Raw genomic sequence first — 141,730 nt, 5'->3', positions numbered from 1 at the left:
TCAAGATAAGATGGATTATTGTTTGTTACTGGGCTGCCACAATTGAGTCTGTACTTTGATAAAAGAAAACATTTCAATTTCAGTTTCAATTTTATGCATCAAAGTTGTCACAATTAATCAAGAGCTAAAGAATGATCAAATTACTTGACAAGGATATGGATCCTCAAACTATCATTTAGAGCCATTGTTTAACTTGCAGACCAATTACACTGATTTCACTCAACAGTAAACATTCTTTGATTACTGTGGTGTTCCATGAAAGCAAAAGAAAAAAATACATTAGCGAACATCTACTTTTACTTTGGAAAACAATTTATCAGCACTTTTGTCTGATGATTCAGGAAAAACTCAGATTAAGAAAATAATTGTTGTTTGCAGCCATGGAAAGAATAACTGACACGTAGTTGAGCTCAGAAATGCACATCAAACTCTTCTCTCAAGCCCTTTGAATTAATCAGTACCCAAGGAGAGTTCAAGTTTAATTACCATTGGGGATTACTCTATCGCTCATTTTATTTATTAGCTTTTTATTTAGCTTTGTCTAAAACACCACATAAACCACAACAACAGGTTCTAAAAGTCACAGAAAATATATATATTTTTTTGCAATAAACAGTAAAAAATGAAATTTATCAGATTAATTAATCAATTGAATGATTTCAACAGTGACAGCGCCACTTGATAGCTAATATAATACACAAAAATAATTCACAAGAGTATTTAAGTTTCTGTTATTTGTATTTCATCTTCATGGTTTATTTCTGTCTTGCCACTGGGACTGATGACAAAGCTGTGTATTTTTACTTTCTTATACAACCTGTGTAGATCTGCCAGTAGGATTTGCAGCAGGCTTTCTATTGGTCAATTCACCACGACTGCGCTTGTAAGTGCGTATGTCCTCAAGCCCCCAAGCATAACCCCACCCCCAACATACAAACATACACTACCTTCAATCTCATCCACATGTAGAGTATATTCCACAATAGGGCTAATACAAATTATTTGAACAAATTGATTCATCTGTGCATTGTTTGCTTGCAAAATCATCTTAAAAATCTTTTTATCGAAAACTGGACTTTTTTTTCCAAAGACAACCATAACTTGGTTATGATTCAGTAACTGGGTTTGTAATGTGTTAGAAAAATGTCAATCATGTAAATAATTGTTTTCCAAAGTAAAAGGAGTTGTTTGCAAATGTCTTTCATTTCAACACAAAGTAAATTCAACACAGAGATGGTGAGTCTACATTCAAGTCGGAGTCTGAAATGACAATATTTACTAATGCGAGGGTGAAATTCCTATGATTTACACAATTTTAAATTGAACAAGGTCTCAAAATGATTCATTGATTACCAAAAATATTTTTTGTTCAGGGTCGGAAATATTTTCCAAATGGTCAACAGACATTCACCAATAGTTTTATTTTAAGCACAGGCTAAGGGCTGGTCACTGTTTGGAGAACATTAGCGACCTTAAACGAACCGTGATGAGGACACAAAATTCTGTACCTTTGAAAACACTTGCAAATGTTCACATCTCAGTGGAATGGGGACTCGAGTTGTCACTTATCGTTCCAGCTCTATTCCAAATCATTATGTAATAACGAGCTGATCTGAGTACTCTCGATGTAGCAGGCATGAGGTAAGAAGTCACACAGGGGCCATTTTCTCTCCCGACACAGTCTCATAATCTGTTCGTAACATTTAGAGAGCAGCGTGACACACAAGGGACATTTTCTCTCCCTACACCGTCTCATAATCAATTCATAACATTTAGAGAGCAGAGTGACCTAACAAGAGCATGCATTTGCAATTTCTTACAGGTAGCAGATCCACCAACTTCTTTTACCAGTGCAAAATGTTCAACCACTCTTCTATTTATGCACATTTGGTCTAGGGCTGCAACTCGTGATTATTTTAATAATCGCGGAATCGGTTTTTACACAAACACATTATGATTCTGTAACTGATGCTTTCATACACTAAGAAGATAATTGAATTCAAAATAATTTATTGTTGAGAATCTGAAATTTGGACAAATTTCATTTGTAATAAGTACAATCGATTGATTATCAAAAAGACAATTAATTTGATAATTAGATGTCGATTAGAATCGACAAGCACCGGTGCTGGAGAGATTTGAGGGAATAGCCAGTCTCACCTAGCTGATCTGAACCAATAAAAGTTGGTTCGCATGGCCACTGACGACTAGCGGCATACATCTAAAGCCTTACTCAAGTAAACTAATTGCCCATGCCTCCTCTCCATTTTGCTTAATGTTAACGCAAAATTGGCAGCAATAACAAAGGAAATCTTTAAAAATTCTCATGTCATTTCTCAATAAAAGTATCATTCAACAAAAAATTGCTTCAACACAAAATTTAGCCAGGAAATGAAACATTTTGGGCTTAACTTTATAATACATGTGCATGTACACGTGTCACAAACCTGTCCAAGTTGTAGAGGGTATGAGAGTTTCTGACAATAGTCTCCACTCCAAACTCTTGAGCCATCTTGATTATGGCGCTGTCCCTCTCCTTCCCGTACGGCTCAGGGTCGTACTCAAAAGTTAACCTTGTCATTTTCCATTCCTGGAGAAAAACGATTGTGTTTTTTAATAATCACATTACACAATCACAATTCACGTTACATGAGTACAGTTTAAGAAAAAAAGATGTCGAATTTGTAGACACAGACAGATTAAAATACAAAACACTGATATGGAAGCTTTCATTCTAACCATGACAGGTGGACAAATGAGATACACATTGTACATAGAAAGATGACCGTTATTGAGTTAATGTTGTGTCTGTCAAAAATGTAGTTATGCAAGTGTTTTCTGTAATCCTGCAATGTGATTCAATACAAAGAAATACAATGGTCCCTCGCTACTTTGCGCTTCTCCTATTGCGGCCTTGGTGCATCGTAGGTTTTTATGAAAACAAATACTGCAGATATAGTCGGTGCATCGCGTCTTTTTGTGGCGTCACTTGCAACGCGGTGCTTTGTCTGCCCATACGTATGACTTTACAACGTACTATTGGTCAGTAGATGAGACGAGACCAATGGGAACATGTTGATCTGTATCTTTGCTGCTGATTGGCTTAGAGCTGTAAGAGCAGGGGTATACACACACAATAAAATAGAAAGGAAAGGCTAATATGATGTCCTGCGGCAAAGGGAGAGAAAATAAATTGATGAAAAATAACATTTCTGTCTATTATGTCACAGCCCCATTCAGATGTGTCCAAATAAATTTCCATTTTGGAACACATCAATATCCAAATCAGTATCAGTCTGTTGAAATTTTAAACTAATATGAATCCCCCTGACTCATAATAATAGATTTATTAATGGATTTACGCTGGAATCGCAATCAGTAGAGCACAGACTACAGCACAGTAATCAGCAGTCTGTATAAAAATGCTCACAAACGGTTTTGATTTTTGATGCAAAATACTAATTTGTCAGGAAAATGCAAGGTAAGTCCATAGAGACAATAAGCCAACGTTGTGATAGCATGATGTGTGGTAAACTGATGATGAAGTAATAATAAATTGTGGGACTTCCACTGTGACTCAGATGACAAAATGAAACCATCAATTACACGAACAAAAGTAAAACGCAGAGGTGGGCACGGCTTGAGGGATAACAAGAATAAAGCAGCTTCGGTTGCTATGTTGTCCATTGTTGAATGGAAGAAAGTGGTTCTTTTCCTGTTATATAAACAAGTAATGCCCCACTTCTTATCTGACAGTGCAAAAGTAACTATGGCTGAAACTCGACTTCACACGCTTTGATTCTACACAACTTTCTGTCGCACACAGTTTGGTCATGGGCCCCAATTTTTTCAGTGTAGTTTTCTTTTGAAGTGTGAGCACTAACCTTAAAACATTTGGAAAACAACATAATGGTACAAAGCTAAATGACTAGCGTATAAATCTTAGCGCTAGTGATTTAATTTCCGTGACAAATTTAAAGGGGTATGATTAAGAATAGCACGCCATTGTGCAACGACAGTGATGATCGGTAAGGGCTGCTTGATCTTTACGACTGCTTATGCTAACAGGATAGGACATCCTCACATGATCACTATGCTGATTATGATAGTTTTATCGAACTAATTTTGACCCAGAACAATGAAGTTATTCCCCAAATGCAAACACGTGTATCTTAGTAAGTATTTCCCTACTGCGATTTCCCGATACACTCAATTATGCATGGCTCTGATTTTATTACACTTGCAAGAATTTCGAAACAATGCATTTCCGGAGTTAACGCAATTCCAATATTCGGGACTCAAAGGTCCACATAAAATCGAGGTTCAGCTGCATGTAGTATAGTACAGTATGGTACAGTGTGGTGTGGTGCAGTATGGTACAGCATATGGAACGGAACGGTCCTGCACGGTACAGTAGGGAACGGAACAGAATCGAATCATTTTACTGTCATTGTACAGCAAGTATACAACAAAATTGGGAACACCTTTAATAAAACTCGCACGGGGGGGGCACGCAATGCCGCATAAAAACACGCAAGACAGGCCGGGTTTTAGTAAGTTGTTCGTGAAATGGGTGAATCAGTGATGGACTGAGAGGTCTGTCGGGACTTGATCCAATTAGCGATGGTTAAACTGATGGACAAAAACCCACTTCTGTCCGTCCTCATTCGCTTTTTGGAACCTTCTCGTCTCTCATCTGTAAAATGGGCATGCGTCAGTGACTGACGAAATGCCCAACTCTGCTAAAACTATTACAAAATGATGTATGATAAAAAATTTTTTTTTTTTTTTGGGCCGCATGTTAGCAGTAGTTTATTGTGAACAACAAAAATGTTAGGATTGGACGGCCAGGACACTACCTTTTGGCGGAAAAAAGAACAGAATATAAAAACCTTCAAAATATTATTTCATTTGTTTGTTCTTGTTTGTGTAATCCTATTTACAAACAAAAAAAAGACTCGATGCATCCCGTTTGAATTGAAATGTCAGTGGGTTAATAAAGGGCACAGACAGTAGGAAAGGCATGCTAAATATTTGAACAAAAAACAATGTCATTAATCTACAAGTCTAAATGAAATCAACTGAGCATACAATCTTGTACAGCATGATCTAGTTTTCTGTTCAAATTAATCAATTGTATGACATTATATCATTATGAGCACATTGATGACAGGAATACAGACCTTAAAAAGCCTTGGAAAAACCTCCGCAGGCTGACCTCTGACTACAAACAATCTGGAGTTGAGCTTCTTCAGACTGCAGTCCAAGTCCTTCAGTGCCTCCAGCAAAAACCTTCAGGCAAAGAAGTGAGCCATTAGACAGGAATCAAATCGCATTGGAGACAAAATCCTCAAACTTCTAAAATGAAATAAGACGTTATGGCAATATTATGCACTGGTTGGTATATGGTGTAATTATTTAGTGTGTTTTCAAAATAAATCTGGTTACTTCAGTTGTGCTGCTCAAATCAATGAAATTGTGAGTCTGACGACAGCAAAGCCGTGAAATGGAGTTCTTAAAGAAGATCAAATAAAATAACAAATTAAGCGCATCCAAACCGAGAAATACTGTATCCTTAATTTCTTATATAGCAAAATGAATGTAACGTGTTATTATTTGATGTTTGTAGAAAAGTCATTTCATCCCACATCAATGTATAAATTGCAATTACTGTATTTTGATTCCGTTACACAATGACTAAGCTTGATGAGGCAAGCAATAAACGGTAGGAAAACGCGTGAGAGGGAATCCGTTATATAAATCTAATACGACGTAATATTACTATAAATTCTAACCGGCGCTGCGCGTTCATCTACGTTGTATAACACATTGCCGTAAACACGTCACGTTAAAGTGGTCACAAAAAAAAAGTGAATCCAGTACTATTTTTGACACAGCCAAAATACATCTAAAGACAAAAAGTCAGTGAGACCTGACCGATCTGTAATTTAAGTAATGAGTGAATCAATTGAAACTGTCCAAGGGATTTAGAATTTGATGAAGTAAGCGTTTAGCACGAATCCAATCGGTAATGCGTTTTCTTCAGATCACCGATACGTCGACAAATATAACATCAAAGTACCTCATTAGTTAGCACCCTCTCCAGTCTAAACTAGCATTAGCAACCTGACATAGGGAGGAGGCCCCAGCCTCAACTCCAGACCCGGGACCGCAATGAATCATACAAATTGCGAAATTATTCTTGACGTTCTTATTGGCGAAGTAATCAACGAATATAGTAAATCTGAGAGAACCAAACCTCCATCGGTTGATGCCCACGTTGGAAGCGCCAGCAAACCACGGGTCCAGAATATAAACACAACGCACTGAAGTAGCTCCATTCAGGGCCTCCTGCAACGCCGGATTATCGTGTAAACGAAGACATTTGCGAAACCAGTGCACTGAATTCACCACCATGATTCCTTTTCATTCTATCATAAAAGCAAAATATATACGGTTTCGTCAAGAGGTTACTAAAAAAGCAAACGTTATTGGTCTTGAACGGTCCCGAACGAGAAGATTCGTCTAAAGTTTACTATCTGTCAAACTGGACTGCGAGGCGACTGTATGGCGGGGAAAGAGGCGTGGCCAGATTTCTCTTGCCTTTGCTGATTGGCTGGCCACATAATCAACAAATATGTCAAAATTTCATTGGTTTGTTTGGGAGACATTGGGGGACTGTTGGAAAAAGCAGTGTCACGCTCTATTTATTATTTTTTTTTTGTGTCGAAAAATTTCCGCGAAATATGTGCCCACTTGTTGAAAACTCTCCTTTTATGTTCGTTTTTAACTTTAACAATGTTTATGGGCATAAACAACCCACTTATTCGAAATCTTTATTTATGTATTTATTTATTCATTCATTTATTTTATAAATACAATTTTGACACGTAAATTCACACCATGTGGGATTGTCAACCGGTAGTCCACGGCCCTCTAGTGGTCTGCAGCGGGATTGCAGGTTGTCCGCGAAATTGAAAATTGAAATAATTGTAACATTTTTATTTACAAATAAAATTGGTCTATTATTTAGACGTGATTTATTTTCCAGCTAATTTTGTGAATCATTTACCCGTCCAAATTATGTCAAAGATTTCCAAAATAGACATACAGATGCAAATAAATAGCCTGTTTAGGCCTGTAATATTCCGCATTAGCAGTGGTTCCCGAGTGGTCCTTTGGAGAAAACTAGTTGAAAACTCCTACCATAATGTAACTTTAATACCCAAAAAGTTTAGACATTGTTTTTTTTTTAAATCACGGTGTTCCCATTGATTGTCACCAGCTGTTTCGAGTTAGACACTTGGTGTAAGGGCCCATAAAAAAGGGTTCTGGATGTCCAGCAGAATTGCAAAGGAGCTTTTGAGCAAGCCACTTGGTGGGTTTCTTGCAGGTAAGCAGCGGCTCTTTTGGTTCTATAGTTCTTATTTAACTGTCACTTTAAATTGTAGTGGTTTTATGTCATTTTCAGACCCAGCCTGACAGCATTCTGTGTCACCTCCTCCACCAGTGTTATGTAAGTAACTGCTGCAAAAGTGGTCAACTTTGCAGTGGTAGCATGGTAGTAAAATGTCTTTTTAAATATATCAGCAGGATGATGATTTCATGTCTGCTGATTGGAAGCATAATCTGTAATCTTTTGCAATTTGGTAAGTTCTACACTTTGTGAAGATGCACCATCACTTCCATTTTTTTATATGTGCAAGTGCTGTGTATTTTTAGATTATGGCTCTTGTGCTGCTTCGCCAGTCGTCAACTCTGGTTTTTGGACGCGAAGCTACCAAGATCCATCCAAGTTGCGTGTTCCTCTAAGTGCCAGTTTCAATGCTGAGCCTCCCAGTCATGAAGGTCCTAACACATTTGAAGGAAATGCACTTCAGGGTGACCTTTTGGGGAAGCTTCCTTATTGGGGTCCCGGTGTCCCTGGCTATGATGCTGGGGCTGTAATTGATGGTCAAAATCTAGGGCTTCCAGACTTGAATGAGTTTGTACCATCTCAACCAGATGAACAATGGCATATTCCTCCCAGTTATGATCCCAGAGATGAACCCAATAAGCCAGTTTTCAGTCGCGTTTTGCATCGAGAGCCAGTCTACTCCTTTGACTCTGGCTCAAGGTACAGACGAGGAAAGGTTGTGTTTGCGCAAAGTCGTTACATCCCTGGTGAGCCCCGTTATCCCTTTTGGCCAATCTACTGGCGTTTTGGCAAAAATTGGAGGAGACCGGCCAGAACTGCAGGCCCTGGTGGCTTTTGAAAGCATTCTGCTGGTAAGACTTGAACTTGACAACTGTCTGAGAATATTATTTGTGTAATGTGTTCAAAAATATATATTTTTTTTTTGTCCCCCCCCCCCCCCCCCCCTCTTTCAGGTCTGGGTTCCAAAAGGCTTACTGCAGGTTGTCTCCTTGGTGTCTAAGTTCGTGGCATACCAGTGTAGTCTGAATAAAATAACTGGAAAATTAAAGTATTAATGTGCAATTTGTCACCCCCACAATGACTGTCATAGTTTATCATCTATAAAAACTTTTTTTTTTGAAACATTAATATTGGCTAGACACTGTTGCGATGTAAACCACAATACAAACCAATGAGGGGAATGAGTTTTAAAAGTCTAATTTTTGTGGTGTAAACTGGTTTAGAATATTGCAATTTAGACAAGACCAAGACTTTTGGAGGTTGAGACTATCAAAGAATGCATGCCACCCCAAAAAAACAATGATGGCATCTTGTTTCAATTACTATTGCATAAACAAATTCTGTCTTACATATGGTACATTGAATCAAATCAAGTGTGAACATTAGGAAGTGCAGTACATGTACAAGACAAGAAGTGAGGATGGACAGTTGAAAGAAGGCAAGAAAATTCTTAATCATGTTTTCCTTTCAGATATGGTACATACTCCAAAATGTCTGTCGGTGAGTGGATGGTTTACCCTGGAATCTGCTGGCAACCAATTCACCTACTGCCCAAAGTCAGCTGAGATAGGCTGACCAGTCATGCCTGCGACGCTCGTGAGGACAAGGCGGTCCAGATAATGGAAGGGTTTTCTTTTATGTGAAATATTTACAAGGGCATAGTCTCCATGAGATCAAATTGTATGGTTAGGTTTATGGATTTTGGGGTTCCATTCTTTGCTGATTGTCACCAAAACTGTGTTCTTTGCAACTTTACATTAGTATTTGAGGGAAAAAGATGTGGGGACAAATGTTATCTAATTCAATGTATGCTATAAACTTACTGAATGTAATTATGTACTGTATTAAATGACTGAATCAACACTACTCATCTAATGTTGACATGAAACTTTTACACAATGTGAAATTTTGTGGTGGGACAATGCATTTGCTGACATCCTCCTGGGAGGTCAAACAATTTGTTGCTGATGTTCCCTACTTAATGAGATTCATTTTATGAGGGGAATATTCCCCCATTAACTCATTCTAAATAGTGTACTCTTGTATAACCGAAGAACTGATGTGCACTCATAGTGGCTTCTGCTTACGGGATGCAGCATAAGCAGAGCATCTTAGAAGCTGATGTCATGCCGTGTGATGATTGGTTGGTGAGGCTTTTCTCTCCTCCCCCTTTCTCCCTCTTTGCCTTCTTTCAACCGTCCATCCTCACTGCATTTACATCATCCACCCACTCTTCTCTCCATCTCCCATCTGACTGCCATCTCTCCTGTCTCGTCACTGCTCTGCTCCTGCCAGGAAGATGATGTCAATGATGTTGTGACAATGAGCCTGGCCAATGATCAAGCATGAGGGGAATGCAAGGGGTGTGTCCACTGTCTAGCTCGGGGCTGATTCGGGAGTCAGAGAAGGGAGACGGAGAGAACCAGAGAGGTAGAGAAGACGGAGAATATACACCGGCTTAAAAAAGGGGAGAAGAGGAGGAGGAGGAGAAGGAGGAGGGTGGGTGGAGGCTGTCACCGCTCCACGGGGGAGCAGTCTGTGCTGTCATGGACAAATATCGACCAAAGAGGCCCACCACGCTAGCTCTAATGCCACAGCGACCACAACCCGGCACCCAGGTAGGGATTTGAGATGACTCCACCCTTGTTATTTTGATGTCTTTCAAATGAGTTTGTATGTGCGAGAGTATGGGTGGATCCTGTACTTAGCAGCAAGCATCATTAGCTCCACTCTGTGTAAATGTTTGTGTGTCCTGTCATCATCATGATACAGCACTGGCTATGTGTTTGAGTCTGTCGTTGCGGTCAAGTGTATATGTGCAGCGTTTCTGGAAAAATATTAAGAATTTACATGCAGTGCTCATTTAATGGGCTGTGTATGTGTTTTTTTTTTTTGTCTGTTAGTAATCGTGCCAAATTCACACAGATAGAAATGCATCAAATTGCAGATCAGTGCAAATAAATGCTTGGTTTAACTCTGGATATGCGGATTTAATATCCTCAACAGAAATACAATATACATCACAGTACAGTATAGTACAAGACATGCATACAAGCAAAGCTTAGATGACTCATCATCTCACAAAGAATATTCAAACAAGTTTAGCATTTTTTTTCAGTGTTCAGTAGTGTTAGTAGGCCAGACCATGCAGGAGTAGTATGCCTTTAAATGAGCTGCATCCTGTTTACAGTGTCAATTCCTATCAGAGTGGAGTCATCTCATCACAGCATCCCTTTATCATCAGCTTTCAAATTGCTTAATAAAAAAAGTTCAGGACTTCATGCAAGAATAGTAATAGAGAGAATATGACTTGTTTAGCTCATGTACAGTATGTCTCTGTAATCGGTCTGTAAGGACGAGCCTTTTGTCCAGAGGGCCTAAACCTGACACATTTGATGGACTTTTGAAAAATCTTTTGAAATGTATATTTTGTTATTAGTGACACAATAGATGGCTAAAAATGTGTTGCATTTGAAACTTGACATTGTCTTTCTTTCAGCCTACTACAGTAACATTATTATTTTCACAGCAGATTGAAATGGAAACTGAAAGTACATAAATGTGTAGGTGGAGTCTTTTACATTTATTCAAGTTTTTCTATTTGTAAATGGAAAAAATCAAGTTGTGTGTAAAAATTATACTGTACTTATACGAACAGTACTGTATACACAGTCATAGTGTCGCTCAAAAAGGTCTGGAAAAATAAAGGTCCTTGAACTCAATAGTCCACAAGGACATATGGTATTGCCAATTAGATATAGTGACACTACTGACATTATTTGTGACAGCAAGAGAATTGAATAAAAGAGTAATGTTGTACTGCTGCAGGACAGCAGACTTTCAAAGTAAAGTCCTAGAGAAACAATGTGCTTTGAAAAGTGAAGCTAGGAGAGTGCAGTGGAACTGTTTTGACCCCTGCTATTTTCAGCATCTTGGATTAGATATCTTCACTGGGGGGTTGATATCATTCAAAATCAATAATGTTTTTGCACTGACATATAATGAACAATATTCCTGCAATATTATTTGGTGAAGGATTTGACCTTGGTTGTAGGGAAAATTCAGTACCTGATTAACAATAAATGTGAATACTCCGATTGACATGTTTTAACAAATACATTTGTCATGTCCGATTATTGTGAGTGGAATTGCAGAGTTGGAAAACTGTACTGTGCCATATTGGGATGTGCTAATCCACTGTACATTTTACAAACAAGGATCTGATACCTAATTATTGAGTCATGGATTTCCATGACTAGTGATGATTAGTGATGATAATCCATGATTAGTCATTTTTAAATGTAAAAATGCATATTCTAAAGAAAACCTACTTTTACATAAACAAATGTATGATAGATTAGTTTCTGTATGGCATAACTGTTTTTTTTTTAATAAGTTGTGAATAGATACTTCAGTGCATGCTATAGAGTCAAATTCTGACTGCCCGCATGGCCAAAAGATGTTTGACCGGCTTCTATAAACTTCTTTCTCTCTTACCACTGATCCAGATGGAGTGACCCCAGAACCTGCATTAGCCAGATCACATCACATGCAGTATTCATCATTGATATAAATGCTCACAATTTTCATACTGTCGTCTTAAAATTGTCTCATCAATGAGTTAGGACAAATTATACCCTGTGTCCAACTGCGGAACAAAAATGACAATTTATAGTATGTGACACAATAATATGCTTAATGTTATTGTCATATTGTATTGTCAGTCCAGTCCATAATATCATTTAAAGATTTGACAAAACATAAATCCAAGTAAAACACTGATAAGGTTGACAATGGCACATTTAGACTTTTTTTTTCTATTTTGTGTGTTTATTACATCTAATATTTTCAGTATAATAAGGTAGGTGGCTGTAAAGAGGTACTATATATACATTTAAAAAGATGCATGGTAATAAAAAATTGTGCAATATCTCTATTTTTTTTAAAAAGTGAAGACAATTTGCAATTTTAGTATTGACACATGAAATCGATGAACAATTTGTCTCTGCGGGCCTCATAAAATGATGTGGCGGGCCGCATCTGAAACACCTTTGTAAATCATTGCAACCCTGTGTTCATTATTTACAATTTCCCAATAGAAAAGAAAGATTCAGATGGACAAAAATATGGACTAAAATTGTACATTTATTTTGATAGTATCTTAAAATGAGGCAACGGACAAAGGCTAATGCATCAACAGAAGGTGGCAAGTTGGACTTTTGTTTGCTATCCACGAGAACAATGTGTGATGGGCGTAACTGCACGGCGGTGATAATTCAGTCACACTGCACTTTTGTTTGCATACTGTGTTTTTTTTTTTTTACTCCTGCTCTTTCTCATCATCTGTCCCTAGGACACCATTAACAACAATTCTCTTGGGAAAAAGGATAGCTGGAAGAAGTCCCAATCTTCATCCCCACACATTACAGGTATGGACACTAGGGGCTCAGACACAAAAAAAATCTGGATGGAAAGGAAGCTCTAAGTGCCTACTTCTAAGTGACGATCTGTAACCACCCCAGCCGTCTTTTACGTCATTCACGCTTGGAGGTCTCCTTGCTGTTCCTTATAAATGTACTTTGCACACTTCAATCTTCTGCATGGACTCCAGATAATTATTTTCTGCTTCTGCAAAAAAAGACTGTGCATGCGCCCTGCTGCACTAAATTAAAGGGAATGAGGGGAGGCGCTTTCATTGGACAGGAAGTAAGCGGGCTGTGTTTACCCTCACAACTACGCAAACGCACTTTTCTACATCCGCCTGTCCACGAAAATACCAAATGAGAGAAAAATCCCACCCATGCGCATTTAGACTGCATTTTACGCTGGAATTGCGCCGGGCACGAAAATAAAGCCCTATGTGTGGGAAAATAGAAAAGGAATAAAATACTATTGATCAGTTATTGTGAGCAAGAAAGTGATGTTTACTTTGTCAACTTTGATACAATCATGAGCATTAATCATACATTAGTTTATTAACAATGCAAGTTAGCAAACTGGTATATGTTAATGATTTCTGTCCTAAAAATATAAAGAATGGGTGTATGTGTGTATGGATTTTCCTGACCTCCCCAAATTTCCACATCAGGTTACCGAATAAATAATCCGATGCTTGTCTTTGTGTTGTAAGGGGATAAAACACAACCCGATAGCCAATCAAAAGCAGAAGACAAAGTCCGACCCCGCACCCGCCGCCCGGCCCCTAAACCTCCAACTGCCAATGGGGCCAACAGCAGAGCCAGCACTCAAGCTGCAGCTAGTGACACGCGAGCTCGGCCACGAGACAAACAGCCGCTCGGAGCCACCCACGCTCAGTCCTTGAGCATGCCTCGGAGCCAACGGAGAGGTGGTGCAGCGGGACCAGGTAGAGGAAGAGGGGGAGGGCGGGGAGCAGGTGCGATGAGAGAGAGAAGCTTGGGGGACATCAGAGGGAAGGATGGAGTGACATCAGGGAGAGAAGAACGAAGAGGTGGAAGACTGTGTGATGAGTCCAAGGGCAAGGAGAAAGAGAAAACCATACATCAAAGAGCAAAAGAAGGAAATGGACTGAAAAGCTCAGGCTCAGTTGGGAGTGGGAAACTAGGCACCAAAAAGGAAAACCTGACTGGACGGGGGAAGCCCAACAACTCGCTCCCTAACCAGGTTTACTTGACGGCCATGGTGGTCCCACGCACACCCGTAGCACCAAGAAAAGAGGACAAGACCCAGGTCCAAGGTAATAAATCACCCGTGGCCTCAAATTGAGGATTGGCTCTGTTGATTTGTCCTTATGCGTGACTCTTGATCATTGTAACATTGCTGACCGTTAAGACTTCAAGACAGTTTCAGCCGAATAATAATTATGTTATCAATTTAACGAAAATGAGTATTGCGAGAAATTCTTAATGTAAATTGACTGTTTGTTATCAAAGGTTGCTGCATCTAAAAGCATTTACCTTTCAATGTTATGATTTCTTTTTTTTACCATTAATATAAATCAAACACTGCGATTGGCTGGCAACCAGTTCAGGGTGTCCCCCGCCTACTGCCTGATGATGGCTGGGATAGGCTCCAGCACGCCCGCAACCCCCGTGGGGACAAAGCGGTACAGAAAATGGATGGATGGATGGATAAATAAAAAAAATTTACAAGACAGGGACCTACCAATTTAGAGCCCCAACTCATACTCACCTTCTCCTACCTCCCCTAGGACAAAATTCTGCCAAGTGTTCATATGGACGCTCTTAAATTTGGACATGGTGTTGTTGTGTCAGTGTCAACCTTAGAAATAAAAAACAATGTACAGATTGGGTTCAACACACTGCAGCTATTCCAGGTCTCGCTGTCTATGCCCACATGAGCATAAAAGTCCCACAAGGGAGACCTTCTGAAAAGAAATTCAAAATTTTGAAAAATAAATGACTTATCAGAATGGATGTGCCCTTAAACTATAACCTTTGTCGATCTTTGCTTGTTTTCTTAGGCCAAAACCATGACAGGAAAAGACAAAATACCACTGGCCATTCCCAGTCGAGCAGTGAGGTGGTTTCCAACAGAATGTCCCTCAGCTCAGACACAGAGGGACCTCTACCAGAACCCCAACATCCCCATTTATCCCATCGAGCAAACCCTGACATCCGGGAAGAAGAAGGGGAGGGTGAATCTTCCACCCGGAAAGCTCATCAAAGTAAAAAATCCTGCCCTGAAAGTGATTCAAAATCTGAGAAGATCCAGTCAGAAGCGAAGCCAGTGCACAGAAAGGATGATAATGTGACTGGGGCTAAGAGCACCAAATCATCTTCTCAAGGAGCTCTCGTAGGCGCACATAATGTACCAAAGAGTGAAGCATCTGCAGTGTTAAATTATGAAGCTGCCAAAAGCACCCTGGCAGTTGAGGAACACGCTCAACTGCAAATGGTTGGCGTGAACACTAAGAGTGGAAACAATGATGACAGTGATGCAGAGACGGTCTATCAGTCAGCCAATGAGGAGGAAGACCCCGAGTATGAGGAGGAGAGGAAAAGGAAAGAAGAAGAAGCAAGGAAGCAAGGTGAGACATTTAGGATTTGGGAGGTGGAGTGTTTTCATGTGGAGCATCTCGATGTTCTAATCGTGAGCATGTCGTTTTTGACGTTTACCGTTCAAATTTCTGAAGTCAGCTGCGATAGGCTCCAGTTCACCTCTAACCCAAATGAAGACAAGCGGTTTAGAAAATGGATGAACGTTTTTATATTTTCAATCGAAACAAAAATCATTTTGAGCAGTGCCAGCCAATGAAATATAGCATAAAATAAAAATTGATGCTTGGTAGGCCGATTGAGCACTCCAAATTGTCCCTAGGTGTGAGTGCGAGTGCGGGTGGCTGTTTGTCTCTGTGTGCCCTGCGATTGGCTGGCAACCAGTTCAGGGTGTCCCCCGCCTACTGCCCAATGACGGCTGGGATAGGCTCCAGCACGCCCGCGACTCCCGTGGGGACAAAGCGGTACAGAAAATGGATGGCTGGATGGGTTATCATTGAGATTTAATTATTGTGATTGTGGAATTAAAAGACCAGACGTACAAGTATTCATGAAGTAGATCTGATTTGTTGGTGTTTTCTGCTCCAAGGGCGGAGGAAAGAAGAAGAACTGAAAAGAAAGGAGGAGGAGAAGAGAAAGATGAAAGAAGAGGACTTGAGGAGGAGGCGGGAGGAGGAAGTGAAGAGGAGAAGAGAGGTGGTGGCGAGGGTCAGCAAGCACCCCAAAATAATGTCAACCAAAACATCAGACCAAGAGGAGTCGAATGGGGGGAGGGCAAGTGCCCCCAGAAGCAAGAAGTTCCTCAACCTGTTTTCTTCTGACAACTACAATTCCACTGGTTTGTTACCTCATGCAACTGTGATCATTTTCAAATCCTGGATAAAACATAGTAACAACTAACAAGCTATAATCTGATTTTCTTAGTGTTTCAGATTCAGACAAAGGTGATATTACTGTGCAAATGTTTACGAAAGTTGCTTGAGTTCTTTTAACAATAATACACCTTGAAAGTGACTGTGTGTATGATACACATGGATATTTTTCAGGTGCTGGCTCATTTGGTGTGTTTTCTTGTATTCTGGATGGAGTGGAGCAACAGCAGAGTCACAGAGCTGTGTACAGGTTAACACTTTTACATGTTAACATTCTGATTGATGTGTCATTCAAAACATTAGACTGAAATACTATGTTGCTGTTTATTCACAATTAGGTTTGTTCCCCGCCATTCTGATGAGCTGTACCTGGAAACAGATGATCCGGTCTTAATTCTCAAGCGGTCTGAGGATCTATGGTGTCAGGGTTACAACATGAGAACCGGAGCGACTGGAATCTTCCCTGCTTTTTATGCTGTCAGGCTAACCAGAAATACTAACAAAGGTGAATAAATCAATAAATATGACAGTGTCCTGACCAAGGAGTAATATGCAATCAGTCGAATACTGGCCAATGGTTTTTACTATCACCTCAATGTTGTCTCAGTGCTTGTCTGGGTTTCTCTTGGTACCACAGCTCCATCCCACAGTCCAAAAATATACAGCGTATGTAGAATATAAATGTACCCAAAAAATAAATACACTTAAATTATGACACTCTCTTACTCACAAATGTACGTTACCTATTGTGACGCACAGGCATGTTTTGTTGAACACAAATCTATACTTTTATAGACTAAATATATCAAAAACAAGATTTTCTTTCATCATATCTCACTCTCTCAGGACAAAAGGATGGTTCCATAGAGCAGTTCCTGGTGCGATTCTTAGGTTCTGTTCAAGTCCCCATCCACAAAGGCAGTGATGTGCTGTGTGCTGCCATGCGCAAGGTAAACAAATATATCTCGAAGTCTTTGGGTCAAGATGAAAATACATTTTTGATGTCTCAACATGTATTAATTAATACTGTATATAAATTGAGAGCAGTAATCTCAAAGCCACTGTGCGCTTGATTTGTTTGGACAATTGTTTTGTTTGAAGGAATCATCAAAATTACAACTAAAACCGTAATGATTTTCTCAGCTGGGTGTTATTGGGTATATAAATGTTATATTTTCTTCTGATCAGGTTAACTTTCTTTCAGAGGGAACGTTTGATTCAACATGGAATAGCACAAAAAAAGTTGGTAGAACTCAGGAAAACGTTTGCTGTCAAAACTACTGTAAAAGTTTTCAAACTGCAGAAAATAAAAAGAATTTGCCTCACTGTTTTAATACTTTTTCTTGAAAATAATTAATTGTCTTATTTACATTACAAAACGGATTTCAATATATTGCACATTTACTACACCAATGTTAATTTCTCTGCGTAGTATTTCAGTTTATTGAGGTGAGTGAGAACAAAAGAAGAACAAGAAAATGTTACATTTAGTAACTTGCATTTGTGTGTTGACAACGTTGCTGGTGGTGCCCCTCAGACATATTAACTGATGTGTCAACAGGTTGCATATAACAGACGATTAGCAGGACAGCCTCCCTCGACCTGTGCGGTTGAAGTCAGTGTGAGGGGTGTGAAGATCAGCGTCCAGGACCAGTGTCACTCTGCTCACAGGGTATGTCCAGCGTGACTTTTTTTTGCTATTCATATTCTTGATTTCTTTGTCTGTATTTCAGGGAGAGCAGTGTTTCCATTTCTTTCATTTGAAGAACATCTCATTCTGTGGCTGCCATCCAAATCATAGCAAGTAAGTGGAACTAGGGAGTTACCATGAGGTCACCAATTTGGAATTGTCTTTTCTGTATCGATTGATTTGCATACTCACTGCAAGTGACCCTAATTATTTTACTGCAGGTACTTTGGTTTCATCACCAAACATCCTGACCAACAGCGCTTTGCCTGTCACGTAATGACGGCAGACACAACTTTACATCCTCTGGCTAATTCAGTCGGGTAGGCGGTCTTGTATTCTGCTTTTTTTTTCTTGCACATTATCCACTTCAGTTTTTAGCTCTTTGGGGTACGATACTGCCCATTTTTGGAGTACTATATTGCAGTTTATTAAAAAAAAGTATTCAAAGATAAGATACTGATGTTACTTGAAAGATAAAACCAAATTCAGTTTAAAAGTGCTTGCTTTTTGACAATCCAAAATTAATGACTAGCAACTAAGAAAAGCAACAATAGTTGTGTTTGTAAATTCGATAAACGTGTTTGTTGATTTTCCGTCACATGTCCAAACTGTATTCCTTCATGTTTTGCAGGAAAGCCTTTCGGCAGTATTACAAGGAACACATTGGCTACTCTTGTCCCACCGAAGACATCTTCATTGAATAAGGACTTCTTTTTGCTTCAAGCAACAGTATGTCCTAAATATTATTGATGTGCATGTGCAATCCATCTAGATCAGTGGCTTCCAACCATTTTTGACTCAAAATCTATTTTTCAAACAGCCCGAGATCGATCAGTTCAGTCTCAACATCACAAAGTCCCACACATCATCTTTTCCAGCCTGCAGTGACTAACCATACAACACTAGCCTTAACTGACCCTAAGAGGAACAAAACGTAAAATCAAACCAGATAGAAGACAGGTAGAGCTCTGTGTTTGAGTGTCCGAACGGACCGGGTCTGCACTTTGTCACATCACAAAAAAAAAGATACTAGTGGGATATATTGTAGACATCTGAAGGTTCTATTTTACATGATCAAACATGTATTTATGTGGAGGCTTAAGAAAGATGCGAGATTAACTAAGCAAACTCGACTAAGTCAACCGTCGATGGAATAATTGATAAGATCATAAATTCCAAAATGTTAGTGACAGCCTTAATATGTCAAAATATTGGTCAACTGTGGAGCCCCTTGAGAATTTTCAATGATTGAGGGCTATATTGTGAATACATTTGACTTGACTTGATGTTATCACTCACTTGTTTCTTAATTTAGGGACTACGAGACAGTTTGAACAGAAGAAGTCTTTTGGAAAACAGGGGAAGCATCTTCAGCTGCAAAGAAGTCCAGTTGCCTTGGAGGTAGTCTTGGTTTGTGTGGGGAGGGATTACATCATAAACTGGACCAACTTCAATGACCAATGTGAGACTGCTTGCATGTTTGATTGTTCTTGTCTGCATCCACATACAGGCAACAACTTTTGCCTGTCACATAGCCATGTCTCGATGGAAGGTTGGACCCTATCATGTGAACTATCCAAAATTGTAACGTACACCATACCTGCCCAGGACCACACATACTCAAAACATTATGTACTTTAGGAATAGGCCTAAGAGGTTAGAAAGACAATAAAATAATGTTTAAAAGATCAATAGCGACTGTTTAGCGACCATAAATGTGGACATGATTCAAATGATGAAGATTCAAATTTGACTCTTTAATCGTGTGAGTTTGTGCCACAATAGAAGCTCTACCCGCCACCTTAAAGGAGAAGTCAACCCCAAATAATATAAAAGTGATTAGAAATATAGTTTAATATGTAGTATGTGCTCCCACTCATCAAAACCTAGTGTTCTGATTAATGTTTTGTTGAATTAAAGAGGCAAAATCCACCTCCATCCCAGGGGGGTAGCCATTTTGATTGAAAATGACATCACAGTTCACATCAGGTCACAACCAATTACAGCTTGGCTTCAGAAAACTGGTGAGCCATAATTGGCTGTGACCTGAGACCTGAATAAAACAGGTGGATTATGTCGGTTTAATTCATATTCCACAAACAAAACATTAATCAGAACACTGTGTTTTGTCTAGTTTGGCTGCACAGGAAAAATTATCACAAAGAAAATTTGACTTCCCCTTTAAACTAACCCATTTAGAGTACATAGTGACTCGAATTATGGCTGTCGTACAGTTGAACAAAACTGTGTTCCTTTTATTCCCATATGATGTTTTTTTTAATATAATTATTTTTGTCTTTTGACTAAAATGACAGTTTGCCTTGCTGTGATAGAAGATACTACTTGAAAGCACACATTAGCAGTCGATCTTTGGTCATACTGCAATCCTAGATATAAATGAAGTGTGCATCGATCACTTTTCAACATTGTTTTGAGTAAAGTCAGCTGGATGAACGAAAACTTCTCACAGTCTTTGTGCCTCTCCTGTCATCAAATTGTCTTCTTTATTGACTCAGCACAGCCAAACAAGGGCTTCTTAATAACTTCCATTTGCTGTTTCAAAGCACTATAAAGTAGTGTATCATAAAGTAATGGCCCTGCTTTTTCTTTGCACATACTGTATGAAAACAAAGTGTTTAAAAAGAATACAAAAGTGTCACTTTTTATCTTACAATCCTAAGACAATCTACTGTTGTTCAACAGTTTTGACATTGTTTGTTTTTTGCCCACCACAAAAGTTGTGTTCCTGAGTAGGAGTTGCACAACTTCAGACAAGATACAGAAAAAAAAACAAAAAACATGATCTGAGACAATGCTCAAAATTTGTCCTCCTTTTGGGCCCACCACAGCAGCGCATAGTGGGAATTTGTCACGTTTGCGATAATGACAGCAGAATAATTTCCCAATCTCCTTCCACCATCATTGTGAAAAAAATGTTCATGATCTTACTTTGAGCCTGACTTTTTTAAAAATTATTATTTGTACCCCTTTACTGGTTTTCCATCACTTCACAGAAGATACACATTTAGAAATAGAAGACAATGTTCATCAATGAAGGTATTAAAATCATTTAATTGAGAGCCCTCTTTTCTTGCTGCAAGCAGCTCTGCCTTCTCCTCAAGCCAAAAACATGTGATTGGTGACCCATCTATGTCTAAACGATACTGAGGAGTAATAAAGTTGACAAATGAACTGGTCTGTACAACCCCTATTCCTGACATGCAGTTTTTTTTGTAAGCACTGTGTAGTGACCTAGGTGTTCTGTGCAATTGAGTGTAATGTTCAACACCGCAGCCTGTTGTCTTAGCAGTCAACATTATCCTCAGCCAGGGGCGCAGATGGGATTTTGGAAGTGGGTGGTATGGGGAGCAACTGAAACTAAATGATTTATTATTGTGACTAGTTTCCCAACGTTACACAACAACTAACTGCCACAGCTCGGATAGTCTACTTGTCTGCTTTTTGAGACAATGCTGTGATTTCATCATTTTTTTCTTATTCTGAACACTAAAAGACAATTTTAGTGTTCCAAGTAACTCTCCTTCCACAACCTCTTGCATTGTAAAAAAAAAAAAAAAAAGAAAGAAAAGAAAGTGTGTCACTTAGAAAGAAAATAGAGTTGCGATTTTTAAGTACATCTTACTACGGATAGAATTTATCCGGGTACTCTGGTTTGTTTTCACATTCCCAAAATATGCTTGGGAGACCGATTGAGCATTCCAAATTGCCCGTAGGTGTGACTGTGAGTGTGGATGGTTGTTCGTTTTTGTGTGCTCTGGGTTTGGCTGGCAACCAGTTCAGGGTGTCCCCTGCCTACTGCCCAAAATCAGCTGGGAGAGGCTCCAGCATGCCCGTGACCGTTGTCATTCTTGTTTGGGAAAATGGATGGATGGATGGATAGCGTTGAGTACATGATACAAGACAAAAAAAAAAGTTACGTTGTGAACCCCAAACACTGCGCTCCATCTCCCATTTGCGTTGATGCCCTGAGCTCACATTAACTTACATCGTTTCCGGTTTAAATCTGATCACACTAGTCTGGCATGCTCTTGAATAAATATGAAAAAGAATACCTCAACTCCAAATGAACTCCTATTTTTAAGGACCTCGGTATATGAAAATCATCCGGCCTTCACACTCACCAGATCTGGACCCAGAAATGAGTAGTACTGCCTTATCAAGTGATGAATTCACCCACCAGAACATGAACTTCATCATGGTGGGTAACTGAGAACAAGCTGCTGAATGACAGATTTAAGCGGGAAATGTATGTTGAAGTGTTTTATGCAAAAAGAGTGCCTATTTATTTGTCTTTTATGATTATATTCTGTCTATATTTACTGTTGTCTTCAGATAAATTCCGTAATTGTACAGCTTGGTATTAATTGGTTCACTAATATCGCTAACATGGTTATTTCAAGTGGTAAAAATCTCAGCAAACCTCAGGTTCTGACCTCAAGATGTAATTTTGAAGTAAAATAGAACAATTAAACACACAGAAATGATCAATTCCAAACTTTAAGGGGGGAGCTTTTTATCATTTCCATGCCAGGTAGCCCAGCCGCAGTGGAAATTGTTTTGTCCCATTAAACGTCTTACTTCATCTCTTCAGTTATGCATCTTAGGGATCAACTGTACAGAATTATCCAAATACATGGAGAGTGTATGTTTGTATAGAAGTTATTATTCTATCCTGGAAGTTTGACCAAACCATGGGTGAAACACTGCATGATATCGATGTTGAATTATGCACAGACTAGTGCCGATGATGATGGTTAATTGGTTATTCCTGTCAATAAAACACATTCAAGACAGCAGAAATGAGACCGTCACTTGTATGAGATCGCATGTACCAACTGGCCACAACATTATAACTCCTTGCCCATGCTAATAAGATCCGATCAATACAAGACCTGTTTTTTACAAAGACAATACTGTACAGCCCAAATTCATTTGGCTCGTTAACACTTTGACATTTGTCTACCTAACCAATATTTTAGCCAACAGCTGTTGACATAGTGCAGTTGTACACCTAGTTCACTATAGTGAACTTAAATATTTAATACCTGATACCTAATAATTAGTAGCTCCAACAGTGTCAAACACAACTGAACATGATTGTCACTCGTTCCAAATGTTGGAATATTTTCTAAGTGTCAGCGGGGGCTTTCACAAAAACTGTCCGTCCCACGCTGGTTCCGCGCGGGTCGGACTCATATGACGAAAAATCAGCCTCTCCATCCTGGAGCGCATTCCAAATTTTTGAACGTTTTCTCAGTGTCAGCTGTGGGCTGTCAAACAAACTGTCCGATAACAACTACAGAAATGGCAGTTGCCAGCCTAAAAACCACAAGCTTCTGCCATTTGAAAATTCTGCATCTATTTAGTAAATTACATACAAATGTTCAAAAAAGTCTTTTTTGCAGTTAGCATCAGCTAGTTTAGCAATTTTTATTTACTTCACATTTGCAAAGCTATGGGATTCCCCCCCCCCCCCTTCTCAATATTCACAGTAAGCACTAAGTATTTTTTTCAATGTGCCAATTTAAGGGTCAGTCTACAATTGAGAGTAAAAATTATTTTTTACTCTACTACGCTTGATTCTTTCCTTTTTTTGTTTTTAATTTGAGTACTATATTTGAATCATGCTGTCAATTGTATGTGCTGGATAATGGCAAAACGGGTGGGTTGCTTCAGAAAGGACATGCAAAACGTGCCAAATAAATCATGCGAGTGGCAACCCTTGATGGGACAAGCCAAAAGTCACAACAACAGAAATTAAATCAATAAGAATTTAGATTTTTACCAGTCTTAAGTAGCCTGTAGCCCTACTTGCGTAGGTACAGTGTCAACACTTTTGTCACCTTTTGCCATGACAGCTATTGTAAGTTAATGCTGTAATCATTTTTGTAGGTATCAGAAATCGTCAGAAACAATCTCACAACTACATCTTTAATAGCTTTAGAGTATCTTTCAGTCTAATACCACCATTCCCAAAAAAATATAGAGCATAGTTGAGTGTACAGTTAAAGGACAGCTAGGTTATAACCTTTTAGTCACCAAGTTCTAAAATAAGCTTAATCATACGCTACATTTGTACAGTGAGGTCTTTTTGTTATACGTATTTCCTTACATTAGAGGTTTAAGTATTTTCATGCTACTAAACTACTCAGATGTGAATGACAGTAAATAGTGTGAGTTGACACAGGCAAGAAAAAATGTGTATTATAACAGAAGCATGGTGGAAGGTGAAGGCTCAGTTTTCAGAAGAGTCCGTCTCCTCTGTGGAGCCGTCACTCTCCACCTCCATCTTCCTCCTGTGGTGGATGTTCCTTCTAGGTGAGGCCTTTCTCTGCACCTCCTTCAGCATCCCCACCGCAGTACCACTACTGTTGCTGCTGGGGCTGACTGAGATCTGGGCGATGCTGCGGGAATGAAGGCAAATCGGGCCAATTTAAGGAAACAGGAACGAAAACAGAAGGTGAAAGGAAGACAATAGATGTATATCTCACAGTTTGTCCAGTTCCTGGTCCATCTCTGAATCATTCAGTACCTCGGTTTTACACGGTAAGGCTCCTGTAACCGACAAGCAAAGACTGAAGATTTCAATTTCAAGTTCCACATATCCATCTACAGTAAATCGAATTCTGTCTGCTTTAAAGTATTTCCATTTGTAAAAACGTGTTACTAGAAATGATGTCTTTAGGTTTCTAGTTATATTGTTGGTAGTCACAACAACATAACCAAAAACCTAAAGACATGTTAAGAACAGAACATTGCTTTTTGATGATTGAGTCAGATTTATTCATTTATTGTGGTTGTAATCTGCACAGATTTAGAGGGTATGATCAAAAAGAATAACAGGCAATGGGGATGAAACAAAATACAATAATCCTAAATCGGTGGTACGAATGAATAAAAGCAACAGGCTGTTAAGCAGCACCTATACTGCTTAACCAATGAGAGAGTTGGAACAACTATTGTGGCCATAACATAAATGACAAGGAGAATATTTACCAATCATTTGGTTTATGGTTTCATGCTTAGCCAGGCTCCTCAGTAAACTGTAGTATGACACCTTGGCAGTCTCTTCCAGTGCTTCTTGTAAGCAGGACCTGGGAGGGTGGCTACACACAACACACACAGATTTTGATTAAGCAAGTCCAGCGGAGTGCTGAATTGCAGAAGGATGAGGTGGACGCTCGAGGGGAGTGGGAGCTAAAAAAGAGACTTTCAGAGCATCTCCTGGTAACAGTATGATTTTGCTAAAAGCACAAACAGAAGAAAGGAATGGATGGCATAGAGGTGTAACAAGTGATCCTTTAATGGGAAACCAATCAATTGTCAAATTAACTGAGAACCATTTTGATAAGCAATCAATGGTTTGGGTTCATCAAAACAGGATATTTGGAAATAGCCCAGCTTTTACTTTGGCAAACAATGGTCAGCATTTTTGTCTTTTTTTCTGACATGTTACAGACCAAATGAGTAACTGAATCAAAATCGTACTGTTTATGCTTCATCTGCACTGTCAATTTAAAATAATTGACGGTGCAGATGAAAGCCTATTGCCCCTCAAAAAAAATTGGGTGATTCATCGATTAATTGAAAAAAAAAAAAAAAGAATCGTCAGACAAATTGATTATTAAAATAATTGTTAGTTGCAGGCCTACAGTTGTACAAGCAAGATTACACACACACACACACACACACACACATACACAAACACACACACACACACACACACACACACACACACACACACACACACACACACACACACACACACACACACACACACACACTTCAACTAACCTAATGTCTCTTAAAAGTATCAGTTCCTGGCGAGACTAAAATTGTTTTACCTGTTTTTGATGCGGTCACAGAGTGCGTCTATACACCCAGCCAGAATGGAAGCCTCGACCTCTAAGTCCTGTTTCTTGTTATTTTCTTCTATAGTCAAGCAAGGAAGTGGTTCGTCAGAAGTTGATGTTGGAACAATGACTGTGTTTGGACTTTTCCCAGCTAACAGATCCTGGTAGACCAGCAACACACTATCCAGGAATTCTACAAGCACAATTGGGAGTAAGGGTTAGAAGAACAGTAGCAAAACTCAGAAAAGGAAATCAAGAATGTCGAGTTTGAATAAATTTTTCAATGTATGAAGTGTAAAACAGCATTAACTGAATCTAAATCTATCAAGAAGTAGGGCTGTGATATGGTCTCAAAATCAAACTGTTAAAATACGTTATAACTTAATTAACTTGTCATTGCTGTATTCAAATCAAACTGCTATCAATTGTTATCAAACTTCCAGTTAACTAGTATTGCTGTGTTCAAATCACAGGTTATCTTATGTCCTTTGTTTCTTCCTTTTTTTTTTCTCTCTCAGTTATGATGGTACTGTAGGTAGGTAGATTGTTTGTTAGGCAGTGAAATCCTTGGTTGAAATCGGGATGGGACTAGCTAAGGAGAATTGCTTCAACCCGCTTCCCTTTTCGACAAGTCACGTAAAACAAAATGTGAACTGAAGTTGTAAAAAGTATGTTGTACTCTCCGAAATAAACAAATCAAAAGTAAATGTCAATGTTAACAATAAAACAAAATTTGACTTACATTTTAAGCACATCAGAATATCTGTTTTTGATCACATAAAATCAATAAATGATTGCATGATTACCCAAAGGCCCTGCAGTCTTTAAAACATGAAAAGGTACCTTGGTAGTAGAATTGCAGCTGGAAGGCATACAGGAAGTCCGAGAAAGACATCAAGGAGTCTGAACCATCATCCATCAAAACAATGCTAAAGGGAAGCAAGAAGAGCATTTGAATCGGGGGTGAATATAATGCCCACAAACACTTGTATGAATATTCTGTAGTGTGTACACATGCTATATTCACAAATCAGCATTCATCACATTTATTAGGTTTTGTGTTTTAGCTGTCTGAGGACATTTTTCCAAACTGAGTTTAAATACATATTCTAAGTTAGTTCCACTAGCCCATTTGGAGGTTAATGAATTACTTGAACTTGGTTAAAAAAAACACAACAGAATTTATCAGTTTTTTTTTCTTTTCATTTTAAATTTTTGCTCAACTATATCTGATATTAAATAAGCAGTCAAGCAAGTGCTGAACAAAGCTCGAGGTAGCCCTCACAACAACAGTCACTGTCTAGAAAGAACATTGCAGATGAGGCTCACCCTCCCAGTGTACAAATTTGAAATGATAGATAATTGCTAACAAAATATTCAGGAATTGATACTGAAATTGTAATCTGTGATGTTGCAACTAACAGACCTGGCTGTACTCTTGACTACCTCCACTGGGAAGTCTGGACATAACAACTGGAGCAGGGAGCAGTACTCCAAAATGGACAGAAGGTCTGAAAGGAACAAATACATAACAGATCATTTGACATGAAACGTGCAAGAGCGCTGCTCAGTTTGGATAAATGTTATAACATACTCTGGGAATATATTTTTAAATGATTTTAATTGCAGCACTTATATCTAAACACAAACAAGTGATCCACTTGTATTTATTAATGAGTCAATTAGTATTTTGTACAGATCTACTTGTTCAAGAACACTGTAACCATTTGTCCTCACTCAATTTAATTTATAAGGTCATTTGGTCAAATGTTTTCTTCTGTTTTACTTTCAAAGTGTTTCCCTCACCTCCACTCTTGCCAATTTGCCGGTAGCATCTCCAGAAGACTCTGATAAATGAGGCTCTATTATGAGGGGTGGCCCTGATGTAGTTAAATTCTCGGAAGAGGATGTGTTTACTATTCTTTACGCTGCTAAAACTACAGACACACACAATAAATTGTGTTAAAAAAATATTAGACACACACACATATACTAGACAAGTGATGTGGATTAGAATACAGTTCCTGTAAATTATCAGCCTAATAAATGTTGACATACTATTCAGCGAAGTAGCTGATGACGCCAAAATGGGTGTATTCCTCTTTGTGCTCCAGCAGCTGGGTCAGAGCATCACTCAGGTAAAACAACACATGACTGTCAGCTGAGAAGCAAAATAAACAACAATTAAATAACACTCTTTTATTTATTTTTTGCATGTTCAAAATGCCACCATGGATGACCTCAAATTCAAAGCTAAGGAAAAGCAGACGTGAACAAGTCTCGAGGATAGAACCTACCAAGATATTCGTCGACCGAGACAGTTGGGTTAAAACGATTCAATCCTGACGTCATATTGACAGAAAAAGATGAACATTACATCTTCCGAAAATACATGCAGCAAGAAAACCATTACACGATGAGTCGCTCTTGACAGTACACTTATATGTGATGAGTTTTAGGATTTGCTAATATGTTTATCCATCGGTCCAGATTCGATTGTGTATGTACAAACCGGATATTGTGAGTCACTATTTGAATAGCGAGAAAAAACAAAACCGAACATAAGGTTCCTACCCTTCACATTGGAAAGGCGAATGTCCTTTTTTCATCGCCACTACGCTTGAAAATAAGCAAATGCTGTTCTCAGATAAAAAGCTTAAATAATATGTTGAGGATTTATATTGTAGGAAAATTCCAAACCTGGCTTTACCAACATGGAGTCCTACCAAGATTATTCTGGCCCCTGCTTGTCTAGTTTTTTTTTTTTTTTTTTTTTAAATAATATAACATTGCGATAATTATTATGGTTAATGATATACCGTAAATACGTTTTTTTTCTGTTAGGGTTAGAAATTCAGAATTTATTTGTGTTTCGTCTCTATCGCTACTAGTGGCACTTGTCTTTGACCTTGTCTGTTATTGATCCTTTTTTAAATTTGGCACTTGTATTCTTGCACTCTTGTACGCTGCTGTAGTAAATTTCCCAGGTCGGACCGGCCGGCATTTTCCCACACCATCGGAGCCAACCCACTACCAGGTGGTGATCAATTGACAGCTCCGTCCCAAACATGCGGCCGCAAATCCGATGGTCGATCATCGAACTGCGACCAAGGGTGACCAGCCGACCCTCCGATTACTGCGACCCACTGAGCCACAGCTACTTTTACTACTACAACTACTTTTAGGCTCCCTACATTTACAAGCAAACATACTTACTTTCCCCTCTACACTTCCATAATTTTTCAAAAACACATAAAAAAAAAGAAAAAAAGAATCCTGATAAACTGCGCTGGGATAGAGTGAGTTTGATAGTTAGAAAAGTTAGGTTAGTTAGGTACAGGCTAAACATACCATTTGTCAACTCTACTGATTTGTACGGAATCCAATACATCCATCTCATCTATCCACATAACACAAATCAAGGAACAAATTGTCACACAATGTTGATTGAGCTTGTGTCTGTGCAGCGTGCCAAATTGAGGTTAACTTGCAGCCGCAAGAATGATTTGCATACGCTAAAGACATTTGTGTTTCTGATCAAAAGATGAACATTAGACAAAGGAGCAATAATAAATAAGCAAATAAATGGACATATAAATGCAAATAAATGTACATATAATCAAGTTACATCAACATAATAAAACTGATTCTATAATTGACTCGCCTGATATATGTAAGTGATTGCGACACAGGCGGTAAATGGCACTGTGAGAAGAATCCCACTTTGACCTTCTTGGGCCATTTTATGGCTGCTATCCATTTACAATGTTTTGGTAGTCTGTAGAGTGCGCGTCACTTCTTTTGTCCCATCTTAATGTGGCACCCCGGTTGCGTATTCTTTGAGCAGTGGAATGTCTTCACTCCTACCCTGTGGAAGTTGGCAATACACTGACCGTTGCCTATGATTTTTCTTCGCAGGTATTACAATGTTTCTGTCATCAACTGATGACGTTTTGTCTGATATTTATCTTTGTCCTTTGACATTGACCTTGCCATTCCAGTACGATGAATGTATATTCAGCTGAAACAGGGAATTTCAAGGTATATAAGGTTATAGTCATCATGGATTTTGGACAAATATTTTTGGGGAGGTGAGGTAGTGCACAACAGAGCCTTATTGCGATTACAGCCTTAACCAATCCGCTGCATTATTTCCTCTTTTACAATTTAAGTAGTTTTGGAATTATTACTTTCATGCTTTGACTTGAATAAAATCTTTGAGTGATACCTCAGATCAAACAATGTCAGTCAAAGGTAGACACTGGGTCATTCAGCATCAAAGTAGGCCGGCTTGTTTTAACCCAAAAATATTTTTGGGAAATATTCAAATCAGAATGAGGACTGCAGCTATCTTACACAATCAGGGGCAAAGAGGGGATGTCTGCATCAGCATCAGTATGATATCTGATCAAAGATTTTTATGTCTGTCATGTTATCAGCTAAATATTGAATGTAAAGTGTAGAGTTTTGGAGTTGTGCGGAGGTGATGCATAAGAAAGTAAGGGTATTTTGCTTTGGTATATTCTATTTCAATTTAATGCCTAGAGCACTCCATATCATATAACCCCCTTGCAGAAGGGTGGCCAAGAGTAGTATAAGAATAGGGACCTTGGTGGTGAGAAAAAAAAAAACAATTAATATCCCGCGATCGACGTATTGGCCACCCCTGATGTAAATGATGCACGCGTAAGCAAGAAATTCATTAACGACTTTTATTGCTGAGACGGATTAATTTTGCTCTATTATAATACTTTTCCAAGTGTATTTTTTTAAATACTGTACTCGTTTTTATGGGCGGCATGGTTGAACACTGGTTAGCACGTCTGCCTCACAGTTCGGAGGTTGCAGGTCCGATTCCACCTCCATTCCTCCCTGCGTGGAGGAGTTTCCATGTTCTCCCGGTACTCCGGTTTCCTCCGACATCTTGGTAGGGCGATTAAGCACTCCAAATTGCCCATAGGTGTGTTCTACGATTGGCTGGCAACCAGTTCAGGGTGTCCCCCGCCTACTCCCTGGGATTGGCTCCAGCACGCCCACGACCCCCGTGGGGACAAGGAGTATATGGATGGACCATTTATTTTTTTCTTTACAAGGGCATTAGGACCCAGCGGTATGTTTGTGGGTAGGCACCACGGCGAACCGACGCAATGTATAATTTTCGGCGTAACGACGTACTTCCCGTCACTACTTTGAATCACGGCTGAAGTGCGCGCAACCTCAGATGCCGAGCACAAATAAAGCTTGTTTTTAACATGCCCTGAATATTTTAGACACAAAATTTGGTTTTATGTCGAATAAACCTGTCCACCAAACACTTCTGTAATGTGTGACACCGTTATATTTTTGGAGATTGTATCAAACTATCAACCACTCATGACCTTCATGACACCAGGGTGAAAGATTTATGGATATATGTATGCCATTGATGATGGAAGAGTCGCCAGTGTAAAAGGGTTCATTGTCAAAGGATTGGTCACTGTTTTAAAACACTCATTTTATGGGTGCGCTCGGGTGTGTGTGGGGAGAGGGGAGACAAAGTTCCAACTTTTTCCAAGGATCAAAAAGGCCCAGCCTGGACCAATTAAATCGGTCCTCAATTCAAAGTTACACTTTAGGGTGGAGTTTAGGTTCAAAATTGACCAATCAGTTTTCAACCCTTGTGACACAGGAGGAATCCATTTCGCAAGCATAAATAATTGTCGGTTTAAGCGAGATTTGAGTAAGACTGATCTGCGATACCTTGTATTCACTGTGAGGAAAAAAAAATTCTAAAATATTTTTCTAGAAAAACATTGACTCCCTCATTCTTTTTTCCGCCCCTGGAACGGTTTCAAATATTGAAACAAGTTGGACTTAAATAACAACGCCACACCGGAAGTAGTGCATACAACAGGTCTTGTAGCTTTGAACATTTCTTCGAAAAAGATACATTGTATTGAAATACAGAGTATACATTTCTCACAATAAAATATTCACTACATATAACTGAACTCGGTCCATCAATAGACGGTACAATGTCAACAGAACGGTCAAGCTTTTATTTTCTTACCGGATATTATTTTTTGAATCCTGGACGTACGATGACTATTCTATGAAGCTTGATTGAGGTTTTTGCATTTTCACCTGCGTCTCACCACCGCACATCCACATCATACTGTCTCCAAGATCCCCCCTCCCAAAAGGTATTCAATCATCTTATAAAGAATTGCTGTGTCGTCAGTATTAAAATTTGTAAATGGCTCATAGATAGCGTGAAAGGCTACTGTATTCCAGTTTGGAGGCCGATGGGCATTGCGTTGATCGGCCTGTTTGTGTTGGCGCCGATGGTTAGCTCGCAGAGCAGCTAAAGGCGGCTACCGTGTCCGATGAACAATAAGCGTTTTCTATGGCAGACACCCAGTTAGCATGTTGATCATCGCATGTTTAGTCCATCTACACACGTGTATGTATGCGTATCGGCCTTTGCTTTTTCAGTGAAAATGTCTCCAAGCTAAATGAACGATATAATGCGCTAGCTTGTCACTGTTACTGTTGCGTGTATGACGATGACCCGTTTAAAAAAAAAAAAAATCCATCCCCAAAAACATTTGTTCAACAATATGCGAGGGAACTAATAAGTCTGGTATAACATTCGGTATATATTTGTGTTTACGCAGAGTTCATCCGATTAAACGGATCTTCCATGTCTGAGTAAATTCATGTGTTGTGGATTTGCATGTGTGTGTGTGAGACTGAAAAATGTATTGTGGTGATGCTTGCAATCAAGCTCAGGAAATAGTGTCCCGGGATATTGCCTAAACTATTTGTGTAATATCTTTCTTAACATTACTATTTGTTATATTAGCCCCTTCAGAGGTATGTGTCATGAATGTACTGTTTCATTCCGGTGAAAATGTGGTCAAGTTTGTTGTTGCTTAAGAGTCAGAAAGTATACGTGATTGCACTTGAGCGTCAACTTAATCGGGTTCTATCGTGCAAAGTTGGCTTTTATTTATTTATTTATTTATTTATTTATATATATATATATATATATATATAACCAAAAATCTGGCTCGACTGCCACTAAATCGTTTATCTTCCTATTTCTGAGAATGGGTCTGCCTGATTTTACTCAACAGTTAGACGAATTAAAATATAATTCGGTCATAAGGATAAGCAAGTATAAATACCATATCGGTATCAAGTCGATATAGCTTTGTTTTTGGGTATCGGGTAATCATTGATAATTAATTTGTAAGTCACGTCAAATGTGTTATATTTGTATATTATCCAGGTATCCAATGGCTGTGTGAGTAGGATTTTGGGCCGATACTACGAGACAGGTTCTATTCGTCCTCGAGCAATTGGAGAAACTAAACCCAGGGTGGCCAGTTTTCTTTACAGCAAGCAACATTCTGATTAATATTTGTGGAATATAAACTAAGCAGCAAAATACACCAATTTTTATTCATCTCACGGAGTGCCACAAGATTAGAGCTGTCACTAGGTCTGGGAAATATCGTATTATTATTATTATTTATTTTTAAGTAATTTGAATTTTTTTTGCAAAAGATTTTGGGTACAGGTGAAATCTGTAAAGTTTTTTTCACAGTGCACTTTTGGATGGGTGGATGGATGGTTGGATGGATGGATAACTATTGATCCCAGGGGGAATTCAGTTTTCCAGCGGCATTCATAGTGGCTATATGAAACGCATACAGATGACATGAGCGCAAACTTAATAGGGTCCATGAAAAAGCATGGCGCCAACAAAGAGAAGCAATAAGTGTGACAAGATACAAGTCATCAAAGGAACAGCAACAAAGTCAATAAGGTTGTAACAAAAAACTAACTGCAGGCCTGCCGGTGAGAGGCCTAAATACCGTTTAGTCTATCTACTAATGCATTTGAGTGCAAGAAGTGTGGGCAAGTACATAAGTAATGCCAAATAGATAACATCAAGATTGTGCAAAAGATTAGAGGCTCTTGACTGCCTGAGGTACAGAAATGCACGGAAGGAACCAAGCTACGCTAAGCTATAATATTGAACAAATAGTTGCATTTGTAAAATCTGGTAATATGGAAAATCCCCCTTCATTACAGAAGTTAGATTTCGAGACTCCCTTGCAGCTAGTGAAATCCGTGACACTGAACTACCCTATTTAAATACGTCATAGGCATGTCTCTCCCCCTAAGAGAATGGTGAATACCAATACCAGGTGTTGGGTCGTCGCCTTGTGGATGTTCTATTAGAAATAGAGATTAACTGAAATTTGAACACAAATGTCATCCATGCTCTCAAATGTACAAGTCAGGACTGTTTTGAGGGCTGAAACTCCTCCCTAATGTCAGTTTTATTGGGCTTTTATTATTCCTCATTTTCTGCTCAATTTAAATGCTCTTAAAATTGTTGATTTGCAGTTGAGTACCGTTGGGGAAGCCTGCCGCTACAAGTGGCAAAATGGGGGACGATAGTGAGTGGATGAAGCTTCCCATCGACCAGAAATGCGAACATAAGGTATCTGCTACTTGTGCTCCAGTGATATTTTATTCTATATTGTCCTCTCAACCAAAGGCTAACCAGAAAATAATGCACGACAGGTCAAAGTGAAATCACAGGTCATAGAGTAAAAATAACATTATCCCCTAAAATTACACAGGTATTATTGTGAGACTACACAGAAATAATTTATACTGACAGGAATATAAATAATTTAAGGGAAAATTGGCCACCTAAAGATATAAGATTGGACTTGTGCCATTTTGTGCGTTTACAATTTGTTCTGAACCTTGTGATTTCCAGGTGTGGAAAGCTCGTCTAAGTGGTTATGAAGAAGCTCTACAGTTGTTCAATAGGATCGATGATGACAAGAGTCCAGAGTGGGGGAAGTACCTTGGACTGATTCGGAAGTTTGTCACTGAGTCGAATGCAGTGGCTCAGCTTAAAGGCCTCGAAGCAGCCTTGGCCTACGTTGAGAATGCTCACATCGCTGTGAAGTAAGTGATGAAAAGTTGCATTAAGAAATCCTTTGGTAAAGTGACAAGCAAAATGCTGTTATTTTAAAGAAATAATTCATTCAGATTTATTGACATTGAATGTCATGGCTCCAGATTAATATTTTTTAATAAGAGCCAGTCGCCCCTAATTTAAATTTTAGTAGTGCTTGGAAGTTTTTTTTTTGTGTACACGGTTAATTTATTAATTTAACTTCTGTACTGCGATTTGCAAAGTAAATATTCACATTCTGCTGAATTTTCACCATACTACTGATAAATACATGGAGAAACTTTTAAATTCACATTGTACTGCACAAGTTTCGGCACAATATAAATGTTAGTATCGAGTTAAGTTCACACCACAGATTTTAATGCTCAATTTGGATTTTGGGATGAAATAAGATTTGTTTTTGTATGTAAGCATTACACACTACACGACTTTTTGTCTAACATGGAGCCCAATTTTTTTCCATCATATTTTAAATGGACAATCTTGTAGAAATTGCAGTGCGAAAAGACAAGAGGCAGTTTCTACTTTTGACTACGCAAGAGCGTGTCGTCTTTTTTCTCGTTCCGTGTTCCTCACTCCCGTTTCGTTGTTGATCTCTCTTAAAGCAGCAATCACATCAATGTTGTACATTAGCACAATGGAACAAAACCACCGGCAATAAGCAGAGATAGGGTAACGACAACAAAAACTACATGGTGAATTATATCGTATTAATTTATCATTTTTTTACAATGATGTTATTTCCTGAATGCAAACATGTGTATGTTAGTACGTATTTCCGTACTGCAATTTCTTGATGGCTCTGAATCCCTCCCCCCTTCCAAGATTTTCCAAATAACTCGCTTTCGGGGGTTTAACACGATTCCCAAATTCTGGACCTCAAAGTCCACGAAAAATCGAGGCTTAGCTGTATTCATTATGACATTTTACAAGTGCTGGCATGGGCTGATTTTCATTTTTTGCAGGACAACAGGTGACGTGGTGTCAGGCGTGGTGACCAAAGTGTTCAACCAGCCAAAGGCCCGGGCTAAGGAGCTCGGCACAGAGATCTGTCTGATGTACATTGAAATTGAAAAAGCTGAGGGGGTACAGGATGCGCTTCTGAAAGGGCTGGAAAACAAGAACCCCAAGATAGTTGTGGCCTGTATTGAGACTCTACGGAAAGCTCTCAGGTCAGTGCTACAAACCCGCCACCCTTCCTCCCTCCACCCCACCAATAAAGAAAATCACTGTGATAAAAACACATTTAATGAACTTTAATGATGGCCTTTGTCAGAAGAATTTGCTGGAGATATGTGAAAAATGTCAATTGAATGAACTTGAATGTGTGATGCGTGCCTACCACAGCCTATCGTCCATTAGAAAACATAAAAATACAAATCTCACAACTTGCATGCGACACGCATCGTTTTCACGTGGTTGTCATCCTTTCAGTGAATTTGGATCCAAAATCGTGACTTTGAAGCCAGTAGTGAAGGTTTTATCCAAGCAGTTTGAGTCCAGAGAGAAGGCGGTGAGAGACGAGGCAAAGTTGCTTGCTGTTGAAATCTACAAATGGATCCGAGATGCTTTGAGACCTTCACTGCAGACTATCAATTCTGTGCTGGTGGGATATGCTCATTTCTGGAAACATACATACTTGCTGAGTACTTGAGTGTGCCTTAAATGACACAATGTCTGTCGCTCTTCACTAGCTGAAGGAACTTGAAGAGGAGTGGGTGAAGCTGCCATCAAGCCCACCCAAGCAAAGCAGGTTTCTGCGCTCCCAGCAAGACTTGAAGGCAAAGTTTCAACAACAAGCACAAGAAGAGTCTGGTATTAATGCTTGCTGAATTTCATTTGTATTTAACAGTGTAGTTTGCAGGGTATCCGTGGGGGTTGTAAACGGTATTAAAAGGTAGTAAGTGAAATAAAAAAAAAAAAAAAAAAAAAAAGGCCGTTAAAAAGTAGGAAATGCCATCTGATGAAGTATTAGATTTTCTAACCGCTATCCACCTTTAAGACCTTTTCCCATTTATATTAAGTGCTGGCCATTCCCTAGAAATCAAGTAATTTCATTTATTATATAATTCATATGTTCGAGTAGGACGTATGTTGTAGTGTGCGATGTTATTGCAATGCTGTGGATGCCAACGTAAAATAAGCATAAAATAAATAATAAATTGTCACACAACTTCCAGACAATTGTTTACATTGGTCGGACGTGCACACCGCACACTTTTCCATTATTTTTTATAACGGTTAAACTCCTGTGATGAGAGAAAAAAAAAAGTTACAGCACGGAGTGGCCGACAATTCAGTATATGGAAATGTAAACAATGTTGCATCTTCGTACAATCCAACAGCTGAAAAACAAACAAATAAATAAATAAAAACAAGCCAGTTTCTCATTCAAAGTCCACCAAGGCTGCTCCTGTTTTGATTTGTCCCGGTATCGATACAAAGAAGTTTTCTACAGCTAGGGATGAGCACGGACGTTGCCGTTGATCATTGTTTTGTTTTGGTTCCGCAGAATGTCACGTGACACATTCCCAAAATTGATTGGCTGACGCAAGGCGTAGCGAGTCAAAAGTTAGTCTGCGGAGAGGCGTTTTGCGTTGTGCGTCTGTCTACCTGTCCCAAGCAGCATAAGTAACGTGCCACATTTCGCTGTTAGTAACGGTAACGACATTACAACAATTAATTCAGTAATTGAGTAGAATATCCATTACTAGAAATCTATTAACACCGTTACCTCTAATGTCGTTGGTCCCCAACACTGTAAATAATAAATATTTTCAAGGATTGTTGATCATTTTAACGATTTAGTCTACTGTTGATCATCTGTAATAACGATAATATTGGCCAATGTATTTAATTAAAAAACATCTGATGTTATACATAATGTAATGCCATAGTTGTAGGCTAAGGTTGAATCCTCAATAAGATAGAACGATTGTGAAAGAGTGTAGCGCTGCAAAAGTGGGATGTGCTCTTTCTACACATAACAATGAAAAAATATTTTGTCCTTTCATTGCACTTAACTACTCAAAGTTGTGGGAGGAAAATGACGAATCTGTAACTTTATTAGTGACCCTAATACTGAAATTTTAAAAGTTGTCATAGCTGCAGCTAAAACTAGTGTTGGTATTAAAAATATTGTGACTGTATTAAAAAGGTATTAAAAAGTATTGAATTCCACTTGAGAATTTTTGTGTATACCCTGGTTCAATGAAACAAACGTTACTGATAACCATTCTTGCAATCAATTTACTTTGCAGGTTTGTATTATCATCTAAAACATACAAAAAGTTACGGGATATCTTACCAAACATATTTCAAACAAATGTCTTTATAGTTTAATAAATGCATTGGCGATGTTTCAATTTTGTAATTAAATTAAACTTCTCAAGAAACCAGCTACAAAAATATTCAGTATGTGCTGTTGTGCAATTTTTTGTTTGTAAGTAAGAAAATCTGTGTTTCAAACAATGTTCTTATTCTACGTAATGTATTTTGATACTTGGTAAATTAATCTGATGGTGTTTCCCCTTTTGCAGGAGAGGAAGAGGAGGAAACCATTGCAGCAGTGGATCCTTATGAGCTAATGGAAGCTGTGGATATACTTGGCAAGCTGCCCAAAGACTTTTATGATAAAATTGTGAGTGTAATAAGTTTAAGTTGTGTGTGTGTGTGTGTGTGTGTGTGTGTGTGTGTGTGTGTGTGTGCGCATGTAGTTGTTGGTATCTCATATTTTCATTCTCTACATTTTAATTGCGAATCTACTTTTCTGTTTCTGCAGGAAGCCAAAAAGTGGCAGGAGAGGAAAGAAGCTCTGGAAGCTGTTGAATCTCTGTTAAAAAATCCCAAACTGGAGAGTGGGGACTATGGAGACCTTGTTAGAGCACTCAAGAAGGTACATGGTGGTTTGCATCTGGGTCTGTGCAAAAAACTAAAGCCATGGCTCATTCTGGTGGATTCTAGTCATTTGCAGATTTCCGATTTTTTAAAACTGTAGTGCTCTGTAAAAACCTGGCATAAACGTACATAAATCAGAGATTCATCATCAAAACCAAATCAAACAAACAAAAAAAGCTTCTGTTATAGGTAAAAATATGTGCGGTTCGTTTATGATTCATATTTATACACATACATGCAGTTGTAGATTGTGACAAAGAACTGGAAGATTAATGTTTGGTTACTCCTAAAACAATTAACAACTTACATGGCCAGTTTCTGACTGGCTCTTGGTGTTTTAACACTGGAGGATGTACGGTATGATGAAGTTATAGGACTGGTTGGATGTCGTAGGTGGTGGGGAAAGATGCCAATGTCATGCTGGTTTCAATGGCAGCTAAATGTCTGGCTGGTCTGGCCACTGGTCTCAGGAAGAAGTTTGGAACATATGCAGGACAGGTAAGTTCTTCTTTTGGATCAATGGGTGAATGGAGGGGAAATGTGTTTTTTTCCAGCAGCATTCATACAGCGGAGACATACTAATGACATGAGTGCAACTCAAAAGGCTTCTAGTGAAGGCTGCCACTCACAACGGCGCCACAAAAGAAGCCAATAAGTGTAACAAGTTACAACTCATCTAAGGCACTGTAATGACAAAGGAAAAAAAAATAACTAAGAGGCCTAAATCATGTAAAAGATGTAAATGTCAAATGATCCCAAGGACTACTTGGGTAACCTGCCCTCAGCACACCAAATTATTTTACCGAGATTGTTGGTTGATATTTAAAGACCACGGCAGGTTTTTTTCCCCCCCCAATCTTTTATTTCATCATCAGGTTTTTTTTTTTTTTGCATTTCTTTATTCATGTCACTGTGCTGACAAGTTTATTTCATTAGATTTATAATGTAAAACTACAGACAATTTTCAGTGTAACAACCATCTAAATAAATGAGAAACTGAAAAATGATTCATGAAAAACTATATTTTTTGGACAGACTAGGTTACATTTTCCATAGTGAAAATGAAATGAAAAATAGAAAATAACCCAGCTGGAATTGAGTGCATTTTCTTTTTTTTTTTAAATGATTCTTGATCCCTAAATAAGAGGTGCAATTTTCTCCACTCACCAGGTTGTTCCAACTATTCTGGAAAAGTTTAAAGAGAAAAAGCTTCAGGTGGTCCAAGCCCTGCAAGAGGCTATTGATGCCATTTTTCTTACTGTAAGTACACACACACATTCTAAGCACTGAAGTTGAAAAAAAAAAAAAAAAAACATTCATGAAAACCTTATGCAGCGAGTGCAGTCGAAGGCACTGGTTGCTAATTCTGGTACTTATTGACCCTTATTGAAATTTTCTGGAAGTGTCACTTGACATATTCGCAGTTTGACGCAAAATATTAATCACAAATTGTCTTTTAAATGTACGTGAGAGGGTGTACTCCAAGCTTTTGCTGGACTGTATTTTTTGTTGTTTTTTATTGTTTTATGTTCTGGTTTAGACGAAATTAGACAAATTACTTGGGAACTCAACGGCTTTGTTTTTTGATGCTCCTTCCGAAACAAATTAGCGTCAAATTGCGGGGTTCTATTGTACTCATCCGCAGTCACATACACTTAATTAGAATATATGGGACTTTTCCCCATGGGTCATAGGTTTTTTTTTTTTTAATTCAATGTTTTTACCAGGTAAGCCAATTGAGAACATTTTCTCATTTACAATGGCGTCCTGGAGGCAAGGTGCGTGAAGTGTCTTACCCAAGGACACGACATGTGACTGTGACAGAGCTGGGATCATACCGCCAACCCCCCGGTTACTAAACGACCCACTCTACTGCCTGAGCCACAGCCGCACAGATTTATAGATTGCTTGTTAGATGTTTAATTTTAATTTTTTGCATGAAACTTAATGCAATGTAACTCTCTCCTAGACTACTCTACAAAATCTGTCGGAGGACGTCTTGGCTGTGATGGATAATAAAAACCCTTCTATAAAGCAGCAAGCCTCTCTGTTTTTGGCCCGCTCCTTTAGGCACTGCACTCAAGCCACACTGCCCAAGAGTGTACTCAAACTCCTCTGTGCTGCCCTTGTAAAGGTACATCCATGTGCATTATATAAAGAAGGAAATGAAGTCTGAATCACTCCACATCTGTACTGGTCTTTTTCTCTATCAGCAAGTGAATGACTCTGCTCCAGAGGTGCGAGATGCTGCCTTTGAAGCTTTAGGGACAGCCATGAAAGTGGTGGGCGAGAAAGCTGTCAACCCTCACCTTGCTGATTTGGATAAACTTAAACTTGACAAGGTGAAATAAAACGATTAGCCTGACTGGAAAGAAGGCTCCTGAACCTATTGATTTGTGACTTGCGGTTGTCCTGTATTTTTCCACCACAGATAAAAGAGTGCGCTGACAAAGTAGAACTTCGAGGGGGGAAGAAGGATGCAGGAGGGGGAGGAGCTGTTGTCAAGAAGGTAGCTGCGAAAGCATCTCCTGCTGCTGAAGCCCAAACTAAATCCTCTGCCCCGCCCAAGAAGTCCTCAGGTGGTGCCCCCAGCAAGGTAACAGTTTTACTGTTTTTGTAGTTTCGCATTTCCTGGACCATGTAGTATGACTTGAACTGACCGTATTTTTCACACCACAAGGTGCATTTAAAAGCCTTTAATTTTCTCACAACCCGAAAGTGTGCCTTTTAATAATAATACAGAAAATGAGGACTATGATGGATGTGTGTATGAATATCAATGAACACTAATATGAGTACAGCAGAGTGCATGGTTGAATACTAAAGTACAACCAAACACTGTCTTGCTTCCGTGACTTTTTTTTTTTTTTTTTAAATCATAAATCATGGGCGGCTCGGTGGAGCACTGGGTAGCACGTCCGCCTCACAGGAGGGTGCGGGTTCGATTCCACCTCCGGCCCTCCTTGTATGGAGTTTGCGTGTTCTCCCCGTGTCTGCGTGGGTTTTCTCCAGGCACTCCGGTTTCCTCCCACATCCCAAAAACATGCTTGGTAGGCCGATTGAAGACTCTAAATTGTCCCTAGGTATGAGTGCGAGTGCGGATGGTTGTTTGTCTCTGTGTGCCCTGCGATTGGCTGGCAACCAGTTCAGGGTGTCCCCTGCCTACTGCCCGATGGCGGCTGGGATAGGCTCCAGCACGCCCGCGACCCCCGTGGGGACAAAGCGGTTCAGAAAATGGATGGATGGATGGATGGATCCGTAAATCATGGTGTTAGGGTTGATAGATTATTTTGATCGTATGATTATGTTGGAATGTAGGCTATAATGATCAACCAAACTTGTCCTGCTTTCACAACGCAGTAAAATAAAGTGGTTGCATCCTTTGCTTGATTGACCAGCTGCAGAGGAAGCAATCAAAGTTGTTCTGTTTCCCCCAACGTTGTAAAACACCCCCTACTCTGATTTGACCAGAGGCCAGGGGTTCACTAAACCTCCACTCTCACCCCCACCCTGTTTTCTCTCAATAAATACTGTCCTGCAAGAATCCAAAGTCAGACTTTGTTCGAACATAGCTGTATGCACAGTGACGAACGTTTTCTCCACTTGCAAGTACTCAAAGGGCATATTGTCTCCCATGTGAGTGAGCACCACTCTAACACATGGCATCCACGCGCGGTGCGCCCTATGGGTGGATTAAATTCAGGCAAGTACTCGCAATTGAGTCTGTCCCTTTTAACACAATAAATTACTCATGCTACATTGAGATATTATTGAAAAATTGTATTTCAAAAACGATGTAGTTTTGCCAACATTGTAACTTGTGCCCTGGTATGTTATAAATAGATTGTGTAACTTGATTAATTGTTTTATTGAAGGACAACTTTTATTGCAAACGCTAGCGTTAAAGATGCATTGTATGAGAACTACTGTAAATCAATCCAAAGTATAGCCCCTGCTTTGATGTATAAAAAGTGGCTATAAATTGTGATTCTTTTTCTTTGTAACAGTCTGCTGGTCCACCAAAAAAAGGCAAACCAGTCTCTGCTTCCAGCGTGAAACCCAAAAAGACCATGGAAAGTAAAGACTTCACAGAAACTGAACTGTCGGTGAGACCTGTTTTTCGTCCGTTTGACTTTTTTAGTGTTCTTCTGTCTCAAGTAGCTTTGCTGTCCACCAGAAGTGACCGTCTCGTGCACTGTGTTTGAAGTGTAAGGAAATTAGGGCTGTCATTATCAAATATTTTCAGAATAGATTGTTCTATTGATAATTGAATAATTTGATAAAATAACAGCCAAACTATGAAAAAAACTGCGATTTATAGTCTGGAAAATACAGTACTTGATTATTAAAATATGAGGCGATTAATTTACTTTTTTGTCAACTAGTAATCGATTAATTCTGACACTTAAAGGTGAGATTATATCTTATCACATGCAAAGTGTTAAATGTGATGGAGCGATTCTCATGAATCTGAAATTTGAGTCTCCAGTGGTGTTGCAAAATTCTCAGATGGAACGGCATATGAAAAAAGGCCATGTCGTATCACATGACTTTTCACAACAAATATATTTCTGTAGATGAAGCAAGTAATATAATTATGTTGGGAAATCTGCTTCTTCCTTGATAATAGGTCGATGTTTGTGGCATAAGAAGAAGAAAAAACAATGTGCCACATACACAATATGCAGTTGCCAGGTGTGCCGATGTGACTCACCCATGTCTCTATTTAGGCAAAGATCTAATACCAATTTGCTAGACTGGTTCTTGGTTCCCAATAAAAAGAATTTATGTTGATTCTCACCTGGCGGAAAAGGATTGCAAAACAGTGGAAAGAGTCAGGCTGTCGGACAGGTGGTGAATGTTTGAGCCATCTTTCGTTAATGTTCTGTGAACGCCACCGTAAACTACAGGCACCTAACTCTGAGGCCAGATAACTAATAAGGATGGTTTTCATCTCCCAAAACAATTGATGACAATGAATCTGCTGTTTCTCTAAAAACACGGATAAACCATAACTGTAGAAAGACGTCTGTGATGATAGGCTATTAATTTATTGGATTTATAGAAACCAACACAGTGTTTGCGAGGAGAAATCACTAGTTTGAGCTCCTTATAGTTTGCATTGAAGAATTTGCCATGTGCAGTTTTTGAAGGGAGCACATTTTTGTTGTTCAGACAATGTTGCTCTTTGACCCACTTAAGCGACATGTTGACGTTTGCATTTTTCTTTCAGATTGATGTGTGTGAAGAGCGGGCAGCCGAAGTACTTCCTGCATCCTGTCTTGAACAGCTGGATTCAGCTAACTGGAAGGAGAGACTTGCCAGCATGGAGGAATTTCAGAGGGTAGTCTTGTTGATTCAAATCCCACCATTATAAGTATAATCAAGCACATTCATAACATATTTGCACAAGCAAATGACTGAAGGTCTGTATTTTTTTGTTTTTAAAGCTGGAAAAAGAGCTCATAAGACACAATTGCCAAAAGAATGCTAATTGATGGATTTGCATTTCTTTCTAGGCTGTTGAGACGATGGATAAGATGGCCATGCCATGCCAGGCCTTAGTCAAAATGTTGGCCAAGAAACCAGGCTGGAAGGAGACAAATTTCCAGGTAACCTTTGTATTATGTTGAATGCAAATTAAACTAGGCAGCCTGTTCAGGTGATTCAGGATTTATAGTCACTAGTTTTTGTGATTCTCGTTTATCGCAATCTTTTGTGCTGCTCTTTCTTAGGTCATGCAGATGAAGCTACACATTGTGGCCCTTATTGCCCAGAAGGGGCAATTTTCAAAGACATCAGCCTCTGTAGTTTTGGACGGCTTGGTGGATAAGGTTGGTGATGTCAAATGTGGTGGGAATGCCAAGGAAGGAATGACCGCAATTGGGGAGGCCTGCTCCCTGCCATGGACTGCTGAACAGGTTTTTACCTTTACAAAAATATTTTCAAACACAGAATAATAGGGTTGAGCACTATGCTCCCACACCCATGCAAATCAGATTCAAAAAGTTCTAATTGAATCTTGCACCAATCCTCACTGCCTCATATACAGAAAAAGCAAACATTATTTAAAACAAGTTTAATTTTTTAGTTTCTTTGCTAAAATTTGCTGTCGTTCTTCAGATAGCAAACTAGTAGTGCACACTACCCAATCACAATCTATGAAAACACCCACCCCTACCAAAATAGTGATTTTATGAAGATAATACTGTAGTAACATTGGTTATTTTTTTTCTTTTTGTGTTCAGGTTGTGTCTTTGGCATTTGCACAAAAGAACCCGAAAAACCAGGCAGAGAGTCTAAACTGGCTGGCTAATGCCATGAAGGAGTTTGGCTTTGCTGGGTAATTAACAGTCGTTATATTTGTTTTGTTTAGCCAAAGGTGCAAAGTAAACTGACATTTGACTTTTTCTTCTCAGTATCAATGTAAAAGGTTTCATCAACAATGTAAAGACAGCGCTTGGTGCCACTAACCCTGCTGTCAGGACAGCAGCAATTGCCCTGCTGAGTGTTATGTATCTCTACATGGGAGCTCCACTCCGCATGTTCTTTGAGAATGAAAAACCAGCTCTCCTCTCACAAATAGATGCAGCATTTGAGAAGGTAATGGCTTTTTCTAATGCTCACAATAACAAAAGAACTGTACAAGCTACCTAATTTTTCTTTTGTAATAATGCATCATAGATGCAAGGTCAATCACACCCAGCTCCAACAAGGTTTTGCAAGAAGGCTGGCAATGAAGATGAGTGTGACAATGCAGACGAGCAAGAAGAGGAAGGAGGACAGGACATCATGGACCTACTGCCCAGAACAGAGATTAGGTGATTTACTGAAAATTCAACTTTGTCATTTAGAAGTACGGCGTTCCCTTGCTATGTTGTGGTTCACCTTTTGTGGCCTCGCTCTTTTGTGAAATGTATTTATATATTTTTCTTTGTGCGTATAAATCGCGAATGGTGATATGTATAGAGCACATTGTCGAAGAGCACAGGAGAAGGAGCACGATGGCGCTTTGTGTGCGCCGGGGAGTATCAAACGTTTTTTAAACATTTGTTAATTGGGTTCACTACAACATGCCGCGCACACAATGGGCGGATGGTGACAAGTGCCCATTATGGCCTTGGGTGTGCTGGGCTTTACCTGGTAGGGCGGATCAGTAAATTTTGCCGGACTGTAAAGTCATTCGCTATTGACTGGATCACCCGTCCGACATAGTCACACAATAGTAGTTTGAAAAATAGATACATTAATCCCAATATCACATCAAGATAAAAAGTTAGGGAAGTCAGAAAAATGAGCCTCCACTCACTGTTTTCTATAGCTGTTTGAAATGTCCTACTTTAGGAGTGGTCATTGAACACACCTCGTGTAAACAGCCGAACGTGAGTTCATTTTTTTTTCTCTATGCAGCTATCAATGTTGAATGCAATAACTTTTTAAACTTTCTTTATAAAAGTGAATTCAAGGGAGTAACCCCCGAAATGAGAAATAAGGCTGCTTTGAAATCCTGAAAAAATATCACAGAAGAAGAGTGGGCGGAGGGAAGATGAATGATGGCTCAAACCTTGATGCAATCACTGCAAGCTAATGATTAAGCCCTATTTGGATGGATGAATGGATGTTTTAATACATTTCAAATCTAATGTTACCTAAACATTCGATTAAAAATAGTGTATCTGGTCCAGACATAAATACCTGGAAATAAAAAGCTGAACATCTCTTAGCTCTTATTTTTTTGATGGGGGGGGAAAAAACATGTCAGTCGATAACCTAGCCAATACGTTTGAAATAGGGATGTGTGAAAATGAAAAACTAAATTCAACCCTTTGTTCCACCTTTTAGTGACAAAATTACTTCTGATCTGGTCTCTAAAATCGGAGATAAGAACTGGAAGATTAGAAAGGAGGGACTTGATGAGGTTGCAGCCATCATCTCAGAAGCAAAATTCATAACTGCCAACATCGGGGAGCTCCCTTTGACCTTAAAAGGACGACTCAGTGATTCCAACAAGATCTTGGTAGGTGGAACAAGAATATATGAATACATTTGAATTATGGAGCAAAATCCACCAGTTTTTATCCATTTGATGATGAACACGTGGGTAGCTACAAAGTCCAATGAAATTGAGATGCTGTGTAAAAGGTAAATAAAACCATGCTATTAGTCACTTTATACTCGAGAAGCACTCCCACCACGAAATTCCCAGCGGGACTTTGTCTAACTCCTTCTCCAAGTCCAAAAAACATGGGAGAAATCACCATGCACCCTTGAGGACCCTGCTCAGTCCATATAGCTGGTCCACTGTTGCGCACTGTTGCTCGAAAACTACACTGCTACTCTTGATACACGTTACCCTTCGGGTTGTGCCCAGCTATTTCAGGGCAAAACCTGCACCAATACTTGTAATCATCATTTGGCTCTTTTGAGCCATGCAATGTCTGGTCCCTCACCTAGGACCTGTGTGCCAAGGGTAACCTTGCCAGGGGCATAAAGCCCCCAAGACCACTTGACATTAAGGATCACTGGGACACATAAACCCCTAACATGACAAGTCAGGGAGGAGTGTGTTGCAGTCATCCATTTCAAAATTTGTATTTGCCCAAAATAAAAAGTTTCGCAATTTGAACATTAGATACAGCAACTTGTCTTGTATTCAATTGATTATTGGTTGAATGTATTGTCCAATTGTGTTTTGTTTTAAATTTTTACACAGTGGTCTTTCAGCCATGTAATTAAAACATTTGAAATGACTCTACGCATGTCCAGGTCCAACAGAGCTTGACTATCCTGCTGCAGCTTGCCACAGCCATGGGGCTTGGACTCAAACAGCATGTTAAAACACTAGGATTCCCCATCATCTCTGTGCTTGGAGACAGTAAAGTACATAAGCACAACATATTGTGTATTGACTGGCCGTATATGTGCTCTTAATGAGCAATGTTTATCTCTATAGTCCAATGTCAGGGCAGCTGCAATGGCCACTCTGCAGGCCTGGGTGGAGCAGACTGGGATGAAAGAATGGCTGGAAGGAGAAGATCTAGCAGAGGAATTAAAGAAGGAAAACCCCTTTCTACGTCAAGAGGTACATAGAACGTGACAGATTGCAGAGTAATGTATATATGGAGAATAGGGGGAGAGAAAAAAATTGGCTCAGTCCAAAAATGCTACCCTCTGAAATAATTTGAATAATACCTGATTAAGAAATAGAGCCATATGGTTCTTAAAGTCATTAATAATCTTGTTAATGATCAAAACATTTCCTTCCTCTCAAAGTTGTTAGGGTGGTTAGCCGAGAAGTTAACCACCCTGAGATCCGTGCCAGGGGATCTGATGGGTTGCGTCCCACACCTATATGCGTGCCTTGAAGACAGAAATGGTGACGTGAGAAAAAAAGCTCAGGATGCCCTCCCCACGTTCATGATGCACCTTGGCTATGACAAGATGAACAAGGCTACGGGCAAGCTCAAGGTAGCCAAAAATGTTTAAACTGATTCTCGACAGTATTACTTTACAGTGATTCCGATGATACTCAGTGTTGTCTCTTATTAGACAACTTCTAAAGACCAGATCGTAGTCATGTTAGAAAAGGCCAGAGCTGTGATGCCAGCTAAACCTGCTGCTCCTGTCAAAACCGGAGGAGACAAAGGCTCATCTGAGACAAGCAGAGCAGGTTTGTATCATTCAGTAACTGCATGTTAACTAGGGCTAAAATCATATAAATTCAAATTTGGTGTCATGATCATAGTCAGGGTTTACAGTAGTACATAATAAAAATGTCATGGTTCTCAAATGAGCAACAAAGGTTTGTTTTGGTGCTGCTATTATCTGAACTAAATAAGGTGTTAACAAATATGATAATACTTAAGGTTCAAAGTTTTATTGCATTCTTTAAGTTGTAAGATGAAGTTGAATGACATTGCTTGATAGACTGGTATTTTGTGGATAACTTTGTTATAAGGCTCAAGTGTAAAGACAGTCTGTTACATTTTAGTTTGTAGAGACTTTTGTGGTGTGTATATCGGAAGAAAATTCATTTTCTTTCAGGATCACACTTATGACCAGATTGACACTTATGTAATAAAAGTAAAATTGCACATTTATGTAATATAAGTAAAATTGCACAGTTTGCTGCTGTTTGTGTCGTTTACACGTTTTCATATTTTTGTGCAGCCCCCAGGCCTCAGACAGCGAGTGAGGATATTGGTGGTGATAAACCAGAAGCCAAAAAGATCAAAGGCGGAGTAGCTGCCAAAAAGGTACTGTATTTCTAGCAGTCATTCATCATACTGCAAATTGTGTGGATTTCAGATGATTACAATTTATTTGTAATAGCTGTGGAATAGTTTTATAATAGTTCTTTTGAAATTGGCCCATAAAGTAAAATGTCCACTTTTGAGTCCAGCCATACCGTTTAGAATCTGTCAGTCTGCGTTGGGCCGAGATATTCACTAACAAAATGTTTCTTGTGTTACCGCATACACCGTATGAATAGATAAATACAAACTGGGAAAATTCTATTTCAGGTCCACCAGAAATCTTGCTAAGCCTGGTGGTAGAGTAGGGAAAAAAAGAGCAACATTTGCATTGAAATGAAGAATAATCAAGAATATTGGATACATGAAAATTAAATTAAATAGATCGAGGTGCTTTTTTTTTTTTTTTTTTTAAATACCGTTCAACATATAACGCATTCAGCACATACACTTGATGTAGTGGCAGAATAAAATTATCCTTCCTCAACAATTTATTTAAATTTTTAAAATTCCGTCAAGATTATTACAGCAGGATTGCACGTGGAGGTCTTTTATTGTACTGTATATATATTATTGGTTAAAAAAATTGGTTCGATTGCAATCGGGCGTCACAATGGTTTAAAACACACCAGCTAACGGCAAATTCCAAAGCTTTAGCAGAATGGCTTTAATCTAAAAAAAAATCAGGAAATAGAAAAAAAAAATGCAGAAATTATTTGGTGAATGGACTGCACTCATATAACGCTTTATCTACACCACATGGTGCCCAAAGTCCTTTACAATCCCTCACATTCACCCATCACACACGCATTCTTACACTAATGGGAAGGCTGGTGCCATGCAAGGCGCTGCCAGGTCCACTCTGGGAGCAATTTGGGGTTTCAGTGTCTTGCTCGAGGACACTTCGACATGGTCACGGGGTTTGAGGATCGATCTCACAAACTTAGAATTGAGAGGCAAACACTCTACCACTGATTCACGCCTCCCCTATTTGGAGATTTTTTTTAATTCAATTAAAAAAAATTTAATTCAATTTTTGACCAGGTAAGCCAAATGAGAATGTTTTCTCATTTACAATGGCGACATTTGGTGAAAAGCTCATTGTTAACCTGCCAGCTTGTCTCCAACTATGGCTCTGTCATTACTGATCTATGAACTGTACTCCCCCCCCCCCCAATATTGTAATTTCCAATTTTACACAAGTTTGATTTGAACAAAACAAAAAATAATGGCAATAAAAAGTTAGATACAGTTCTCTGGTAAGTAGCTCTATTTTGATTTATTTTTTGGAATCGCTACGTTCACCAAGCATCTCACTGGTGAGCTATTTTTAGAACTGGCCCCGCGAGCTTCTTGTGTGGTCCTTGAGAGCAACCTGTCCACAGACACCCTGTCTTAGGCATTTGATAGTGTTGCATGTCTGTGTATATCATTTATCACCCCTCAGTTAGTTGTTGAGTGATTTGTGAACATTATTTGGTTTTTCTGTTCGCTCAGCAACCCTCTCCCCCCGAGGAACCTGACCCTACCCCTCCCTCAAAGGACAAGGACAGTAATGCTAATAAAAAGTCTCTCAACAAGGGAAAGACTGCTGCTGGCAGTCAACAGGTAGATGTAGAAAAGATGTGCTGCTGCTGCTGAGACAGATTTTGCACAACTATACCACTAACCAAATGTTTCTGTGAGGTCTTGTTGTCAACGAGCAGGAGTCCAGCAAACAAAATTGTTGTGATAGACAAATGAATGTGTAGCTACTAAGCTTTGACATTCGTTGTGACCCCTTGGTCTTTGTTTACACTGTTCAGTCCTTAGACCGGAGTCACAAATGGTGGTGTTACTATTTAAATGTTTAATTGCGCAAATACAGTCCTCTCTTAGGTGAAAGCTTACTAACCCATTCACAAGTCAGTTTTGATTCAATGAATAATCATCCTTCTGAAAAATGATTCAAATTGCAGAACTTGCATGTGCATAGAAATGAAACGCAAATAAGTGCTCGATTTTCCTTCACAGCAGCTGCATGAATTAAGTCATTGCATGTTTAGGAACTAATCATTATGGTTTCCATTTGTTCTGTCTGTCATTTGTGTATTTGTTTCTTTTGAGTGTGGTGTGTTTGTTTTGTTATGGGGTAAATATATTTGTGTTAAATGGCTGTTATTGTCTGACGTTTTGGCCTTGCCTCACTTTTAGAGTGCACCTACCAAGAAGCCTGTGGCCAAAGGCATAAAAGATGATGAGGACAGGTCTGGGCCTCTCTTCATCCTTGTCCCCAATGCTAAGGAGCAGAGGATCAAAGAGGAGAAGCAACTAAAGGTACCTGATATATTGTGGTGATTTATAAATGAGAGACGAAAACATCTCGCCATTAGTCTTTGATTGTTGTGGATGGTTCAACGCACTCCTGCAGCAATGTAATTTTCTTATTTGCTTCACCAAATGTTGTGAAATCTAATGGTCCTTGGCATAATGTGACCAGTATCATTGAAAAAAGAGAACCACAAATTTCTGGAAGGTTTTAATAAGTAAAATGTAACTCTAGCCTTTAGCTTTAAACTTGACATTTTTTGTCCTAATAGATTTTGAAATGGAATTTCATGACTCCTCGAGATGAATATTTGGAACAGCTTAAAACTCAGATGTCCACCTGCTTTGCCAAGTGGCTCCAGGATGAACTCTTCCATCTTGACTTCCAGAGACAAGTAAAGGCCATCAGTGTCATGAGTGAGGTGAGATCGCATGCGTTCATGTTACCGTTTTCTACGGGAATTTCAGGCATACATACAGAATATTTCCAGTTTTTTTATCGATAGACCACACAAGTATCTGAAAAGTCACTGCACTTTTGTTTTTTGACAGAGGTTGGAGAGTGAGAGTGATGCCACCATAAGCTGTCTGGACTTAATTCTGAAGTGGTTCACGCTGCGCTTTTTTGACACAAATACTACAGTCCTCATGAAGGTGCTGGAGTATTTGAAGATGCTTTTTGCCATGCTCAGCAGAGAAGACTATCATCTCACTGAGTATGAGGCAAACTCCTTTGTCCCCTACCTTCTACTCAAGGTCAGCACACACGCTGGCTGCACTTGACTCGACAAGCCTTTTCTCCGTCAATGATAGTTTAAGTCTTGGCTCCTCTTTCTTTTTCTCAGGTTGGAGAGTCGAAGGATGTAGTTCGCAAAGATGTCCGTGCAATACTGGCCATGCTATGTAAGGTTTACCCTGCCTCAAAGATCTTTCCTTTCCTCATGGAGGGTACCAAGTCCAAAAACTCCAAACAAAGAGCTGGTGAGTCACAATGATAAACAAGCTAACTGTCATTGCAGTGTTGACATTTTATGGCTCGCTGTGAGTGTAAGCCTACTTACAATGTGTCTTTGGATTTATCTATCTAGAATGTCTAGAGGAATTGGGATGTTTGATAGAAGGCTATGGAATGAATGTATGCCAACCTACTCCAGCCAAGTGTCTGAAAGAGATCGCAGTTCATATCGGTGATAGAGACACTTCTGTTCGAAATGCTGCTCTAAACACGGTAGTGGCAGTCTACAACGTCTGTGGAGACCAAGTCTATAAACTAATTGGAACTGTAAGTTTGAGGATTGCAATCTCTGTAGTCTAAGTTTATTTCAAACTCAACTCCACAATTAACCACCGACTTCCATCACTTCCAGTTGTCGGAGAAAGACATGAGCATGTTGGAAGAGAGGATCAAACGTTCATCAGCGAAGAGGACAGCTGCTGCTCCAGCCAAGCAGAGCGTAAATGAGCGGTCTCCAAAAGATCACGCAGCTAACCCCAATGGCACTTTAATTCGCAAGTCTGCACAGGAAGACCCCAACAAACTCAAGTAGGTAACGAAATTGAACATTTGCACCAGTAATAAAAGGTAAATGGAAATGTTTGCAAAGACACACATTCATGATCATATATCCCGGGCATCAGGCGGAATCCTACCACCTTCCAAAATCATCAGGAGACCCCAAAAATAGCATGTTAGTTGGACCATTAAAGCCGTCTGAGCAGTGTTTGCGAAGGCAGTGAATGATGCGTTCCCGTCCGGGTTTGTTCAGGGCCATAAATGTTAACCCGTCACCAGATGCTCGCCTATTGGCAAACATTTGTGACCTTTATTGAACCTTGGCAAACTCTGACGTGAATGCACATTTTGCAACTTTAGCAGACAGTTGAGGTTGTTCGCCCCCTGAGTGGGATAGGGGCTTCACATTGCATCAAGAGTAATAAAAGAAAAATAATATTCAAAAAATTTGATTTTCCCACTAAAACAATAGGATTTGGAACCAGCATGAATAGATGAGTATGTGTAATTGGAAATGTGCACTAATTAAGCTGTTGAGACATTTTTTCAAAATGCTTGCCCACAAATGATTAATTGTAAAATGGCAGTCAGAGCATTTTAGGATCTTCAGGTTATATTCCTGAAAAGCATTTTCATTGAAAGCAAGCCACTGTAACATACTCTGCATATGGACAATAAATGGTGCGCTTTTAGAAAAATAAGGTGTAAATGTTTTATTTTGAATATATTACGATGCTTACATCAGGGTAAGCATGTCCATTCAGAGGAGAGCGCCTCTCTGGGACCAGAGTTTTGCACCCCAGTTTTACATAAATACATTTGACAGCAAACATTAAATGCAAATGTACTTAAGTTAAAACAGAACAGGCATCAGGCGGAATCCTTCCAGTTGCATTTCACCAAGAGATCTCGTTACCACTAGTAGAGGTACTAGTACCACACTTTGACAATCACTGCACTAATCCATCTCATCTCAGAATACTTATAATGTAGTTTAAATGTCTCTTTTATTATTTCACCCTTCCTCCTCCACTCATTCCTGCATGATGTTGGGTTGCTCTTAACAGATGTAGAATAAATATTCTACTGATACTGCTTTATGCGGACAAATTAATTTGAAGCTTAAAACTAGAGTAAAAATCAGGGCCTAAGCTTGACCCATTACTTATCACTTAATTTTGTCTGTCTTACCAAGACAATTTCAAATGGCCCTCTTGCTCAATGAAACACCCAGACAGGTGTTTTTGGTGAAGAGATTGAGAGATTTGACTCAAAGCCTTAAATTCAAACGTGTCTTTAGAAATGAGCGAGATTGAAAGTTGTGATCTACTGTCTGATTAGACAAATGTTCTTTTGAAATGTTAGGTCAACTTTGTAAACTCCTTTAAGTAGTCTTCCCAGGAGGGTAAAATGAATGAATGAAAGGAAAGGATAAAAATGACATATGTTCCTCGTGACATTCTTGTTGAAGTTATGGTCCACTACAATATATGGCATTTAGTTGATAAGATGATACAGTGAAAAAAAGCATTGTGTGTCTTTTGGTTGGAAGGTGGACCTGCTGCTTGCATGTCTCTTAACTCCTTATCTGTTTTTCCTGTGATTTCCTCTTTTCTGTATTCTTCTTGCCTTCCTTTCCGGAGCAGAATTATGTATCGCACTTATAGGATGTGAGTACTTCTTCCTCCTCCTCCTCCACCTCTTGTGTGTGTCCTTTGATAAGAATGTAAAATATAATTTTATCATCTTAATGCAACTGGACACCATCTTTTGGATCTGCCTCATTCAATATGATGATGTCGTGCCAGCAATTATCCAATGTCACTTTAGAGTTCCTTTTTGTTGCGCTGTAACAAAAGGTTAACATTTTGTTTCAAATCAAACTTCATTTTGGCAATTGGTGCTTAAACATGTAACGTTAGTTTTTGTTGAACTTGTGGCAAGTCGAAGATAAAATATATGTGATGCTTCTTATGACGAGGTTGATACCTAAATTCTGTGCAACTGGAGAGGCTTACCTGTTTTTAGGATGACAAAACCTGCTGAGCATATAGGAAGGTTTTTGTCAAAGTACAGTACTTTTGGGTGTTTGCTACTTGAGGATTATTAATGGGTGAAGTTGACAAGGAATTCGGTACCTGGGCTCATTTTTAAACATAACGTACTAGGGTTGGGAAGATTCACCGATATGCATCGGAAAATCGATACGACCTGTAAGATGCAGTTGTATCGCACTGGATCGAATTGTTTTAAAAATCTAATCGTAATGTATCGCACCGTATCGCAGGAGATGGGAGAACATTGGCAATTCCATGAATGGCGAATGCATCGAATCGTTGGGAGTGTATCGAGATGTGTATCGTATCGCTTTGATGGTGAAGATTCCCATCCTTAATACGTACCATTCTATACGTGAAAGAAATTTTGCAGATTTTTTTTTTTTCCCCCCTCTTCTGGAATTTAAAATTACATTTAAAACTAAACTTCTCCTGCCAAAGAAGCTTTGACAGTTTCTTTGTTGATAATGCTTTAATTGCTCTTTATTTCCACACGCAGTTTGCTCCTCCTTAAAGTCCTATTCACAGCAAACTGGCCCACAAAGTTTGACAACCGAGTGCCATTTGGTCCTGTTTTCTCCTCAATCACACACATAGCAAAGTACAAACGCAGGCTTTGCAGCAAAGTAGAACAATGGCAGTTCGGAAGAGACTTTTGCTCAATTCAAATCACAACTCAAAACACATCTGTTCAAAACTGCCAACTCAACCTGTCATTTTGCTCTGCCCCTTTTTTGTTTTTTCAATATATTTTTCTCATTCCAATTTTTATTCTTTTATAAACACAATCTAACATTGTACGGATCTATTTTTATTCTAATATAGATGCTGTGTTTTTGCGCTAGTCTTACCTGCTGGCACTACCCAAAAGCGACCCAATCCTTTTGTGAATCCCGAGTGTTTTTGAAGGCAGCAAATGTTGCATTCACGTTCAATGTTGGGAATGTTCGCCAGACATTAGCCTGCACTTCTTGTCACAGGACAGGAAAAAGCACTTGTAAACTATTGCCCAAGGCCTAAATATTTTGCTAGTATTTGCGACCTCTACCGGACCCTGATGATCTCTGACATTGCAGTCGTTCTGACCTCAGTGAGTTTTACTCAAGTCGGGCACCAAAAGCGCACACCAAAAATGTTTTCAGTACTTTTGAGTACCAGCACACCGTTTAAGTGCACACATGTTTACAAGTCATAGTGGTGGGAAAACATTATACTTTTATGACAATAGCATGGCACGTGACCAGTGGTGTGGATTATTTATAGCCACTGTATGGAAAGCATTCAGTAACAATTTACACGTCACATTTGAGATCATTAAGTAAGCTGGTGAACTGCATAGCAGGACTGGTCCGTTTCACCTGAACAATAGTAACACTTCACATCTTACAGCTCTGTCACTGGCTTCAAGTTGTGTTGTAAAGGCAACCTTAGCAAAATGTCTGGAAGCACTTGCCTTGACTTAGATAAATCTCAGATTTTTCAATGTATTAATAGACACTCATCTTTGGCAGTGTTCATCACAATTGATTCTGATTGCCTTCCACGGGGGTCCTTTTAAATCGATAGATCAAAAGTCCTGAGCAATAAACTCGAATTAATGAATAAAATCAAATGATCGTCTTGCCTTATTGATTACAACCACCATTGACATGATACACTGTTCTCTTCCCCAGTCAAGCCCGTCAAAATGCCCAGCACAGTGAGTCCTCCCACACGCCCTTCCCCAAAGTGTTCCAACTAGACTTGGACATGATTGAGCAGGACCAGATCAGGGTAAATGAGCTGCCAGACCTTGTCCAGCACAAGCTAGATGAGCTGCTGGAACCCATTGTGATACCCAAGCCCAAGTATGTCTAATTAGTTTGCACAAGACGTATCTAGAACAGATCTTGGACATGGAACTTGATGTTCATTTGAATGCTGTTGTGTTTTGTCTCACAAGGATGCGTAGCATTTCACCACACTTGGATGACCTTCACAACAGCACTGCATCCACTATAAACTTTGTGATCTCTCAGGTGGCCAGTGGAGACATTAACACCAGCATACAGGCACTTGCACAGGTAAGGATCGCTGCTTAGCACTTTACGGTCTTAGTTATTTTGACAGCTATAGGCTGCTGATTTCTTTTTTTTTTTTACATTAGACTCCAGTCCCCTGTGTGGAGCTGTTATGTGTTTTATTGTAATGGATTAGCCAAACAATACAGAGGATGCCCAGGACCAGAACGCAATTGGTTCCCAACTTTCCATAGTCAAAAATATTAGCAAACATTTTAGCATTGTAATGTAGCAAATATTTTAGCATTGTAATGAAAACTTATTAAAACGGATTGTTGCATGTGATAAATGATAAAAATCTGTATTAGTCTTCGACTTTGTGCAAATAGCAGGCTTTTGCCCACAGTCAAAGGTTTTTATGCACGCCTTATTCCAAGTAACTTTAACCATTTGTATGTTTAATTACAAGTGTGCTCTTATACAGTGGGGAAGACAAACTTGCAGCTTCCTGACCAATTGACCTCACATGCTTGGAATAAAATGAAAAAGAATAAACTTTTGTTTCCTTGTGTTAATTACAGCAATATTAAAAATATTGCCACAGCAAGCGTTGTCAGTTTGAGTGTAAAATGAAGGACAAACAACCAAATACCTAATATTTAAATATTAATATTAATACAAGCTAATAAATAAAAAATCTGTTGCAATCCGTACTTTTGACTTTGGCAAAAAGCCCAATCATTGGCATTTGCAGTCGTTCCCCATAACCGGTCTCTTCCCAAGGACGTGGCAAATTGTTACATTAACGCACGCGGTATCGATATGGGTTTCTCCTTACAGATTGATGAAGTATTGTGGCAGGAGAACAAGGCAGAGGTGATGTCTGGACACATTGACCAATTCCTCATTGCCACCATCATGCAGCTTCGGCTCATCTATAATACCCACATGGCAGATGACAGATTGGACAAGAAGGTTATTTTTAAACTATATAGCTGCATCCTTGGCAACATGCTGTCTGTAAGTATCTTCCACATATACTGTATTTTTCGGACTATAAGTCTCGTTTTTTTTTTCCATAGTTTGGGTGGGGGGGGTGACTTATACTCAGGAGCCACTTATATGTGAAATTATACACAAATTTTTACTTGATCATTAACACATTACTTACTACTTACTAGTATAGTTGATCACTTAACATGTTATTTTCACTTTAAACCGCATGAGGGCGCACTATGGCTGTGGAATAATTGGAGCCTCACTGACAATGAGTTCCATTCACTGACTTCCGGAGTCAGGAGATTTAATGATTTGGAGTGACACAGATGGTTCGATAAACTTGTTATTTTTGTTATAGTTATTTGATATATAGTTTATTTAGAGTAGCAACGTTTATGTTGTTAGACTTCAGTAGTTTCCGTGAAGGCAGCGGGGGGGGACTGACGAGAAGAGCGATCCAGGACGCTTGCGTGTGTTGGCGCATATGTTGAGCTCTTGATTTGTGAAATAAAGAGCGTGTTACCAAACCCACGTCTTGCCTGGTACATTGGTAAAGATACAAGATAGTTATATACTAGATCTGTGGAATAATTGAGGCCGCAACTGACGATGAAGCTGACATCAGAGGCGCACGTAGGTCAAGAATCGACAGCTGTTTTGTTTTTTTTGACACAGAGGATGACTATTCCGGTGGATTTAATGATTTAAAGTGACACGGATGGTGCGTTAAAATTCTTGTTTATATTACATTTATTTGGTATATCTAGTCTGACGTCAGCAGCCCACGTAGTTCCGGCGTCAACAGCTCTGTATTTTTCGTTCTTTTTTTTTTTTTTGGACACAGAGGATAAATATTCCGATGGATTTAATGATTTAGTGTCACGGATGGTTTGTTAAATTTGTACTTTATATTACATTTATTTGATATATCTAGTCAAGTCAAGTCTTTATATTACATTTATTTGATATATCTAGTCTGACGTCAGCGGCGCACGTAGTCTTTCCGGCGTCAACAGCTGTGCGTGCGTGTGTGTGTGTCTGTGTGTGTGTGTGCGCGTGTGTTTTTATTAATTTTTTTAAGTGACAAAAGACAAATTTCTGACAGATTTAAAGATTTGGAGTGACACGGATGGTTCGATAAAATTGTTTATATTACTGTTGTTTCATACATAGTTTATATATCGTTATATAGGCCTGTGGAAAAATGTAAACTGCAACGCACCGCTGACGTCGGACGAATTTGATCGGTGACTTTAATGATTTGGAGTGACACAGATGGTTTGAACGTGTTATTTATGTTATAGTTATTTGAATATCTGTTCATGTTACATCAGGCCTGTTCTCAGGTTCTCGTTTGTGTTTATGTCACGTTAGCATACCGTATCGTTAGCCTGTTGTAACTGGTTCATGAATATTTTTGGTGTTGGATTTTGTCAAATAGATTTCCCCCAAAATGCGACTTAAACTCCGGAGCGACTTGTTTTTTTTTTTTTCCTCTATATTGTGCATTTTATGGCTGATGCGACTTGTATTCCGGAGCGACTTTTAGTCCGAAAAATACGGTAGATTTGATTGGGAAACCCTGAGGTTGATACACTGGATGCATTAATGGTCGCCATATTCTTTTCCTCAGTTATTCTCGTTGGAGTCTTTGGCGAGAGAGGCATCCATGGGTGTGTTAAAGGACCTGATGCACGGCCTGATAACGTTGTTGCTAGACAACAGAGTCCAGGTCTCTGAGGAGGGGCAGCAGGTCATCAGATCGGTAAACCTGCTCGTAATCAAAGTGCTGGAGAAGTCTGACCAGACCAACATGATTAGGTACATAAATGACTCCTAGATGTTAACAGACTCAACTTTAACCTCAAGTTTTATCTGAATATTAATTGAGAAGTCATGGAGAGTTTATATTTTTTCCAATACCAAGGAGAACAAAACAAAAGCATTCCATCAATTTTCCGAACTGGATAACTGCTTTATCTTCTTGTAAAATAGCTTAGATGGACTCATTGGACCAAAACAAAACATGGGCTTTAGAACTTTGGTCCACAAACCACAACCCTAATGTTTAGTTTTTTTTCTTTAAATGGCATTTTGTCAACCTGTTGACTCTCGACAGTGCCCTCCTGGTGATGCTTCAAGACACTTTGGTTTCAACAGCTGGGTCACCTACGTTTTCTGACCTGGTTTTAAAGGCAAGTCCCTTAGCTAAGCAGCAAAACCGGAAGTGTATACGAACTGAAACAGAAATTAAGTCTAATGTGACAACATGTTTACTCAGTGTCTGTGGAGGCTGACCCGCAATCTTCCGGAGACCATCAACAGCATCAACCTCGATCGGATTTTATTCGATGTCCACAACATCATGAAGGTTTTCCCCAAAGAGAAACTGAAGCAGCTCAAGACTGATGTTCCACACAGAACCCTGAAGACTCTACTACACACACTTTGCAAGCTTACTGGGGCTAAGGTAACAAGCGTTCACGTACTGTAGCTGGCAGTATTTTTTTTTCTTTCTTCTAGACTCCTTTGCCATTGAACAAAATCTGATTTCAGTAGCGTGCGGTAAATACAAATGCCTGTAAACGTGAACTGTGATAGGAGAGGCACACTGCATTGTAAATGCCACTGTAAGCACACAAAAGGTGTTCATGCTGGTTTGCAGACATTCAAAAACGGTTGTTTGAAATTTTTTTTTGCCTTTGCTTGATTGTTGATCGTAATTGTTTCATTATTTTCTTTTTTGTTATAATCCTAGCAGGGTTTTGTTTTTGTCAATGTAGTTACTCAACTTTTTCTTAATTGACAGATCCTGGATCACCTTTCGATGATTGAGAATCGAAATGAGTCTGAATTAGAGACCTATTTGAGGCGTGTTGTCAAACAACCGGGTATGCTGTTTGGTAGCAAGAGTGATCGAGGCAATGAGAAGGGTAGTCTGATCACGGTGAGTAACACACTTATTGCAAATAATTGTATCTAATCTGTAGCTGTGGCCGATATGGGCTACCAAATATCTTGTCTTTTAAAAACACGATAATGATGATTTGACAATAGAATACAAAAACTACTGCCATCCTGCACTTGTTTCACTAAATAATTTTCCTGTTTGTGATCAGCAGCTTTCGTTTTTATTTTACATTACTTCATGCATACAATAATATTCTATGCAATATGTAACTAAAGAGCCAGGTTTTTTTAATTGATGTTTGTAAATATTTTTGAAAAAATTTCTTTTCTTTTTTCTCCTTAATGAGATCTTTCACAAACGTTTGTTTAGTATGCATTATTTCAACTAATACAGCAGTTATGTCTTGATATGAGGTTATTTGTGCTACTTATGTAAACCTTCAAAGTGTATCATTTCTGGACTATAAGACGCACCTGATTATAAGCTGCACCAGCAAAAGTTCGAGGAAAAGTTTTTTTTTCTTTCCATAAATAAGCCGCACCGTACTAAAAGCCGCATGTGCACGCGAGTTATTTACAAAGAAAGACTGTAAACAGAAAGCCTTTTAAACCTTTTAATAACATACTAACATTTCTATCCAAACACTGCCTGTGACGCAGCAGTAATACCGCAGCAACACGGAAGTAACAGCACTAATAGGGCTGGATAAAAAAAACATATCGGTAAAAGTCACTGAGAGCCGTCATCCTCATCTTTTTTCTGTGCACTGAAACCATCGAAGTCTTCCTCAGTGTCCGAATGGAATACTTGATACTTTGCCGCTCACTTTTTCAGTCTCTCTTTCGTTGTTGCTTTTATGCATTCCTATCATTTTCCATGATGAGTGTCTGTTCATGCTAATTTTATTCATGCACAAAGAGGTAAGTTGCATTAAACTAGTGAGCTACACGTATAGCTCCAGAGTAGATGTGACTAGGAAATAAAGCAAAGGATGACGCAACAAGATCTCATCAACAATAGCCCAGTGCCCCCTAGTGACCGGAAGAAACCTCTACAATGCATGAGCAGCTGTAGTTCCGACATTAAGGGCCAAATCGACTGCCTCTAACTTAAAAGCGGCATCAAATGCATTTCTTTTGTCCGCCATAATGAGGGTTTGTGTATGAAAACGTCCTTTTTTCAGTAATGTGTCTTGATCTTGTTCTGACTCTTCTTTGTGTAAATTATACGGCACTATTCGCCTGGCGGATGGACATGCGATCAACACCACTCTTCTCACAAAGTGACCGTGTCACATAGCCCTCCACCCAACAAAGCGGTGCCGCACAACAGCGGTCCACAGCCTTTTTACGAGCGTATAAAAGTGATCAAGTCATCACATAAATCACAAAAAATTCATAGATACGCCGTACCGGACAAGGCGCAGTGTTGACTGAGCAACTTGAGCAAAAGGTAGCGGCTTATAGTCTGGAAATTACTATAATTTGTATACCGTCCTTAACACAGTAAGAATAATACAGCTATTAGTGCTGTTATTGCATATACCGTATTTTTCGGACTAAAAGTCGCTCTGGAGTACATGTCGCATCAGCCATAAAATGCACCATAAAGGGGGAAAAAACATACCGTATTTTTCGGACTAAAGGTTGCTCCGGAGTACAAGTCGCATCAGCCATAAAATGCACAATATAGAGGAAAAAATATATATTTTAGTCACACCGGAGTTTAAGTCGCATTTTGGGGGAAATTTATTTGACAAAACAGACATGAACCAGCAACAACAGGCGAACGACACGGTATGCTAACGTGACATAAACACAAACAAGGAACTGAGAACTGGCCTAATGTAACATTAATAGTTATTCAAATAACTATAACATAAATAGCCATCTGTTATCAAACCATCTGTGTCACTCCAAATCATTAAATCCATCGATCGATTTCGTCGTGTGCAGCGCGGACACGCTTCGCCGTCAGTTGCAGTTCAAATTATTCCACAGGCTCATAAAACAATATATAAACTATATCAAATACCAATAATATAAACAATTTTATCGAACCATCTGTGTCACTCCAAATCTTTAAATCCAATGCAATTTTTGTCTTGTGTCACTTAAAAAAACAAAACAAAAAAAACCAAAAACACACACAGCTGTTGACGCCGGAAGAAACTACGTGCACCGCCGACGTCAGACTAGATATATCAAATAAATGTAAAAAACAACAATTTTAACAAACCATCCGTGACACTCTAAATCATTAAATCCATCGGAATATTCATCCTCTGTGTAAAAAAAACAACAACAGCTGTTGATTTCGGACCTACCCGGCAAACCTTTAACCACACTTATGAATGTAAGTGATGGTGGCGTCAGTGCTGTTGACTTGTTTTGGTACGGTGTATGTTTGATCAACTTTGTGAGGTTTTACTTTTCTTTGGACTTTGTTGTCCTTATAAAGTCACAGTCACATGGATCTATAAATATAAACTAAAATGTATGTGTATATGCTACTGTGTATATGTAAACAATTGTGCATAATTTGTGACAAAAGATATCAGGAAGTCATTAATATCAGTATCGGTAGTACAAACGGTTATTGTGCATTCATAGTTGATGTGTTGATGAGGATTAAGAAATATCGTGAAGTATGTTTGAAGTTTAGTTAGCAGTTTTCAAGCTGCGATCAAGTTATGAATGTCCCACCCTCGCATCCTTGACACCACTCAAGAATGTCCATGAGACAACTCTTCGCATTCTCTGGAAGCAAGCCACGACTGTGATGTTAGCATAACTTATAAGTGTTGGGAAAGAAAAGACTCAATATTACCGGTTTGATGTTGTATTTTTTAAAATGTAAATTTCACAAAAGTCTTTGACTTTCAAGTTTGATATTGAACATTTTAGTTTTGTTCCCAGGAGGATGGGATGCCAAAAGCAAAGGACCGTGACGATCTGAGTGAAATCTTCAAGAAGATCGGCTCCAGGGAAAACACCAAAGAGGTCAGTTTGATCATTTTGGCTTACTTTTAAACTTTATGCTGCAAAATATTCATATATTATAGGCTTATTAGCAACATGTCTTTAAGTACTGCACCTGAATTTCCCCAGGGTTTGACAGAGCTGTACGAGTACAAACAGAAGTGTTCCGACGTGGACCTTGAGCCCTTCCTCAAGACCACAAGCCCATTCTTCCAGAGTTATGTGGAGCGAGGGCTTCGGATGATCGAGTCGGAGCGAGAGGGCAAACCTCGCATTCAAAACCCAGCGGGTAAGAAGATGGACAAAAAGTCTTCTTGAACTTTGTTGACAGATAGCCTTTTTGAGTAATGTGTGATTATGCAGTGATTGCACAGCACGGTACTGACAACAGTAATGAGGAAGATCTAAAGCCAGCCGCCTACTACGAGCGACTCAAGATCCTACGTCAGAGACAAGGCCTGGAAAACACCAGGGTGAGTCATTTCTTTTCAAAATTTCACTTTGTAACAATGTTTCACATGACCAGGATTTCATATTCACTACAGTTTCTTTTTCTTTATTTGTCCTTACGTATTCCCTCACTGCACCCATCAACCTTCTTTTTGGTTTTTCCTCTCAATCTTTGGTTTTTTTTTCCCCGACAGCTCCTTCGTCATCACCGCTAATACTGATATTCGCTGTTGACTCTTTCTCATCTGGACTGTTGTTGAAACTTTTCTCTTCAGCACTGCTGTCTTTAATCTGTCCATCAGGGGTTTTCAACTCTGGGTCCACTGCTTTGGCGGAATATTTTATTTTGCACCGAAGGAGGATAGACCTATCCAAGCAATTTGCATTTTTATGTCTATTTTGGGAATCTCAGCTACATTTGACACAATTTGGATAGGTAAATGATTCACAAAATTAGCATGAAATAAATCAAGTCAAAGTAATGAATCAAATTTAATTTTAAAACTGTTCCAATTATTTTCCATTTCCAATTTGCGGACCCACTGCAATACCGCCATTGACCACTAGAGAGCAGCAGACTACCGGTTGACAATCACTGCTGTAAATCATCACTGTCTTATTAACTTCTTCCCTTCATCCTAGTTCAGACTCTCTTGCAACACAACACACACCAGACACTTTACTCAACCTTTTCCAACCTGCTTGAATTTGTTTCTTCCCCACTGTACCACACTTAACCATTGCTCTGGATTCTTGCCCCCAAGTATTTCAAGTCCCCCACCCACGCTCTCTTCTCCCAGTAATTTCCCGCTTCCTTCTCCACACCTCTTATTCACGCACATGTATTCTCCCTTACTTATGCTAACTCATAATGTGCAAAGTTGAAAAGTTTGTTTTTTGTTTTCAAATCAATGAATACTGTTTTGGGAATTACATGATACGCCACCCTGCAATTTAGCCTTTTGACTCCAATAAGAGTTTTTGCGCGTGTTGCAGAGCATCAGCGGGGGTGACGATGAGCCTCAACAGCGAGCCCCATTGTCCTGTCTGCTGTCATCTAAGCCTTCGGTGGCCTCCTCTACCGACATGCTCCACAGCAAGCTGTCGCAGCTCAAAGAGTCCCGCGAGCTCTGTCAGCAGGAACACAACGCTCAGCCCCACTCTCCGTCCAACGCACACACTCGCTCGGCCTCGCCAGCGGCGAACCTAGGCGACTTGAAGAAACGTCTGGAGCGTATAAAAAACAATCGGGAGTAGGAACTAGACCAAGATTGTGATTTCTCTTTTGACCCACCTTTGTTATTTGCAAACGTGAAGCCTGCTCTTTGTCACTCACTTCCTTGTTCTTTCGCCATTTAAGAGGCCGTGCGCCGCTGAAAACATTAACAATGGCAATGGGAATAATTTAGAATTGAGATTTTACTGTTAGTAATGTACCGTAAACAGTTTCATCCCTAGCGTGGACACTGTGAGTCCTTGTAAATACTGTTTGTATGTACTAATGTAATGTCCTTGTTTAATGCCAAGACATTTTCTTTGGAACACGAGTCCAGAGCTTACGGTGTCAGGAAAAGCGCTTCAGACCAATTCTTAGTTCTTCATCCCACTGAAGCAAATTCTTGCTACGCAGGGTTGAGAGCATGCCATTACATTCATGATTGTTTTTATTTTGGTCACGTAAATAAAGTTTACATTGCCTAACTTGCTGCTTAATTACATTTTATTTGTGTTTATTATTTTTCTTCTATAACTTGCAGTTACTAGTGTTTCGGTATACAATAGTGTAATTTAAAAATAGACAATACATACGTCCACACTGCATACATATTTGTGCAAGTCTGAAGTGACAATTCCTTCAGACTGTTGTCCAAACCTTTGCCTCGGATATTAATTTATTTTTACTTAAATTTTTTTGAACATGGGGAAGTCAATCCAACTAGTAATTTCCGTGTTTTCCGCACCGTAAGGCGCTTTGGGTTAAAAGACGCACACTCAATTGCGGGGGCTCTTCTGTACTTCTGTTGTACTTCTGTATCCGAATTTAACAGTTGGGCGAGTTAGACATTAAACATGCCAAGTTCCTGCTCGTCATTGTCGGTGTTACATTGCTCTTTGGCAATGATCCTGGGCTTTCAAGCTTGAATCGTGCTTTGTAAGCATGTCTCTTTGTCGATCCCATTTAGAGTGTCCTAGTGGTGTTTGCTTAGCGCAAACTGATAATATTTATCAATCGCGGCAGAGGTACATACTATACGTATTATGTACAGTTCTCTGATTGGTTTACTGTCCCGGTCTATGTAGTTTACGTATAACGTAATGTCCTCATCAGGTCTACATATTACGTCCCTGCAGCGGCAGCCACATAACATTTACAGAATTTGGAAATCAATGACAGAAAAGGCACACCTTTGTTATTTGAGAAAATGAAAGGCCTTTAAGTGTGCCTTATGGTGCGGAAAATACTGTATACACTGTTTATATAATGCGGTTATATTGAAAAACTGCTCGGTCAAGGCTTGCTGTGGGGAGGCTATATATGTACATACAGTGGGGCAAAAAAGTATTCAGTCAGCAATTTGCAAATTCCTAAAAAATCAGACTGATTTTCTGGATTTTTTTTTCATTCCTTTTGTCTCTCATAGTTGAAGTGTACCTATGATGAAAATTACAGGCATCTCTCATCTTGTAAGTGGGAGAACTTAAACAATTGGTGGCTGACTAAATACTTTTTTTGCTCCACTGTATATATTTAAAATAGATAGACGGACATGATATAACAACATGCTCATGATTCACAGGTAGTGGTTTCCTCAGGCCACTAGAGGTCACTAAGCAGTTAGTGACTAATTACTGTCTCCCGATGCTGTCACCCTCTTTACTCTTGACCCTCTCCGGTATTTGTTTTCTTTAATCCACAGTTATGCGCAGTTTGCATCAGGTACCGACTTTCTCCTGTCATCACTCATCTCATTATTAGTTTGATGGTTGTTGGTTCATTCTTTCTTCAGCAAAATTATTAGATATATTGAGCTTTTCTTTCGTCGGTCAGCAAACCATTGATCAATTCAAGTAAAAAGGCATGAACTTTCATCCATTCATTTTTAACACCTCCTATCAATTGTGTGTAAAAATAAAAGTGGCATCTTCATATTTATATATGAAATGGCTATTATTTTGAATGTAGTATGTATTTTATATTTTATACGAAATGGTTCAGGGTGTACCAGCCTACTGGATGAAGACTGCTGGGATAGGCACTGGCACGCCTGCAACCATTGTGTGGATAATCCATCCGTCCATCCATCCGTCCATCCATCCATCCATCCATCCATCCATCCATCCATCCATCCATCCATCCATCCATCCATCCATCCATCCATCCATCCATCCATCCATCCATCCATCCATCCATCCATCCATCCATTCATCCATCCATTCATTTTCCGTACCTCTTGTTCCCACGGGGATCACGGGCATGCTGGAGCCTATGCCTACCCCAGCAGTCATCGGGCAGTAGGCGGGGGACACCCTGAACCGGTTGCCACCCAATTGTAGGGCACACAGAGACGAACAACCATTTGCAGTCACACCTATGAGGAATTTTGGAGTGCTCAATCAACCTACCATGCATGTGTTTGGGATGTGGAAGGCAACCAGAGCGTCTGGAGAAAACCCACACTGGCACAGGGAGAACATGCAAACTCCACACAGGAAGGGCCAAAGGTGGAATCGAACCCGCTCCCTCTGAACTGTGAGGCGGACATGTGTCCCACCATGCCACCCATTATGTGGATAAGCGGTTTAGAAAATAAATGAATAGTCCTTCATTCAATGACAGACGTTAAACATTGTATATGTTGTCTATCAAATTTTGGCCATAGAAACACTCCAGTAAGCATCAGAACAAAACAATGCGTCGACCTCCAACATGGCAGTTGACGGCATGTCCGTAGATGCCTGCAATATAGATGTGTAACGTCAAGGCATCTGTAAACCTCAGTTTGAAACCATGTTTTTGCCCGATTGATGAGCAATTGGGAAATTACTGGAAATTTTCCTGTGCTGACAAAAATTGTTTGTAATTTATGACAAACGGTTCTGACTTTTTCAAGATTTATTTACAAAAATAAAGGAAACAAATATAGTCCGCTGAATCAATTGTATCTCTCAGAGTTAAAAAAAAATAGGCTATCCTACAGATAGACAATCTAAATTGGCTCCATATATTTTTTACAGTGTGTACACAATATATTGAACAAAATATAAAAAGTCAAATCAAAAACTGTACAGAAATAGAGATTAGATGCTGATAGAATACAGTCAATTCACAACACCACCGTTCTTGTGATTTTGCTCCTAACTGACACTGTAAGGCAACTGTCGTGCAAAGAATGAGTCTTTTTCGATCATTTTCTTATGAAACAGTGATTTCTTCACTTTCTGACTCTGACGGAGAGGAGCGATGCTGGTGGTAGTGATGATGATGATGAAGAGGATGGGGAAGATGTGACTCCTGGCTCTGTCCTTGGCTGCTAGCTGCAGTCCTCTCAAGCCCATCGTGGCAGTAGGCGCTGCCCACATCAGTGAGGTCTGGGTTGGGGTTAGTTTTGGTGGGCAGGGTCTGCTGACGGCAACCTCCTGTCGACAGCAGCTCTCTTTCTTTTGAGTTCCTCCATTTCATTCTCCGGTTCTGAAACCAGATCTTTACCTATGAGAACAAACAAAGATCCTGTTTGTCTTATTGTACGAGATGCATAAAACAGCAGCTGGTCGGTTGGGTGAAAAATGGATGACCTTTGACCATTAACTACTGAATGCCAACCCATTGGGTTAGGCTGTTTACTTTTGTTGTCTCTGGTTTGTGTTGAGGAAAATAACCTCTATGGTTGCTGTGTTCAACAATTTACACTTACAGTTTTTTTGTTTTGTTATTGCAGTGACTAAAATGTAAATCTGCGTGTAAAGAAGTTCAAGCATGTGTATATTTCCCACAGAAGAAATATTCATGTCAACCAAATGCACAAAGTACCTGTGAGTCTTTGAGTCCCAGTTTACTAGCCAACTTCTTCCTGTCTGGCTTGCTGATATACTTTTGCTTCTGGAAAGTTCTTTCCAGGGCCTTTCTCTGAAGGTCTGAAAAGACGGCTCGTCGCAGCATGCCCCTTCTTGGCTTCCCTCTGGGGACCAGAGGCCATGAAAAGGTTCCTGGGACAGGGACCACAGAGGAGGAGGAAGCTGAAGCGACAAAATGTTTTGTGGTAAAACAGAAGGTAAACACATTCATAATACATTTATATACAGTTATGATATCGTTGACTTGAGAGCTGTTGTTCCTGGTGTGGTATGAGTCCCACTAGTGGTGGGTGGGCCGAAGAATCACCCAATTTAAAAAAAACATGAATTACAATAAAACACATTGAAATGAAGCTTGTAGTTGTCAGTTCAAACCTTTTCTTTTTAAATCCACTGCTGTGCTTTTGTACTTAACTTTCAGGTACGGTAATGCAATTTTCTTTATCCTTATGAAATGGTTGTTTTTAAACGTACACTTCAAATGTTTCTGATCCAAACATTTGAATGAAATCATGACTTAAATAGCATTTAAGCACAGTGGCTGGCTGTACTTAGTGAATACAACCATTTATTTTGCTACTGCTCTTAGAACTCAAGTAAAAGAGAATGTGATCATTTCCATCAAATTACTTTACAGACTGAACATTTTCTGTTGCGAATGGTAGAGTAGCGCTCTTGCTGTCAGTAGGACTTTCATCGTCTTGACTCTGCCTCAAATAGAATTGTCCTCCCTGAAATGTGATGTTTAAAAGTCCAATTTGTCAAGTGGCGCAAACAGAGCCAATGCTAATGAGACCGGCTCTCCAAAGCTCAGCTCACACTACCTCTAATGAAGCATGAAGAAGGATTGTATAGGCTGCAAACGCATAGAGAAAGCTGATTGTGTTTCAAAGAATTGCGTGGAGAAGGCTGTCGACATGCCAGTATATTACAGGCCCATTAAAGGGCAGGTCAGTATAATGTGCTACTGTTAAAAGGCTTGAGCTGCTGGGCTCTTTGAGATGTTGCCAGTTATGTACTTGCCTTCATGACCTAATGCAGATGTCAAAAGCTTCATGTCCCTACAAAGTCATCCAGTATTTTTTTGGTCATTTGATTTTGAGGTGAAGTGAGTGAGGATATGCACAGAGATGCTTAATTGTCTGTACACACAGCATAGAATTATTAGTGTGACACGTACTGTAGCTATAAAATAAAATCTACAAAGTGTATGTGTGTGTGGGTGGGTGTCGTGGCTCCTATTGGTCACGGTACAGGGAGTTTTGTGAGGAGGCAGAAGAGCTTGGTGGGAAAACGAGACACTGAGTTCCCGAGCTGGGAAGATACCCGCCTCACATTTAAACCATGACAAACGGCACTTATATATATCGAGCGTGACAAACTAGACTAATTTGTAGATAACAACAACTGGTGCTAATGTCAGCAGTTAGATTGTCTCGTAAATAGGTCTTCAAATTGGCGGAGATGATTTTGTGCTGTCCGTGATATTCCCATGCTAAAAGGCTGACAATGTGTTGAAAATGAAATCTCGGAATTGGCAGCATTTTAAATGCATGACTTTTTTTTTTTAAGCTTCTTAAACTATGAGGTGTAACTTCAAAAATTCAAAGAGAATTAGATATGCAATTTATTGTCCGAAACGTTCCTATAGTTTCATTTTACTAAGTAACCTGCATACGTGAATCAATTCCAAGTTCATAAAGATGATCATACTCAATTTGACAGATACTGTTAGAGCAATTTTAATAGAAATATGTGTATCTAAAATTTGATTCTTGACTGCTTGTATGAATTTCTAGAGCTGATAGAAGTCCCACCTGTGAAATATGAAGCTCTGATGAAAGGAGATGAAAGAAGACTTGCATCCAAGAATGGTAGCGGGAAAGATTTTGTCTGCAAACTGTGGACTGGAGGAGAAGAACAACCTGGAAAAAAAAAATTAAAGGGGTGTTACAGTTATGCTGTCACATTTGTTTCCCTCTGAGGGTCGGTATTGATTGTGACGCAACATAAATACACTACTCATCATATACCTGTAATTACACTATACTCCAAATTCAATTGTTATCATTATTCCTAAAAAAAAAAAAATATATATATATATACATATGTGTTTGTTGATACAATTATATAAAAAGTAAACCTCTGTCAAAACTCATTTGAAGATGCTCCATAGTTTTTGTAGGTAATGTGGCAGATGGATTTGACCCAGCAGTAGTATAAAGAATATAAGTGATCATGAAACAGTATTAATTGATATTATTGGTAGGACCTGTGACCTGTCCATAGATCTTAATGAAATGGAATTACGTATTTTTACTCGAATGTCACATGGTCCAGAAGTCGAATTAGTTTGATATAATAAATATATAATTGTATGAATACACATATTTGTATTAATGCTAAAATAGCTTTTAAACATACTGTACTAAAAAAAAAAAATGCTGCACTGTATAGTAATCCAAGCACGATCTAATTTCCACCAATATAACCAGTTTCTTACCACTCCTGGTTGATGGTGCCAGTATGGCACTGACGCCGAATTTAAGACAATTCGAGGCCGGACATGCGGACTGTGTGGCGCCACCGCCGCTGTGGTTCGGCTGCCCGGAGCACTGAAACACTGAGCGGGTAGTGCTCGGTCCCAACGCCCGGTGCGAGACGCCCTGCTCTGGGCTTAGCGAGAGGACTTCCCCAGGGTTTGCAACCGAGAATGTCCGCTGGATGTAGCTGTACGCCGGTTGGCTGATTCGGAGGAGATCTTCCACCCTGTAGCCTGAGGGCGGTGACCGGGGAAGATGGCAGGTCAGAGTGGCCGGGGGACGCAGCAGGTCCGAGTAGAGAGGATGTGGCAAGGCGCTGCACGGAAACATCATGGCTGGGGCCCTGCAGGCAAAAAAGTTTGTTCTTGGGTGGTGATTGGTAGCAACTTTTATAGAAGCGACTTTGGCTGGCAAGTTCACCGCCCAGTCCGTCATCTGAGTGGACGAGCCTCCGAGAAGATCCATTACCGGGGATTGGTCAACGCGTCTCTGCTACTGGCCTGATTGGACTTGAGACGAGCAAGTTTTTTTTGTTTTGTTTTTTCGCCTATCTCATTCAAACTTTTGGAGTTAGCGCGGGGGACGGGGGAGTTGTGTATAATATGGGTCATTCTAGAAATTGAAATATAATTATCTTGATGATGTCTTTTCTGCTGAGTTATATCTCACAATTTATTTCTCTGCCTCAGAGTGTGCCTAAAAAGGTTTTAGTTAGAGAGTTATTAAACTTTTGCGATTAAACAAAATGTTTCACTCATTGATGTCTTGTTGAAATTGGTGAAGAGGGAAGGATACGAGAAGAAACATAAGTTACAGTTTGACTCAAGACAACTAGAATTTGCACGCGTGCAGCGATTATATCAATTCTGCAATGAGTCACATAGATAGATCAAGTCGATTTAAATATCATTTTTCATGAGTATGTTATTATCAACATGTTTGAGTTGAAAGAGGTGGTGATAGGTGGACAAAAGGGCTTTTTCAAAGACCTCATGTGGGACAAGAGCCATGAGTCCCAGGGGGCACGTGACAAGATGCGTGACTAATGTTATTTCACTCCGTCGATCATCCTTATAAACTTCATCATTTAACAAACAGGAAATCTCAATCAGTGCAAATTCTTATTTAGTGATTTTGACTGATGTTTAATCTTCATGCCCCCACAAAATTAATTAGCGCTTATCTTTACATCCAAATGACGAAAACATCCACCGTGTTATTTCTGGAATACAATTGTTGATATTAGGTTTATTTTAATTCATGGTTTTTGAACTACGCAGTAACTTATGTTCACTAAACATGTATGATTAGCTTGAGTGAATAATTTGGTTTAGATATTACTGGTGTAACCGTAATGAACATGCATTTTTAAAATGTGTACATATGTCTTCACCAATAGCTCAAGCAATATTGTAGGTCATTTCCAATCCCACAGTTGCTGTTGAGCTTCAATGGCTTTATTTATTTATTTATTTATTTATTTATTTATTTATTTATTGTGAAATATGCTGTATAAATAAAGTTGTATTGTGTTAAATTGCACTGTATATCATTTCACTTGATTCGAGAGATGTTAATTTTACTGGTATTATTTCTTTAAATCATACAAAAAGAAAATCTTCATAGTTTAAAATGAATTGTTTGGTTCATATTCAAATTTGAGGCACAATCGTAGCAAGAAACACAACTAACAAACAGTGATCATGTGCATTATGAAACGGAGTAGATTTAAAACATATTTTGAATACCATAATTAAAGTACATAAGAAAGATAATTTATTATGGGAGTAGCTCATAGAAAAATAAATAGAAGCAACAAAACCCGATGATAAGATGAATAGCATCGTTACACTATGTGATATACAATAACCTTGACATAGGGATATTACTGTATACATTTTGGACATTAACAAAAAAAATTGTAGTATAAGTTCTGCACATGAGTCATTATGTGGCCATTATGATGAAAGGATCCACTCTTCAACTAAAGGAGGCAATCATTAAATGTGCAGCTGATTCGCTGAGCACCTGACCTGCTGGGAAATGCGACACTTTAACCAAAACTTCTTTCAAAGAGAAAGAACCAGAAATTATTATGTTCAAAGCATTTTATTCCTTCACAAAATCCCTCTTTTGTATTGAAGTAGAGCAGATGGTTCTCTGGGAGGAAAAGTGGACATCAGCAGAACTAATTTCTCCTCCTGGGTCGAAAAACAGAACAGCCTGCAAAGAGATTCTTAACAAACGTAACAGCTGTTAGTGAATTAAACACCAGTCAAGATTCATTTTAAAGCTCTTTGCCTGGAGAAGTCCTCCAACATCAACCCTCCCCTATAACTGCCTCACTTGATAACACATGCAAAGAAGGTCACACAAGTGAGGTTGTGTCTGTAGGGGATGTAATTGTTGTTTAATACTCATGCCAATGCATTAACTCTTGATTGGGCTTAATGAACAAATGGGCAGGGTAACTTGAAGGCTAATTAGTACACCACACAACTTAAGGTTTGTCAAACTGATGAGAAAACATTCTGTGTATTCCAATTATGTATGTCAAAGTTGATTATATGTCAAACATCAAAAAATCTAATGTATCTTATCTATATAGTAATGTCTGTGAATGAGACATAACCTATTAATAAACTAGCTTGTCATGACTGCACAGCAAAACAATGTGGGTGGGTAAGAGAAAATGGCATGCAATAAAATGCAATATATAATTGATTAATACGGTATTATTATTTATCATTGACTATTATGCATTTATGGATAACTAGTCATTTGCAAAATACTGATTGGGGTTTTCTACCAAAACACAAATGGCATTGCGTACTTTTAACTTCTTCATCTCGAAATACTTCAAAGTCGTGTTTTCTCTTGGCATGTCTGTCTGTCTGTCTGTCTGTCTGTCTGTCTGTCTGTCTGTCTGTCTGTCTGTCTGTCTGTCCCTCTCTCTCTCTCTCTCTCTCTCTCTCTCTCTCTCTCTCTCTCTCTCTCTCTCTCTCTCTCTCTCTCTCTCTCTCACGCACTCTCTCTCACTCTCCCCGAGCATCTGTTTCCAGGCGGTGTGGAACAGAGTGGATTAGTGGGGCCCTGGGTGTCGAAGAGCAGCGACAAGCATTAAAACCATATTAACTTTCCATTAAACATCACCTCGCCGTGTAGTGGGTGAGAGAGACAAGGCGGTGAACAAAGCTGCTTAGAGTGCGAGAGCGAGACAGAGCGAGACAGAGCGCACCTGTTCTCTTCGTGTAATGTACACTGAAAAAGATAACCAAATACAATGCCTTTGTCAGACATTGTGATTGTACAAATAAAATGGAAAAAGATTTACAATTTTATCTTTACGGATATGAATTTTTATCAAATCCCAAGTTTCACCCATGAGTTATTGAAGAACTTGGCGGAACTGTCCACTTTCAAGCCAACTTTGTCATCCACCCAATACTTTGCGGGCTTTGGCCTGCTCTGAACCCAAGCCAATCAGTGTCTTCTTCCGCCAGGTCAAGGGCTACTAGCACAACACTTGAATGTCATTTTAGGAAATAAGCAGGGATCTCTTTGATTGGTGACGAAAAACGACTGTGTTCACACCCACAACTTCGCAAAACATAATTTTTAAAATGCAGCATTGCATGGGACTGTGAAATGACAAAAACGTATTTAGTGTTTGTTGCACCTGACTTGCACTGGACAGGAAAATAGAGCCCCAGAAGTTTGGATTCTTTATTTGTGTACCGCATTCGAGCATGGTACAGTTTCCCAGAATAGTTGAAAGGGTTGGATTAGGAACCAAACATGGATGTGTCATGTCAGTTTCAAACAGTTACAAATGATTCTATGAGACAAATTATACACAAACAGAATACAATGACGTGGTAATAAATTAGCCACTGTGCTGCTAATTGGGATGGTGTGTATAATGTGAATAAAAACAGACGACAACATTGTAACATTTTATAAAAAGCTGTGAATTGAATTTAAAAAAAATAGTCAAAACAAAATGAAAATGAAAAATTCCCAAACATCACAACCCTGGTAAGTGGCAAAGAATTCCACAACGAATGTTCATGGCCTTCAATTCTTCAGGTGGCACTGCATTAAAAAAAAAAAAGCATCATTGTGTGAATAATATTGCCAATTTTTTATATTGTCTTTCAACACAGTTTGTTGCTACATCCATAAATGCAAGTTAAAATTCTACCATGCAAAGCAAAGCACTCTATCAAAAGTTACATATGCCGCCAAATTCTTTGGGGGTGAAAAATGAAAGAAAGTGGAAAAGTGTGCTGTGGTCTGATGAGTCTATTGTTTTTGGAAATTATGGACAATTTTTATTCCAAGTCTGTAGCGCAACGTTCTGTCCGGCTCTATTATCCGCAACCAAAGCAATATCCTCTGACAGTGGTGTTTTATAATGTGTTAACTAGAATTAGCTGGCTGATGCTAATTAATTGAATCAAGACTTCTTCCTTAATCCTAAGTAGATATTTACTAAGTACAAAATCTGTGCGAGTGGCACCCGAACAGCATTTTTATCAGAACTGGCAAACATGACCATTAACTGAACAACGACATGCAAAAGCATGAAAAATATATTGCCTTTAAATCACCTGGATGTCCTCAACAAGAGGCACTACTAGTCATTGATGAAACTTTTTTTTTTTTCTTTCATTTTTCTGGGCTCATTCACAGAGAAACTAGGCAAGCAATTGCCTTTTATAGTCACTGCTTCAATAATTCATTCGCTGGATGCCTCAAACTTTGCGCTGTGAAATGCTCATTCGCCAACCCCATGAATTTTCATCGGTGTCAGAGTGTGAGAACGTCCCTAGCCTGAATTCAAGCGTGCAACAAAAGTGAAAGTGCACCAAAGCAATTAGACTGTGTTACAGACAAATATGAGAAGTAGCATGCCTCTGTGTCCCCATCATTGGGGTACTTGTGACACATAGCATGCTCATTAGTTGCAGATTGGTCATGGGAGCTAAGAGCATCACATCACTTTTCCACAATCGCTGCCGTTATAAGAGCAGCCGTTCTTCAATTCAAAGGCCTTTCTGCTTTAATCTCATTGGAGTCTCATAATGTTCTACGGCCTTTTAGTGATGGTCTTAAAGAACCTGGCAGGTTGTTTAGAAGGGAGCTTGTAAACGTCTGTGGTTAAAATGGGCCCTGGGGTTCAAACACAAGCCAGTCGCTGCACAAGCAGAAGGAGGGGCACCGATTTGGTTGTCAAGTTTAGTTTATGTTTAGGTTTTTAAACGGGGCGGGGAGAGTGACACACTTTTTGCAACAACTTGTTGCTTTAGGTCTTTCACTAACGTTGCCTTCTTGCTTTTGGAAAACTGCAGTGACTGCTTTCTTCCTCCCTGCATTCCTTCTAAAATGGGTGCATTAGAGGCGCAGTCCTTGACATGGCACAAGAATAAATTGATTTGCGGAGTCCATGCAGGAGGTTGAAGTGCACAAAATAAGTTTATAAGGAAGAGCAAACTGACCAGGGAGATTATAAATCTGTGAAGCGGGCCCTCAGAGACTAGCTTCTAACTCTGCCGTTTATGCCCTTGTCCATAGCTGTACCAAAGTCTAATTGGAAAAAATATAACTAAGATGATAATACTACTAATATGTTCAATGAATACATTTCTACAGTGTTTGATGCACAAATGTTGTCGTATTTATGAATGAAACACACATCTCCACTTTGTGTCCTACCAATACTTAGATGTGGTTCAATCAGTTGTAAAGTTTAGGCGACTTTCACTTGTCAGGCGTGCTGTCGCATCAAAGTAAAAGCCCTTGGTACATTAGAATGCCAAGTGGCAAAACGAGGTTAGAGTGGCATAAAAATCAGACATGCAGAGGTCATGTGACATCTTGCAGACAAGGTACAAGACACATTTGGATTAAAAATGGATGATGGACAAAAGAATATTTTTCTCAGACAAAATGGTGAAACGATCAAATTCAATATAAGTATTAATTGTAGAAGCTCCAAAGTGCATTGTGTAAATAGTAAGTACTGTAATATAAATCTGCATTCTAACAGTAAAAAGTAATTGGAAAAGTTATTAAAATTAAACAAAGTTATTAAAATGCTTTCTGTTCAATAAAAATCAAATATGACACTTGTGTACACAGAATGCAGACTCAGTAGACACGTAGGATCACTTGAGAATGACGTTTCCTACCCAAATTTCTCTTCCAACACTGATGGTTTCTTATCTAATACTAAAGTTTCTTGAGATGGTGAATTATTATTATTTTTTTTTAGTTATAAGCCAGATAAATCATAATTGTACAGAAAATAGCGTACTATTCAAACTGAATTACTGAAAAATAATTCCCTAAATACCAGTACAAAAACTCTTATCGCTTTTATTAAGTCTACATATTTCGTGTAACTCTGGATTCCTCGACATAGACGTTTCTATTCTTCTTCCCCTTTATTTGCTTTTCTTTACTCTGTATACATCATTATTTCAGTAGCTATTCATTTTGATGACAATGTTGGTTACTTTAGAGGGGACTTTCTTTCATTTTTGGAGTTTGAGTGAGCCAGGGGATGCAAATTGTCCAGTCCCAAAAGGCCTTTAGAAGGCTGTTGAGCTCAGAGTTGAGGGCAGAGACTCCAAGCTAGCTGAGGTGAAGCGACAGAAAGGTTAGCAAGAGGCTTGGACGCTGAATGAAAAACGCAGTCTCATTTCTTAGGCTGAATACAAGGACGCCAGCGCAACTCTGCATGACTACCAGGTATTGAAGCGGTCCACGCCACATAATTGGATTGAACACTGGCTACGGTATTTATGTCACTTCTTGTCTTGTCAATCCTATAACAGGCATGGCAACAGCGTGGGGATCTCCCATGGTGACGGAGCTTTGCCTTATTCAGACAGAATGGAGAGAAAAGAGCCAAGCCTCATTTAATTCACATTTAATTCTCACTCAAAACATTTTAAGAGCTGACGTTATTTGCATAACAGGGAGAAGGGACTCTGCCTTTTCAGTGTCCCTGTGTGTGTGTGTGTGTTTGAGAGAGAGGGAGAACAGGAACAGTGTTGTAACTGAAAGTGTATAGCAGGCTTATATATGCATATGCTGGGCAACACGCTTTCTCACACGGATCAGCACACAGAGAGATTTTCTTGCAATACACTCATGCATGCTGCTGTGTATTGACTAATTCACATCATTGTTGTGATGGCATTTCAAGCAAGTAATTGCTCAGACTCAAAAGGTTTCGTTGGAACGTACGATACCAAATGAAACAAATACAACGATATTCATCATCAGAGGTTCTGTTACACAAAAACTGCTCACGTGAGAAAGACCCGCAAGAATGTTTCTGTGTGTGATCCGTTGATATTTATGTGTCATTGGTATATTATTATACTATATATATATATTATTATATATATTATATATATATTATATTATTATATTATCATTATTGAAGCATGTAACATATTAGCGATTCAGAATATACATAGGAATTATCTGAACCATCATTTATAGAAAACAAATGAAAATGATGAGGAGGAAAAAAAATCTCCAGATTGAGTCGCAAAATGAAACGCAAAAAAGTCAAGTCAAGTCAAGTCAAGTTTATTTGTATAGCCCTAAATCACAAGCAGTCTCAAAGGGCTTCACATAGACAATCAATTGACAATAATTCTCAAAGCATCCCCTGATCTTAGGCTCCCAAAAGGGCAAGGAAAAACTCAAAAAACCCCTACAAGGGGAAAAATGAGAAACCTTGAGAAGGGACCACAGATGGAAGGATCCCCCTTTCAGGATCACCAGGCTGCAATGGATGCAAAGAGGGCACATAAAATACATCATATGGAAACCAAAAAGTGGATGCCCAGGCCAAAGCCAAGAGCTGTCGGAGGTGCCTTAGATTGAAAAAAAAGGAGTTCAATTATAATCATAATGTCTAGCAAGAAACAGTTTGGAGCAATGTGAGGCTATCTTTCGCTGAAGACCAGCCACGGAATAAAAGAAAATTCCTGGCCTTAACACTCTTAAAAAGTAAAAAAAATCAACTCGTCATAGTGTTGATGAAATTTATCACAAATCCTTTCGCTGACCTGTAGACATTTCTGAGATTTGAGTTTGGAATCTCAGCTTTGGCCTTCCCGCATGGAGTTTGCGTGTCACTTTAAGCATTTAATTTACGGTGTTCTTTTCACTCACACAGTATGCACAGTATGCCGGGAATGACATAGCAGTTCCTTATTTGTGTTCAAGTCAGGAATTGTGCTGCTTACGACCCCCTCAATTTTACGACATTCTTGTAATATGTTTGTATTTTCACAAGTCCTTCATAAATTTCAGCTCTGTGACGCGTTGAAACTGCAATCGGTGAAAGAAATGCACTTTCGAGTTCCGCACGGTGACCCAGTTTTCCGACGCACAGACAGACATTCGAATATTGCTTTCAGTGAAAGTCGCTGCGCCCCTACGAATCTCTTTTAACCCGAACCTCCCTTCAGCGACACCCCACCCTCTCTCCACCCGAGGCTAATCCGCGGTTTAGCCTTTGATTTTAAACTTCAACTTTCTCCCTTCATCCCACCGTCTGTTTTCGCAAGGAGAGATGGCTGGGATAGAGTGACTAGTCAGCTTCCTGCTGCTCTTCTCTTCTTGATCTTTGTTGCCTTTCGGCCCTTTAGCCTGCTTCTTTGCTCCCAGCAAGTGCACACACAAATCCATGCAGGCACACGTTATATATGCAGAGTCTACACATGTATATGAGTGTGTGTGGTTTGATCTGGTTTCCTAGTGGACCCTATTGTGTCAAGGCAGGAAACAGCTAATCCAGTCGGATCTAACCCCAGTCAGGGGCCCGATGCTCTTATTATGATCATCATCTTGGCTTTGGCACAGCTTTTTATCCAAGGGATAAGTACAAATCCTATTTCTACAGGGTTTCTGTACCTGTTGATTATAAAGTAGATATCACCCATTGATTAAGTTTGAAAGAATATGGAATTTTCAACGAAATGAATGTTGTCAAGTGTCACACTGAAGTATGGTACAACTACGAATAAGAAATAGTTCATACTGAAGTCTAGAATAAAAACTGCTTTGTGCTTTAAATCACATCTGAAAATAGACAGGCAAAAATGGACATTGATAGTTTTCAACTAGATTTTGTAGATTAAAAAAATGTATCCCTGAATTTTTGAGAGTTTCCAAAAGAAGGTACGGTATTTATTGGGATGAATGGATAGGTTATGCTTCTAAAATCAACACAGTGTAGTTTAGCTTCTGTTAACATTCACGTGCTCAACACGTGCAGTTTTTCAGTAAATCATGACTGGAGGAGGGCTCAAAGGTGAGTACCCGAGTTCAAGCCCAATATGGGTTTTTTCTTTTGAAAAAGCTACTAATCTGAATTTTACTCCTTAAGAAAAACAAAAACTGTTGAGTTCATCAGAATGGCTGCGACTGACTGTGCAAAGTAATCTGCCTGCGACCTCCCCTGACCTAGCTTTCCTTTGTTAAAGGGGAAGTCAACCCCCAAATATTCTTTGCAAAAATATGTTCTGTGCAGCCTGTATGAGCCATTTCTGTCCTTTTGGTATTTCTGGATTGTTATAATTTAACCCCCATGCAACTAGAGGGACTTTTGTGTCCGGTCATTTTGTTAAACTTGTGAGCCGATTCGACAAACACAACATTAATCAGAATGCCGTGTTTAGACTAGTGAGGGGCACAGAAATATATTGGGGTTGACTTCCACTTTAAGACTGAAGCCAACAGAAAGAGCTAATGCTAACAGTAATTGAGTCTTTGTCTGCTTTTTTGTGGCTAGAATACAATTTGAAAGCTGTTAGTGTCACGTAGGAGCATTTCAAAACTGTACCAGATTTCTATCTGGATTCAGTCCTTAAAACTTAAATCAGATCCTGTATGCCAGTTAGAATCATAATTTGTTATGAAAAGAACAATTTAAATATTATGGATGAAAACAAATAAAGGTTCTATTAAATACTGCAGGCAAGCATCCCGAGCTAGGGCCAAGGTGAGAGAACATTGACAGAAAGGGTAAAACAAAACATCCAATTCAATTGATGACCGCCCCCCCCCCCCCATTACACACACCACCAGCAGCTTTGCCTATGTAATGCCAACACAACCAAAAATGGTACTTTCAATACCAAACAAGTGACCTTTAGTTTTCCTTTCGTAGAACCATTATTTGCAAAAACCGCAATTGATTATTGAGGCATCCATATCCAGTCGAGAAAAATATTTTCAATTTAATGGCAGAAAAGGCCATCAGTGGTAAATGTAAAAAGAAGGTGCTAGTAAGGATGCGCACCAAAAAAGAAAACTAGGAGAACAATATGAAACAACACACACACACACACGCGCACACGCGCAACATACAACGCATTACGCCAGTGTGGTCATGGTGCCTAGCATGACTCCATTCATTTGACTTCCTACTTCAGCTTTGTCAAATCATTTCACAAGCACCAAAGTCAGCAGCCCGCACCAAACATCCTGCACATGCACACAAACGCACATTGACTGACACCCTGTAGAAGAAAGGAACAGCTAGGAAGGATATCCTCATTTCTTCCATATCAGGGCTCCTTTGAAAGCTTTGACTCCGAGCTGAAAGAGAGGTTTCACTGAAGCCATTCACATCAATGATCTGCTCTGATCCACTCACAATCGACCATATCTGTTATACATGGCTAGGCCTTTCAGACCCAGCGACACGGGAACGGGACAGAGGGAAAGAAAGGAAGGAAGAGCGTAAAAGAGAAAAGAAAGGGAAGGAAAGCAGAGAAATCAACTAACTCATTTATATCAATTTACTATGCACATTATCAGCACACAATGTTTTTTTTTTTACACACACAGTAAATGATCACTTAGCAACGCAAAAAAAGGTGTGCACATGTGGCTCCTCTTTGTCTTGAATTAACCAATCACATTGCACATACCTGCCACAATTCAAAGTGACTACACCAGAGAAAATGTAGCACCATATCTGCATACAGTTCAGCATGGTGTGACAACACCGTGTGTTGGTGGTATTTTGCTTGACCTGGAACTGAGGCCTTAGTCAAAGTAGAAGGAATTATAAACAGTTATATAAATTGTAGTCAGTGTTAGCACAAAAAAATGAAGAACTGCTGTCAAGCATACAATGCAGGAAAAGCCTACTTTATTTACACAACATGCAGATTAATATTGCGTTTGTGGAATATTAATTAAGCAGCAAAATCCACCTGACTTTATCCATTTCAGGGGCGGCCATTTTGCTAATTCCTGTTGACTGAAAACAACATCACAGTTGCGGCTCAGTTTCAGAAAACTGGTGAGCCAATTACACAAACGCAATATTAATCAGGATATTGTCATTGTTTGAAAGAAAATTTTTGAGTAGACTCGGCCTTCAATTTCAGTTACTTTGTCAAACGGTGGTCCGCAGCCCTCTCGTGGTCCGTGGCGGTATTGCAGGTGGAAATTAGAAATGGAAAATCATTTTAACATTTTTGAAAATAAAATGGATTTATTAGTTAGACTTGATTTATTTTTCCAGCTAATTTTGCTTTCATTGACCCATCCAAATTATGTCAAATATAGCTGAGATTCCTGAAATAGACATATAGCAGATGCAAATAAATAGCCTGTATAGGTTTAGCCTTTTTCGGTGCAAAATTCCCCAAAATTCCACATTCCACGGGTTGCTTCTTGGTTATAGGTGGTCCCTTGGACAAAACCAGTTGAAAACCCTTGCTTTAAGTGATAGTGTATGTTGACTTATCCTGTTGTTATCACCCTTCTACTTCTGTTATTTTCCATGGTTAATACAATTGAAAAAGGCAGACTGTTTCATGAAATCTCATTTAGTTCATTACATGAAGTAGATCCAACCTCAACAGTCCAATGAGTAGTGTAGATATTTAAAAAAAGTAAGTATAGCACCTATCATAAAAAGGACATTTTAAAACAAAAAGCAACTAAAGTTAAAGATTAAAATATTGACCAATGATTAAATAGAATTTAAGTGGACATTTATATTTTACACTTGTGTGTCTTACCAAAAAACATTATTTTGTAACTACCTGGTGATTTGATGCCATTAGCTGTCTTACATTTTTCAAGGAGATTGAACTCTAAATTGCTTTCAGTGTTTCTAACATGAGTTTGATTGGTTAATTCTAAACACCCGTCCTCCGCATCTCAGAGATTTTATTTGGGTTATAGGTCACATTAATCATGGGAAGAGTTTTCAAATGATTTATCCTGGTCTCATTTTTTTTTTGCAATCACAAAAAATCTTTTTATAGCATCTTTTGTAAACAATCAACAGGACTCAAGTGATATGGATTTTTTTCCCCTCTAATATTTTTTCACTTTTTATTCAAATTGCTTCCAAATGTCTTCCAAAAGAATATATTGTAGCTCTGGTTCTCTGTGCATTTAACTCAAGGATGTAAAAGAGTCAAGATGTGTGCGTGTGTGTGTGTGAGTGTGTGTGTGTGTGTGTGTGTGTGTGTGCGTGTGCGTGTGTGCGCGCGTGTGTGTGTGTGTGGGGGCTACCCCATCATTCTAAATTGAGTGGAGCTCATGAATTGTCCTCAAGTCTTCATAGTCTGCTCCACTTGACCATATGTCCGATAAATGCTGATGCTCAAGATAATTTCTCCTTCTCGTTTCTTCTCAAAGAAAGCCCGGCTCTCTTTTACTCCTTTTCTGTGGTGCGTCCACATCTCTTTGTGTCAAGATAATTGTTGCTTTTCAGCTCGTAAAAGGTGCAACCAACGAGGGCCAACCATACGTGCGTGAGTATGTAGTCGTCTGCATATTAAGTCAAAGACTGACCGAGCGTGAGCGTTTTGTTCAAACTCCAGCTTAATCCCTTACAGAAAGGACTATTTTGGGTGGGAAACGTAATTTCGATCTCTTTGTGTGTCTTAACGTGAAGAAATTGACAATAAAGCAGACTTTGACTTTTTTGACTTTGATTTTGAAGAGTTGGCCATCATGCAATCTTATCTTTTGTTTCACTGTATTTTGCCTTTTATACACCAACACAATAGATACACAAAGAAATCAGTAATATTCTATTGATGGCAAGAACTGGAACTTAAATTTGAGGGGTTTCTCAAAAATATGGCATTTACACACATTTATCAAAATGATTGGTTCTGTTGAAACCAATTTAACAACAAGCCACAAAGCCTCTGGGAAAATGTTCTTTGCTTTGGTCTTAGATGTGCCCAAACTTAACATTTTTGGAAAGTTACAGTGCCATAAAATGCCTGTTTCATTTGTTTAGTTCTTTTGCGCTCTCTCTCTCTCTCTCTCTCTCTCTCTCTCTCTCTCTCTCTCTCTCTCTCTCTCTCTCTCTCTCTCTCTCTCTCTCTCTCTCTCTTTTTTACCAATAATTTTTGGACTTTTCAGTCCACATTTTATTAGAAGTTGGTCCGTCACCCACAAACAAAAAAGCAAAGTAAAAACCAACCAACCAACTGACTGATCAACCAACCAGAGCTGTCCTAATTAATCGATTATGAACTTAATCAACAACTATTTTAGTCATCAAGTAATTCTTTACCATAGATTTGTCACAAAATCTCTAATTCCAACCAACCAACCAACCAACCAACCAACCAACCAACCAACCAACCAACCAACCAACCAACCAACCAACCAACCAACCAACCAACCAACCAACCAACCAACCAACCTACCAACCTACCAACCAACCAAACCAGTAGCAAAATTATAGTATCCCCATCAAAAAGAGTGTGATTTGCCCATTTCATTCTACTTGGATCTTATCAATTGCAAACCATGAAAGCCATGTCAAACAAGGCATCCGGGCATTATACAGATCTTATGTAACTAACACTTACATATAACACTTATATAATTAAATAACTCTAACTCTTCAAGTACTACTATTCCAACTTAACTTTGAAGTCTTACATTATTCATTCAGCTCGTACAATTTTTCAGTGTTTGGGTCAAATATAAATACGACATTAAGGAAGATGTTTTAATTAGAATGTTCTCTCTCTCTCTCTCTTTCTCTCTCCCTCTCTCTCGATCTCCCTCTCTCTCTCCCTCTCTCTCTCTCTCTCTCTCTCTTTCTCTCACTCTCTCAATCACGCTTCACGCTAAAGGCTCTTATTTTAGGAGCTGTCAGGCCACAAGGACTCTCTGAAGGCCGGTTTTGGGCATTCTTTATGCCACTCTGTTGAGCGGATGTAGGGATAAGAGGTGATCACAGAAAAAAAAGTTTGGGTGGCAGTAGTGGAGCAAGACCAAAAGAATGAGCGGCAGAGAAAGAGGTGTTTAGTCTTGGACTTTAATTAAAATCACCAGAGGAATTCTAAGCAACTCTCTTCTTTCTTTCTGTGAGTGCACAGCTTAATGTCTTGGAAAACTTGTTGGGGCTACAATGGAAGAGGGATGAGAGTGTAGTGGATAGGAGTAGGCACTGAAAGCAAATGAGAGGATGTTTATAGATGAAGCCATTACGGTTGATCGTTTATCAATTAAGTCATTCAAGACGAATGAAAAGTCTAATTAGCTTTAGGTTAAAGGCCATGAGAGGTTTTTGAAGAAGGAAAATTGCTGCGGAATCAGAGAAGTGCTACAAGTTACAAGCAAGTACAAATAATCACATTATTAATGTAATTATTATATCATCCGCTCATTAAAAAGCAATCAACAGCTTCTATTATTACATTTTTTTTCCAAGTAAGTTCAGAGATTTGTTTCTGAATCTGTTCTGTTCAGTTCCGTATATCTTGCGTTTGACGAAAATAGCTGAAAACGTGCAAAGCTCGAGATCAATGTAGTAGTGACTCAGATATATCATGAGATATATTTATAGCATTTTTTGGCTCCCCCTACTAGAAAAGAAGCGAGCATCTTTGTTCGCATTAGTAAATATCCTGCACATTAGAGACGCTCAGTTCACACTGACTGCGTAACGAATTTAAAACCCAAGTTTATATTTTTTGCCGATAATGCATGCAGATTTCCACGAGGCTGAAGAAATTAGACGAGCCAGACAGGAAGTCGTGCGTCGGCATTCGAGGTAGATCTGGTATTTTTTCAAAATAAAACTCTTCTGCCTACTTGTAAGGATCTCCTTTTCCACCACTGCTTGGCATAAGATGGATTTTTGGGAGGATAATAATGTTTGAATATTTCACCATGAGTGTTTATTCTCGCCTTTGGGACTTGTAAAAATCCTCTACTTGAAGAGCTGACTCCTGGATGGCTTATAAAACCACATGTGATGAATGAGCAAGAAATTTCAGTGAAATTTGTGGGAGTGAGCATTCGGTTTAGTCAGAGGCTCTACAAAAGAGGCACTGAGGCATACAAGGGGTTTTATCTACCTGAGAGGAAACGCACACGACTGCACGCATGTACGCGCTAGAAAGCACACACACACGAGCACGCAGGCATACACACACACACACACACACACACACACACACACACACACACACACACACACACACACACACACACACACACACACACACACACACACACATACACACACACACACACACGCGCACACACACCAAAGCAAAGTGATGTCAAGTGCAGCTTAGAGAGGCTGCAAGTGGGGCAGTAACAATTGGCCCATGGGGTTACTGGGTGACCCCTAGGAGTCTATAATTCAGAATGGGGTTAGTCTATCATTCACACGCTCAGACCACCACACACAAACACACGCGCACGCACACACGCAGATTAACAGGGGAAAGATAGAGGAGTTCATTTTGAGAGTTTGTGGATGAAATGAAAAGATAGGAAAGACAGTGAAGCAGAAGAGAAGCGAATTTTAATCTGACTGAGACACACATAAGAAAGTTTGGCGGTCAAAGGTCAAGTCTAGAGACCACAGTGTTTAAGACCCCAATGGTCTCCTTTATATGGACACATAAACATTTGACCTTTGACTTGAAACTCCATCCATCCATCCATCCATCCATCCATCCATCCATCCATCCATCCATCCATCCATCCATCCATCCATCCATCCATCCATCCATCCATCCATCCATTGTACCGCTTTTCCCCATTGGGGTTGCAGGTGTGCTGGAGCCTATCCCAGCTCCCGACGGGCAGTAGGTAGCGGACACCCTGAACATTTGCATTCGCGCTCACAACTACGGGAAATTTGGAGTGCTCAATCAGCAGACCATGCATGTTTTTGGGATGTGTGAGTAAACCGGAGTACCCGGAGAAAACCCACGCTGGCACTGGAAGAACATACAAACTCCACACAGGGAGGTCCGGAAGTGGAATCGAAGCCGCAACCTCTAAACTGCGAGGCGGACGTGCCAACCAGTGCTTCACCATGTCGCCCATAAAAATTAGTACAGCATCAAAAAATACTACACTTGAAAATGTATTATAAGGCACAGGGAGAACATGCAAACTTCACACAGGGATAGCCGGAGCTGGAATCAAATCCGCAAGCTCTGAACTTTGAGGCGGACGTGCTAACCATTGCGGCATTAATTCGTTCAAATATGAATTATTAAAAAAAAAAAAAAAACTTTAGAAACACACTTTTATAATAGGTTGTGGGATTTTTCACTATAATAGTGTTTATTTCATTGTGACTTTTGTTTTTCAAATTAATTTCCTTTTTGATTTTAGACTAAGTTTGTTAGTCTTTAATTAGTTTTTATTTCTTAATTCTGTTTTAGTTTCTTTTTATTAGTTATTGGTGGTAGTTTTATTACATATTTTTTAATGTATGTAGTGTTTGTTGGTGAATGCAAGATGGAAAGGTCAAATGACTGTTTGGCCTCCCTTCTTTGGTATTTATGTACATTTAAAATGAGCCCTAAAAGTTCATGTATGATATTAATGACTAAGATGAAAACAAAGGACTGTTTTCATTAAAATTAGATTACATTTTAGTTAGTTTTATAAACATAGGATAAATATATATTTTTTAAACGTTATTTAATTTTAATAACAGATTTCCTTAGTTTTCGTTAACTAAGTTCCGTAACTTTGGTTTAGATCAGGGGTGTCAGGACAGTTTGAAAAGTGGCCCAAATTTGGTGTGGTGAAAATGTTTGAGCGCTCACCACGTAGCTTCCAGTTGCTTTAATTTTTAGTCACCTTGTCGTAATTTGCATATTTCATCTTTAGTATATTGAATTCCTATCAAAATAGCTAGACTCACTGTTTTGTATTTTAGAGGAAATATCTGACAAAATATACCTTTTTCCACTTGTGTTTTACTGGCGACAAGCCCAGTGTGCGTCGGCCTCTTGCCCAAAGTCAGTTGGGATATGTTCAGCTCATTGTGATCCTAATGAGGATAAGTGTTACAGAAAGTTGCATTTCTTAATTAGTTTTTTATTTCTTGTATTAATAATTGTTTTATTTTGAAGGATGCATAAAAGAACTGCACAACCAAATGAACCAAAGAAACTTTGTGTATGGGTGGCAGATATGCCAAGCGATCACACAGTTTTGATTTTGAAGATAAAGCTGCAACTGTGTTAATTTATCTTCACTTTTCATAGTTAGAGTTCACGGACATTGTGGTAAAGTGGGAAGATGGCCAATCAGATTGAGCGCTTGGAGAACTGGATTTGTTCAGGATGACCATGCATACTACTTGATTGCTTTGGTTCTGCATTCCTACTTCTACACTGTTAGCTAACATTGTGGAACATTTGTATACTTTTAAAAAGGGGATTCAAACCACCTTCATGTGTACTTTTAGTAGATTGAAAAGTTAAATGGAGCTCGCATTGTGACGTTTAGCGCATAATCCATTTAACTATGTCTTTGGAGAGCACGTTAACCACATAATGCCAACATATGGTGACTGGTGTATGTGCGTGTTTGCATGTGTGGTTGCGTGTTAGGAGATACCACACAGAGCTGTGACGAAAGGAGCAAAATACAGACATTTCACACACACACATACACGCACACAGAGACGTTTTTCAGCTCATTAGGCAGAGGGTTGCGTGTCAAATCAGGTTTTGTATAGAGGGCGCAGGGTCATTATGATCTAATTTACCTTTAGTGGTTATTCAACTGGGCAGACAAGGAAAGGAAGGCGGAGGGAATGAAAGCGGGAAAAGATGAGCCTGTAAGGTAAGGAGGGAGTGACTGAAGCAAAAGGACCAATTAGGATCAATCACTTTTTCTCGTATCATTCAAAAGTAAAGACGGTATAAGGTAGAAAGGTGAATTTATGAACTTTATATTTATGCATATACATAAATATATATATACATATATATGTATATATATATATCAATATATATATAAGGTGAATTTATGAACTTTATATTTATGCATATACATAAATATATATATACATATATATGTATATATATATCACGATCACAAGACCTGACGAATTTCTATTCGAATAACTTTTATTTACTGCATGTGCTTCTGTATGGTATACTGATTTTTACTCAAATTATTCTAAAGCATGTTTTAACATTCTAAAGTATTGTTTAACAATCTTTGCTATACGCTAAAGAAAGGGGGGGGGGGGGATACATGGGTGGGATTAGAATATGAAATGTTTATATTGAAGATATTAAATGAGCAGTTTGATTTTTAGTAACAACGTGACGCATCAAAATCTGCATCAAAATGACTATAACTGCTTTAGTTGGAATGTTTTCAAAATGATTTCAATGAAGAACACCGATGTGCAGTTTTTCATATTCAAGGTAGACATTGGACTTAACAGTTGCATAATGTACATAACTGTATAATTGTGGACAGCGCAATGGTGTGATTGGAGTTATGCTCATTCAAATGGCCATTACACCTGCCTGGTGTGATGTGCGGCATTGATATTTTTACAGCAGTTGATCCCTCTGATACCACAAAGACCGATTCTCAAAGTTAAACACCTATACTTTTAATATTTGAGGCAGTGAATTTTTAGTATACTAGCATGAAAAGCTTTACCATACAGGTATTGATTAGCAGACTACACGCTGGACTGGTTATGAGTCAATCACAGAGTACATATAAAAGCAGACAACCACTGACACTGACTGGGATCTTAGTTTACGCTACCTGGACTTAAATTGAGCTTGTGAACTCTGACCAGAGAAGAAATTGATTCCTGTTTCAGTGTTTCACAAGAATCAACACTAACCAGACCTAACTTTTGAATCCAGGTGCTGATTCTACACTGTTCTTTGTGGCCGGAACATTTATACATGGGGGTCCCCTAGACTTTGTATAAGTGTGTAAAATGGGTTAAAGTGTGGTGTCCAGAAGCAGCAGTGTGTGTCTTGGCCAGTGCGCATGAATAAAGGCCTCCATATTGTGCTGGTCACTCGGCTCCAGTAGCCAGCCAGAGGGGGCTGTCCAGCTGTCAATCAAACGACCTTCAACAATAATGGGAAAGTCACCCAGAGCTTACACACACACACACACACACACACACACACACACACACACACACACACACACACACACACACACACACACACACACACACACACACACACATGTACGCACACATGCACGCACACACATACACACACATGCATGTACTCACGCTTGCACACACACACACACACACACACATACACTGATGATAACTACATTTAGATTTCCATATGATGTGGAAAATTATCACGATCTGATGATATTCCTCTGAGAGGTGAGGAATCGTGAGTGTTTTCAAAGGGAGTGAATGTTGCGCTCTTGACAGCGTTTGTTCAAGGTCGCAAATGTTCACCAAACAGTTGGCAGATGTTCGTCTGCTTTTCTTGTCCCAAGGGAATTTTGAACATGTTTTTTTTTAAATTGATGTCACGTATAGATTTTGCACAGCTCTTAGTGGACTGTACAGTTGAAGGAGTTAGGGGCCAAGCAAGGCCTTCCTTCTCTGTTGGATTAAATACTATCGGAAGCACTGTCTCAAATTGTAATATTTGTTCCATTTTCTTTTTACCATTTTTTTTCAGTTTTGGCTGCACTGTTTCCTCTATGCGTGTGGATATAGCATTTTTAATTTTCAATCTCTTTCTGTTTGCCGTAAGAGTCTAATCAAGCCTTCAGAATGAATACTGCTGTCAACTTTATTAGCAATGGGATTGTTTCTGAAACCAATCAGAATCCCCATGTTTTTTTCACCTCACATTATCCACAGCATTTTTCCGTCCTCTGATTGGTTGGTCAGAGTAAAACGTTAAGTTCAGCTGACAAAACTGCGCAAATACCGTAATTTTCGGACTATACTCAGGAGCGACATATGTGTTTTTGTTTCAAAAAGATTTACTTGATCATTAACACATTACTTACTAGTACAGTTGATCACCTCATATTATTTTTAATACACTGAAAAAACGAATAAAGCAATTCACACTTTAAAGCACAATATTCAAGTTCATGAAACAAATAAACAAAACAAAACAAAAACAACTGAAAAAGAAATATAGTTATTTTCAAACTAAACTGAAGGAGGGTGATTTAAATTTCACCATTGGCCGTGACGCAACAACTGGGAGGGGAAAGCGCTGTTTTTTTGAGTTTTTAAAAAGCACAGGTCTGGTGAAGAGAATTTAGTGTGGTGATGTAAAAAAAAAACAAAAAAAAAACAGTAGGGGCAGCAATGCAATTTAGGATGTGATGGACAGCATGCGAGCACACATCACGCCAGACATGCAAATCACGAGTCCGACGGCGCACGTACGCGGCATTGTTTACACGATCGATGTATTTTATGATTTGGAGTGACAGGTGGTTTAGTAATATTGTTGCTTTATGATAGTTATTTGAAACATACTTTATATATCGTTATATGGGTCTGTGGAATAATTAGACATGCAAATCACGAGTCCGCATTGTTTACACGATCGATGATCGATGTATTTTATGATTTGGAGTGACACAGATGGTTTGATAAACGTGTTATTTATGTAATAATCATTTGAATAACTCTGAATGTTACGTTAGGCCCGTTCTCAGCCTCTCGTTTGTGTATGTCACGTTAGCATACCGTATCGTTTAGCCTGTTGTTGCTGGTTCATGTCTGTTTTTGGTGTTGGATTTTGACAAATACATTTGCCCCAAAAGTGCGACTTATACTCCGGAGCGACTTATATATGTTTTTTTTCACGTTATTGTGCATTTTATGGGTGGTGCGACTTATACTCCGGAGCGACTAATAGTCCGAAAATTACGGTAATGTAATAATTCACCTCTCTGGTGATTATCATGTATTTTATTAAATCTATTTTTGATTCTGCATTGCTCCACCTTCTATTGTTGTTGCATTTTTGCATATTGATGGTTTCTGTAATAATGACTTAATATTAGAACGTAAATAAAATGGTGTGAATCCCCACTGATCCGAATTTGTCTTCATGGTTTCCATCCTTCATTTTATCATCGCTCAGTAATCATACAATTTTTAGTTATGTTGTTTAATTGAAAAGAATCTAATTAAAATTTCTGTCCTCGGTTGTCATTACCAGTACCTAATCTAGATATCAGAGTATAAACTGTTGAAAGTACTGCAGTGAATTCCCAGCAGCAGCACTCAGTGCACGACCCTCCTTTAGTTCCATTTCCAAGGCCCTGCATTAATCTTTTGTAATAACACTTGAAGCCATTCGCTTGTCCGTGAGCTCTGGAATTGTGTTTATCTTTTCAAATGCTTTGAGACGTCATTCAGTGACAGCCATTCACTGCAACTACCCCGGCACAATACAGCCCCACTACAAATCACAGCCTCTTAATGACCCCATTCTTTTGATGCAGAATTTCAACCACTGGTAATTCCAGGCAAAGCTTTCGGCACATTTGATTAGAAGATTAGGACCCCCCCCCCCCCACAAAATTGGCAGTAGGATAAAAAAAATAAGAAATGCGGCTTCACGAGGTGTTTATAGATTTCAATTGTGCCAACTAACAGAGGGCAGGGTGTGTGGTCGAGGTCCTCAAGTGCCACTTGACAATCTTTGGAAGGATTGAATCTGTGTGGATCAGCAAGAAAAAAAAGGACCACATTGCAAATGAAGCATATTGATTTTGTAATGACTCACAGGATGAACTCATGGAATAGGAATTAAAAATAAAAGCAACTAATACTCAATTTTTTTGATGATTCAAGCTTACTTTAGCACCATCTCAAGAAATAAGAACACTGTATTACAATCAGATCTTTTTATTAAAGAAATAAGGGAAGAGTTTGACTTCTGAGAAGAATTTTCCAATTTGATTAACTGATGTGTCAATGAAACTGGTGAGTGTAATGAGTTTGACCTTTTGAAATGAACTACTGAAATAAATAAATCCATTCATTATTTGGACCGCTTATCCTAATGAGGGTCGTGGCGTGCTGTCAGTATTAATTTTCTTTAGATGCCCCATAAACATGCAAAACCGATATCACATTAATTTAATGACAATAAACGTGTTTGATAAAAAAAAAGGCCATTTACCCCAAAAAGATGGTACTCCAAAAATGAACTTGAACAATTGAACTTTTTTTGCAATTAAAACCAACAATCTAACGATCTATATATTTTCTTCTCTTTTTGGTGTAATCATTTTTGCATGTTTAAACAGGGATTAGGGGGTGGAATGTTGAAGGCTGTGCTGTGCAGCACTTAAAACGTCTGAAAAGGCTGCTTTAGCTTGTGGCAGAATCTACCATGGTAGAAAGCAGTCTTGTGCACGCAAAAAAAAAAAAAAAAAAATTGTAAAACTGCCCTAGTACATGAGTAATTTGCGAAATGTTCTCCCTGTGCCTGTGTGGGTTTTCCCCGGGAACTCCGGTTTCCTCCCACATGGCAAGACCATGCTTGATAGGCCGATTGAGCGCTCCAAATTGCCTGTAGGTGTGAGTGCAAGTGCGGATGGTTGTTCGTCTCTGCGTGCCCTGCGATTTGCTGGCAACCAGTTCAGGGTGTCCCCCGCCGACTCCCCGATGACGGCTGGGAAAGGTTCTAGCACGACTGCGACCCCCCGTGGGGACAAGCAGTACAGATAATGAATGGATGGATGTTCAATTGATTGTGCATACATTTTGTGAGGGACTTCCAGCTATGCCTAAATTATTAAGCAGAACAGTCAAAAAGAAATTCTTGCTTCTTCTTATCACAACCAGAACCATGCATAAGGCAATGGCTTCGTAGACAATCTCTTTAAAAGCTTTCTTGAAAGGCCTGAGATGAGATTAAAATTTAATTTGGCTATGAAGTGACAAAGTCAACAAAAAATAACTACAAGTGAAATAGTTTTAATAAAATAGATATTTTTTATACCTTGGACAACATTTTACATGAACAAAAATAACTGAAACTATCTCTTTTTTTCGTCTTTGTCAATGAAATTCAGACAAGAGCTTTTGGAGTATAATTTAAATTATAATTTAAATTTATATTTATTTTTCTATTACTGCATTGCCGTACAGGGGGTCGAACAGTCGTTTGGGAATTGTAGTTTACTTTGCTAAACAAAACTTAGTGACCTTTTTTTTTTTTTTTTTTAATCATGCACTTGACACTCCAATTATATAAAAAAAAAACTGTAAAAATAAGAAAAACAAACCCATAAAACAAAACATATGTATAACTGGTGACAACACTACCCTCCTTGAAAACTAATGATATTCTATCACTCCTTTTTGTGTAGCACTCATGGGGTTCATGGGGAAGTAAGAGGCAGGGTGCACTCGTGGATTGGTCACCAGTCAATGGCAGTAATTGAATTCCATGTTTAAAAATGAACAAACCACAACCTTTATTTTCTGGAATTGAAAGTATTGTCAGTATAGAGAGCATTGTATAACATGCCAAAAACAGATATTGCTGGTGTTATGTCAACTACTACAATGTCACAATTTGGTGAATTCAATACGTCACAAAACTACAATATTGGTCCGTCCACATAGGTGGTTGTTATTTTTACAAATTATTGACCATTGTTGAAAATGCAGTGTTAATGGTTAATCATTTTTGAGGTTTCCTAAAAATGATTTTGGGGATACAAGTATTTTGTCTAATGACAGCGATATAAAAAGGCTCCATACCCGTTCAAGTGCCAGGTTTTTGGTGATAAAAAATAACTCCAAGATAAATTACTCAAAATAATAGTAGTCGTGATATCAGGACTCCAGCTATTTGCCACATGGTTATTCGGTTATATGCATCTTCTGCATTCTTGTTGAAAATGTCTTCTTTTGTATTTGTGTGTGTGATAGTTTGTCCCATTCACCAGACTGCTAAATCCCTGGGAAAAAAAAAAAAAGACAAAAAAAAGTTTTTCAGCATCACAGCTTTCACTTTGCCACAGTCAACCTATTCTGCACTGCCTTGTATGATGTCCCTAATTTTTTGAGTGTCTGCCTGCAGAGATTCATTGTTTGGGTCAATCCTTAAAGCAGTTTGGTATTCTTGTAGTCCTGTGGAAAGGAAAGTTAAAGAAGTTCATTAACATATATTTGGTAAAAATATCCTATGATGTGTGTGTTTGCTTTGGATATCAGCTTTCTACAGTTAAAGTAATTTTGTGAGATTCATTCTGACACAGAACTAAACTGACATGACGAGGAGTTTCATTTGGACATAAAAAGAGCTTTGCTGCCATCTACTGGCTATTGTAAACCTTTTTGTGGTGGTGTGGCATCATTTTCACTATTTGCTGCATGAGTGGTTCCTAGCCTCCACAAATTGCTGGGATTTAGTGTACTGTGTAAGCACAGGTCAGTGATAGACTATTGCAAGTTTCAAATAACTGTAAATGTGACGCTGAGCATCGTTTTTGGTGGCGAGTTCAAAGTTGGAGGTTGATCTCACCAAAACTTTGTATCTATGATACAACGATTCCCCTATTACACATAGAAAATATATTTAGTAGTCAGTAGAGAGTTTGATTCAAATTGTGTTTGAAAAAACATTTTTTTTTATGGTAAGGTGCAGTGTCAGGTACAGTTTGAACATATTATGCAACAGTACTTTAGATTTCCTTCCCAAAGTGTGATGAGAAGAGCTGCTGTTAAGTGAGTGGCTTGTTAATCTGAGTGCTTTGATATACGACTCTGCTTAGTCAGACTGAGTGTGGTGCCATTTCCGACCTTCCGCATAGAGCTGCAGCTGGCAGAAAGCAGAGCCTCGACGTACATGAGCTCTCGCTCGGGCAGCCGCATTGGCACAAACGGCTGGAGTCAGCAGTTCAAGAGCCTGCACAGAAAGATTCCCTTCAGTCTTAAATACCACCTTCATGTATTATGAAATTCAGCATTATCATAATACTTGGATTGGATATACATTACATCAGAGGCCATTTTTAAACCTTAAACAAGTCTAGTGTGGTACTTGACAAGTACCTGAACCTGATTACTATTGTACTGTTTTTCTTCCTATATCCATAATTTATTTATTATAGAATGCTTGTCAGTCTGTGATACTATACTGGAGACCATTCCAGGTATCCTTTCACTTATCTGGGGTAGTCTTCAGTTACCCTTGAGGCTAAAGAAGACAAGGACATAGAAAAAGGATAATTTAATAATAAACGTCCCTTATGACATCAGCTTAATTCTTGTTGTTGTTGTAGGTGTGTCTCTTAGTGCAATACTACTTGCAATGATTACTTCAGAGCGGCAGTGCCGATTTTTAATACCTTTATTTCATATGCGTAAATCTGTCTGCAAAAGTCTGGCTGTCAGTATTCAGTTCGTGCCTCGTGTTGATATCCCTACACCTTGCTTCCAAAGCCTCTGCTGGACAATTGGCTGCGAGGATCTTATTTTCTTTTCAAATTAAAAGTGGCTGGATGAACTATCTCAATCCAAAATGTGTTCAAATCTACAGAAGCCACCCAGCAAGGGTCTGGTAGGTGGGTAAGTTACCCTTTAACGTTAGTTTGGTGTCTATTTGTTACTTGTCAACTTCCAAAAATTACACTGAATTAGTCAGGCATATAACATTCTGACCTGAGAGGAGTCCTCAATGGCTTTGTGAAAGTTCCGTAACTTGAGATGACATGCAGCTCTATTTGAATATATAGCTGGGATCTTCCTGTTGAGTCTAATAGCTAGGTTGTAGGCATTTAAAGCACTCAAGTAGTTTCCAGCTGCAAAACATTTGCTTGGAGAAAAAAAAAAAAGATTTAATTAGTAGTCACATGTCAGGATCTAGTTAACGATGGTGATGAGAGAAGACTTCACATACTTGCCTTTCTCCTTCAACCAGTCGGGATTCCTCTCCTCCTCCCTTAAATCCTTCAGCTCTTCAATATCTGCATTGATGACGCGTCTGGCCTCTGCTTGCTTTTTCAGCCACTGCGGTTGTTTGGCAGAGAGACGCAGATGTCGAGTGCAATTGCAAATTCTTGATTGAGAGCATGAAGGACTAAAATGTTACCTCTTCTTCCTCCTCAACTCGTGACTCTCGGAGAGCCGTGGGGAAAACTCGAGGAGTGAATGAGACCTGAATGTTTCCTGAAACTCTTGGAGCAGGAAGATCCGCTTGCTTTTTCTTTCTCTCTGCTTCACGGACACTTCTTTCATCTAAATGCAAGGATACAATTCGGAACTATAGTCAACTTCAATGCTCAATATAAAGTAGTAAATAAGCACGAGAAACAAAACGAAATAGAAACTAAACTAAATGAAAAGCACATATGATGACATGTTTACTGGGAAATAATTGAAATAACGTACTTTTCAAAAGTGGTGTAGTGTACAGTAGACATTATTTAGCAATAGCACTGTATAATAGCAAATTACATACTTGACATGGCACCTGGACATTACTCACCAAATATGACCTTTCTCCCATCCGATCCTCCATTTTCGCGGGTGTGTTTTACACTTTTTACTTTGTTTAAATCGTTGCTCTGACTTTGCAGTTTGAGTCGAGCTTCTTCGTCAGCTTTTTTGTTCTCCTTCAGCTGCCATGCCTCAAGTTCAGCTGTGGTTCTCTCTCGTTCATCATCCTTCATTTTCTGGATTCTGTTTTTTTCTTCACTTTCCATCTATAAACAGATACCAAATGTGATTATATACGAATGCAAATGCTTAAACCTGTTCAACCTTTATTTTAGTTAAGTCGGTTATTTAATAGCAGTCATATTGTTGAAAAAAGGTAAACAGTAGGTCAGATAGGACGGAGAAAAAATAAAGCCGTGATATTTAAGCTGTTTCCCAATAGCTATTGAGGCTGACATGGTGATTGCTTATTACTGCCTCGCAGTTTTCTGTGTAAAATACGAATGCAGATTAGGAAGTCGACTCGCGGTGTTGTTCCCCTCTGAGAAAGTATCTCAGGTGTAGTTGAAGTGGAAGCTAAAGTTTAACAGCTTTCTCTTCAAACCCTTTGGAACTCATTTTTCCACACGTCCAATTGTCTGAATGTGTGAAGCTGCAGCAACTCCACAGCACTTTGATTATGGATCGGCTCTGCCGTGAGGGTGGTGCGAAGGTGACATTTTGTTGATGCGCATGGGCAAGGCATAAAGAAAGTTTGGTGAGTTCTGGATGAAGGCGCATACGTTCCCCTGCTATTTATGATGGGTAGGGAGAGAGCAGAAAAGCTAATCAATAGAATGTATAGCATGAATAGAATGAATGAATGAATGAATGAATGAACGAATGAATGGAGTGAAATTGTAATTGATGCTGCAATCCAGAAAAGTTTACAGTTGCGTAAAGATGCCACAAGATGGCACACAGAACGAGTTGAAGTCCAATTCCATCAGGTTACTTCGACATATGTACTTTAGTAGTATGCCTTTAGTTGCAAGCGCCTCATTTCACTTCAACGTGGCACCGAAATATTATTACTGTTGCTGTGACATGAGCACAAAAACAACAAATATGTGAGTTTTGCAATTTGACTGTTGCCACTTGACGCCCACCGGGCATTGGTGTTTCTTACATTCATCATTGTCTTCAGAGTATATTTCTTCTCATTATGCCTTTTCTCTGATCTGTTTTTGGCCTGCGCAGCAAGCTTTTCCTGCATTTTGGAGAGTGCTCGCTCTCGGATTTCCTTTTTTTTCTCTTTATCATCTGAAAGAGAGCAGACAAAATATATCATCATATAAATGAGTTGGTTTTCAACTCAATCCCATATAGGAGGATTTGCAATAACATTTTGACTGCTGCTATTTACTTTGTATATTGTATCATAAAATATATATCTTATGATAACCTAATAGCAGAGAGGTTTAATAATTCCCTTCTGTTAATTTGTGCGGTTTATGCGCAATGTACACATTATATTAAATATGTTGATGAGGAGCCTCAAAGTGTCATTTATGCAGTTTTTATTTTTGTTTGCTGGAAAAATACAAACGTGTATTGAGTATTTTTTTTTCCATACTGAATTTAAAAAGTATTTCTATCTTGTACATCTATCCTGTTATTTTGTGTCAAGAAATAAATGAGTCCAAATAAATTCTCAATGTACATGCTATTTTAAATAATTTGATAAGGAGCCTCATAGTCTAATTTATACTGCCTTTATATTTTTCTGTTTGTTGGTAGGGAATATGAAACAGTCATTCTAGTAATTGTGGACTTATAGCTGATGCTGTAGTAACAATTTTGGAAGGCAATTAACAGTAAGACATATGTCGAGGGGTTTATGGGTGGTCAACAAAACTGACAATACAATTTCCAACGAACTCCATAAATTGAGTGTAACAAATGTTATTCACGTGCCTTACCTCAGAGGTTTCTCGGCTGGCTCAATGCTGATTTTTTTTTTTTTTTTTTTGCAATGAACAACGCATCTATTTAAATAATTTAGGTATTACCTTATAATAAAACTCAAAATCAAACCAATCAGTGAGACAGTCTTACATGTGCTTATTGACAGGTGCTCCCACAGTTTATTGGTCCTCTTTGACAAATTGATGACTGCGACACCATTTCCAATCTTTGCTGAGCTTTGGTCATCATCAACAAGCTCCAGAGGGAACACTTCCAACAGGAATGGTGGGAAATGAACCTATTGGAAATAAAATCTCAAATCTGTGGATTTTCTCATCATCTCAACAAGTAAATCGGTTCAATATAGTGAGTTGTCTTAAACAGGTTTATGTTAGCTCACCTTCAGGTACTCGTCGGACGACATGATGTCTACCTTCTTGGCCCCTTTCAGAGGCACGCTGATGAAAACCATGGACTCCGTCTGCGTCCATGAGTGGTCTGTTATGAGCAGGGGCATCTAGTTCGTGGGCCTAGACGTACAAATACAGTGCAAACAGACAGATACAGCACAAACACTCTCATTTACTGACTTTAGTTACCTGCCACTTAAGTACGACGTCCTCTCATACAATTTTCTTAAATGTATAGGTTTGTGGATGTTTCTGGTTATGCATCTGCAGTTACTACCGAACTAAACTTGCAAGTCGCGATTAATTTACGATTCAATACAACTATGTTGCCAGTATGAGGCAAAAGGCTAACGGAGATAGTGCAAAGAGTCTTGTTACTATGGAGACCATGGAGTTAACGTTGCATTCAAGTCTATCAGAAATATGAGAGTCGAACAAATCCACTATGATGAGGATTTTGATCATTCTCACGAGAACTGGATGGCATCAGTTATCAGCAGAATACGTGTTTTGTTAAGCCATAGTTTACTGTTCGAACATTTAAATACCTAGCACAATTTAGTGAATGACATTCGCAGAGTAAAACTTTAACATCATATCGCTGACGTCATAAATACAATATGACGGATTGAGGAACGCCAGTACGCAGTCGCTGTTGAATAATTTCTAGTATAGGATATATGTGTGCTATGTCAGGAAAATGGTCCAATTTCACCTAATTGGTCTAAAAATATTTTTTGAAAACGAATCAACCAGGATATCAGCTCTGCGTTCATCCAAACATGCACAGGTTTCACTCGAAGTGAGTAAAACATACTGAGATTGACATTTTGTACATGCAATTTATGAAATTTTAACAGTGAAATCTTTCCCAAATATTGCACTGTAAGTGCACTTTTTATTTGAAAGAAGAAATATAAAAGATGATCATATACGTTTCTGAGTTGATTCTTATTCAAGACGCTTTTGAAAAGAATGACTATATTGTTAATATAGGTGGCTACGTCTTCACAGATTTTTGTTGGTGTGCCTCTAGCCACAGAGTCCAACATCCTCAAAGAGCTTATCAAGCCTCCCACCATTCTCCGCACAATGGTCAACACTATCACAGGTACAATGTGTACGGTTATTTTCCAAAGTTTTCTTCACCCCTTGAAAAAGTGCAGTATTTTCTTGCGGTCGGGAAAACAGAGGCCCCTCTGTAAGGAATTGTGCTGCAAAATGCAGCAAGCGGCATTCTAGACTGCCTCCTGCCCACTGTCAATATAATCTTGGCAAGTAGAAAATCAAGAGGTGTTGATTTGCAGTAAATATTCTCTACACTCTACATTTCGAATAAATTGGCTGGAGTGTGGGGTATATGAAAAATCTACTTGCACCGTCTCAAATTTGGGGAGCAAAATGACACCATTTAGGGGCAGTCTGTATGGATCTTTCTCCATTACCTCATGTACTAACCCTGTTGGACGTTTGACCAATTCCCAGGCAGCACCAATGTGGGTGAGCAGCTCCCCACAGGTCAGCTGTCAGTGGTACCATGGCGACGCACTGGCGTCAAATACACTAACAACGAAGCCTATTTTGACGTGGTGGTGGAGGAGATAGATGCCATCATTGATAAGTCAGGTAATGCTCTGAGGCTACTCCCAGCAGCTCTTACGAGCAACCTATTTGCTATGAAATCTCATTGACTCTCAAATTCAGGTTCCACAATAACGGCAGAAATCCAGGGAGTCATTGATGCCTGCGTCAAACTGACTGGCATGCCTGACTATGGTAACTGGTTTCCGATACATTTAATTTGTAACGTGGCTTGAGACGTTGATAGAAACCTTTACTAGCAGTAAATAGCGTTTTCTAATCATGTCCAACATTTGTCCTCTTCTGCTCAGTCGCATATACAGTAATGTTAAATGCCACCCGAAAAGCTCTGATCAATCAACCAGAAAACGGAGAAATGTGACATCACGATGGCTTTGAGTGGTGAATCTAAAATCTAATCAGGCGTTCAACCAGAGTTCTAAAACATTTATTCTTAGTATTCTTTTTATACTTTTATTTACTTCGTTACTACCTTCTGGGGTTGTTTGCATGCAATTTGGGTATCTGCAGGTTGTTTCACAAGTTCTTTGAAGCTACGCAAACACAGCCTCACGGGTCACTTGAGATGTATGTGGAGTTAAATGGACAGATCATTACATGTTTCTCATAAACTTCCCTTTTCCTTGTCTAAGAATCCTCGGCTGCTGGATGATGTCAGTTTTCATCCGTGTGTTCGATTCAAGCGGTGGGAGGCTGAGCGGATCCTCTCCTTCATTCCTCCTGATGGAAACTTCAGACTACTGTCCTATCACGTCAGCTCACAGAAGTTGGTGTTTTGAAACTGAACATGTCACAAATAACTCGCCAGACCTCAAGTACAGGGGTCCTCGGCTGATGATGTAATGTAATCATATAAAGTTTCACTCTTTCGAATGGGATGCAGGGAACTAATAATGCCAGGGGCATAAAATATATGGTGGAACACATCACGTTAGTGGCTTTATATTCTTACTTTTTTAGCCTGGTGGCGATTCCAGTGTACGTCAAGCACAACATTACTTTCCGTGAAGGAAACTCCCAGGGGCGATTCGACTTGACGCTAGGCCACAAGCAGACCATGGGAAAGTCTGTGGAGTCTGTGTTAGTCAGCAGTCAGCTTCCTCGTGGGGTACTCAACGCCAATCTTAACCCCTCCCAGGGAACATACACCTTTGACCCAGTCACAAAGGTACTAACAGTAACTATAAGTGACAACACTTACCGTATGTTACCCGCATATGAAAAGTAATACATGAGATATGCCGCATGCTCATCCTTCCCAATGTTTGTGTTGCTACACTATGTGCACAATGTGTTTTGATCAGTTGCTGACTTGGGATGTAGGCAAGATTAATCCCCAGAAGCTTCCCAGCTTGAAAGGCACCATGAGTCTGCAGGCGGGGGCTTCCAAACCTGATGAGAACCCTACCATCAACATCCAGTTCAAAATCCAACAGATGGCCATCTGATCAGGTGGATTGATGCCATCCCTTTGCAATGCCCACCATTTGAGCTTAAGCCCTCCACTTAAACACGCAACATTTAACACAAAGCCACCTCAGGTGATGCCGTCCTGATCTTATCAGTGTTCGCACTGCTGCACACCATCCGCTAGACGGCGCCAAAGTATTTATTCGTTTGAAATTATTTTGAGACGCAGGTTGTAGGATAACAATAGGTGAGCTGTGTGAACTCTATTAAATTATAAAAAAATATATTAAAAATGACTTAATTAAAATAAATAAAAATTGAAATATTATCATGTAATTTCGGCGGCTCGGTGGAGCATCTCTTTTCACACAAAAAAAGTAAAAACTGCATTTTGGGTTTACTGAGGTGATTTTTGTCTGATATTTCCGCCTATCGGAAATGGAAGAAAATTGTTGGATGGATAGATTTGTTTGACAATGTTAAAGTCATAAAGTGCGGAAACTGGGCAGAAGTATTTGAGAAGGGGGCAATTACCTTTTCAAGGGAATGATATTGTATATTTCGCCAAGATGAGTATATTTAGACTTGTAGTGTTAATGAATGAAGTAAAGTGTATGCTATCTTTTGAACAGGGCTGAAGGTGAACCGCCTAGACATGTACGGAGAGAAGTATAAACCTTTCAAAGGCATCAAGTACATGACCAAGGCTGGCAAGTTCCAGGTCCGGACATGAAAAACCTCGATTATGCTCAAAATGGACCCTCAGCATTAAGGGTTGGAATTGGGGGGTTAGATCACCAAATGATTCCCGAGCGCGGCGCCGCTGCTGCTCACTGCTCCCCTCTCCCCCAGGGGATGGATCAAAATCACATGGGGATGGGTTAAATGCAGAGGACAGAGCCCTTTGAGACTGCTTGTGATTTAGGGCTATATAAAAACTTGACTTGACTTGACTTAACAAATTACCTACAGTCATCAAACACTTGAATCCAGTGGAAAAACCGAAGTACTTTTTCTGACCAAGTTGATCTATGATTTCTGTATACCAAGTTCTACTGATGGCATGGCTGAGGTGCTGTTAACTATAGATGAAAATAGACTTGAAAATTTTAAATGATCCCTACAATTTATAATGCAATTACTGAATGCATAGCTTATTTGTTTCCATGAAAGCTGGGATGCTTCTGTCTTGGTGTACTGTTTTTTTCTCTCCAATATTTATTTAACTCCCTCCCCTGTTCAGTTTATTGTGCTTTGCTTTGAAAGTTAAATTTGTTTTTTTGTCGCCAGCATGTATATACTGGTATACAATACAACAAGTTACCCATATTTATGCACTTTCACTGTAGAAGCTGAAATTTCAGTGCAAATGAAGTTGACGTGGTGTTACTGATTCGTGCCTAGGCCCCATTCTCACCATGTTTTTTGCAACACTGTAAAGCAGCGATTTTTCAAACAGTGATAGATAAGGTGTGCCGTGGAGAATTATCCAATGGTAATTATTTTGACCCCAAATAATTATTCTAATAGGTGTGTGTGTATGTATGTATGCACGCATGCGGATGTGTATGTGCATATATACACACAGTCGTACGACTATATATATATATATATATATATATATATATATATATATATATATATATATATATATATAATATTTCATTATAATATTTCAAATTTTATTATATATATATATATATATAATAATAAAATAATTAATTATTAATAATTATAAAAATAATAATATTAATAATAATAAATATAATGGCCGGGAGCGCACAGCCACGTCGCTCGAGACCTCCCAAGACATCTCATGAGGGGAATTATGTTCCTAAATGGATACTTTTTTGTTATTATCAATTTGGCCCGTGAACAACAATTTTCCCTTTGTGCCCTTGTTAAACAAACATATCGTTGTGAAAGAAGCCTTGAACGTTCTGACGACTTCTCTGCAACAAAGCCAAAAGAGCGTGATGAGGAGTCGGGCAAGGGCTTCATGTCAAGGAGCACAATGTGTTCTTCGCCTTTCGACTCTTAGGGTCAATACATAACAGCAGAACAGGACGCCATGCGTGCATAAAACCCTTCTGTCATGCAAATCCATCATCAATCCAAATACCCATATATTTTGAGACCTTTGTGTGTCTGCATGCGTGTGCCTGTGTGTTGAAAAGCAGTCCGAGTCATCAAGTGTTGGCTTTCCCTCGATGAGCCTCAAGATGTCACCCTGCATTGGGTGTGCAAAAACTATTGCTCTCAAGGCCTGCGAGGCTCAGTTGGAGATGTTGGGGGGCATTTTCTCCTCATTTCCTCAACATTACTCTTACATGAGTTGACTGCCTCTTGCTGTTGTTCACGTCTACACCAGAACATTTACAAAGTAACCAAAAAAATAAAGGAATCAAAGGGTACAGTGCGTCACACATTTTGTGCTATGTGACGTGTTTGGCTTGTGGGCTTGGCCTGCCTGCGGCTTGGACTCCGGCTTGGAGCAGGTGGACCAAACGTCCATTTTTCTCCTCACTGGAATCCACTGGCTATTGTCAGTAAGGCGACTGATCATTTCTTTTCTCCTGAGCGCAATCGCCGCCGCGACCCTCAGTGAGGCGATTGTTTTTCGCTCTTTCTCTCCAAGATGTGGGAGGCACTCGAGTGTTCTATTCTCATCCTTGGCGTATATTGGCCATGCGCGTCAGGTAAGCAATTGAGTCAATTCAAAAGAGTCAGTTGGACAGAGTTCATTGCTAAAACAATACCGCTGTCGACAACGTGATGAAATGTACTGTACTGTGAGTTAGCATGACTGCATCTGCTTCTACTCTTGTCAAAACATTCCGGTGCCTGAGATCAAAACACTTCATTGCAATGTATCCAATTCTGACCACAAAGACTAGCTCTTATGAACTTTTGAATTATTCGGATGCTGTTGCTGTGTACAATTTTGATGATGTCACTCTTGTTCGAGATAAGCACAATTGCTTCCTTCATACCGTTGCCAATCTTGTTCTTTCCATTACGTTCGTCCAAATGTTATCGTGGCTTTTTAAGGTGCGTTTATCATTTTTCGTTTATGTTGGCTGCTGGTCTGTCAGAATATAAGAACAACTTGACTTTGAAATAATTACAAAGGGCCTCATTCAAAGGACACTCACTCAAACGGACGAGCGCATTTCGGTGGTCTGAGAGACCTCTAGTGGTTGATGTGAGAAATAGGAATGGCGGGCGACGGACGGCAGCAACACGTTTCAAACGTCCGCCATTTCTCCACGCCACATAACGATACAAAGTAACACGAAAACAACCAATCTACGTATAATGCAACAACAAAAACAACAAGCATGTAGTAAGTAACTTTTTTTGTTGGCCATGAACCCTGCCGAACTTGCTCCACTTCATATGAACTTGAACACGCACGCACGCACACGCACAGCGTCAGCACACTCTGCACGTAACACTCCCAACACTCATCATCATTAGGAACAATCATTTCTTACAGCCCTGTGCAATAGATCATGACTTATATGATCTAAGTGTAATTCATCAGTGAATACAGCCCTTAATACAACAGATATTTCTGATCTTTAATCGGTATTCATATTATTGATACATATTATGAATAATTACTTCTTACAGCCCTTTATACAATAGATAGTTCTTAGCGCCTCTATTCTAAAAATATTTCTCGTTTTTTTTTCATCTCAATATAATAATTAAAAATGACATACATTGTAATGAAATTCTAAATGATAAATAATCATTATAATTTAACACTAATAATTCCTTACAGCCCTTTCTTTCTACAATAACTATTTCTTCATGAACAAAAATGTCTCCTGAATTAGATGATCAAAAAGCTCATCAAAGAGACATCAATTAACACACAAATCCATATGATGATTTATTTAACTTACGAGCAAAGATGATTTGTCTTTGCGATTTATTTTGCCAGCCTCATCTTTCACCATCGGGACAATAATCGAAAAGGTATGCCTGACATGCCTGATTTCTTCGGCTTTGATCACAATACGGTTGACTTCCTGTACAGCAATAATCACACCTTCCTCCTGTTTGTTCTGTTATCGCACACAAAAAGAACTTGCGACACACTTGCTCATATTTCTGCCTGCCACGAGTGTTCCATTTGCATCATCTAAATGTGTTTTCACTTAGTCGTCATTCATTTCTTTTTCCTAATGAGTTTCTCTCCGAAAAATTTCGTTCTTTTTCTCCCAAAATTCATTTCTTTTTCTCAATGAAATTCTTTGCAAAATTCAGCCCGACTTTTACGAGAGACTCTTATTTTTAGTGGGTGTTCATCTGAAGATTGCATTGGATTCAAGGGCACGAGCTTCTTGAGATAAGAAGAAGAGTGGACATTGCAACTGTTGCAATCTTACAGTCAATTGTAGTGTGTCAACTTTAGCACTCCCCAGTGGTGAAATGTGCGATGACCTGATTTGGGGTTACGTCGTTGGTCATCGATATGCCTGAAAAGCCACACGTGCGTAACTGGTGGGTGAAGATGAAGTGCTTACACTGTGAGTTTGAGTCCGATTCATTTTCTCTCTCATAGTACCTATGATGAGAATGACAGGCATCTTTTCACTTGCACAATTGGTGGCTGACGACATACTTTGTTTGCCCCGCTGTACATCTGAAGCTTCATAGCAGAACTTTGGGGCAATTGGGTGCAATCTCATGTCATGATCTATGTACATGTCATCAAGATGAATGATGTTGTGAAGAAATAAAAGTGAATCAATCAACCTATCAATCCTTGGCAGGCACAAGTGATGCTTTGATGCAAACAATCAGCAGCTCAGCCCAAAATGAAGGACAGGCAAGTTTTTGGAAGGGACAATGGCCGTTGTCCACCCCCCGACAGAATCCTCGTGAATTTGGTTGCCATGCCCCCAATGAAGAGCGAGCGTCGAGTAAAAACAGGCCATCGGTGTGCTCTGATCTGTCCGCCTGTTCCCCAAATTATGCCCTCAGCCAACCAGTGTGCTTCCGGGTGGGCCAGGCACGGCACCAGCTGCTACAAGAAGGTGGAGGTCCCCAACGGTTGGCTGGGTGCCTGGCACCACTGTGTCTCCGAGGGCGGCAACCTGGTCTCTATCACCTCCTCGGCCGAGGAAAGCTTTGTGAAGGCGACCATGGGCACGGACACCCGCTTCTGGCTGGGACTCTCCAACCAGGTGAGACGGAAGCGGAAGTGGACTCTGCGGCGACAACTGGGACTGTTGTTCTTTTTCCCCCCCAGAAATGCGACGACTTCTGGTGTCGCTTTGAAGGCGGGAGCCAGAAGCTGACCTGGTCCGATGGCGAGACAATGACACACACCAACTGGGCCCCAAATCAACGCGAAAGGTAAGAAGTCAGTCACATCTTTGCATGCTGTTATCAAGCGGACACGTTGGCATAAAGGTTCTGGAACCAATTTTGACCACTCAAGGAAAAAAAGGAAAATGTGTGAAATGTTTTTTTTTTTAAATCTCCCCCAACAGCGCCGACGTCGCGTCCTGCGCCTACGTCAACCAAAATAATTGGAGGGATCCCGCCAGGAAGTGGAGGTCTGTCTCCTGCGCTTCCTCCTTGGCCTACGTGTGCAAACGGCCGCTGAGTAAGCCTGCATGTTTGTAATTGGGTTGACTTTGAAAGGAGAAAAGCTCAAACAGGGTCTTTTTCTATGCAGACGGCCTGACCCCCAAAAGTGATCTTACTATAGTGAAGAGTGAGTTGCAGCACGCCTATTTGCACCATCTCGTCATGGTTTCCTCCTCAATGTTTTTCTTTGTGGCCTCAGCTTCTGACTGCGACGATGGCAACTTCCTTTATGGCGATCATTGCTATTTTTTTTTGGCCCCGACTTTGGAAACTCATGAGGATGGCGAGAAGTTCTGTCTCGCCCGGGGAGCCCACCTGCCTCACGTCCACTCTGAGCAAGATGTCAAATTCCTGTCTGGTAAGCACCAAGAGGAACCGCCGCAGTCGTCTCTTGGCTGAAGCTCTTGTTCTCCCTCCTTTCATCAAGATCACTCTCAAAAAGCCTGGCCTTGGTTGGGACTCAAGAAGAAGGGCAACAATTACGAGTGGAGTGACGGAACAATAATTGTAAGTGAATTGCTGGAGGCCTTTGGAAAAGTCGGTTTGCAGGCATCCGTTTTGTCTTGAGGCATCGGGCAGTACATTACACATTTTTGGCGCTCTGATTTTAGAGACAGTGAGGAGGCAGTTAAGATGTCCAGGAAATATCCTGGACGGTGGCTCTGGTTTGTCTATAGGTCTTCAGGGTTAGTTGCATTGTGCACGAGACCTTTGGCTTGGCCGAGAGGGCACATTTCATTGCAATGTTCATACTCATTTGAAGTGAAGCCAACAAACCAAACCGAAACTTGAATGAGAGAAGGTACGCCATGAAGTCAGGAAAAGCGGCAGGAAGACGACCAGATCAAATGCAACACGCTAACGTTCTGTCCAAAATCTCGTCCACAGGACGACGGTCTTCGATCCTACGACTATCGTTACGGTGGTGACTGTGCAGCAGCAGATTCTGATGGACGGATCCCCGTCAACCTTATATGCGGAATGCGGCTGTCAGTTATCTGCCAAACAGGTGCTAACGTCGCTCCCGAGCGCTCCTTTTGGACGCGCGTGTCAAGCATTTGCTCATATTTGCTCCCCTTTTCCTGCAGCCAAGCGCGCCGGAGGGCGTCCACAGCTGCCACCATTGGTCGGCCAACCTGGTAGGTGTCCAGCACTGGCGCCGTCTTACACTGTCTTACGTAACGCCGTCTTATGTCTGGCTCGCAGACTGGACTGAAAAATGCGACTGGTGGCTGGACCACCCCTCCGGCGACTTCTGCTACCTGATCATCCCACAGCCCACCAAGACCTGGCACCAGGCGCAAGACCACTGCCGAGCCCAACAAGGAAACCTGCTCAGCATCGCCGACTTCAAAGAGCAGGCCTTCATAGAGGGTAGGGGGCCATGAGATCTATTGGCCATGAACAAGTTATGTTTATTTTGCACATATTTAAAACACGGAAATAGGGAAAAAAACAAAACTTTGAAGTGCCATATCTAAGTCACCCGAAACGAAAAAAACAACAACCCAAAAACCTCGACAACAAAGAATGCTCAAGTATGTGGAAGCAGAGCTTTTTAGATTCCCACCCTAATCCATTCAACAAATATTTCAACATGTAAATCAATAAAACAGAAGTAGACACTGTTAGGGATATTCTGACTCTTAACTTATTTTGCAAGAACCACACGGGAGACAGTATGCCCTTTGAACACTTGCAAGTGGAGAGTTTGTTCGTTACCGTAGATACAGCAATGTCCGAACAAAGTCTGCCGTTGGAGTCATGCAAGAGAGTATTTATTGAGAGAAGAAGGGTGGGGGTGAGAGTGGCCAAGGTGGGGGTGACATTTGACATGTGTGGTGGTCACCTCAGCAAATGGTTAACCACTTCAGAGGGTCCCAGTTTATTGTTTTACGAGGTTGTGGAAATAAAACCTAGTGGAGCCTTCCAGATGACTAACTAAACAACACACCATTTGGAAAGTGTCAACAACTGAATGGTTAAACTTTTCAGAGTCAAGGAAAGGTAAAAGGTTCAAACAAAGTTCATCATTCTAGTCTACATCCCAACATAATCATACGATCAAGAAAGTTTATAAACCCTAACATATACACACTACACTTTCAGATTCCTTTTTGCTTGTGTGTAGTCACTTTGTCTTTTTTCTCATGCATGTTAAGGTAACAACAAGATGTTAATAACACTTTTTTGAGCAGTTTTATGTGTGCTTGATTTTTTTGCTCATTTTCTAGACCATTGCACAATTTCACCCCACAAACAGTTATATATATATATTTTTATGGTTATTGAGACTTTTCCACTCCTTCTCAGATGATAGCCATCCTGCCTGGCTTTACATTAAAAAAAAAAAACAAGTAAAGAAAATGTGTCTCCCGCTTGGAAGAAGGTCATATCTTGCTGTGTGCATCATAGTTTGAGCTGTCTTGTGTTTGATCAAGATACCTGAGTGTCAAAAGTTTCGTCTGGTATTATAAAAAAGTGCGTTTGTATCTCCCTGTTATTTTTCTTATTGCTTGACTTATTCGGTGTTACCCCATATTTCCACACAGTCGTTCAGATATGGCAATCTGAGTTTATGTAGGTATCTGGAGTCCGCAATGCTTCGGAATTGCAATAACCTTTGACATTTTTGTTTTTACATGATTGTTGTGTGATTTCCAGCAGATTTTTATTGTCAACAGTCACACCCAGGAATTTGATTTCAGAAGCTTTTTTCATCATAAGATTGTCAATTTTCCCTTCCAAATGAGGCTCGATATGTATACTTTGCAAATCATACGAATTGTGTTTCACTCAAATTCAGCGACAATTTAACTATGTAGTATTCATTTCTGTTGTGGTTGTTTCCATAAGCTGCTGTAAATTGTCCACAGCGCAATAGATGTTTGTATCATGAGCAAAAAAAAAAAAAAGCATTTCATTATTTTTGATGTTGAGGTTCTCCACATGTTATGGGCAAAAAGTCTTCTCTCCAATTTTTACAAATTGCTGCCTGTTGATTACGTAGCTCCTCACCCAGTCCAGGCCGACCCTTCTGATGCCATGATTTATTGTGTCAAATTCTTTCTTTAAATCTGTGAAAATACCCATCACCTTTTTTTTGGTGTGTGTGTGATGCTCTCTCTAGGATCCATTAGTGCCATCGATGTTGCTCTGCCCCCCGATCCATATTGACTTTTTTTTTCTTTATTCAACAAAGTTGTCTAGTTTTCCTGTGAAACTTTTTCAAGGATCTCGGAGAACTGAAAGAGTAGAGCGAGAGAATGGCGTGTAATTAGTCTATCCCCACATTTCTACAGTGGTAGTAGCTATATTCATGTCCTTTGGAACTCTACCAGATGTTATAGACATAATGCATATGTGAGTCAATGGTTCTGCATTTTCATCAAGAACTTTTTGATATGATACACATGTCAATATCATGGTAATCAGTTGAGGTTTTACTTCTCTGGACCGAGGAATATATAGATTTGTTCCCCCGACCGAGTCTGTCCGGATCCTGTGTTTTTCCTGACAGCTGGCAGGTCCCACATTGCCCCCCCCCAAAAAACAACTATTAAATTCATTGACCACCGCTTTCATATATTGCGTATCGATCGCTCGATTTCAATACAATAAGCCGGGTACTTTGTGTTTTTAGCTCCACTGTTTAATACCTTCCTACCACATCCCCTTCGTATTATTTTCATATCTCTCAGGTTTGATCGTACAGCAATCCCTCGTTTATCGCGGATAATTGGTTTCAAGACCCCCTGCAAAGTAGTGTCACCCTTTTTTTTTTTCAAACATACATTTGTGCATCAGTAAGTGTATATGAAAGCATATAGGTGCATATGTTACCATTAGAACATTAACTAATAGTTAAAACGTAGTATACCACACTGTTATTGCTGGTTTGGTTTTGATACTACTTCTCGTCAGCTCGGCTAACATCCCCCTATTCTTCTCGCATGTTCTCTTTTGATCCACAGGTCTCGTCAAGAGTCAGGCACAAGCGTCCTCTCTGTGGTTGGGCGCCGATGTCTCACTCGATAACGATGACGGCAAATGGACTGACGGATCCTCGTTCACGTTCAAGCGCTGGAGTGAAGGTCGGTCGGAGACGGTTGTCTGCTGCATTTTGGAGGAACGGAGGAGCACTGACATCTTGTCTCCCTCCCTCCAGGTGACACCGAAGGGGGGCATTGTCTTTCCTTGCTCACTGGCAGCGGCGACTGGAAGTACGACCCGTGCGGCAACAAGAGAGGCTACGTCTGCAAGAAAAGAGGAAAAGGTAAGTGAGGCATGACGCCCCGTCCGCCGACCGTTATCGCCCCTTGACGTCCGTCTGTGCCTTCATGTCTGTCTTTTCTTTACCTCTTGCAGGACTGAAAGAATCTTCGCCGTCTGCTGACAGTAAGTCAGGTTGAGCATCAAACAAATGATCCTGGAGTCACACCATGCCAACCAACAAATTCTGTGCATTTCTTGTTCATTTGTATGAAGTACTCAGCCACGCGTTGAATGTTTTTTGCATCGTCTTAACTTGTACAGCGGCACTTTGTATGCGGCCGCGGTTGTTTCTCAAGCGGGAAGGTGAATTTTCCGGAATAATTTTCAAAAAATACAAACGTCTCTGATGCCACTGGGCTGAGCTTGACTAAGTCGAGTCAGTCCCGGATCTTCCAATTTGCCCAACCCGACAAAATCACCCACTGTTAAAAAAGGTGGACTGCAGGGCAAAAACAGGAGTCTGCTCTGATCTGTCCGCCTGTTCCCCAAATTGTGCCCTCAGCCAGCAAGTGTGCTCCCGGGTGGCTCGTGCACGACTCCAGCTGCTACAAGAAGGGGGCCGACCCCAACGGTTGGCTGGGGGCCTGGCACCACTGCGTCTGGGTGGGCGGCAACCTGGTCTCGATCACCTCCTCGGCCGAGGAAGACTTTGTGAAGGGGACCATGGGCACGGACACCCGCTTCTGGCTGGGACTCTCCAACCTGGTGAGATGGAAGCGGCAGTGGACTCTGCGGCGACAACTGGGACTGTTGTTCTCCCCCCCCCCCAGAAATGCGACGACTCCTGGTGTCGCTTTGAAGGCGGGAGCCAGAAGCTGACCTGGTCCGATGGCGAGACAATGAACCACACCAACTGGGCCCCAAATCAACGCGAAAGGTAAGAAGTCACAACTCTGCATGCTGTTGTCAGGCGAAGGTTCTGGAACCAAGACAGACACTTGGGGAGGAAAAAAGAAAATAATATTCCTTTATTTTTCTCCTGACAGCGCCGCCGTTTTGTCCTGCGCCTACGTCAACCAAGGGGGAACGGGTCAGGCTGGGATGTGGCGCTCTGGCTCCTGTCATTCCTCGTTGGCCTACATGTGCAAACGGCCCCTGAGTAAGCCTGCACGTTTATAATCAGGTTGACTTTGAAAGAAGCAAACGGGTCTTTGTTTTTTGCAGGCTGCTCAGAGGGACAGACGTGTTCCCCCAAACGTGGTCGTGCTGTAGTGAAGAGTGAGTTGCAGCACGCTTATTTGCACTTTGGCCATCTTGTCACGGTAACGTTTTTCTTTGTGGCTGTGGCCCCAGCTGCCTACTGCGACGACAACACCTTCCACTATGAGGATTATTGTTATCGTTACGAGAAGACGTCTAAAAGTTATGACGATGCCGAGAAGTTCTGTCGTGCCCGGGGAGGCCGCCTGGCTAGCGTCCACTCTCAGCGAGAGGCTCAATTTCTGTATGGTGAGCACTAAGAGGAACCGCCGCAGTCGTCATTTGCCTGAAGCTCTTCTTGCCCTGAAACTCTTCTTCTCCTTCCTTCTTTTCCTCAAGATCACTCGCAGACCTCACAATCTGCTTTGATGGGACTCAAGAAGACGACGGGCGACGACTACGAGTGGAGTGACGGAACAACCTTTGTAAGTGAATTGCCTCTTTTTCAAAAGCTGAGTTGGGAAAGTCCAAATTTGAACAGCCTAGAAATAAAGGGGAGAAATGCCGCTCAACGATTGGATTGTTTAGGAGGGGAAATGGGCAAAACATGGGCGCGAGTGAGCCAAGGAAGGGCGTTGGGAGTCCAATACACGCATGTCGTCCGCAGGAGTACAAAGAGTGGGAAAACGACACACCGGGGGACTGCGCATTCCCAAATTCTGTTGGGGAGTTGAGTGGCTGTAAGTGTGCAACAGCGCGGCCATTCTTCTGCAAAACAGGTGCAAACGTCGCTCCCGAGCGCTCCTTTTTGGACGCATCACCACGCATTTGCTGATACTTGCCCCCACCCCCCCCACTCCCTTCCCTGCAGCCAAGCACGGAGGGACTCGACAGCTGCCATCATTAGTCGGCCTAGTCAGTAGGTGTCCCGCACTGTCACTGTCTTATGGCGCACTGCCGCTGTCTTATGGCGCACTGCCGCTGTCTTGTGCCGTCTTACGCCGACGCCGTCTGGCTCGCAGGCTGGACTGAGAAATGCGGCTGGTGGCTGGACAACCCCACCGACGACTTCTGCTACCTGATGATCAGCCAGCCCACCAAGACCTGGCAGAAGGCACAAGCCGACTGCAAAGGGCGCGAAGGAGACCTGCTCAGCATCGCCGACTCGCATGAGCAGGGCCTCATAGAGGGTGGGCTGGCCGTGAATTTGCGTATGACTCAAGAAAGATGGCCAGCTTTGCTTGGTTGTTTTTTGTTTGTTTGTTTCACTATTTGTTGCAGTATTGTTTGCACTTTGTCATGGCTGTGCCACACCCATCAAGTTGTAGTCAAGTGTGAGTCGTTTTGGAATCTTGCATGTTCTCCTTGGGACCCAAAGGTATCGCCATGGTTCTGATGGGTGATGACGCCTCCCTGTGGTTGGGCGCCAACGCCTCCATCGAGGGTGACGGCGGCAAGTGGGCGGACGGATCCCCCTTCTCTTACCTCCACTCGAGTGCAGGTCGGGCTGATGCGATTGTCAGCTGCACTTTGGAGGAAGGGATGAACGCTCAGATCTTGTCCCCCCCTCCCTCCCTTCAGGTGACGCCGAAGGGGGGAAATGTCTTTCCTTGCTCACTGGCAGCAGTGACTGGAAGCGTGACAAGTGCGACAACATGAAAGGCTACGTCTGCAAGAAAAGAGGAAAAGGTTAGTGAGATGTGACGCCCCAGGGTGAGTGGACCTTCATCACACATTCTGGTTCCCGCTTCTAGGAAAGACAGCAAAACCCCAGCTGCTACATGATGGTAAGTCGCCTTCAACGTCTCTGTAAAAAAAAAAAGATGGAGAGAAGTCAACGGTTGTGCTCTCTCTCACAGGCTACAAGGAGGAACTTTTCTGCCAAGACGATTGGAAAGTCCTTAAATGTCCCGATGAAAGAGTCATCCGCATACAGTCGGCTTTCCATGGACGGAGGCGTAGCGACGTCTGTCCGAGTGGCGGCGCCAGATCACGCGGTAAGAATCCTCCAGTGGCATTGTTGATTTTAGATCGCTGTCCTGGAGCAGTTTCTGTCGCGAGGTTTCACACGCAGTCCAGTAACTCGTTTGTAATCTACAATTCAATATCAATAGACGCTTTAGTCATTAACCATTCAAATTCCCTTTGTCCTGCAACAAGTTGAAGTCAGTGGTGTGTTGTCACTTACAGATGACTGCAGGATGCAAGGGGCTCTCTCTCACTTTAGACGATTGTGTGACAAACATCAGATTTGCCCCATTTACCGTACGAATACGGACTCCTGCCCTGGTGTCTCCAAATACTTCCACATCGTCTACAGCTGTGAGGAGAAAGGTGGGCTTCACAAGGAAAGAATCCAACAGATCCCCAGAAAGAGCGTCGGCTAGGGACGGACGGACGGGTGGCCAGACGTGAGAATGAATGAAATGAGCGAGCGTTCCTTCCACTTTTTTGTCTTTCCTCAGTGTGTCTTGACAGTCTGGGCATCGCTGGCGGGACAATCCCAGACTCCTCCTTTTCAGCCTCTTCCTCTGAGATCAATGCCGAACCTCACAAAGCGCGTCTGGGGGGCAGCGGTTGCTGGATGCCGTCCGAAATGTGTATGTAAAAAAAAAAAAAAAATCACAGATCGCCGACCTCGGCCGTCGTAGTTTGGTATCCTGAGCAATGCAATGGAATGCCTTCCGCCCTCAGTCGGCAGCTGGATCCAGGTGAACCTCGGTCAAAGCTTCAAGGTGACGGGCATTGTGACCCAGAGGTGTATACACCATGAGCAAAGTTCCGCCAAACTTGAGTTGGAGTTCAGTATTGACGGAGTGACTTGGTATCGCCACCCAGAACAGGTGAGCGAGCGGTAGCCGACTCCAACTTTGTCATCCAGGCTGTTGTCATTCATTGCAAACGCGCGTGTGTTTTGTTTCCAGCCTCCTCTGGGGACGTACATGCTAACCAGGCTCGTGTTCGCCCAGTACGTCCGCCTCCTGCCAAGGTTTTTGGGCCTTCGCTTTGACGTCTTAGGGTGCACGCCTGACGACACCTCTCGCGGTGAGTACCGACGTTTGGAGTGCAGTGAAAAACCAGCAAGAAACAGGCTTTGATTGATTTGCCCTTCTGACCCGCAGACATCTTATGCAGCAGCACAGCCACCAGCCTCGGCCTGGACGGTTCAATGACGTGAGCCAAACCCGCCATCGGTTTTTCTTGCGGAAAAGCCCTCCTCGTAACTCAAGGTCTTCCGCAGGGTCCGGTGCCCGCTGGGCTGCGCCCAAGCCCACTACACGGTCTACGGAACACAGATCTACAAACAAGTATGTTAATTAGTGCACGACCCGCCAGCGGAGTTCTTGTTCTTTGTCTGAGATGTTCTCTGAGTGCAGGAGTCAGACATCTGCGCGGCTGCCATTCACTCGGGCGTCATTGAGAACGGGATCGGAGGAAATGTGACTTTGCTGAAGAGAGAGCCACAGAAAGCCTACAACGGCTCCACCAGGAACGGGATCATCTCGAGGTTGGCTCTCACTGCAGCGTCTATTTGAAGACGGCCGGCTCATTCTCACTTTACTGTCTGCAGCGATGGTGACAAATTGGCTCCGTCTCCGTCTTACACTTTTGCTGACACGGGTGAGTAGAATGTCCAGAATAGAAAGCGTATTTCATCACGTGACGCCATCTTGCGCGCAGAGCCGAGATGTTTGGGACCAGAATGGGAGGAGTTTGCGGATTTCTGCTACAAACGTTTTGATGAGAGAAAGACGTGGTACGGCGCTCGACAAGCCTGCTACCGTCTGAATGCCAAGCTGGTGTCCATCCGCTCCAAGGTTGAGCGGGATTGGCTGCAAGACCTCGTAATGTCAGGTGCGCGCTCGCCAAGCGTGGCAACTGCTTGGTCGCTGCCATATCTGGAAAGCAAATGAGAGCTGTTTGCAGCCCCCGGCGACACGTGGATCGGACTCAACGCCCCAGTGGTTCCCGGCAGATTCGTGTGGTCGGATCATCAGAAGGTGACCTTCACCAACTGGGCTCCGGGAGAACTTGCCGGCAGGTTGGAGAATTGCGTGGCCACCTTGAGCCAGGTGGGTGCGGAAAAGATTGACCCGCTCGCCGGAGACGAGTTTTTTTTTTTTGTATTAAAATCAATCTCATTTGGACTTTCAGTCTGGCAAATGGAAGATGATGTCCTGCGTGCAACTCAACGGCTACATGTGTAAGATGCCCACAGACCGTTATGCGCTGGATATAAAAGGCGCCAATGCAAGTGGCGTGTAATGATGAATGCAATTGACCTTGGATTATCGTTCCATTTTGCATTTTGATTGACTGATTGATGCATTACTATGATTGATTTACCATGATTTTGTCTTTTTGTTAGATTTACCATGCGTTATTACATTTTGATTGACTGATTGAGGCATTATGACGATTGATTTACCATGCATTAGTCTTTTTGTTAGATTTACCATGCGTTATTATTCTGTTTACTACTTCTACTTCTTATATTTCATTTACTTATTGTTAAATTTACCATGCATTATTATTCCATCTGTTGTTTTACCTTGTTTATTTGACCAAAAAAATAATAAAATAATAAAGACAATTGGTGTGTCACCTGTTTACTCATTTAATCGTTTACTGACAGGGCAATTTAATAATCTGGTCAATTTGATCATTCATTTATTTCGCCCGAGGGACGAGTATTAGTCAGACTTGCTCATGACGTCATTTGGATGCATTTTGTATTGCTCTTTGAAAAAAATGATTGTATCTTGCTTTGTAACAAATTTGACGTCATCAAATCCATCCATTGTCCTGAAGCGCTTATCCTCACGAGGCTGCCGCCATTTGGGTGCATTTTGTATTGCTCTTTGCAACCATTTTGAAAAAAAATATTGTATATTGATTGCTTTGTAACAATTCTGATATTGCTATTAATGTAATCAAATACATACATACATTGTCCTGAAGCGCTTATCCTCACGAGGGTCGCGGGTACCCCCCCGTCACTATTAAAAAAAAGTACATTTGGAAAGAATTTGCAGCATTTTGTCAGGGCTTTATGGTGGCTGGCTATGGAAGGTTAAAAGCAAAGGTTGGGGACCCCTGAGTGGGACGGACAAAATTAAGTCAGAAAGGAAAAGATGAGTGTGGGTTTGACATTTCATCCTTGGATTTGTGTTATTTGCAACCATATTCCGTTATGAAGAGCTCAATCTTTTAGTTTGACTTTTGTTAAAATTGTGTGTGTAGACCACATGATAACATTTCTACAATAAATCACACTCGGCGTGCGAAAGCACGAAGAGACTGAACAGAGGAGGTTGCTGACATAGCAAAATAATGTCTACTCCGGGGACAGGTAACTATTTGCTATTCAAACACATTCATGTCTTTCTCACCTGTCATATGAATTTATAAGTCAGAGAGAGTAATCAATGCAGCTTCTTTTGGTGTCTATTGTTATGCAAATGTATACGCTAATGTGTATGGCGCCACATCCTGGTGTCACATCCTGTCATCAGACAGGAAGGCGCTATCTTAGCTGGCCGAGATGGCGCCATCCTGGCTGACGTCATATTGGTTGTTGGTTGTTATGCTATTGTACATGTTATTGTATTTGGCGCCATTTGGCTGTCGTCATTTTGGCTGGAGACATGTCGAGGCATGTATTTTTCACTTTACTACGCCATCATTGCTGACGCCATATTGGTTGGGGTAATGTTCTCCTATTGTACTTGTTAATGTATTTGGCGCCATCTTGGCTGTCGCCATTTTATGCTGCTGGGCCTAGACGTCTCCAAGAGATGAGCTTCTTGCAGATAGCTAGGTGTTGATGCACTAATTTGAGTTTCAATCGTTTGCTGCTGGGCCTAGACGTCTCCGCGAATTGAGCTGCAAAAGAGCCTGCATCTACTGGCTCCGGGCCGTGGTCCCCCGAGCCGTCAATGTGTAAAACGATAAAGACAAACCTTCTCCACCAATCATTAGCTTTAGCAGAGTGTTTTCGTGTCACATGACCCCATAGGCGTGACCTTTTTCCCGCCAAGTTTGAAGTTAGTTTGGGACAGACGACCATCGATCATTTGAGAGGACGGGCCAGCGCAGGAGCTCTGATCAGCTTGTTCTGAGATGGTTAAAGGTAGGTAATGTTCGTATTTTATCAGTATAATAATAATAATACAATAAGTTTATTATAATACACTAAGGTTATTTGTAAAACATGATGTAATGTTTATGTACTGTGCCACAGATATCATCAGATTTTGCTGATGTTCATAATCCCTGTAAATACATGATTTATGAGTTTGTTATTTACATTTATATATTACTCTTATTTTCTACAGTTTATAAAACATTTTTTTTCATGCACCTACAGCCCCATTCAACGATGATCTTAGTGGGGCTTTTCTTACCCAATCAGACTACGGTGAGTGAGTGAGTGAGTGAGTGAGTGAGTGAGTGAGTGAATGAGTGAGTGAGTGAGTGAGTGAGTGAGTGAGGCGTTAATCTAGGATAGCTAATATAAATGCTACTATTTTGTGATTTATTTTATGTATGTAACAGATCTCATAGCCGCAGCCGAAGAGGATCCATCCATCCATCCATCCATCCATCCATCCATCCATCCATCCATCCATCCATCCATCCATCCATCCATCCATCCATCCATCCATCCATCCCAATAAATAAATAAATAAATAAGTAAGTAAATAAATAAATAAATAAATAAATAAATAAATAAATATTTTATTCAAGTGTACAATTAACCGCTCACCACTCCTGTTTTTTTTTGTTTGCGCCCGTTGGATTAAAGTGCTCGCTTTGCCTGCAGATATCATTGTATCTTAAAATGCTGGGCATGATATAAATCTTCAGGAGCTCAGGTTTTCAACGGTGCATCCACATGACTAGGCGAGTAGCCACAGGATAGCGCAAATTCCTTGACAACTTCTTTATACACGACAAAACGTTTACGGGGGATTTGCGCCACCTTGTGGCTAAATTCCCGGTCATGTGATACACGGTTATTTTTTTTTAGAGTTCCTGGAGTTTTAAATGATTTTTGACTGAAATGTAGTTTCATTGACTATTCAGCCACTTAAAGCTCATAAAATATGATTGAACAATTTTACAAAATATAAACCTTTGCTTCCAGTTTAAATTATCTTGATTACGGTTTCCTGTTAGCCATTGTGAAGAGGCCAGTTGTCATTTTATGTCACATTCCAAGGTTAGGTTGTGCATTAAAACGTTTCCCATAAATGCTCACAACCTTGTCGCAGGTGTAATCTGATGGAGATACTAAGTCTTAAAAATCGCTTATCTCTTGAACTGTTGTGACCGGTCGGTGACTCGTCGTTTTGTGATATATGAGTTGTTAAAAAAATGCTGATCCTTTACGCTTTTGTCCAGTTCATTCCGTCATAAGCCAGATCCCATAATGTATCAGTTGCTATACAGTTGTCGTTTCCCTTACTTTATGCTTTGTTGTGTTATGTCAACCTTTATTCTGTCAAACAGGCCTCCTGGTTACTCTGTGAAAAGTTGTCAGTGCGTCAAGCTTTCTTTCAGGTAGAATCTCTCGTTTTCTTAAGTAGCCATCCCTGCTTTCTGGGGACACTTGATAAAAACTTATACTTTTCAACTTTTGTATCATGTCTGCTTCTGAGACCCTATCTTGCTCCACACGTGACATGAACATCACCATTGTATAAGAGAAAGTAAATAATTTACTTCTACTTGGTTGTATCTTTATTGTCAGAATGGAATAAAAGACCGATGCTGACTATGCTTTACTGCATCCAAGATGTTACACACATGATAATATCAACACAATGGCGACGTGACTTTTCCTGCAGTTTTATTGATGAGGAAACAATTCAATCATATTGGGAGACATGTGATAGCGTGTGTATCCGGTAATTTGTGTATATCTCTGGCAATGATAAGCATTCAGGTAGAATATTAAACATCTCAAAATGTATCATCAGCACTTAAAAGTGAAAGTGCAATTATTTCATGTTGAGAAAGAGGAGATAGTATCACAAGTGCATGCCTGTTTACCGTTTTCTGTTATTTGTAGAAAATTCTAATGAAGAGAGCACAATTCAATGAGTAAACAGTATCTCAGAAATAATTTAAAGCAAATATGATTAAATGTGTATGTGGATAAAATGCAAGCAAAATCTTTATGAAATTTGAATTAGAACATCTTAGTTATCTTTGATAGTAGCATAAAAATACTAATATTGTCCACAGAGGTTATCAAAAACATAATTGAAAAACTATATATGTATGGATAGGTATGATGCCCATGCTCGTTTTGAGTGCTTGAAAATTTAGAAAAATATTCAGAAATGACTCAATGATCACACCCCAGAAGCAGTGTCCAACATGGGCCAAATTTTGCATTTAAATTTATTATTATTTTTTTTTTTATCAAAAACTGTCAGCAAAACAGGTTTTAAAACAAATATTTTTTTTGCTGTGACTCAATGGTTTAAGTAAATACCACTCCTATTTTTTAAGTGTGGCAAGAAAAAGGAAGTTTTCACAACTGTTTTATTATTTTATAACATCTCAAAAGATACATACTTTGTATCTTAGTATCTTTGTATGTTATAACATTTTTATTTCAAGGTAATATGACTTTTTTTCTCAATATTGCATTGTGACAATAGCAAATTTAATATACCTGACTACAAAAAGAACATTTAGTTACTTGTAACGATTAGTAAGCAGCAACAAGTTATTGCATATTGTTAGTATTTGTTATAGTAATGATCTCCTTGGGTCACTGTCCCTGTTAATGCATCACCTGCTTGGCTGCTACAGGAAAAAAGGGAGGAGGAATGCTTTGCAGGGCCACATATAAAAGCTGACCTTTTCTCTGTTGCATGCTCCGTTTCTGAGTGGGGTTCAACTTCAGGCAGAGAAATGGGGAAAGGGTTCTTTATCAGTAAAAGCGTTGGGGTAGTTTGTATTATTCTTGGAGCTGGGGCTGTAGCCACTATAATAGCATTGAGTGTTGTTTATTCCCAAGAAAAGGCAAAACATGAGAATCAAGTCTCCCCAACAAATGGAGGAACGACAATCAAGCCCCCTGCCACCCCCACAACTGCACCGTCCAACAATGCTTGGGACAGATATCGACTGCCCAAAAGCCTGGTACCAGAACGTTATCACATCACACTGTGGCCTCGGCTTACTCCAGATCCGAAGACTGGACTCTACATTTTTACAGGTAAAGTGGTTTTGTTTTATTAAAAAATGTATCAAATCTTCTCAAGACTGCTCCCGGGGACCAGCTTTCATTTTTAGACCAGTCTAAATTGTATCACCTAAAAAACGGGTTCAGTGTTGTGACTCTCAAGATCAAAATAACACCAACACAAAGTGATGGAATTTGATAAATAATTATGTCTTTTATTTGATACTGAATGGTATTCATTTAAAATAAAATCACTATTTTTATTTATTTTTTACGAATTCGTTTGACAAAAACGTCCATAATTGTTCACATCCTTTCCAAATATAACCATGTCCAATTTCCCTAATATGTAGTTGATTAGAATGACTCGCCGATAAGATCTTGCAAATACACACTTTCAAAATATCAAAAGGGCAATGATTCATATATATATATTTGTGTATATTATTATCATCATATCACACTCAATGTCATTCTAGGTGAATCCAGTGTAGAGTTTGTGTGTGCTGAGGAGACAAATCTGATTCTAATCCACTCCAATAAACTGAACTACACCAAGCAAGACAATGAGCAATTGGCAATGCTCAATGCTGTGGATAGTGAAATCAAAGCTCCCTCAATAGAATCCTCCTGGGTCAAAAAAGAAACTCAATATCTGGTCATAACACTGGACAATAAACTGATGAAGGACCACCGGTACATTCTTCACACAATTTTTACTGGAGAGCTGGCTGATGACCTTGGAGGCTTCTACAGAAGTGAATACAAGGAAAATGGAGTGACAAGGTATGTGTACTTGTTTCTATTTATGTTTGTAAAATATAGTGAAAAAAATGGATGTCCCTTTGTTAAGCGTTCACGTGTGCAAGACAATCATTTGCTTATCTGTTTTCTTATCAGTATGATTCTTTATTGCTCTTAACACGTTTGGTCTTGTATTTGTGATTAACTAGCATGGGATTAATTTCTACCTATTACTCTTATCACAATCACGCTGCGATTGATTCAGTATTTGAGGGTGTAGTTCACCTTTTCCCTGAAATCAGATGGGCCAAACTCGAGGGTCTTGTTGCAACCCTGAACAGAGTAAATGTTATAGAAAATAGATATTGTTGCTCTCTAATAGACTTGTTTCGAATACACTATTAAATGCTGGGTTGTTTTCTTCTGCCACTCCTTAGGTATCTTTTGGAGTTTTAGCAGAGTGGGTTACTTTCACCCAAGATTACATTCTTTATTTTGACCCTGCATATTGACTTGAAGATTAGGTCCAAATTGAATTTGATTGGCCGAAGAACTGAAGCTGGTCGCCATTTTTGACATTTTAGTGTACTGAAGTTGAAGTACATTTTTTCAGTAAATAAATCCATTTTAGTAAACATCGATGAGGACTGGACGACTGACACTGCTGGTCAGGGTGAATGTTACATTCTCAAATTGTCCCAAGTAGCAGGTCTTCCCAATTTTTGACTAAAAGTGAGTTATTTTTGACCCAGTAGTTTCAAGAGTGTAACCTCCAGTTGGAGGGCTAGTCAGTAGTTCTTTATGCCATATGGCAATTTCAAGCCTGCAATAAAATGTAAAGTAAAAATCTGCGCCAAATGTATTGAGTGACCTCTGACCACTGTAAATTCTTAGAAAATATTGGAAGTAAAATTTATATTTGCTTGAGGCATAGCTGCTGTATACTGATAACCAGTAACATATTTGATAATGGATGCATTTTAGCCCTTGTTGGATGAAAATCTCGACCCAATGTACTCGGTCAACCCTCAACCCAATGTGCTGTGGATAAATAACCCACAATTGCCTCAATCCTTTCTGAACCAAGTGATGCATTGTCTATTTTAACTATTATTATTTGAACTATCTCTTTTTTAAGTTTGGGCAATCACCCTTAAAACTGCTGGGTCAAAGATTTGACTGATCCCTTTAACTTGGGTCAATTCGACCCAGTTTTGGGTTGTTTCATACCTGAATTAGAGAGCTGTTTTATGAGTATTTTATGCAGTAATTGCAATTGTTACTGTTTAGGGTTGTTGCAACAACTCAGATGCAGCCAACAGATGCCAGGAAGGCCTTCCCTTGTTTTGATGAGCCAGCTATGAAAGCCGTTTTCAACATCACTCTGATACATGACAGTGGAACTGTGGCACTCTCAAATGGCGAACCAAAAGGTTTCATCCAGATTATTGTTATGTTTATTTCTTATTTTGATGTTCATTTGTTCTAATCCATCATATTCCATTCTGCAGAAACAAGCAATATTGTCATTGGTGAACAGACTCTACAGAAGACAGTATTTGAACCAACTCTGAAAATGTCCACCTATCTTTTGGCATTTATTGTCAGTGACTTTGGCAATATCTCCAACACCATTGATGATGTCACGGTAATTATTCAATCCAGCAATACCAACAGTTGTGTTACTATCTATATGTTTATGGCTGAGTTTACTAAAGTATAATGTTCATAATTAATTTTTATAACAAGTAACAAAACCAAGTGTTCATAAGCAAATAGTCATGGAACCTCCTAAAACAGAATAGAAGAATCCATTCCAGGATGTTTTTTTTTTTTTACCTTCATTTGGAAACAGTGAGAAAACACATAAAGGGTAATAATCTGTTTTTAAGGGTCGAAAGGTTGACAATCAACATCTATAAAAGTAATAGTTTAGCACTCTTAAGTGAACAAACATGAGACAATATTAACATTAAAAATAGTGCATAGTCAGTGCTGACTCTCGTCTGTCTTTTGTAATACAATTATTTAAAGAAAAAGGTCAAACTCTTGCACAGAATGAATTCTCTGTCCTTCACTGAGCAGATGAGTGATAATGATCTGTCGTCTCATGTGACACGCACTCTCCCATTCCACTGATAAAATGTTAGAAAGACAGAATGTTCTCAGTAGTTAGCATTATGACAGTTGTGATCGAGACCACCACAGGCCTGGGCAACCCACGGCTCCCAAGTCTCATGCGACTCTTTGCCCGGTTTGACAGAGATCCAGCAAAACTTAAAAATAAAAAACTGTATTCTACCCTCTTCGACAAATTTTTTACATAATTACGTTTTATTAGCATTTAAAGAAGACAGATGTGCTCTAAACCATCTTAATTTGAGGAAATCAATTTTTCACTTCGTGAGTTGTGTTTTATTTACGCATTAGCTTCTGTTCTGTTTTGTTTTGTTGATTTAGATCCGGATCTTTGCCCGCAAGTCTGCTATTGATGCTGGCCAAGGAGCGTATGCTCTTAGCAAAACTGGACCAATTCTAAAGTTTTTTGAGAGGTATTACAATTCCACGTACCCCCTGCCCAAGTCAGGTATGTCAAATGCACTGCTTCTACTTTAAAGGGAATTTTTGTCTCGGGGCTCATGATGTTATGTTACTGCTTTGTATTTATGCAAAGGTGAGGGTCAATTGGAGCCATTATAGCAAACATTTGTTATCAGAATGAGCTTAAAAATAATGAAAATCAAACCATATATTATAAAAAAGGGCTGCATTATGTCAATTCACCAACAAGGCCAATGGTATTGATAACATTATCGATAACTTTTCATAAACTGCTTTGTTGCACTCTAGTCTCATTTATCATAGTAGTTGAGAGATGCCGGACTTTTATTAGCTCACAGTAAACATTTTATTTCTTTGTGGTTGTCTTTCATGACTTGTTTGGGAACTGCATTGTGCCTGGTCATAAATGATCAATGTTTAACTGAAAAAGCAGTCATTCAAAGGTTTTCTTTTACAAATATACAGCTGTTTACTCTTACTGAATACAGATCAGATAGCCCTGCCAGACTTTAATGCTGGAGCCATGGAGAACTGGGGTCTAATCACCTATAGAGAGACAGCTCTCCTCTACGATAAAGACGTCTCCTCCAACGGCAACAAGGAGAGGATCGCTTCCATCATCAGTCATGAACTGGCTCATATGGTTAGTTCAGATAATGGTTAACAGCACATCTTTTTCTGCAAGGTCTAAAAGCCCAGAGTGTGTTAGATTCAAATGTGAGAAGTTAGGCAAAGCCAATTATAAATAAAAAGAAGAACAATCTGTAATTAGGAGAGGAAATTTCATTCAGAGACTGTATGACATGCTATGTATATTGCTAGCCTTAGCTTCCTGATAGTTTTGCACTCCAAGCAGATAACCTTAGTTAACATCTATCAGTTTTTTGTTAATAAACCCCAACCCCATGTTGGATACTGTACATAAACTTGGTCCAAAGGAGTACGCCCTCAGTCCCCCAGCCAAGTCCAGACAAGTTCAGTTCAGAGTTTTTTTTTTTTTTTTTTAAAAGCAACAACCTGTATGTCAATGAGCCGTCAAATCTAGGGTGGCACGGTGGTATGTACTATATACATATATATATATATATATATATATATATATATACCAGGTTTGCCTCAATAGCTCCATTTGTTTGTTCTCTTTAGTGGTTTGGGAATCTGGTCACATTGAGGTGGTGGAATGACTTGTGGCTAAATGAGGGTTTTGCCTCATATGTTGAGTACCTTGGAGCACATGAAGCTGAACCTCAGTGGAATGTGGTAAGGATTGCTTTCCAACTCGATCTCTTGAATCTCACGTTAAATGATGATGATGATTTTGATCAAGCACTGTGATTATTTTTAATATTCCTTTCAACAGAAAGATCTTATTGTGCTGAGTGATATGCACAGGGTGTTTGCCATTGATGCTTTGGCCTCCTCTCACCCTTTGTCCTCGAAAGAAGAAGATATCCAGAAGCCAGCACAAATCAGTGAGCTGTTTGATGCCATTTCATATAGCAAGGTAACCTAGGCGATTCGGTTTTTCACACATACATGTGAATTTTCAAAATCTCTACAACTGAAAAAAAAAACCTGCAATATTTTGGTAAGTATTCAGAGTTACACCTTTTTCCTTCATTTGTAGGGAGCGTCTGTACTGAGGATGTTGTCAGATTTCCTGTCTGAAGATGTCTTCACAATGGGCCTCAGGGTAAGGAGTGCTTGGACCAATATTTACCACATGAATTAAAGAATACTCACATGATGCTTTGGAGAATTTTTACTTTAATGGTTTGCTAATGCACATTCATGTTCTTGATTATTTGCTGGTCGAGACGTCACAGATAGTAGTCGCGGTTAGTCAGATCATATGTAAATTGCAACGTATCATGCCAGCAAGCTGCTGCGCTTATGTACATTATTTTATTACAACTTGAATTTGTTTAGGTACATAGTTGCAAATTAAAAATAGGTGCAAATTAAAAATAAAGACAGTTACGATGACATTACATTCACCTTTTATTCAACTTTGCAGTTTGTACCAGCATTCCTGATGTTTTTATTTGTGCAGTATTTATCCACAGTTACCATTTTTATCCATGTCCCTTTAGACCTATCTTGCTGAATTTGCATTTGGAAATGCGGTTTATACAGACCTGTGGAAACATCTACAAATGGCAAGTATATTTTTTTATGTATCAAATACATGAATAGAAAAACAATACATTCGGAGCCTAAATCTTCAAACAGTGGTGCCCTCTTTTTTAGCCGCTGTGTTCAAGTTTATGAATGTGTGTGTTGTCCACATTAAGAAATAATTGTCTCTCCCCATGTAGATGCCGCCCCCACCAGAGAAATTTCCTCTAATGTCTTGGCTTGGTTCATATGAGAATAGTTGTTTTTCCAAGTTGATGCTCAATGGGTGTAGATTTGTGCTTCCCAAACTTTATTACAAGGCTATAATTTGCATTAGAAAGATTGATACTAAGGTTAATTGATTAAAAGATGATTGAATTGTTTTGCCTGTCACTGCACTGGCATAAACAGATGAACAAAGATCCATCCTTGGGTGCTTAATCAGCCTTCTGTCCCAATGGGTGCCAACAGCAGTGTGTGGTCACTGTGATGGGTAAAATGCAGCGGTCAAAGGTCGTGTAAATATGCAAGTCAATTGAACAATGAAACTGTTATGTCTCTGCAGGCTGTTGACAGTGCTGGTCCTGTTGATCTTCCCCAAAGTGTTCACAACATCATGAATACATGGGTGCTGCAGATGGGCTTTCCCGTGGTTACAATCAATGCAACAAATGGAGTTATAACACAGGAACATTTTCTCCTGGATCCCGATTCTGAAGTTACTGTACCATCTCCCTACAAGTAATTATGTTCAGTTGTAATATTTTTAAAAATTAGATCATCCAACTACAGGCTAATTACTTTGCAAATCATTTTCATCTCCATTATTTAATCCGAGTCAACAGATAAAAACTTGTAAAAATCTACACTCAAAAATCAATTAATAAACAAACCTATAACTATGTTTCAGAAATAGAAAATCAATTCAGTGCATATAATTACTGGTGTAATTAACTGCAAAGAAAGGCATAAAATGATTTTGGTAGTGGTTCAACAAATTTGTATCATCTGTCTTTTGCAGCTATAAATGGATTGTACCCATCAGGTGGATGAAGACTGGAGTCACCCAAGATCGATTTTGGTTAACTAGTGAAAAAGGTAAATAGCATAAGTAGTTTTAAGCAAATTTTCATCTGGGCAAGGTCAGGATTAGGCTTGAAAATGCAAAATTATACTAAAATGATCATAACATCATGTCATCATAGCCCTTATAATTTCTCCTGCATTTGATTGCAACCACATATTATGAAACATCTACTACTGGTAGGGTAAAAACAAAGTGGTAATAGATCTTCACATCCATTATACAATTTAAAAATTATAGTAAATTCATCAATACAAAAATATGTTGTTACCAAAATAGTAGACACTATGGGCTCTCTTTTTGTAGACATGCACATGCTGAAAAAAAACCTGGGCGTTCTGACAGATCAAGGTTGTTTTCTTTTACACCGCCCAGCACACCTGACAGTACACAGACTTAGGACAAGCTTGGCGTAGGTTCAAGTTGAAGCACAAGTGGTGTAACGTTTAATGGATTCGATGGGGTCCATGGATATGTGTGGTGGAAACCATTCATGTAACCTTTTAATTAATCATTGTTAAGATCTATTATTTAAAAGCATCATTATTATCAGCGGGCCTACTTCACATTGGTGATCACAGTGACCAACTTTACGTCCTCCATCCCTGGAGGTCTGCTTGCAGTTCCTTAGAAACATATTTTGCACACTTCCCATGGACTCAGTTGAGTGTATTTCTGCACCTCTCCTGTGTTTAATTTAAAGGGAATGAGGGGAGCTGCTTCAAATTGCTGGGAAATGTTTAATGTTACATTTTCCTCTCCAGATATGGAAGCGTCAATGAAGTTATCAGACTCTGATTGGCTCCTGGCCAATCTCAATGTGGTGGGTTACTACAGAGTTAACTATGACCAAGGCAACTGGAACAAACTTCTGGCGGTCCTGAAGACCACTCACAGAGTAAGACAGTTCATGACATCATACTTCTGTATACTTTTTTGATTCATTTTAGTCAAGTGATAACTCTTTTTCTGTTGTCTCAAGACTATACCGGTGATCAACAGAGCTCAGTTAGTGGATGATGCTTTCAATTTGGCAAGGTAATCACTCACTCACTCACTCACTCACTCACTCACTCACTCACTCACTCACTCACTCACTCACTCACTCACTCACTCACTCACTCACTCACTCACTCACTCACTCACTCACTCACTCACTCACTCACTCACCAACTCACTCACTCACTCACTCACTCACTCACTCACTCACTCACTCACTCACTCACTCACTCACTCACTCACTCACTCACTCACTCACTCACTCACTCACTCACTCACTCAGCCACAGGGTTTAAAATTGGACCGACCCAGGAAGTTTGCTCAATTTGACTATATTAATCCTGATATACAGTATTAAAAAACTCTACTGTTATGTTATACTTCTTTTCACAATGCTTTAAACTCCACAAGGGCAAAGATCATCCCCACTGTGCTGGCTCTTGAAACCACAAAGTATCTGAATGAGGAGAGGGAATACATGCCCTGGGAGTCAGCCCTGAACAACCTGGACTTCTTCTACCTCATGTTTGATCGTAGTGAGGTTTATGGTCCCATGCAGGTGGGGTTTCTTCCATTCATTAAAAATTCAATTAATGCTCTCCAATACCTAAAACATGACTTTTAATCAAATAATCCCTGGTTATCTGCCTCCGAATAAATATTTTGGAAATAAACAATGTGGAAAAAGTTTGGCAAGGCCAAACAAGGCGTGTATGGAGTTTGATAATGAAGTCATTCACTGGCCCACAAACATGCACACCCTATGATTTCACATACTGGAATGTTCTGCTTAACAAAAATAATGGTAAATATTCCCACAAACATTTTAGCAGCAGATGTTGCCACACTTGCAGAATGTGTCGTGTATCTTGTATGCGGTGTGCTATATGCATATCTTAATATGATCTCTTCCATGTTCCTCAACTAATTCAAGATCATTCTTGTTTGTTTCAGGATTATTTAAAGAAGCAGGTCATCCAACTGTTTAACTACTTCAAGGACCTAACTGAAAATTGGGCAAAAGTACCAGAAGGACACATGGACCAGTGAGTATAGATTGAAATAAAGGTTTGTTTTTGCTCCAGGAGCCAATGACATAATCTATCGCATTGTGTATTAGAGAAGACCAATGAGACTTGAAGTAAATAACACCAACTTTATTCAATTACATTTCATGTATTGCTGGCTACAACGTGGCGAGCGGATTATTCATTGAATTTCCCTTTTTCAATCGTAATGACTGTTGTTATCCATACTCACAACTGTTCAGCTTTCAATGCTGATCTTTTGTTTGACCTATAGGCAGACGTTGAGCCTTCAACACTTCCAATACCAATATATTCTTCAGCCCTTCTTCCTAATTTTGGATTACCTTTCAGGTACAATCAGGTGAATGCCATCAGTCTGGCCTGCAGGACGGGCCATCAAGAATGTCAAGACCTGACCAAAGCATGGTTCAAGCAATGGATGGATGAGAAAAGAAACCCGTACGTGAATAGCAAGATGTGTCCATTTTGTATTTCTGATTTGCTATCATTGCTGTTTCTGATTTACACTATCACTGTCCAGAATCCACCCCAACCTACGTTCCACTGTATACTGCAATGCCATCGCAGCAGGAGGTGCTAAAGAGTGGGACTTTGCTTGGTCTGAATTTCAAAACGCTACCATTGCAACTGAAGCTGAAAAACTCCGTGCTGCTTTGGCTTGTACAAAGCAGCCTTGGCTGCTCAATAGGTACGTTCTAGACTACTATTATACAGTACAGCATGCTTTTACTTGAACAACGCGAATGAATTTGGTGGGGTCTCCTCAGGTACTTGGAGTCCACGCTGAATTCCACCTTGATCCGAAAGCAGGATGCTACCTCCACCATTGTCTACATTGCCAACAACGTGATTGGTCAATCTCTTGCATGGGACTTTGTCAGGGCTCGTTGGTCATACATTTTTACCCAGTGAGTATAAAGTCGAGCTTTTTAATTTCTTGTTTTGACAAATGATGTCTGCTCATCATTCATGTTCACAACGTGACTGTTTCAAATTGCTGAAGTCAACTTTACGGCCCAGTGTAAACGCTTGCCATTGTTGTAGCCACTAAATTATATGATATGTCAAGGAACTTATTTACCTGAAATTCGACTAAACAAGCTTAAAGCAATTAAACGGTCTCTCTTCATTTCACATAAAAATAGAATGGCAGCTTTATAGCCCGGATCATTGTGAGCCTTGTTGTAATTCAAACTCTGCTCTCTGGGCAAGTGCAGCTTGTTCAAGTTAAGAATCAATCCGGTACTTTAAACTCAACTTTTGATCATTTGTTTGAAGGGTTCAATGTGTCTTTTCAGCATTACATTCATATTGTTCAAGAACCTTGAACATAATATGGCTAAGTTTATTTTTCAAATCTTTGCATTTTATCAATTAGTTTCATTTACAATGCACGTTATCCTTGATTTTTTTTTTCTGTTAGTATTATTGCTTGGTTTTACCGCCTCATATTTAAATAGGCTCATGAGTTGTGTAGTGTCCATTCATTGCATTCAGTTTTAGTATGTTAAAAATAACGTTCCTTCCACAAATGCACAACTTAAAAACGTTGACCTCCAAACTTAAAGAAAAGATTAAAGACTGAAAGTACCAAGTAGAGTTTCAAAAATGAATCATAGGGTTTCACAAAAAGATGCAATGCTACATTTATTTATCTTTTTTACTTATATTAACATTGCTGGCTGATTACTCAGACATACATACTAATAAACAAAAATTACACAATCACTTTGTCTGTTTTATTGAAAACAATATTACCATATTAAGTACATTTTCTTTTTTTTCTATAGTTATTTATTTAAATTATATTAAACATATTCCTGTCTAGATCAATTCTTTTGTACCATTACTATTACTGTTTGATTGATACTGTTTGTAAAAGTGTAACAAAATAACGAAGTAAATTCTTGTCTTCCTTCACTTACAGATATGGAGGTGGATCTTTTTCGTTTTCCAACCTCATTAACGGAGTCACCAAACGATTTTCCAGTGATTTTGAGCTTCAACAGGTTAGATTGTTTTTAGCTAATCTAACAGGTTGAAACAGTCATTCCTTTACGGTACACATTTAGCCACAACATGATTTCTTTCTGTCAATCCTGCAATTACGTAGACTCGTTTGGGTCACCACCAGACATGGTAAAACAACCTAATATTTAGATACCGTAATGATAACAATGAGATGTTACTGTCAAGCACATTTTCACTTGCTGTCTGTTTTTGTGGCAAACAAGCACTTCTGTAAACTAATTTCTTATTCTGCTCAACATAACTTCATAAGTGTTACCATAATTTGTAATAATAATGGACGTTTTCTTTACCATTGTAGCTAAAGCAGTTCAAAGCAGATAATGCAGAGGTTGGTTTTGGCTCTGGGACCCTGGCAGTGGATCAGTCCATTGAGAGAACCATCGCCAACATGAAGTGGATAGCAGACAACAAGGATAGTGTCCTAAAGTGGTTCCAAGATGAAACAAAATCTTAATGATGCCTTCACTTTTCATCAATTATAACATCTATTGTTGAACAAAGTATCTTTTTAAGCTGTTGTCGATACTTTCAACTTGACAGAGTAGGCACATCTGTTGGGTGTTTTCTGCCCTTGCAAATATTACGACCTCAATTTAAGATTTTTGTTGGACTATTTTGCCAGTCCTATTGTAAATAAATAAATGATTGAATGTTTTCATTTGTAAGGACAACTTTGCAAGTCAATTTGTTTTTAATTATTCATTACAGGATCACCCTATTACATGATTTGAAAGAATAAAACTTAACTTAAAAACTATATACTGCACCTTCTGGAATGTTTTGTCAGTCAAGCGTAAAATGAGAAACAATTTTAAGACAGGTGGTTTGATGACCAATATGGATGCTGTAATTCCATTATTTATTTTTATTGCATTTATCATGTATACTCAAGCTTTGTTTTGTAAAATTTAATTCTATTATCTTTCTCCAATAAATATGTCTCTATTTACTCATTTTGCCATTCATTTCCCCCTAAGCGGAATGCTACACAATTAATTTATGTCAAACAAACAAAAGAAACAATTTTGGTGTGTATATGTGAGATATATGTAATTGGTTTTGTTATACATAACTCTCAAGGTACTAAAATCCATTTATTGTGGACCATAAAAATTATTACATTGGTCATCAAACGGTCAACAACTAGTGATGATACTGCATGTGATAGTACTGTGTTAGTGGTCTGTTCAAGTGCATGCTAATGATGCATATTTAATGTTACAATTTAATCCCTAAAATAAACCCACATTAATAAAGTTGATGTTACATTGTCATACATTATAGCGGTAAACTTAGATTTCACAATTTTACTAAAAAGAAAAATGGTAATATCTTGCTCACTATGCTAAAAATTGCACTAAATCAATACTCGCAGCATTGTTTATGTCAAACTCAAATTTTCGATGGGGATAAGTAAAGACTGAGCTATGATCACTGTGACAAAGGCAACACATCTTTAAATTTTATGAGGCCGTGGGAACATGCCGTGGACATTGTTAAAAAAACATTGTAAACCACTTATTGCTCCCTCGAGTCAATGGTTATCAGCTGTTTATTCACTCCTCTGTCCAAATACGTCATCCATTCCCTTGCAAACAGTGAGAGGACTGAGCAAGGGAGCAAAACTGTAGTGATGACTTTCACTTGATTTTTGTCATTTTGGATCTGAAGCCCTGCGAAGTAAGTGTGCTTTGGATATATTCGCCTTTTGCTTTAATTACACATTGTGACTTATGTGTTTGAGCCTTTGAACATTCTGTGTCTTGTTGATCAGGTGATGGAGAAAAGACGCCGGGTCAGCAAGTTTTGTATTCTGTGTGTCCTTTTAGCCTTTGTCTCAGTAGCAACCATTATCACTCTGTGGACTATTGCCCTGTCAGGAGGAGATGAAGGTGATCATGCTGTCGCTCCTTGGGACAGGTATGATTGTTGCTCAGGAGATGTTTAACAGTTTAGTGATGTTGATAAGAGATCTTTTTTTCATTCTTTTCATGTACCGTATTTTTCAGACTATAAGGCGGACCGGATAATAAGGCGCATCTTCAATGAATGGCCCATTTTAAATCATTGTCCTTATATAAGGCGCACCGGACTATAAGGCGCACCATTAATGCATCATGTCAGATTTTTAATCCAAATCAAATCATTCTCCATTTTATCTTTTTTATTTCAACTTCAGACGCAAAAGATTACCACATAATTATAAAAATAATGATCCAAAATCTTTTTAATTCATGATTCATAGTCTTCAGTGGGCCACTTATGATGGATTTCATGACACAATGCTTCGGGCCAGTTTAAATTGAGGAATTTGGTCCATATATAAGGCGCACTATCGGCTTTTGAGAAAATTTTAGGTTTATAGGTGCGCCTTTTAGTCCGGAAAATACGCTAGACTGAGTTGCTTGGTTAGTTGGGTCACCAGTCACCACCTCAATAATTGTTTTAGGATTAAATAACAAGCATTGTTTGTCAGTAAATTTGCAAAGAAATACGTACACTCACAAGTCTCAAAACACCCCTTCCTTATTAAGAAATACTTGAGAATTATTACTCAACATTAAATTTAGCCCAGATATTTAATCATGTGTGTATTGGATACACCCTTCCGTGAGTCGTCACCTTATCGTGGTGGAGGGGTTTGCGTGCCCCTATGATCCTAGGAGCCATGTTGTCTGGGGCTTCATGCCCCTGGTAGGGTCACCCATGGCAGAAGGGTCCTAGGTGAGGGGCCAGACAAAGCACGGCTCAGAAGACCCCTTATGATGAATAAAATATATGAATGTCGTTTTCCCTCGGTGACGCGGGTCACCGGGGCCCCTCTCTGGAGCCAGGCCTGGAGGTGGGGCTCGAAGGCGAGCGCCTGGTGGCCGGGCCTTCGCTCATGGGGTCCGGTCGGGCATAGCCCGAAAAGAAAACGTGGGTCCCCCTTCCAATGGGCTCACCACCTATAGGAGGGGCCAAAGGGGTCGGGTGCATAGTGAGCTGGGCGGCGGCCAAAGGCGGGGACCTTGGCGGTCCGATCCCCGGCTGCAGAGGCTGGCTCTAGGGACATGGAATGTCACCTCTCTGGCTGGAAAGGAGCCCGAGCTGGTGTGTGAGGCAGAAAGGTTCCGACTAGACATAGTCGGACTTGCCTCCACACATAGTTTGGGCTCTGGTACAAGCCCTCTCGAGAGGGGCTGGACTCTCTTCCACTCTGGAGTTGCCCACGGTGAGAGGCGCCGAGCAGGTTTTGGCATACTTATTGCCCCCCCGGCTGGGCGCCTGCACATTGGGGTTCACCCCGGTGAGCGAGAGGGTAGCCTCCCTGCGCCCTCGGGTGGGGGGGTGGGTCCTGACTGTTGTTGGTGCCTGTCGTGGCGGCAATCCCCGAACCCGCTGGTGGACACTGGCGGTAAGGGATGCCGTCAAGCTGAAAAAGGAGTCCTATAGGGCCGTTTTGGCCTGCGGGACTCCGGAGGCAGCTGACAGGTACCGGATGGCCAAGCAGAACGCGGCTTCGGCGGTTGCTGAGGCAAAAACCCGGGCGTGGGAGGAGTTTGGCGAGGCTATGGAGAATGACTTCCGGACGGCTTCGAGGAAATTCTGGTCCACCATCCGGCGTCTCAGGAGGGGGAAGCAGTGCACGGTCAACACTGTTTACAGTGGAGATGGTGTGCTGCTGACCTCGACTCGGGATGTCGTGAGTCGGTGGGGGGAATACTTCGAGGACCTCCTCAATTCCACCGACACACCTTCCATTGTGGAAGCAGGGCCTGAGGACTCTGAGGCGGACTCTCCAATCTCTGAGGTCGAAGTCACTGAGGTAGTTAAAAAACTCCTCGGTGGCAAGGCCCCGGGGGTGGATGAGATCCGCCCGGAGTTTTTAAAGGCTCTGGATGTTGTGGGGCTGTCATGGCTGACACGCCTCTACAGCATTGCGTGGACATCAGGGACGGTGCCTCTGGATTGGCAGACTGAGGTGGTGGTTCCCCTCTTTAAGAAGGGGGACCGGAGGGTGTGTTCCAATTACAGGGGAATCACACTCCTCAGCCTCCCTGGTAAGGTCTATTCAGGGGTGCTGGAGAGGAGGATCCGTCGGGAGGTCGAGCCTCGGATTCAGGAGGAGCAGTGTGGCTTTTGTCCTGGCCGTGGAACAGTGGACCAGCTCTACACCCTCAGCAGGATCCTCGAGGGTGCATGGGAGTTCGCCCAACCAGTCCACATGTGTTTTGTGGACTTGGAGAAGGCGTTCGACCGTGTCCCTCGGGAGGTTCTCTGGAGGGTGCTTCGGGAGTACGGGGTGCCGAGCCAACTGATAAGGGCGGTTCGGTCCCTGTATCACTGATGCCAGAGTTTGGTCCGCATTTCCGTCAGTAAGTCGGATTCGTTCCCAGTGAGGGTTGGACTCCGCCAAGGCTGCCCTTTGTCACCGATTCTGTTCATAATTTTTATCGACAGAATTTCTAGGCGCAGCCGAGGGGTTGAGGGGGTCCGGTTTGGGGACCTCAGCATCGCGTCACTGCTTTTTGCAAATGACGTGGTGCTGTTGGCTTCTTCAGTCTGTGATCTCCAGCTCTCACTGGAGCGGTTCGCAGCCGAGTGTGAAGCGGTCGGGATGAGGGTCAGCACCTCCAAATCCGAGTCCATGGTCCTCGGTCAGAAAAGGGTGGAATGCCCTCTCCGGATCGGGGATGAGATCCTGCCCCAAGTGGAGGAGTTCAAGTATCTTGGGGTCTTATTCACGAGTGAGGGCAGGATGGAGCGTGAGATCGACAGGCGGATCGGTGCAGCGTCGGCAGTAATGCGGACTCTGTACCGGTCAGTCGTGGTGAAGAGAGAGCTGAGCCAAATGGCAAAGCTCTCGATTTACCGGTCGATCTACGCTCCTACCCTCACCTATGGTCACGAGCTATGGGTCGTGACCGAAAGAACGAGGTCCAGGATACAAGCGGCTGAAATGAGTTTCCTCCGCAGGATATCCGGGCTCTTCCTTAGAGACAGTGTGAGAAGCTCGGTCATCCGGGAGAGACTCGTAGTAGAGCCGCTGCTCCTCCACGTTGAGAGGAGCCAGATGAGGTGGCTCGGGCATCTCATCAGGATGCCTTCTGGACGCCTCCCCGGGGAGGTGTTCCGGGCATGTCCCACCGGTAGGTCTACGTCTCTCGGCTGGCCTGGGAACGCCTTGGGATCCCCCGGGATGAGCTGGAGGAAGTGGCTGGGGAGAGGGAGGTCTGGGGGTCTCTCCTAAAGCTGCTGCCCCCGCGACCCGACCCCGGATAAGCGGAAGAAGATGAAGATGAAGGATTCATTTATCTTCCATCCAACCTTCCTCTTCAACTGACTTCAAGATAAAGACAGATTATGCACTGGATTTGATGCCAGTTAATCATTCATCATTTATTATATTATTTCCCAGGTTAAACTTCCTCTTATGACTGGGGTTAATGTTGACCATGACTGCTTAGCCTCTCTCTCTCTCTCTCTCTCTCTCTCTCTCTCTCTCTCTCTCTCTCTCTCTCTCTCTCTCTCTCTCTCTCTCTCTCTCTCTCTCTCTCTCTCTCTCTCTCTCTCTCTCTCTCTTGTTTTAGTTTATATGAATGTCTTATTAAATATTGATAAGATTAAGATTAAGAATATTGATTGATTGATAAATATTTAATATTGATCCTCTCGGCATAATGCTTTCATTCCTCATTACAATTTCTCTGTTATTATTTAATGAGAGAGGCTAATTTTACTTGAGCTGGGCCCACAGTAAATGTTTTGTCTCCTCAGGTATCGTCTGCCGACTTCTCTGATCCCTCTTTCATACAACATTACCTTGTGGCCTCATTTAAGCCCTGACCCCGACTCTGGTCTTTTCATTTTCACTGGTGAGTCACAGCATTGGATAGTTGTCAAGAGGTATTGTTATTCTGTAGAACAAGCAAGTGCAGTGGCATGAAAAAAATATTGTAACAACCTTGTATAGTTCTACGTTTTTTTAAATTCGGATTGTCTGGAGAGGCCGTGGAAGTTGCAGGAGTGTGGATGTTGAGGGGTGACAGTGGGAGAGGGAAGACGGGCTAACACAACACTTAATATTGTGATTACGGCCAACAGTAACCTTTTCTGATTTTTATTTCAGAATGAATATTGCTGTGAGCTCACTGTTTGACCTGATAACATCGGCAAAGTTATAATACTTCCCCATCAAAAACACAGTTTTATTTTTATATGTTACCCACTTTGTTTAAGATTGCTGAAGAAATGTAGATATCAGACAAGGATAACCCAAGTAAATATAAAACTTCATCTTGTTAACACTGGCAGAGCTAAGGTTAAGATGAGGGTTATACGTGGACCTAAAATATGCTTGGTATCAGGCCACATCTTTGACGTTTAGGTAAATTAGATTCTGTGCCAGATTATAATGCTCGCTATGCTAATACTAATTATGAGGAGACTGCCTTCTCAGTTTAACTATTAGATGTTTGCCAGAAAGATTGATTCACAACTTTGGAACCTTCTCTGCAAGATTGCAGAAGGTCTAACCCCCACCACTAAGGTCTCAGAATCAAAATCAGCTTGATTCCACTCTTATACTACTTTTGGCCGCCGTCCTGCAGGTGATTGATAATACGTGACCTTGGAGTCTTAACTGAGATCAACTCCTATGTATGTGCAAAGAGTCATGGAGAAGGGAAAGGTAACAGCAAGATAAGAGAAAGGTAACAGCAAGATAATGGCATAGCTCAAGCTACCTAGCTAATTGTGCCAAAAAGGCCTAGTGTAACAGTTTTTTTTTTTCCTGGAATCTTTCCCTGTAGGGAACATGACTGTTTATCAACGTTTTCTGAAGAAACACCTTTTTTGTTTTGCGGCGTGACTCAGTGGTAAAATGGTCGACCCCCAACTTAGCGGTTGGGAGTTTGATCCCCAGCCATTGTGACCATGTTGAAGTTTCCTTTAGCAAGATACTGAATCTCCAGTTATTCCTGATGCTGCGACATCAGT

At 40.0% G+C, this 141,730-nt stretch overlaps 9 protein-coding genes, 1 long non-coding RNA gene and 1 pseudogene across 17 annotated transcripts in view; 7 read left to right on the top strand and 4 right to left on the bottom strand.

Moving 5' to 3' along the window:
- Window positions 1-6,593, bottom strand: part of cry2 (cryptochrome circadian regulator 2) — a 17,691-nt gene extending 11,098 nt beyond the window's left edge. Inside the window, exons 1-3 of the mRNA XM_085913439.1 lie at window positions 6,260-6,593; window positions 5,184-5,292; window positions 2,448-2,590 (exon numbers count right to left, since the gene is read on the bottom strand). Coding sequence (XP_085769565.1) covers window positions 2,448-2,590; window positions 5,184-5,292; window positions 6,260-6,417 — 410 coding nt within the window. The 5' untranslated portion in view covers window positions 6,418-6,593. The remainder of the gene's footprint in view (window positions 1-2,447; window positions 2,591-5,183; window positions 5,293-6,259) is intronic.
- A 789-nt stretch (window positions 6,594-7,382) lies between these two features.
- On the top strand, window positions 7,383-8,495 carry LOC147056081 (uncharacterized). The gene is made up of 5 exons (XM_085913440.1): window positions 7,383-7,393; window positions 7,472-7,516; window positions 7,591-7,649; window positions 7,723-8,268; window positions 8,371-8,495. Exons 3-4 carry the CDS (start codon window positions 7,595-7,597, stop codon window positions 8,253-8,255), a joined length of 588 nt encoding a protein of 195 aa, XP_085769566.1. The 5' UTR covers window positions 7,383-7,393; window positions 7,472-7,516; window positions 7,591-7,594; the 3' UTR covers window positions 8,256-8,268; window positions 8,371-8,495.
- Window positions 8,496-9,963: 1,468 nt separating this feature from the next.
- On the top strand, window positions 9,964-21,089 carry LOC147056080 (uncharacterized). Of its 2 annotated transcripts, XM_085914580.1 has the most exons (13): window positions 9,964-10,035; window positions 12,771-12,846; window positions 13,548-14,132; window positions 14,880-15,446; window positions 16,004-16,252; window positions 16,461-16,536; window positions 16,625-16,791; window positions 17,133-17,236; window positions 17,848-17,958; window positions 18,020-18,090; window positions 18,198-18,296; window positions 18,608-18,705; window positions 19,292-21,089. In XM_085914580.1, exons 1-12 carry the CDS (start codon window positions 9,964-9,966, stop codon window positions 18,678-18,680), a joined length of 2,250 nt encoding a protein of 749 aa, XP_085770706.1. In that variant the 3' UTR covers window positions 18,681-18,705; window positions 19,292-21,089. The 2 variants fall into 2 exon arrangements, 1 of the variants encoding a protein (XP_085770706.1); XR_015066444.1 differs by lacking the exons at window positions 9,964-10,035; window positions 12,771-12,846 and having other exon boundaries at window positions 13,765-14,132; window positions 19,292-19,377; window positions 19,487-21,089.
- A 2,426-nt stretch (window positions 21,090-23,515) lies between these two features.
- cstpp1 (centriolar satellite-associated tubulin polyglutamylase complex regulator 1) lies at window positions 23,516-30,934 on the bottom strand. 2 transcript variants are annotated; one of them, XM_085914497.1, is made up of 9 exons: window positions 30,683-30,934; window positions 27,909-28,011; window positions 27,657-27,787; window positions 27,277-27,361; window positions 26,694-26,779; window positions 25,842-26,043; window positions 24,994-25,103; window positions 24,489-24,552; window positions 23,516-24,401 (listed from the first exon to the last, which is right to left on the bottom strand). In XM_085914497.1, exons 1-9 carry the CDS (start codon window positions 30,771-30,773, stop codon window positions 24,233-24,235), a joined length of 1,041 nt encoding a protein of 346 aa, XP_085770623.1. In that variant the 5' UTR covers window positions 30,774-30,934; the 3' UTR covers window positions 23,516-24,232. The 2 variants fall into 2 exon arrangements, with proteins under 2 accessions (XP_085770623.1, XP_085770624.1); XM_085914498.1 differs by lacking the exon at window positions 30,683-30,934 and adding an exon at window positions 28,148-29,213.
- Window positions 30,935-31,936: 1,002 nt separating this feature from the next.
- On the top strand, window positions 31,937-65,905 carry ckap5 (cytoskeleton associated protein 5). Of its 3 annotated transcripts, none has more exons than XM_085913971.1 (44): window positions 31,937-32,032; window positions 34,251-34,347; window positions 34,633-34,826; window positions 35,802-36,008; window positions 36,271-36,442; window positions 36,531-36,651; window positions 38,376-38,476; window positions 38,618-38,731; window positions 39,127-39,231; window positions 39,904-39,993; window positions 40,703-40,867; window positions 40,947-41,075; window positions 41,165-41,329; window positions 42,741-42,839; window positions 43,967-44,077; window positions 44,253-44,345; window positions 44,469-44,654; window positions 44,982-45,076; window positions 45,153-45,336; window positions 45,418-45,554; window positions 46,576-46,750; window positions 47,500-47,613; window positions 47,687-47,815; window positions 48,007-48,201; window positions 48,283-48,403; window positions 48,904-48,989; window positions 50,484-50,594; window positions 51,180-51,302; window positions 51,566-51,715; window positions 51,846-52,049; window positions 52,139-52,274; window positions 52,382-52,575; window positions 52,661-52,836; window positions 56,537-56,710; window positions 56,806-56,926; window positions 57,704-57,883; window positions 59,496-59,683; window positions 59,982-60,057; window positions 60,144-60,332; window positions 60,672-60,809; window positions 63,692-63,775; window positions 63,884-64,043; window positions 64,118-64,227; window positions 65,201-65,905. In XM_085913971.1, exons 2-44 carry the CDS (start codon window positions 34,291-34,293, stop codon window positions 65,459-65,461), a joined length of 6,120 nt encoding a protein of 2,039 aa, XP_085770097.1. In that variant the 5' UTR covers window positions 31,937-32,032; window positions 34,251-34,290; the 3' UTR covers window positions 65,462-65,905. The 3 variants fall into 3 exon arrangements, with proteins under 3 accessions (XP_085770097.1, XP_085770099.1, XP_085770098.1); XM_085913972.1 differs by lacking the exon at window positions 31,937-32,032 and adding an exon at window positions 32,090-32,292; XM_085913973.1 differs by lacking the exon at window positions 50,484-50,594.
- A 2,521-nt stretch (window positions 65,906-68,426) lies between these two features.
- On the bottom strand, window positions 68,427-72,182 carry LOC147056077 (homeobox protein DBX1-A-like). Its single transcript, XM_085914887.1, has 4 exons — window positions 71,781-72,182; window positions 71,095-71,202; window positions 69,234-69,439; window positions 68,427-68,912 (listed from the first exon to the last, which is right to left on the bottom strand). Exons 1-4 carry the CDS (start codon window positions 72,151-72,153, stop codon window positions 68,619-68,621), a joined length of 981 nt encoding a protein of 326 aa, XP_085771013.1. The 5' UTR covers window positions 72,154-72,182; the 3' UTR covers window positions 68,427-68,618.
- A 23,393-nt stretch (window positions 72,183-95,575) lies between these two features.
- On the bottom strand, window positions 95,576-101,504 carry dnaaf4 (dynein axonemal assembly factor 4). Of its 3 annotated transcripts, XM_085914977.1 has the most exons (11): window positions 101,110-101,504; window positions 100,911-101,040; window positions 100,661-100,808; window positions 99,732-99,865; window positions 98,613-98,829; window positions 98,217-98,362; window positions 98,025-98,134; window positions 97,787-97,940; window positions 96,926-97,031; window positions 96,164-96,253; window positions 95,576-96,081 (listed from the first exon to the last, which is right to left on the bottom strand). In XM_085914977.1, exons 2-11 carry the CDS (start codon window positions 101,025-101,027, stop codon window positions 96,074-96,076), a joined length of 1,230 nt encoding a protein of 409 aa, XP_085771103.1. In that variant the 5' UTR covers window positions 101,028-101,040; window positions 101,110-101,504; the 3' UTR covers window positions 95,576-96,073. The 3 variants fall into 3 exon arrangements, with proteins under 3 accessions (XP_085771103.1, XP_085771104.1, XP_085771102.1); XM_085914978.1 differs by lacking the exon at window positions 96,164-96,253; XM_085914976.1 differs by having other exon boundaries at window positions 95,576-96,253; window positions 101,110-101,503.
- On the top strand, window positions 100,715-105,332 carry LOC147056075 (AP-3 complex subunit mu-2-like; annotated as a pseudogene). Its single transcript, XR_015066476.1, has 8 exons — window positions 100,715-101,722; window positions 101,935-102,031; window positions 102,406-102,546; window positions 102,625-102,728; window positions 103,155-103,288; window positions 103,483-103,690; window positions 103,827-103,974; window positions 104,565-105,332. The product of XR_015066476.1 is annotated as an AP-3 complex subunit mu-2-like (transcript).
- A 1,078-nt stretch (window positions 105,333-106,410) lies between these two features.
- Window positions 106,411-119,551, top strand: LOC147056074 (C-type mannose receptor 2-like). Its single transcript, XM_085914370.1, has 37 exons — window positions 106,411-106,631; window positions 108,931-109,133; window positions 109,199-109,305; window positions 109,443-109,558; window positions 109,631-109,669; window positions 109,742-109,900; window positions 109,970-110,049; window positions 110,431-110,551; window positions 110,631-110,681; window positions 110,749-110,916; window positions 113,517-113,636; window positions 113,711-113,818; window positions 113,911-113,940; window positions 114,320-114,522; window positions 114,588-114,694; window positions 114,804-114,916; window positions 114,982-115,035; window positions 115,111-115,266; window positions 115,357-115,442; window positions 115,625-115,736; window positions 115,829-115,876; window positions 115,980-116,147; window positions 116,336-116,458; window positions 116,539-116,646; window positions 116,712-116,744; window positions 116,817-116,954; window positions 117,148-117,291; window positions 117,423-117,557; window positions 117,652-117,800; window positions 117,882-118,002; window positions 118,080-118,131; window positions 118,199-118,265; window positions 118,335-118,465; window positions 118,529-118,578; window positions 118,639-118,812; window positions 118,885-119,030; window positions 119,113-119,551. The coding sequence occupies exons 1-37, from the start codon at window positions 106,571-106,573 to the stop codon at window positions 119,221-119,223; spliced, it is 4,092 nt and encodes a 1,363-aa protein (XP_085770496.1). The 5' UTR covers window positions 106,411-106,570; the 3' UTR covers window positions 119,224-119,551.
- A 1,432-nt stretch (window positions 119,552-120,983) lies between these two features.
- Window positions 120,984-121,922, top strand: LOC147056073 (uncharacterized). Its single transcript, XR_015066529.1, has 3 exons — window positions 120,984-121,090; window positions 121,328-121,378; window positions 121,516-121,922. It is a non-coding gene; the product is annotated as an uncharacterized LOC147056073 (long non-coding RNA).
- A 1,952-nt stretch (window positions 121,923-123,874) lies between these two features.
- On the top strand, window positions 123,875-135,698 carry LOC147056072 (aminopeptidase N-like). Its single transcript, XM_085914305.1, has 21 exons — window positions 123,875-124,195; window positions 124,642-124,948; window positions 126,197-126,339; window positions 126,418-126,554; window positions 127,367-127,493; window positions 127,957-128,111; window positions 128,615-128,728; window positions 128,829-128,972; window positions 129,096-129,161; window positions 129,562-129,627; window positions 130,152-130,327; window positions 130,608-130,684; window positions 131,435-131,568; window positions 131,653-131,708; window positions 132,081-132,228; window positions 132,624-132,715; window positions 133,049-133,156; window positions 133,239-133,406; window positions 133,486-133,626; window positions 134,646-134,727; window positions 135,048-135,698. The coding sequence occupies exons 1-21, from the start codon at window positions 123,889-123,891 to the stop codon at window positions 135,201-135,203; spliced, it is 2,904 nt and encodes a 967-aa protein (XP_085770431.1). The 5' UTR covers window positions 123,875-123,888; the 3' UTR covers window positions 135,204-135,698.
- The last annotated feature ends 6,032 nt before the right edge of the window (window positions 135,699-141,730 follow it).

Source organism: Syngnathus leptorhynchus, chromosome 6 (genome assembly GCF_054491065.1).
Source record: "Syngnathus leptorhynchus isolate UIUO chromosome 6, UIUO_Slep, whole genome shotgun sequence".
NCBI lineage: Eukaryota > Metazoa > Chordata > Actinopteri > Syngnathiformes > Syngnathidae > Syngnathus > Syngnathus leptorhynchus.
The sequence above is the reverse complement of the archived record's forward strand: the minus strand, read 5'-3'. Positions and strand labels throughout refer to the sequence as shown.

Coding starts and splice junctions, on each gene's coding strand:
- cstpp1 (XM_085914497.1), bottom strand. CDS start 30,773: ATGTCGGAGGAAACCGGAGTACCGGGAGAACATGGAAACTCCTCCACG. Junction 28,012..30,682: donor GGACCTGCAACCTCCGAACT/GTGAGGCAGACG, acceptor TTTGCTTCTCAG/CTGACAGTCATGTGTTGTTT. Junction 27,362..27,656: donor GCAAATTGGCAAGAGTGGAG/GTGAGGGAAACA, acceptor TGTTCCTTTCAG/ACCTTCTGTCCATTTTGGAG.
- LOC147056074 (XM_085914370.1), top strand. CDS start 106,571: ATGTGGGAGGCACTCGAGTGTTCTATTCTCATCCTTGGCGTATATTGG. Junction 110,917..113,516: donor AGAGCAGGCCTTCATAGAGG/GTAGGGGGCCAT, acceptor TTTGATCCACAG/GTCTCGTCAAGAGTCAGGCA. Junction 113,941..114,319: donor ATCTTCGCCGTCTGCTGACA/GTAAGTCAGGTT, acceptor TTGTGCCCTCAG/CCAGCAAGTGTGCTCCCGGG.
- LOC147056080 (XM_085914580.1), top strand. CDS start 9,964: ATGGACAAATATCGACCAAAGAGGCCCACCACGCTAGCTCTAATGCCA. Junction 12,847..13,547: donor TTCATCCCCACACATTACAG/GTATGGACACTA, acceptor TTGTGTTGTAAG/GGGATAAAACACAACCCGAT. Junction 16,537..16,624: donor AGTCACAGAGCTGTGTACAG/GTTAACACTTTT, acceptor ATTCACAATTAG/GTTTGTTCCCCGCCATTCTG.
- LOC147056072 (XM_085914305.1), top strand. CDS start 123,889: ATGGGGAAAGGGTTCTTTATCAGTAAAAGCGTTGGGGTAGTTTGTATT. Junction 130,685..131,434: donor TTGGTTAACTAGTGAAAAAG/GTAAATAGCATA, acceptor TTTCCTCTCCAG/ATATGGAAGCGTCAATGAAG. Junction 133,627..134,645: donor TGGTCATACATTTTTACCCA/GTGAGTATAAAG, acceptor CTTCACTTACAG/ATATGGAGGTGGATCTTTTT.
- ckap5 (XM_085913971.1), top strand. CDS start 34,291: ATGGGGGACGATAGTGAGTGGATGAAGCTTCCCATCGACCAGAAATGC. Junction 38,477..38,617: donor AAGACTTTTATGATAAAATT/GTGAGTGTAATA, acceptor CTGTTTCTGCAG/GAAGCCAAAAAGTGGCAGGA. Junction 47,816..48,006: donor ACCCCTTTCTACGTCAAGAG/GTACATAGAACG, acceptor TTCCTCTCAAAG/TTGTTAGGGTGGTTAGCCGA.
- LOC147056077 (XM_085914887.1), bottom strand. CDS start 72,153: ATGATGTTTCCGTGCAGCGCCTTGCCACATCCTCTCTACTCGGACCTG. Junction 71,203..71,780: donor GGCACCATCAACCAGGAGTG/GTAAGAAACTGG, acceptor TTTTTTTTCCAG/GTTGTTCTTCTCCTCCAGTC. Junction 69,440..71,094: donor CAGAGCTTCATATTTCACAG/GTGGGACTTCTA, acceptor TTGTCGCTTCAG/CTTCCTCCTCCTCTGTGGTC.
- LOC147056081 (XM_085913440.1), top strand. CDS start 7,595: ATGATGATTTCATGTCTGCTGATTGGAAGCATAATCTGTAATCTTTTG. Junction 7,650..7,722: donor CTGTAATCTTTTGCAATTTG/GTAAGTTCTACA, acceptor GTGTATTTTTAG/ATTATGGCTCTTGTGCTGCT.
- dnaaf4 (XM_085914976.1), bottom strand. CDS start 101,027: ATGCCCCTGCTCATAACAGACCACTCATGGACGCAGACGGAGTCCATG. Junction 98,363..98,612: donor TGGGAGAAAGGTCATATTTG/GTGAGTAATGTC, acceptor CCTTGCATTTAG/ATGAAAGAAGTGTCCGTGAA. Junction 97,941..98,024: donor TGGTTGAAGGAGAAAGGCAA/GTATGTGAAGTC, acceptor TTTTTCTCCAAG/CAAATGTTTTGCAGCTGGAA.